Consider the following 127210-nt stretch of genomic DNA (forward strand, 5'->3'; position numbering starts at 1 on the left):
CCTGATCTCCCTCGTGTGCCCGCCTCGTGCGCATCGGCCCCGCCCCTTCCACGTGCCCGCCACCCGTGGCTCCTCCCCCTCCAGGGGCCCCATTCCGTGCGGCCCCGCCCCACGTGACCCCGCCCCACGTGACCCCGCCCCTTGCCATGTTCCCGCCCCTCCCTCGTGACCCCCTTCCAGAGGCCCCGCCCCTCCCACGTGACTCCCGCCCTCTCCACGGCTCCGCCCCCGCCCACGTGACCCCGCCTCTCCCGGGTACCGCCCCCTCAGATGACTCCGCCCCTGCCACTTGGCCCCGCCCCTCGCTCCCGCCCTTTCCACGGCTCCTCCTCCTCCCGCGTGACCCCGCCCTCTCCACGGCTCCGCCCCCGCTCACGTGACCCCGCCTCTCCCGGGTACCGCCCCCTCAGATGACCCCGCCCCCTCGCTCCCGCCCTTTCCACGGCTCCTCCCCCTCCCACGTGACCCCGCCCTCCCCACGGCTCCTCCCCCGCCCACGTGCCCCCGCCCCTGACACCTGGCCCCGCCCCTCGCCCCCGCCCTTTCCACGGCTCCTCCCCTCCCACGTGACCCCGCCCCTCCGAGGCCCCGCCTCTCGCTCCCGCCCTTTCCACGGCTCCTCCCCTCCCACGTGACCCCGCCCCTCGCTCCCGCCCTTTCCACGGCTCCTCCCCCTCCCACGTGACCCCGCCCTCCCCACGGCTCCTCCCCCGCCCACGTGACCCCACCTCTCCCGGGTTCCGCCCCCTCACGTGCCCCCGCCCCTGCCACCTGGCCCCGCCCCTCGCTCCCGCCCTTTCCACGGCTCCGCCCCCTCCCACGTGACCCCCGCCTCTCCCGGGTCCCGCCCCTCTCACGTGCCCCCGCCCCCTCCCCTCCCGCCCCTCCCCTCCCCTCCTCTCCCCCGCGTCCCCTCCCTTTCCCCGGCTCGTCCGTCCGTCGGTCCGCCCCGCCCCGCCCCGCCCCGTCCCGTCCCGTCCCGTCCCCCCGCGGCCCCGCCGGCGGCTGTTTGGTGTGCCGCCTGCGGAGCCGGGGGCGGCCGGTCCCGGGGAGCAGCCCCGGCGGGCGGCGTGGGGGCGGCGGCGGCGGCGGCGGGAGGGGGCGGGTCCGGCGCAGGCGCAGTGTTTCCGGCGGAGCCCGCAGTTGCCGCCCGCCGGGTGCGGCGCCGCCAGCACCGTCTGGGCAGCGGCAGCCGCGGGAGCGCTGCTACCATGACCTGCCTCGTCGTCCTCCCCAGACCTGCTCATCCGGGACGGGCTCCCCAACGCCGCCGCGCCCTTTCTTCCTCCTCCTCCTCCTCCTCCTCCTCCTCCTGCTCCTGCTCCTGCTCCTTCCCGCCTCCCGCCGGGCCCGGCCGCCGCCCCCGGCCCCACCATGCCGGGGGGCAAGCGAGGACTGGTGGCACCGCAGAACACTTTCCTGGAGAACATCGTCCGCCGCTCCAGCGGTAAGGAGACCGACGGCCCCCTTTGCTCCGCTCCACCCCAGCGCTCAGCACGCAGTAGACGCCTAACAGATGTCCGTTCTGTAGTATTTCTCCAGCGCTTACTACGCGCCGAGCACCGTACTGAGCGCCGGGAATTGGCATCATGTCCCACGACGGCCGCCTCGTCCCCGAAGGACCGGCCGGGGAGAATCGGCAGGCGGCTCGCCCCGTCTTGCAACTCACCCAAACTTCCACCCCTAAGGCGACCTCTCCTCCTCCACCTCCTCCTCTTCCTCTTAATAATGTTGGTATTTGTTAAGCGCTTCCTATGTGCGGAGCACTGTTCTAAGCGCTGGGGGAGATGCAGGGGCCTCAGGTTGTCCCGCGTGAGGCTCCCAGTTAATCCCCATTTGACAGCTGAGGTCACTGAGGCCCGGAGAAGTGAAGTGACTCGCCCACAGTTACACAGCTGACAAGGGGCAGAGCCGGGAGTCGAACTCATGACCTCTGACTCCCAAGCCCAGGCTCTTTCCACTGAGCCACGCTGCTTCTCTTCCTCCAAGTTTCCCAAGAGGAGGGAGACGTTGAGGACCGACGGCAGAGCAGAGCGTTTCGCAGCCTCCGGAGCCTGCGAGGCCTCGATGCCTTGGGGTTTTCCCGGCTCCCACAAGTTTCTCCTTAAGGAGCCGGTTCCACTCCCACAATCACTTCGAGCGTCACTTTGCGCCGCACGATGGGACGGTTCCGAATTTAGGTCGGGGGGTGGGTTTAGGGGACGGCGAAGGCCGAGCTGGGGGGGGGCCCCGCCTGGTCCGAAATTCTTCAGCTAGGTCATTATGGGCCAGGTTCATTCCCAAAGAGGTGGGATTTTTGGTGGGAGTGTGACTTGGAATTCTCCGAATAATAAGGACGGTGTTAGTGAAGCGCTTACTAGGTGCCAAGCACTGTTCTAAGCGCTGGGGGAGATACGAGGTCAGGTTGTCCCACGTGGGGCTCCCAGTCTTCAGCCCCATTTTTCCAGAGGAGGGAACTGAGGCTCAGAGAAGTGAAGTGACGTGCCCAAGGTCACGCAGCGGACGGGCGGCGGAGCTGGGATTAGAACCCACGACCTCTGACTCCCAAGCCCGGGCTCTTCGCACCCAGGCGCCCTGCTTCTCAGAGAGAGGATTCGGAAGAGACTTCCCCGACCCAGCAAAATCGTTCCACGCCCACCGAGTGAAGAAAGAGTGAGGATTGTGAATAGGTTGATCGGTGGCAGAAATCATCTTCCCCCTCTGGAGGCCGATAGCCATTAATCCCTATCTGTCAAACTGTTTCCCTCCCTCCCTAGCCGCCCCCCGCATCTGCTCTCCAAAAAGTTAAAAATCAGGAATCCCAGGAAAGATGTCAGATGGCTGCAGTGTTAGTGTTAATTGGATAATTTGAATAAAACAGTCACAGACCCGCTTGTGGAGAGGCCAAAAATAGCTTTTACTGTTTGTTGGTTACAAAAATAGGGAAGGCCCCCTCGGCCTAAGCCGAGGCTACGCTGCCTGGCGGTGTCAGCTGGACCGACCTCCTCTGCCGATGCAAGTCACAGTTGTCTTTCCGGCATCTTTCCGAAGGAGCCTGTGGACTCCCGGGATCTAGGAGCGCCATCCCAGGACGGGCAGCGCGACCCCCCTGAGGGGGCGGCTCGCCAGCGGGGCCGAGGCCCGCCAGGCTGGGTTTGGGCCGGAGCACAGCCCTGCGAAGCCACCGGCCCCTTCGGACCGAAGTAGGGATTTTTCCCGTGGGATGTCGGGTGTTGCCCCGTGACCTGAAAGTCAGACAATAGTAATAATAATGTTGCTCTCTGTTAAGCGCTTACTATGTGCCAAGCACTGTTCTAAGCCCTGAGGGAGATATAAGATAATCAGGTTTTCCCACGTAGGGCTCACAGTCTTCATCCCCATTTTACAGAAGAGGTCACTGAAGCACAGAGAAGTGACTTGCCCAAGGTCACACAGCTGGCAAGTGGCAGAGCTGGGATTAGAACCCGTGACCTCTGACTCCCAAGCCCGGGCTCTTTCCACTGAGCCACGCTACTCAGGCCTTCACCACCACCCCTGCCCCCTTCCCCCAGGACAATCCTGCCTCCTGCCCAGAGAACGGTGAGGGGAGGCCGGGCCAGAAGCCCCCCGGGCCCCGCTACAGGAGTCTTCAGGACCGAGCAGAACTCGGGCTGGTCCTGGGGAGCATGAGTGGAGTCCTCTCTGAGGATCATGTCCGATTGCCGTGGTTTGGGTCTAGCTACGCGGCTGGCTTGGATTATTGAATTGTTATTGTTTCGTCTTGTTCCAAGTGCCAGTTCCTCTCCGTCTCCCCCACCCCCAACACATTTAGATTGAGCAGAGCGTGGGGCAGTCTGTTTACCTTGCAATTACCCCAGCGCTCATAAATCCCATTACCACTACTACTGTAAACACCTGCCGATTTTGGTCCCGTTCCAGATTTGCCGCCTCAGCGACTGGCAATACCATCTCTTCCTTTCTCCTCAAATGCACTGTCCTGGCTCTCTCAGGTGCACTGTTACCTGTAAAATGGGAGCCTACCCGCTTCTCTAAGGCGCTGGGATTGCTGTTACTTTTGAGGCTGGACCCAGTGCAGAGCCGAAAGCTTACTTGAGAGATGGACTTTCTGAAATGCCACCTGTCCCCCATGGGATGTGGGTAGCCTGCTCTTCGTCCCTTTTCAGTCATTCCCCAGGCCCTGAGCCGCAGCGCCTGCCTGGATAGCCGAAGAACCTAATGTGGTCAGAGCTCCCGGTTTCTCAAGGGGGCAGGGTTACCCCTCCCAGAGAAACAGGAGAAACTCTCAGCTACTTATTAGGTGGACTTGTTTTCTATCTATGTGAAGTGTTCAGAAGATAAGATTCTGGCATTGTCAGTATGAAATTAGAACGTGACTGCCCTGGTAAAGCACTCTCCATTTGAGAGCCACCAATAAAGTGAGTATGGAGGCTTATCACTAGCCACTTGTGCAATCCAGCAGGAAAGGGAAAATTCTCCTCCCAGATCCTGCACGGGGGACTGGGTACCGGAGCTTTTATTCACCCCCCAATCAGTGGTGCTTACTGAGCATTCACTATGTGCAGAGCAATGTACTAAGCGCTTGGGAGATGACAATCCAAATGGGGAACATCTGGCACGGATGTTAGGGGTGGAAAATGCGGGAGCCACTTTGCTGCTACATGGAACACCCCTTTCCCACAATTTGGAAAGCCTAGCTCCTTCCCTTTCTGCCCATGTGAAGAGAAATGCGTCTTAAAATGAAAGAAAGAAAAGAAAAGATGGGGAGGGAAGAGCTGAGGCCCTTCCAGCATCTGCCTGATCAGAACCCTGGGTATTGGTAAAAAAAAGATCCAAATTTCCTTAAAATAAGTGGCGGAAGATCATTCCAAAGATCATTTAAGAGGTCTTGCTCTTAAAGCAGCAACTACACCTGGCCTTTTTTCTACCCTCAAGTTGTTTCTTTCTTTTGCTGAGGAAAGAGAAATGATGCTCCTGACCAGTTTGCACTCACTGAAGACTAAAAACCCGGATGGAACCCGGTTTCTGCAGCCCCCTGTTCCGGAGCCGTGTGGCTGAGAGTCTGCAGAATGAGTATTTTATTATTTTCGAACCTGACTGTAGGATGTCATTTTGGGGGAACCGAAATATTTTGGGGCATTTGATTGTGGTTCTTGACTTTGGACTGTGAGTTTTGTCAATGCACCATTTTCCATTTCTTAATTTTTATATTGAGAGAATTTAAATATGGGCTATACAAATTTGATGTTGAGATTTAGAGGCCTCTTTTGGAACATGCCACTGAATAAACTCTGCCTCTCCAATCTCTTTTCAATGGTTTAATGGGAATTAAATGAAAGCATAAAACTGGGACTGTTGGGTCTCCATCCAGAAGTATTTTGAGGGTTTTAAAATCAGAAGAAAGCAAAATTAAAATATTAACTTTTTCTTTCTCAACTCAACTTTTAATGAGAGATCAGACTACTGACCTACTGAGTCATTTTTCAGAGGACTGTTGATTTTTACAAGGGCTGTTCTTCCCCAGTGGCCTGCTACCTCAGAATATAAGGGCAAGCCTACATATTTCCTTTGGCCCTAGCTGATTTCTTTGAGACACTTGTTTTTAGAAAGAAGTTGAAATTTCAGTTTTTAAAATGGCAGAAGAGGAAAATAGAGAAAAAAAATGGAAAGCAAAGTAACATTTGTGACTTGTAAATGTTGAAACATTTAGTAGCAGCTGTGAATAATATATAGGCTTTTCAGAGGCGGCGGCGGCGGCGGCGGCTGCTGCTGCTGAAAGTCTTTCTCGGTACAAAAGGCTTTCGTTAGAAGGAGACCGATGGAGGAGGAGAGATAAATGAAAACGTAAAGTTTTATGTAATTATTGTTTTAGTCGGTCCTCTCCGTGCCCGGCATTTATTTTGAAATATGGCCATCACTGCAATTGCAATTTTATTGAGCAACCAGATTATGTTTCTAAATCAGCACGGGGATTGACTTGGTTCTGAAACAACACTGCATTATATAATGACTGCAGTGCATTGCTGAGCGGGGGAGCCCTGTATCCCAGGACACCCACCTCTTGCCTGGAAATCTCCCTTCTCTGTCTGCTTTAACGTGACGGCCGGCAGGATGAGGCGGGAGGGAAGGAATCCCTGTTCTGGAGTCCCTGGAGTCGCGCTTGGAATAAGGCGCTGTCCAAAATTCCATCCGACTGCAGGAGGGAATCGCTCTGCTGGTTTTATTGACGCTGTGGACTGGCAATTTCTCTGGAGAGAGCTTTGAGTTCCTAAATGTTTATCTTTCATAGCTAACGGTGCCTGGACTGGGGGTTACCCTCAGACCGTCGAGCGCTGGTTTTTCTACAGTCTAAGGATGGAAGACAGTTGCATGGGAGTTGACGTGTACCACAAGAGGTCACTCTTAAGTTTTGTCACAGGTGAAACAAATCGCTAATATGTTTTCAGGAGAGAGGAGAGGAGGGAATTAAGGGCTTTCAGAGTCAAGGTTTAGTTGTTGTACACCAAGCCCAATGGAAGAATGGTCAGTTAATCGTATCAGTTGAGTGCTTACTGAGTACTCAGTAGCACGGTACTGAGTGCTTGGGAGAGCGCACTATAGCAGACACATTGGAAAGGTATTCACTTTGCTTTTTATTAATGAAGTCTTTGTTTTAGTTGTGTGGGGCCAACATCCCGTAAGCGCAACGCTGTGAAAGTGACCAAAGGGAGGCCTGATATGAATATGTGGGTTAAAGAGTTAACATTCCGGCTGCATCCCTGAATAACTTTTCCACGGACTTAATATTTCTTTAGACACAGAATGACTGTCATATCTTAAACAGAATTCATGCAGTCACATTTTGCAAGGAAAATATCGTTGTCGTATATTTTCAATTTGAGTTATTACAGTTATTTCATTTTTGAAGATGCCTTGAAACAGCCCGGTATTTTAACATACCAAAGTATCGAGGATGAGTTCGGTGAGTCCTCATCGCAAGATGCAAGATGTGTGCTCTTGGAAGATTGAACAACTAACCTAATCTTCTCCCTGAAATGAACACTTTTATAAAAGTGAAGTAATTTTGCTCTTTTAATCAATCATTAGTATCTATTGTTTCCAGCACGCAGAGCGTCGTACAAAACTCTCGCCGGTGTGCCTGTTTCTCACCAAGTCCGTTTCAGGGCTCAGCACAAATCCACCCCACCCCATAAGGTTTTCTTGCTATCGATTGGAGGGTCAGTGTGTTCCATGGCAGGGAAATTTGCCTTCCATAGTCGTTAGGAAAATGAAGTTTTTGACCATTTTCTGCAACTCCAGATACATTTTTAAATTGAATGAATAATCGCTGAAAGGCTTGATTGAGTCTGTAGAGGAGCGGAATGGTTATGCTGTAAATTAGGGTGTTTTACAAGACTTTTCCCTAGTGCTCCCTGGATAATCTCAATTAATAGAGAAATAACATAGCAATTGCCGGTGCGCTTTGAGGATATTTTATTTGTGACATTGGGTTTGAAGTCACTTTAGGTGTAAAGCCAGTCAGGAGTAAAGGGACCAGTTCAATTCAAGGGTGGTTGAAAAGCTGTGGTCACCTTTCATTCTAGTTGAAATTGTTGACTTAAGGCAGCTGCCAGCTGGCCATTCTCCTGCCCCGGAAAGTGCCGCAGCTCCTCTTGACTTCAAGTTCTTGTCAGCCCAGAGGCCGGAGCCTGTGGCTACGGCAACCAGTGTGGTTTCTTTCAGAAACCAGAAAAGGATAGGACATAATAGAGATGAAAAGGCGACGGTAACATTTGACCACGGAGTGGATCTTCTAAATCGCCCAATTCAGAATTGATTGTTGAGCTAAAATAATGCAAATTAAGGAGCTAAGTGGTTTTTCAAGGCAGAATTACCTGGCTTAAATATTTCAGTGATTGATATAAGTATCTGGAGAGAAGGGAACTGTACTGTGCAGGCTTTGGCAGGCAGCTCTTCCGAAAGCCAGAATAGCGAACTGCCCGGAGGCCCTCTTTTGGGGCTGGATCTCAGGGAAGTCGGGCCACGCGGGAGCCAGGTAGAGTCTGGGGCTGGGTATGGGCCCATCTTCCTCTCCATCTGCTTGGCCCGGAACTGACTTGGTGACAAACAGCCACATTTTTGAGCACTCAAAATATAGTGATTGATACAGAACTTCACTTAACATGCCTGATCCCACTCAAGATTAGAGTTCCGTAGGAGTTTTGGGTTTAGGGGTATTTGATTTTTGTTTTGTTTTTAATTCATTTCCAAGTATTTATTGAGCACCTACTGGGTGCAGAAAGCACTGCACTAGTTAGTACTTGGGAAAAGAGTGGAAGATAATTGAGCCAGGGTCCCTGGCCCTCAGGGGGCTCAGGACCTATGTCTGTAAGAGTTGGTGGGGGTGGGCGGGGAGGGCAAGTGTGTTAGAGACCAGATTCCATTCCCAAGTCCACAAATCATAGTTCAACTGACATAAGTAGGCCAAAATTCTGAGTGCTTATGAGGCTGTAGAGTTCTGAAGATGCAAAGCCACCTAATGATCCTGTTTCCTCCATTAGACAGACTGTAAGCAGCTTAGAGCAGAAACAAGCACCCACCTACACATGTAAGCATGACACACAAAAGAAAAACAAAAGCAGGCAAAGATAAAATAGAAGCTCAGAGCAACATTTCCAGACGAAAGCGCTTAACATTTAAAGGAGCATTCGCAGTGGCTTTAAGAAGCTGGGGTTGACCGGGGAAACCCCTGGAAGTAGATGTTTCGGGTTGAAGGATCCCAGGGATTTGGTTTTGCCAAGAGACTTGGGGGTGGGGGGAGGGAGGGCTCATTCCAGACAGGGACAGTGGTGGGGACCAAGGTGAAGAATGGGCAGAGGCCAGTGAGGAGGGTAAGCAGGTAGCAGAGCTGCAGCAGAAGAGGGCAGTGACATCATTTGTTTGGGGAAGGATGAGCAGCACTTGGAGCCGAGCCATAGATTTCACACTGGGCTCTGGCTTTAATGCGACTGGCAACTGGGAACCACTCTACGGTTCTAGTGATATCGTCTAGCATAACTAACTTGGGAAGGAGATGTGCTTTTTTTTTTTTTTAATAGTACTTGTTAAAGTGCTAACTATATTCCAGGCACTGTACTAAGCACTGGGGTGTACGAGTTAATCAGGCCTGCTTTGGAGAGGGGCTTGCGGTTTCTGTGCTAAAAGATGGAAATGAATGCCTTCTTGCATCACTCAAGACCGTTGTTGTTATTAATAATTACCGGTGATGGTGTGAAGCATTTACTGTGAGCTAAGCCTTGGGGTAGATTCAAGATGATTACATTGGTTGTAGTCCCTGCCCCACACAGGGCTCACAAACTCCCTTATTCCCAAATGAGATGAGGAAACTGAGGCCCAGGAGGTTAGGTAGGTGCCTTTCCCAAAGTCATACATTAGGCTCAAACTAATGTCAAACTCCAGGTGTCCTGATTCCCAGTCCTTTTTTTTTTATGATATTTAAACACTTATTATGTAACAGGCACCATACTAGGTGCTGGGGTAGATTCAAGCTAATCCTTGTTCTACATGGGCTCACTATCTTAATCCCCATTTTACAGATGAGAGAACTGGGGCACAGAGAAGTGAAGTGTTTGCCCTGGGTCACACAGCAGACAAGTGGCAGAGCATAGGAGCCAGGTCCTCAGACTCCCAGACCTGTGCTCTTTCCATTAGGCCACACCAGTAGAATACAACAGATAAAACGAAAGAATACTGGTCACCAGGGGAGCCTCAACAGCCTCCCGGCATTTGACGCCTTCACAGCCGCAGTCACTGTTGGCTGTGTCAATTCAGCCTAGATCAATCTGTCACCGGTGCTCCTGACCACGGCCCCGAGGAAGGGGTGCATCGGTTTGACCGCTACAGCTTCGGCTGCTCCGGGAATGTCTCCATTTCAGTTGCGGGTATGCACTGTGTCAGTGAAGTCCAAATACAGGAAGTCCCAGGGGAGAGTCATCTGCCAGCAACTGAGCATGGTCCCTGGGTCACCCGTCCTTTCCTCAAGTGAGGAAAGGAACCTCCGTTCCACTGCCTTCCGCCGGGGTCTTCGGGAGATCTGCGGTGTTGAAGTCATATGTGACTTTAGGTCCTCGAAACCAGTGCGGCTTCTGCCCCGACTGAGATTGAGATCCAGTCGGAAGGAGGTCGAGAAAATCGCAAGTCTGTCACCTCGCAAATCTCAGCAGTTTCCCCCCAAATTGGTGGAGTAATGGTGTCTTTAATTTATAAAGTGCCTTTTTTCCAAGAAGCTCTCAGCAGCTCACATATGTATCTGCTTTCTAAATCCTAATTTCAAAAAGGGCAATCAATCAGTCATCCCTTGGCATTTATTGAGCGCTTACTTTGTGCAGAGCACTGTCCTATGTGCTCGGGAAAGTACAATATAAGAGAGTTGGCAGGCATGATACCCTGATGACGAGAAGCTTACGGTCTGCAGGGGGAGACGGATATTAAACTAAATTAGAGATGGGGGCAGATCCTTTGAACCGGGAGAGATTGGTGCACACTGGGCCAGCCGGGCCCCAGGAACACAACCAGGAGACGGAGTGGGGAATTGTACCCTTTCCACCTTCTTTGCCATCTTGGCTCGGGAGTGGAAGCCAAAGCACCACCAGAGAGGAGAACCCCCCTGCTTCCTGCCGCTGCCTAACAGCAATGCGGTGGCTTGCTGGCGCCTACCTGAGCTATTTTAGATTGGGTGGGGGCAGTCTTCTGGGTGCAGGAACTGGCCCTCTCCCTCACTCTGGCCACGCTGCAGACCTGTCTGACTGAGTTTTCGGTGCACTGGGGCTTCAATCAGTCAAGTGCATTTAATGAGTGCTTACTATCTACTGAGCACTGTACTAAGCGGTTGGGAGAGTACAATATAACAGACACATTCCCTGCCCACAATGAGCTTATAGTGAAGAGGGACACTTCGCCAAGGGAACCGACACCTCAGATCTGTTCTGAAAACTTCCTTGCTTTCTGCTTCCTTCAACCGTGGCAAAATAGTCTTCAGATTTATTGTGTCTGGGTGGGTACCTTGTCTCTCTAGATGGAGTTCTCAAAATGGCTCATTTTATTTCATTTATTTAAAATGAGCCATTTTGAAAAGCCTTTAAAATAAAAAACAGAGTGGCCTAGTGGGTAGAGCATGGGCCTGGAAGTCAGAGGGACCCTGTTTAGCCCTCGTTTCCTCTTCTCCCACTCCTTTCTGCGTCACTCTTGCATTTGGATTTGCTCCCTTTTTTCACCCCTCCCTTAGCCCCATAGCACTCATGTACGTATCTGTAATTTATATTAATATCTGTCTCCCCCTCTAAACTCTATGCTTGTTGTGGGCAGGGAATGAGTCCGCCAATTCTGTTTTATTGTACTCTCCCACGTGCTTACTTAGTACAGTGCTCTGCACCCAGTAAGTGCTCAATAAATACGATTGACAAGCACTTAACAAATACCATTTAAAAATGCATATTTTGAGAGATATATATAACGTTTTATATATATATATATACATATTTATATATAACATCTCTCAAAATATGCATTTTTAAATGGTATTTGGAAAACCAGGGTTTTTTTTCCTAAAGAATTTTTTTGCCTGATGATGATCTGACTATTTTTCACTTGGATAAACACATCTCCTTGAATGATTTAGCTGTTCTTGCTTTCCCAGGGTTACATAACAAATACTTTACACTCCTTTGAACATTTTTAAAAGCTCGTTTTAATAAGCAAGATCAGCAAAAATGAGACATAATCTCAAACGAAACTTGAGAAAGGCGAAGGTGTGCTTCTGGACAGTGCTATATAAACACTTTGCACAACCTCTCTCCTTGGGCCACAAGGTAGCTTGTTAATGTTCCTAGTGATTCTAGCTAACTTTTTCTACTTGCATTTGTCCTTAAGAACAGTCACTAGTGCCCTCTGTTCATAAAACAGCCAATGTGGGAGAGAAAAAAACCGGGGTGGTAAGTAATCATTTTTTTACAGAGAAGAAATTTTATGTTCAGTGTTGCTAAATTATAATAAGAATTGGGTATTTGTTAAGGGCTCACTGTGATGCCCAGCACTGTACTGAGTGCTGAGGTAGATACAAGATAATCAGGTTGGACACAGTCCCCCTTGAGGCTCACAGTTTAAATAGGAGGGGAAATAGGTATTGGAGCCCCATTTTAAGGGTGAGGAAACTGAAATACAGAGAAGAGACTTGCCCAAGGTAACACAACAGGTTAGAGGCGGAGCTGGGATTAGAACTCTGGTCCTCTGACTCTCAGGCATGTGCTCTTTCCAGTAGACAACGCTCTGTTATCTGTTCAAGCAATTTGTTCGTTCTACGTGTCAGTGTCAAGACTTTCAATAGCACTTCTGCAAGATGAATGGGGGAAACGTATTTTTTAATGATATTCATTAAGCACAGTGACCGTTTGCTTGGTTGCTTTCCCATTGTGTCCAGAAGTGTGCCTGGTTCTTCAGTCTGCTCTATCTCTCTCTCTCTCTCCAGTTAGATCATCTGGCCCTAGAGAAGGAGCACGGAGGCGAGATTGCTAAAATGCGGGGGGCCGTGGGGTCGCCCCACTCAGGCCGGCAGTTCCAGCTTATTTGTCTCGGGAGCATGGGGCAAGGCCTTCTGCCGTGCCCACAGAGGAGAGGCAGAATGAGATTCTTGGAGATGGAAATCTGGGAGCTTGCTCAGTGTTGACCATTTGTCAGCAGGTTTTTTGGGAAACACATGACTTAACTGTGTGATGTGCCCAGAGGTTTGGTATTTGTGTCTTATGGTACGGCAAAAAACAAAACAAAAGCACAATAAAAGCTCAGTCATCAGATAATCCTGTAGGATGGAGTTGAAGGCTGTATAGCTAGCTAGCCACCCCTCTGGTTGGAGCTGGAGTGTGCCCTGGGAGGTGGGAGTGCTGGGTCCCTGGGGGGGGCTAGGGCCTTCGTGTCAGGTGTCTGAAGATGGATGTCATTAGTGGGACATGAGGAGGGAGAGACACCGACATCTGCCCCTTCCAGCTGTGGCTTCTGAGTATGGACCCCCAAGGACCCTACCTGTATCTATTTCCCCACCCTTCTGGGGGCTTCCCTAAGGGAACACACTCATTTATGGTGGAGGGCAGTTCAAAGTTCATTGCTGGCAACCTACTGCACTGGGCAGCAGCGGTCTGGGAGGGTGGCGGGGAGCTCATGCCCGAGGGACGGATGGGGCTGGAGCTGTGGGCTCCAGCTGAAGCCACCATGGAGTCCCAGACTGATACAAGTGCTGCTGTTTTGCCATTTTAGGGTGTGTTTTCTGTGATCGGTGCGAGGTAGCCCAGCCCAGACTTGCAGTTATTCATTAGCTATTTCAGACCCTCTCGACATCTAGAGCATACGGGTTTGGTTGGGAGAAAGCTTCTCTATTTGGTACAGGATTTGAAATAAGGGACTAAAGATTGACATAAATCTCCTCTAGACTGTGAGCTTGTTATGGTCAGGGAATGTGTCTGCTAATTCTGTTGAATTATACTCTCCCAAACGCCTAACACAGAGGTCTGCACATAGTAAGCACTCAATAAATATGATTCATTGATTGTATTTCAAAATTCAGGACACCGGAATGGCACCAACTCTGTTCAACGCCTCAGTGATGTCATTTAAACTGGAGGAGACCAGGTCTACCCAAAAAGCACCGCAGACCCATGGGAAATGCATCTCCTTTTTTCCCAGCACCTCTAGAGAAGTATATCAGATAAGCCTTGGGGTCAGGTCACTTAATGAGGATGCCAAATAGAAATTCTTGTGGGCAATTGACCGGAGTTGACCAAAAATCTGGCCTAATTAGGGCAGAAACCAGAGGTTTGCTTTTTACAAATTGAGGGCAAAGGAGACTGTACAAAATGGAGGGAGATCACGTGCGGAACCCTGCCTCCTGCTTTCTGTTCGTCACCACCTGCGTTACTGATGGAGCACCTCCAGTGTCCTCAGCCCTGAGCCGGGCACCAGGGCAGGCAACACACGGGAGGAGAATCATCGTGACTCCTGTCCTCAGGGAGCTTGCAGTTTATTGATGGAGATGGTAGTAATAGAAGGACAAAAGTAGCGTAAAAAGCAAGGGAATCTTAATTACCCTCTGTCCTGGTGGGAGAATCTTTGAAGGCATTATTAGAGAAAGGACCGGATCAACCCCTCTTTTCCGCGCCGCCCTCCCGCAACCTACTGAGCAAGGCTATAGCAGTAATAAAGGTGTTTATTTAGTACTCACCATGAACAGTGTTTTCAGATCAGACACAGGCCCCGTTCTGCAGTGGCTCAATCGATCAGCTGCCCTGTTTTACAGATGAGGAAACTGAGGCCCAGAAAAGTTAGGGACTCTCCAAAAGTCACACAGCGGGTCACTGGAAGAGCTGGGATTAGAAGCTGGGCCTCCTGACTGTCAGGCCTGTGCCCTGTCCACAAGGCCATGCCGTTACCCCAACCCAAATTAAAGACAATAGCAAACCCACAGTCCCTGCCCAAGCTGACTAGAAAGTGGGTCGGATGTCAGTCCTCCTTGGCATCCTTCATTCCTCCCTGGGATGGAGTCCAGGACAAAGGAGATCTTACGCATTTTTCAGGGAAGAGATTTCAGGCTGCAGAATCTGTGATTTAGGATTTGTTAGAGGGATCCACATACCAAAAGTGCTTTCAACATTTTGAAGCTAGAATTACAGATTCAAATGCTGCACTGGGATTTTAACCCTCTGAGTAAGTAATCTCCCAGTTCTTTACTGCCAGGCACAGATCAGGAGAGCTTTGACAGATATAGGTTTTCCAGCTATTTATAGACTAAATGTCTTACCGTTGCTTCAAGCTGGTATGCATCCCAGAGAGGTTTCTGCTTTCTCTGTTTAAGCAAGAAAGACTTGGAGCTTTGGGGTGAAAAAGGCCAGAAATGATTTCCCTGTTAAAAGGTAATGCTGACCAGGAAGAATTCTGGGAAATTCCTCTAATGACCCAGCTGCATACCCCCGAGTCTGGCCCTAATAGAATATGTCAGGGAGTGGATTGGTTTCAACCTCACAGTGTGGCTTAGTGGAAAGGGCATGGGCTTGGGAGTCAAAAGGTAATGGATTCCAATCCCGGCTTTGGGCAAGTCACTTAACTTCTCAGTGCCTCAGTTACCTCATCTGTAAAATGGGGATCAAGACTGTGAGCCCCACGTGGGACAACCTGATTACCTTGTATCTCCCCCGGCGCTTAGCTCAGTGCTTGGCACCATCATCATTCCAGACCCCTAGTTTCCCAACAGTCAGGTCAGTTCAGTCAGCACAACTTCTATTCCCAGAACTGATGCCAGTCCCTTGGGGGTTCATTAGGCCTGTCCCACGCAGTCTCGGCCGTCCCACGCAGTCTCCGTTGCTTCCCTGGCCGTGCGTCTAGGAGTGATTCGGCTCCCAGAGCCACTGGGGGAACAAAACTAATTAAGGAGCGCAAGAACAAGTGTGTAATAAATAGTTTGGCCACTGTGTGTGGAATCTTACTCTTGTCTCCTTTGGGAGAGTTTTCCAAGTGAGAGGGCTGTTAGGCTATTTAAGATGGAGCCTCGATGCATGCCCCTGGGGCAGACTCCAATCCACTAGCTCCCAACCACTAGCTCCAAACCACCATCTCCGGCTTCGGGGGCAGAGACTGGAGTCGCAAAGGGACCTCGCTTGTGGCTCTTACCTTTTTGCCTCTGGTAGGGATGGGCATGCCCTGAAGTCTGGGTACTTTTCCTTGTGTCTTCCTGGAGGGGGTGGAGGGAATGGTGTTTTTGTGTGTGTATGGGTGTGTGTATGAGCATGCGCGCATGGATCCAACCCGCCTGACCCCAACCTCCAAGTAAATTCATTCAATAGTATTTATTGAGCGCTTACTGTGTGCAGAGCACTGTACTAAGCGCTTGGAATGAACAAGTAAATAACCTGGCTCCTCATGCACTGTTTGCAAGCTCCTCGAGGTCAGGGATCGTGTCTATTTATTGGACTCTCCCAAGCTGCCAGTGCAGTGCTCTGCACTCAGAAGGTACCAGTCAGTGTAACTGATTGTCACTAGGACAGTTCAGTTGAACAGGACTAGACCATAAGCAACCACCGTGTATGGTTTGCCCCTGCTGTTTCTACCCTGTGGAGGCTGCCGGGAGAGGAGGAGGAGATTGTGGAGGCTGGTGGGGAAGGTGGGGGGGACCTGCGGAGGTCGCTGGAACTATGAGCCTCAGAGGTAGTCGTGACCCGGCTCACAGACAGTCTCGTTTACCCATTTCCAGCTTTAACTTTCTCTCTCTGTGCGGGCGGAACTGTGGCTGGACTGTACCTGACTTTGATTTATAGGCAAGTATTGGGATAACTCGTTTCGCTGCAACAAGGACAAGCGCTTTGGGCGTAACAGTTGAACCGTTACGACTGAAGGCACAGAGATTTTGTAAACCGTGTTTTTTCTTGGGCCTGTGCCCGATGCATCAGGTTTTCCCTAAGTGCCAATGCTGAGAGATAATTGAGTTTTTTGAGTTTATGGCGACCAACGTAGAATCCGTCCTTGTCAATAACCCTAGCCTGGGGCTGTGTTCTGTCTCCTTAAAAGTAACTCTTCAAATGATTAAAAGTTGGTGTTCTCTGAAGCTAAACCGTCATCCTTTTTTTGTTTTCTCTTCAGAATCAAGTTTCTTACTGGGAAATGCCCAGATTGTGGATTGGCCTGTAGTGTATAGTAATGACGGTTTCTGTAAACTCTCTGGCTATCACCGAGCTGACGTGATGCAGAAAAGTAGCACCTGCAGGTAGGTTGTGTGCTCCTTCTTAAAGCTATTAACATGTGATGTGTAAAACTGGCTAAAATACTTGAAGGCTGATGCCCCAAAAGCCTCAGTTAAGGGCTTTTAGGTAAATATTTTATAAGAAAATATTGTTTAATCCAAATCATTGAGCATGTTTGTATGTAGATTGTCTTCAAAAGAGATGTGCATATTTTAAAAATAAACACTCCACATTCTGGGTTGAGTTGCATTCCCCCGACTTAACTGCTGCTGATATTAGCATCCTGGACAGGAGGAGGAGTAGAAGACCCATCGTCAGAAAACATGTTTTGAAAGTGGGCGGACCGTTTTTCTGGCTTGAAAAATGGCCTTGGTGGGGCCTTCACCTGGCAACCTTATCAATACCGTCCCAGAGGGTGAAAAGTGAGCAGCTTGGACTGGCAGTCAATGTCTTCCAAGCAAGGGCAGCCACCAGAAAGGACACCATAAGGCCGAGGCCCTCCAGGTGTGCCACACTAACCTTGATTTCCCGATGACTTTTGCCCATGGCCTTGCTCCTCCCTCTCACCCTCCGCCTCCTCCCTGCGATGCCAACTAGTGAAACTGCTTTCACAGTTTTTAAAGCTAAGCTTATGAGAACCATCTGATAATATTTATATATTTTAAACACCTCAAAATACATAAGAAAATTTAGAAGAATACTGTTTCTGGATGTGAAAATAACCTCTACACACCCTCCCTCTAGAAGGTGAAAGCTCCAAGAGGTGGTCTCTGCAAATGCAGAGGAGGTTTTGGCAAGCAGATCCAAAGCCATCTTTACTGGGGTAGGAGAGGAGTCAAGGGGCCAGAGCTGTTGGGGAGAATTTATGTTGGGCTTCCATGTCCTTCCTTGTCCTGGTTGGACTGCCAGGATCCTTGTATGTAAGGGAGGTACCTTCTCTGTCCATGCATGTTCCTGTGGAATCTCTCCTTGTCCTTGTGGGTACCCTTGCCCAGCACTTGCTTAATGTCCACGTTGTGCTGGGCATGGGGCATCATCTGGAGATCAAGCGGTGTTTCCCCAGGTTCTTTCCAGGAAAGGGTCTGTAGTAGAAAAGGAGCCCATGTAGGTAAACCCTGCGTAATGATACTGCCCTTGGGTCTGGTCCTGCAAGGTGGGTAAGGTGCTCCCATATTGAACAAGCTTTTCTACCAAGCACTCAAAACCAGCATTCTGGTTTCTGTTGTCTTTTGCTTCCTTTGCCTGTCTTCATCTGGGGTTTTGGAAGGCTTGGGCAGTGCAGAGCAGGTCTAGAGATCAGGGTGGGAGTTAATGGCCTGGAGCAAGTAAGGGAGAGGACAAGAACAAAGTCCTGAAGTCAAAGATTCCGTGAGGATCTTGTCCCAATTTTCTATTTGCTTGTAGAATGTGCCTGGGACCCTATTCTTCTTTGCCCTGCCCTTACAGCCATGCTATTTTCACAGTCCTTGGAGCCCCTGAATCGCCCCATGTGGGAGAAAGGAGACCTGTAGTCATTCCTGCTGCTCCAGGGACCGAGTGCTAGAAGAGACAGGGTGTTAGGTGATGAAGAGAAAGGGTGCAAGGGAGGTTAAAATGCAAACACATGCTTTTAAATCTGAGCATTTTGGAATGTTCCTTGAAATGTTGAAATTTAGGGCAGGAGCAGATGGGCATAGATAGAGCACAAGGACAGGGTCAGGAGTCCTAGGCCTACTAGCTCTGGAACTGATGAACTGTGTGACTGTGGGCTAGTCACTTAACTTCGTCCAAGTTAATTCATAAAATAGGGATAGGGCTGGTTCAAACCCTGCCCCCCACTCAGTGTCCCCTCCTGAACTGTGCAGATGAGACCTTGCGTAAGTGTGTGAAGAACTCTGTCTTGGTCACTACAGAAGCATGAGATACTAATATAGGACTAGTATTTGGGTCATTGCAACTGTCAGGTTTTTCAGGGTGAAAACATTTTTTTTTTTTAATTTGCAAAATTCAGTAATGAACTTGCATAGCCTCTCCCTGACTAATGGTACAATTTTTAGACCCTTGTAGAAGCATCTGATTTTCCAAATCAGTTAGCTCTTCAGTTAGGATTTTAAGAAGTTGGTTTACTACCTGTCAAAAATGGAATTATTTGATTCAGAACTTGCATCGGATGGATTAAAGTGAAGCAGATTAATGTGGATACTGGATAAGAGATTACGTGGCACATTTTGTTTTTTTATTAGAATGTGATTTTTTTTTTTCCATTGGACATAGCACATGAATGTGGATCCTCACAAGATTAAGAGATTTAGAGGTCAAGATTTTAAAAGGATGCACCTGTGGTTATAGAACCCCAGTGGTATCAAATGTAATTGGCTATGTGATTGCTTTCCACGCCCTTTAACTGTTCAACAGGTGGTACTTGAGAGGAAAGGGATTGTTGCATATCTGAGGGAGATTAAAGGAATAATTACATGGGTTGGAGGTGTTAGCATTTCTAGTGTCAGACAGGATTTTGGCCCCCAGAGAATCCCTGGTGATGATCCCTGGTGATGATATAAACCAGGGCTAAGGATGGGGGATATATCTGATAGGACTGGGGTGCTGTGTGAAGGCTTCCTGGAGGAGGTGGAACTTCAGGAGGGCTGTGAAGTTGGGGAGAGTTGTGGCCTGGAGGACTCGTGGGGGAAAGGAGGTCTCCAGGCTGGAAGAGCACTGTGAGCAAGGGAGGGATTGGAGGTGAGAGTCAAGTGAGGGACATCGAGAAGGGGAGCTTGGGGGAGCTGGGGAGTAAAGACCCAATAATTAAGATAGGAAAAGCCATTCTTGCTAGGCTTGTTTTGAGCATCTCAGATTTTGGCACAAAGAAATCAAGCCAGCAGTAGTCAGATTTTATTCCGGCCCAGTGGGTAAGGAAAGAGATAACAAGTAGCTTATGAAGACTATTTCCTCTCTTATGTAGAGTTATTCCTCTGGGCGGGCACCCTTTGGGTCTTCGGGTGGAAAAGCTCTCCCGAAATCGGAATGGCTGCAAGGAATTAGACCGGACTGCACCACTCTGACATTCAGAATTTTGAGAGGGAAAAGGGCTTTTCGGTGTTGCCGCCTTTTATGTGACTCCCGAATCTGGCACTAGAAACTGCTGACAGAGTGAAAGGGTGTTAGTGTCGCTGGGCTGTGATGGAGTTCTGTTTGTGCCTTTTGTCATGTTCCATTGGGTGACAGCATTTTGTTTCTTGCCTATGAGGTACCTTCAGCCTCACCCCTCTCTCTCTGGATGTAATGATTTCCAGGAAGCCAGATGTAGGGTTGAACAGGTGATAGTGCAGCCTACCCAAGTAGTCAGAGGAGCAGTGTGGCCTAGTGAAAAGAGCAGGGGCCTGGGAGTCAGAGAACCAGTGTTCTAATTCTGGCACCTCTGCTTGTCTGCTCTTTGATCTTGGGCAGATCACTTAAATGCTCAATGCCTCAATTGCCTCATCTGTAAAGTGGGGATTAAATCCTATTCCCTCCTACTTAGACTGTGAGCTCCAATGTGGGACAGGGACTGTGTCCAACCTGATTAACTTGGGTCTACCCCAGTACTTAGAACAGTGCTTAACACACAGTAAGCGCTTAACAAATACCATTAACAATTATCTGGATCTACAGGTAATGCCTTGGATGGCTTCTTTCACCCTGCTCCTTTTTAAATGTTTTCTTGTGTGTGTGTGGATGTGAGGATTCTTATTTTTCATGCTGCTGATACTTTTTCATTTTCTGGATTTGAAAGAGCGTCAGTAATGTAGAGTGCAGTAGCTTACAATTCCGAAACTTTTTGAAGATTTCCCGCAGCTACACCTTTGATTATATTGAACCAGGTTATCAATCAAGAATATTTATGGAATGCTTCCTCTGTTCAGAGCACTGAACTAAGTACCTGGGAGGTATATTAGAGTTAGTAGACATGATCCTTGCCCTCAAAGAGTTTATAGTCTAGTAGGTATGCAGTCATAGTTCCCTTGGCTGTCTTGGAAGAGTAGTCCTCAGTAACAGAGGGAAGATGTCTGCCTGTCTGGCCCATGTCTCAGATCCTATAGAGCCGTATCTCGATCAATTCCATGCGGCAAACCAGAGATAAACTGCAGAATGTGGTCCTGACAAACATAGCTTGCCCAGGCTTTGGTGTGTTGAAGTTAATTTCACTCGTGTAGCTAAGGAAAGACAAATGTAGGTTTGCAAATTAGTGGGGTTTGTGCTGGGAGAAACCCCCACTGGCATTTTAGAGTTATGTGACACTTGACTTTGGCCAGTATACACTGGGGTGGCTAGTGATGTGATGTTTCCAACCGGGACCTGATTTGTCGGAGAGAGTGGCAGGATGAACGTCTCCCCAGGACCCTGTCAAAGCTGAGCCGTAACATCTCCCCTCTCCCAACCCAGGGTTTGTTTTGAGGCATGTACTCTACCCTGGGGCTGAATCTATATTCAGAATAGCAGGGCGATTTCTAAGTGTGGCATAAATGTTCAAATGAGACCAAGTCTTCTTGTCACAGCGGTCACAGGAATTGTCTGAAACCAACACAACTACTTTGACAACTTGGCATATATGGAAAATCACTGAAATGATTTTTATCTTACAGTTTTATGTATGGGGAGTTGACAGACAAGAAGACCATTGAGAAAGTCAGGCAGACTTTTGACAACTATGAGTCAAACTGCTTTGAAGTTCTTCTGTACAAGAAAAATAGTACGTATTCTAAATTGATAAAGCATGATATGCCAAATATTTTTTTTAAGGTATTTGTTTAAGCGCTTACGGACATTCCATTTTGCTTAGCTATAAGCAACTTCAGTCATAATGAGAGCATTAATCGCCCCGGATCGCTTTGTCGGAGGCTGGCAGAAGCGAACGATCCATTGATTAAAAAAGTTTGACTGCACACTCTGTGCATATAGGCAGGTAATGAATTTGGATCACACCAGTAATATTGGGTCGGACCCACAGAGGAACTCAGTCACTAGTCCTTGTTGAGGGTGGAAGCCCAGTTGTGATATACAATAGCCAAAAATTGCTTTTGAGCTATTGGGTTTAAAATAGGTAGAATATATTTCCTACTATAGTCCATGTGAAAGAAACAGTTATTTTCACGGGGAAATGGTTGTCAGGGGACTGATCAGTATGCAAATATATTTAATAGTGCCCTGATGCATGTCGAGCCAGATTTGGAAAATGAGGGACCGAGGCCACCTTCAGGGTTGGGTTTGGGTTTAGAGAGGTGTTTACTGTGGACTTACTCCCAGAAGTCCCCGTCCCCTTTTGTTGACCGACAGCAGTGCCAATTTCCAGCCCAGAGTAAGTGTTGAGGAATGTGCTGGACTCTGGGATTGGATGGGAGAGGTGGACAGTTCTCCTTGAAATGATCTGATGAGAGGCCTTGTGGGGCAAGGGATATCTGTCAATCTGTTGGTTTGTCTGGAGAGGTGGAAGCTGGAATATGCTCATCCACCAACTCCATCTCGCAAATACTTTTTCTCACTGGCTCTCCAGACTTTTAAATGACTCTGCCGATCATTCTTGCCAGTATCGGGGATTGTGACAGAAGTCATGGACTGCTTATTGTTGGTGCCAGTTGGACACATAGGAGCTCCAGGAGCTTTTTTCCGTAGGAGGTGGTGCTGCCTTTCTGATTTACCATTGATTGATTGCTTCATGATCCCCTTCTGGACGAGTTCAATTTCAGACTTGCATATCATGTCTGGAGGTGGCCCAACCTGTTTGGTATTGCAGGAAAGACCTTTTCTCAAACCTCTGATTCCCCTCACCTGGTCCCTTTAAACTTTAGGTCTTTGCCGGGCATCTCGAATTTCCGAAGAGAGCGATACTTCCAGCAGGTCCACTAGCAAAGGCCTGGCTTCCCACCTTGGTCACCGTGGACTGGAAGCAAGAAACCTGTGGGGTTTTGCAGTACCCTGACATTTTGTGTTTTCTCTTCTCTTATAAGTTCTTTGCTGAGACTAGTGAGAAAAGCCACTCAGAAGCTTGGGGCAGAGGGTCAGTTGGCTTGTCCACATTGGGTAAGCAACACTGTCCTGTAAAATACAGGCAATGGTCCTAATTACGTACAGGCCTCTTGCTGCACATGATGTCTCTCAAAGCTGTGCAGGTGGCTCTGGACCGTGGAATCAGATTCATGCTCATCCCGAATTGGCGAGAAAAACCCTTCTGAAAAGAAAGCACAGATTTAAAACCTCCGCATCTGTTGACTTGCATAACCCTCATGAAAAGTTCTGGAATTGCACAAGGTATTATGAAATCAATTTTTTTTAAATGAACTAAATTCTTAGTTCAAGGTTCCTTCGGCATCAACCGCATCTCCCTCCAGAAAGGCGCTTCCCTAAAAATATCCCATATCTTCCTGTCTTACTTTTTTCCCAGAAACTCAAAGACCATTAATGGAATTGTTTTTTTTAAATGAACTTGCTTTTTTGATCCTGGATAATCATACACAACTCAAGTCCTCAGAGCTCCGTGGTTGAATAGATCCCTGTCCATCTTCCAGAGGAAGAGGGCTCCCTCTGAGGGAGGAGTTGGAGCTAGAATGTGGCACCCAGAAGACGCCCCATTGTCTGGGAGTCTCCAGTCCCCTCTTCTACAAGGGTGGCTATCATAGTAGACGCTGCTACTGACCACTGCAAAAAAAACCCCCAAGAGCTTTGATCAAGAGTTGAGGTGATGCTTTTCTTCCCAGGTGTAGACTGAGGTTTGGCACAAGGGGGCAAAAATGTCACTGCCCAGTGCTTTCCTAAACAAAAGCTCTATTTGCACCATCAGCCTGACTGGGAAATGCACTGGACTGGCAGTGAAAAGTTGCTCTTCTCTGAAGACAACTCCAAATCTAACATAATAATAATGTTGGTATTTGTTAAGCGCTTACTATGTGCCGAGCACTCTTCTAAGCGCTGGGGGAAATACAGGGTAATCAGGTTGTCCCACGTGAGGCTCGCAGTTAATCCCCATTTTACAGATGAGGGAACTGAGGCACAGAGAAGTTAAGTGACTTGCCCACAGTCACACAGCTGACAAGTGGCAGAGCCGGGAGTCGAACTCATGACCTCTGACTCCGAAGCCCAGGCACTTTTCCACTGAGCCACTGTATCAACTGCATGGGTAAAAAGCTGTGGGATGCCAGCTGCTGCCTCGTGCTTTCACCTCCTTGTTTTTCACCCTTTCCCTGCCATCGACTGTTAAAGTACCAGTGAGGTGGGCAGAAATTCGCTGGGAGCAATAGGGAGTCCGGTATCCATTTTGTCAAAAATGTGCTCTTCATTCTGCCTGTTCCCGGTCACATTGGCGTCATCTTGAAATACAGATCCATCACAAAATTATCAAAGGAGAGGCTATCTGGTACACTTTCTCCATCTCTCCTTTCCTTCTTGGACTTTGGCAGGAGAGACGAGGGCTGCGTGTCATGTCTGAGGATGATAGGATGAGAGGTCAGGACTTTCAAAGGCTGAGGTAACTGCATCTAGTTTTCTTGCTAGGTTTGCTAGCAGATATTTCCTAAATGGTCTTAACTGCTGTGTTGGAATATCACCTCTTTTTCCCTTTGGTGTGGCAAGTTATGCCTTGTGCCAGATTTCAGAAAGAGCTGGGTCTCTTGTTCCATTTGGAGATCTTCAGAAGGGCTGTGATCTCTTTTATACACTCACCCTCTCTGTTGTCTCCCAGGCTGTTGTCTTTCCCTCCTCTCCTCTCCACCTCTTACTTTCCCCCTGCCGGGTGGCATTTCTCTCAAGATTCTCCTCTAGTCCATCCCCTTCCTCCAGCACATTCCTCATCTCTCTTTACTCTTCTGCCAGACTCTTTGACTTTGGGTTTTTCTCAGCCTCTTTGTTCTGGTTCCTCATTTTTCATTTTTTTTTCTGGCACCCTTATGCCTAAAACTTTCTCTTTTTCGGCAACCTCCTCCCAAATAAAGCCTTCACCTTCCCTCATACAAACCTGGCCTCAAAACCTGCACCTCTGAGGATCCTCCATAGATCCAGATCCAATAGAGAAAGCATCTTCTTAAGGCCACATTAGGTAATTAGAAAATTTGAGTTTTTTGTGCAAGGAGGTAGATTACCAAATCAATCAGATGGCTGGGGGCATCAAATATTTTAGAGGAAAGCCGATTCCCCATTTTACATTGTTCTTTTTGGTATTTTCCATTGGCTAAGCTATGGTAGGATGGTGTGATTCCCCCACTCTCCACCTGAAATTGGGTCTTTGCCGTTGATTTAGAGCTCCTTAACTACAGTCACTGTGTGAAAGGGAGACTGAGTCTGGAAACCCACGACGACTTAAACCTACCCTGCAGAGAACTTCCCCCTCTCTTTTTTTCTCCACAGGAACCCCGGTGTGGTTCTACATGCAAATCGCACCGATAAGAAATGAACACGAAAAGGTGGTCTTGTTCCTCTGCACTTTTAAGGATATTACCCTGTTCAAACAACCAATAGAAGATGATTCTACAAAAGGTAATTTGCAGTGCCGTTCTTTTTCATCCGACACCCACATGTTAATTATGCCGAACTCCAGACTCATTCCCGGAGATGACGAGGACCGTGAATAATTGGTGCCGGGTATGGTGGGACCTGTGGGGCCAGTTTGTACTGCCCTCCCCCCCAGCACACTGCACCCCTCCCCCCCGCCACATACCCCCCACACACTTGATTATTGCTGAGGGCAATAATCAAGAAGAAAGGAGTTTGACCCATGGCAGGAGTGATTAAGGAAAACCTACAATCAATCAATGGTGCTCTACTAAGCACTTGGGAAAGTACAGAGTTGGAGATACCATCTCTATCCTTGGGTAAGGCTAACAGAGCCACCTGGCCTGGTTTTTTGTTTGGCATCTATTAAATGTTTATGGTGTCAAGCACCTATCCTGTGCTAAGCACTGGGAAGGTTACAACATAATCTTTTAAAACATGGTGCCTATCCCACATGAGGCTCACGGTCTAAGAAGGGTCAAATACCATCTTTAAAATTGGAATGAATCCGCACTTTCCCGGTCTGGGTCTGGTGAAGTTGTCCTCGGTCCAAGGGCCGGACTGGAGCATCTCAACAGGGCTCTCTTGCCCCTGAGTTTCTAGGGTTCTTAGTCAAACAGGAGAACCCCGTAGATGTAAGGCAGGCCAAGGAAAGAGATACTTTGTTTAGCTGATTGGGAGCCACCTTCAACTTCCAAGCTCATTCTACTATGGTCAGGGATGAAAACTGGGGAGAAAGCAATCTGTGTGGGCTATTCAGCATGGCGCAGTGGAAGGAGCATGAGCTTGGGAGTGAGAGGTTATGGGTTCTAATCCCAGCTCAGCCACTTGTCAGTTGTGTGACTTTGGGCAAGTCACTTAACTTCTCTGTGCCTCAGTTACCTCATCTGTAAAATGGGGATCAAGACTGTGAGCTCCAAGTGGGACGACCTAATAACATCATATCTATCCCAGCGCTTAGAACAGTGCTTGGCACATAGTAAGCACTTAACAAATACCACTATTATTATTATTATTCTTCAGCGGTCCGGCCACGGAACACCACTGCAGCAGTCTGGGGAGTCGATGTAGCCTCTTTCCTCTTTAATTTTCATCTCGTTTTTGGTGCTTAGCAGAGTACCCGAAGGCACAGAAGTAGATACTCTCAAAGACTTCTGAAAGTGGTTTTTATAATATGTTGCTTCTAATAATCTCCTAGGAGAGACTGAAAATGAAATGTCTTTTTCTAATGAGTGTGTCTTTTTGCATTTGGTAAAAATTGCTTTTTGGCCTCTTACAAAAGCGTTGATTTTTTTTTTCTGTTCCTATGAAATTGCAGGAAGGAGATTCCATTCATTTGTTTCCTTGTGTCTTATACGTGACTGTTGTCAGCCTAACTGAAGCAATGGTGCTTGTTGGTTAAGAGCTGGGGCAGAGTTGGAAAGGCAGTGCTCTGTGTTTTCACAGGTGGCCCACTTAATTGGCAACAAGTCCCCAGTGGAGACTGGTTCTTGACAGACCTGGCCTCCAAGCCTTCTGCAGGAGGCCTTTTATAAGCAAAACTAGGCCTTTCAGGCCAGGGGTGTCTTTGGTATGGCCTTTGGGGGTGGGATTTCTCTTGGGAGTGGCCTGAGAGAACTCTAGAGCAGGGTCTCCAGGACTCTTTTCTTTCCTCCCCCTCCGTCTTCAGGCCAGGCAGGCCTGCCCCTATGCTAGCTGTGCAGAGCGCTCAAAGATGTGCGAAGAGAGCATGTGCTTCCAAGAGGTCGGAGTTTTACTCCCCTTTTTCTGACAGGGTGAATCAATCAGTGGTATGAATTGGGCTCTTACGGAGGGCAAGGCATTGTATGGTGCTTGGGAGAGGGCAGCAGAAACAAGACATGGATTCCTTGCCCCTGTGTAGCTCCCTAACTGGGGATATAGGCAAGTAGAGATTATTTACAAATAGGGCAAGTAGGAAGAGAGAGCGGAAAGTAGTGCAAATAGAGCCAGACGAAGTAGCAGACTCTGTAATGAACAATACAAATGGGCTCATCGTCGTTATCATCAGTGGTATTTATTGAGCGCTCACTGTATGCAGAGCACTCTACTAAAGCGCTTGAGAGAGTACAGTGCAACAGCCCACAAGCTTACATTCTAGAGGGGGGAGAGAGACAGTAATAGAAATAATTTATACAATTTATAGATACCATACTCAGATGCTGTGGGGTTGATGGTGAAACAAATATCAAATTCCCAAAGGTCACAGATCCAAGTGCATAGATGACGCAGAAGGGAGAGGGAGCCAGGGAAAAGAGGGTTTAATCAGGGAAGGCCTCTTAGGTTGACATGACTACAGCGTTTGTCGGTTACTCGGGGAAGGCTCCCTGGAGGAAGTGGGATTTTTTAGGCAGGCTTTGCAAACTGGGGGAGCTCTGGTTCAGCAGATTTGGTGGGGTGGTCCAGGAGTGGTACCAACATAAGAAAAGGGCCAGAAGGAGGAGAAGCGAGGACGAGTTAGATGAGTGTAAGAGGAGTGAAGAGTATCAGTTGGGGAGCAAGGTGAAAGAATGCCACTGTGTAAGATACAGAGAGGGTAGGGGCTGAAGTGCATTACTGTTCAGAATCAGTTCGCAAAGATTGTCCATTAGTGCTTAGTACAGTGTTTTGCACACAGTAAGCACTCAATAAATACAATTGAATAAGCATCCACTGTGTACCACTGGACTAGTTGCTCAGTTTGGATAGACTCAGCTGAGGGTTGAGATTTATACACTTGCTGAGTCTTTGGCTCTTTCCACTTGAAAGAAAAGTGGAATCAAACAAGTGGATCTAGGAGTAAATTGACTTTTAGGACACCCTATAAAAGTCTCACTCTGAATTTGCTGCCTTCCAAGCTTACCTTGAGAAGGATTTAATGGTGTGAAAGATCCCTTACTTGTGTGTACGGGTTTTTTGTTTGTTTTCTTTTCTTTGGAGGGCACAGACAGGATGACCAGACACAACACGAATCTATAAGCACCTGTCCTCATGACCCCATCCCTCCGAGAAAAGTGAAGAGTGTGGCTGGACCGCTAGTGCGAGATAGCCTGAGGCAGAATCCTGCCTGTGGATGGAAAATCTCTTCAGGCAGCTAGCATGATGCGGGGTAGTCCGGTGCTAACGTGAAAACTGAAGGTGGCCATCTTTTTCCTCCTCAGAGCCTCAAGTGAGACAGAGATAAGATGGCACCTCCCCAGGTTCAAGCTTTCTCCCCTCTCTCATCCAGGGGACTGGAGTGGGGAGGTTCCCTCTTTCTCTCCTGAACTGAAACTAATAGTTGGGCCAACTCTTGAATTCTCCTCAAACTGAAAGGAAATTGGGGGAGTGAGGCTGCTGCCTGCTCTTTAAAGAGCTCTAGTGGTATTGATTTGATCACTAATCCCGTTGAATTATCTGGGCAGTGGGGATGTGGAGAGCCTAACCCTGCTGAACCAGAAAGAAGGCAGTTCACCGGCCCACCCCCTCCTCATGCCTTTCTTCTTCCCTCTTGCATCTCGTGCTCTCCCTCTCCATTCCCCCCGCCCAAACACCTTCCCCGTATACATACACTTAGGCTATCGCTGGCTCCAGGCTGTGTGGGCCGTGGCTATGGAACCTATGCCTTAAGTGGCCACTCACAGACCATTTTTAGGATCTCCTCTGACCACCTTAGGGATAACCTGTCAGCCAATGACTTGCTCTGAGAATACAAAAGATAACTCATTTCTGCTGACTGGGGCCATTGAGCCATTCCCTCCCAGTGGGAAGAAAGGGAGGGAGGGAAGCACAGCCAGGCTCCAGACAAGAAAGACAGGACTTTTTATTTCTTGAGCCCTGCATAGGTTCTAGCCTGAGGAACTAAAGGTTCACTGACAAATTTACTTGTTAGCCGATGTGACACATTTTCATCCTCCCGATTGAAATTCTGAAATTCTGTTTCTGCTGAGACCACCTGGACTAACAAACTCAATAGAAAACACGTGAGTACAGTGATTCAAAAGGGAGCCAACCACACTGTCATGGTTTAATTTGTCAGAGGTCCCAGTTGAAGTTTTTCTGACCCTCTGCAACCATCTCTTGCTTCCCTTTGCTCCTGAGCAGAGATAGCCCTATGTAAATAGCTTGAAGCATTTTAATCTTAATGTTTCAGCCACGTGGAAGTCCGTGGCCTAGAGGATAGAGCAAGGTCCTGGGAGTTAGAGGGTCTGGGTTCCATTCTTGGCTTTGTCACTTGCCTGCTGTGAGACCCTGGGTAGGTCACTTAACTTCTCAGTGCCCTAGATTCCTCCTCTGTAAAATGGAGATTCAATACCTGTTCTCCCTCATACTTAGAATGTGAACCATGGTTAGGGCAGGGACTTTCATTCATTCATTCAATAGTATTTATTGAGCGCTTACTATGTGCAGAGCACTGTACTAAGCGCTTGGGATGAACAAGTCGGCAACAGATAGAGACGGTCCCTGCCGTTTGACGGGCTTAGGGTCTAATCGGGGGAGACGGACAGACAAGAACAATGGCACTAAACAGCGTCAAGGGGAAGAACATCTCGTAAAAACCGATGGCAACTAAATAGAATCAAGGTGATGTACAATTCATTAATTGTACATCAATTAATGTAGATTAAGATAATTAATCAATTAAGATACACAGGGACTGTGTATCTTGTATCTACCGCAGTTCTTAGTACAGTGCTGGGCCCTTAAGTGCTTAACAAATACCACAATTATTATTATTATTGTTCAGTTTTTCAAAATGACAAGTGACCATTGGATGACTTCAAACGCCCATATGAAATTTCCGTGCATCTTGAAATTTATCCTGCATCATTTACTGGGGACCCTGTCTAATTCCCACCTATCTATTCTTTCTCAGCACTTAATACAGTGCTTTGCACAGAGTAAGTGCTTAATAAATAGTATTACTGCTACTGCTGATGTAGGATAGTGAGGAGAAGGAGCATGGCCTAGTGGAAAGAGCTTGGGTTTGGGAGTCAGAGAACTTGGGTTCTAATTCTGGCAACACCATTTTCCTGATGTGTGACCTTGGCAGCTCAACTTCTCTGTGCCTCCGTTCTCTCATCTGCAAAATGAGGATTCAATACCTGTTCTTCCTCCTACATAAACTGTGAGCCCCACATGGGACCTGATTATCCTGTAGTTACCCCCAGTGCTTAGAACAGTGCCTGGCACATAGTAAGTGCTTAATAAACCATTAAAAAGAAAAAAACCCTACAACAACAACAGCCCTCATTCTGTAGGGGGAAGGGATTTGGGGGCTTCTGATTGAGGGATAAGTGTATTGTGTTGGGCTGAGCTCACAGCTACGCCAAACTGAACCGGGCTGGAGGGATACAAGGAGCATAACATGGTTCTGGTGGAGGTCAGGTCAGGGATGCAATTGCTCATTCTTGGGGCATAAAATAAATACCTCAAACCTCTCCAAGAGGTGCATGCAATAAATAAAACAGTAATCAAGAAATGGAAAACCTGGAATTTGATTGGACTCACTTAAGAACCTTGAGTTAACTTTAAAAAGTCAGTGAAATCTAACTGTCAGGGGCTAAGACCTTGGTGAGAGGTGTTAAAAAAAAAAAAAAACTCAATGATCATCATCCGAATTGAACTTAAAATAATGGAATAAAGAAATGAAAGTGACTTATTTTCTTATACCAGTCGCTTCTCGTCTTAAAGCCTTTTAAGTCCTTTCCATGCATTATTTAAATACCCGTAATTATCGAGCCAGAGAACACTTACTCCGAAAACTGTTAGAGGGAGAGAGAGCATTCTGTTCTCTCTTTTCCTTAACTGATGCAGCGGCACAGCTGAGTCTGTCCCTGGTGAGCATGTTGCCGAGGGCTCTGACCTGCTAAAAGCTAATCGTGAGGCCTCCATTATGCATTCTTTTTCTGGAGCAAAGATGTTGGCATTGTCTTCTTCTTGAGGAGACTGGGGAAGCCACCACGATAGTAACTCTTGTTTCCCACATTGACGTTCCCTCGGCAGGATCCTGCTAAATTAGAACTACGGAGCTGTTCCATCTGGCCCTCCTCCTTGGGTGATGTACAATTCACCCTTCCCGAAAATGTTGGCCTCTGCATCCGGACACTTGGGCCACTGTCTTGGTGAATTTCGAGTGTGGTAGACAAACAGAGGATCACGTATCTAAATATTCAGTCGAAACTGTGATGTAAAATATCCCTTTCCAAGGCTAGGGAAAGTTGAGTAGCTTTTAATTTGAAATTCTGGACTCTACAGCCTGGAAAGCACATAATACGGGAGTCCCAGAAGTTTGTCCGTTGAAACTGAGTAGTGTGTGTGGACTGTTCTCCATTATTCATGGGAACTGAAAATGCATTCTGAAAAATGCAATTGAAATAAAATATTAATGCCTCCATGCAATTACCCTCACCCATACCAATGTATCTTGCAATATGGACAAATGTGTTTTTAAATCTGGGAGTTGGAGTGTAGCAGTAGCCCAGAACTTGCGGAGAGCTGTTTAAGAGGGTTGGAGATGGCAGGCTGACAGCAGGCGGGGTGGCCGGGGCACCTGGCGTGAGCAGGTGTGGATACCGGGAGCCAGGGCTTTGGGGTTTTGCTCGGATTTATGGGTGCTCTTCGCCGGTGGAATCATTTCAGGATCTGTAGAGAGACTAATTAAACTATCTTTACCAGCACATCATGAGGATTAATTATCGGTAGATGTCTCTCAAGAGCAAGGAGCTCCTGAGGAAGAGGCCTGGTAAATACCAGGAAGGATGCCTACGGCCTGGATTTCCGCCTGGTCCCGCTGCTGATCGGACTCCTTCACGGTCTGAGGCCCGGGAGTTGGTGGTGAAGAGATGGGTTCTTGGTCTCCCATCAGCAACTTCCTATGAGGGCAGGGGGCTGCCCCTGAGGGAGTAACTTTTTGACTTCTTGGCGCCTGCCGATGAGGTGGGCTTCCAGCTCGGCTCTGGCTCCTCCGATAATTTCCCTCGCTGAAGACCCAACCCGTCCTCCAGGTAGAGTGCGTTGGAGGCAGGTTGGGGTGGCGGCAAAGGCTCTGCTGGTTTCCTGTCATGACCCCATATTCCTCCAGAAGAGCAGAGTGGCTTAGTGGATAAAACATAGGCCTGTGAGTCAGAAGGACCTGCCACTTGTGTGCTGTGTGACCTAGGGCAAGTCACTTCACTTCTCTGTGCCTCAGTTACCTCATCAGGGAAGTGGGGATTAAGATTGAGCCCTTTGTGGGACAGGGTCTCTGTCCAATCCAATAACCTTGTATCTCCCTCAGTGCTTAGTACAGTGCCCAGCACTTAGTAAGCACTTAAGAAATGCCACCGTTATTAGTATTATTATATCATCCACGAGGCCGGCTGGGCCCACCCAGGATCCATCCTCTCCTTCCACTGACTTGGACGCGATCCCTATCCCAGCACAGTCTGGTGTGTGGGAGACTTTTAAAAATTGCCTAGATACATTATTTAAAGGTAAGGGTATAAGGCTATAAAATAATACCATTTTGAAGATGGATAGTTGAAAGATTAATCTCACATGTTACCTTTGGTATCCAGGACCTTGGATTCATCTAGTGGCATTTCTCCCGTGGTTTCAGAGATGATATAGTTCTGTGGCATTCTTGTGGATTGGTGGGGAGTAGTCAGTGTTATTCCCATTTTAAAGTTGAAGGGACTCTGAGGCCCAGATCTTCTTCAGTGACCCAAGAGTCAGTTGAGTGGAGCGGAAGCTGAGTCCGATCTGATCTAGTGCTCGCTCCTCTAGGCCTCTCAACCTCTCACAGCTCAAACTTCCCAAAGGTATCAAGGCTGCAAAGCAACACTTACCCGGGGACAGAATCTGTACTCGAGCTTCCCATGAGTGCCACCGTCCAAATAGCTGACGTTCCATAGCGATGGAAAAGCTCGAAGAGCCCGTGATGGCAGAGAGCCAGAAAGTATGCAGAGAGCGCCGTGATCTTTAGTCCCCTGACATTTAGACCCCGGTGCTTTCTTTTCGATGCACGCCACATGGGCCTGAGCTGATTTGTCAGTTAACATTAATATTCAGCTATTGGTATTTAATGGTGGAATCATCTGGCCACTCAAGAGAAATTTTCCAGAATGGCAAGAGGTTAAGCATAAAATTAAACTAGCTATTGGCAGGCATTATACTGCATGTCATAACCAAAGACCTTTAACTCGAAATGTCCGTCAGTTGAAATGTTGTTCAGTTTTAGCCAAAGCATATGTAGTGAAGGTACTTAAGCATTTTCGCGTGCCTGTAGGGGTTGATGGATGGAGCCTGATTTGTTATAAAATGACAAACACATGGGGCTGAAATACTTTTAAGGAGAATGTGCTCTCCGCTGTGGACAAGCACATAACTGCCATACAAGGTGGAACTTACTTTTCTAAAGCTACAGCTGGGATTTTGTGTGAAGAGAAGCCCACCAGCCAGCCCCTAAATTTAGGGTGATTCCCTGTTGGTCTAGAACAGGAAGTAAAGAACCCTAGTTTTGTTTATGTGACCTTTGGATACCTCTTGGGGGAGAAAGTGTCCAGGGCCAACATTTCTGCAGACTGATACTTCTATTTGGCTTTTTGGTGTGCATATGTAAAAGTGGATCTTGCTGTAAAAATTGATGACCTCAAAACTGGGACTCCACTTCCCAGGTTTTTCTGCTCAGTTCCTCTGAAAGTCTGATTTAATGAAGCTTGGGTCATCACCCGGGAGAATGGCTTTTATCGATCTGCCTGAGAGTGTGTGAGCTCATCGTGGGCAGGGAAGGTGTCTACCAACTCCGCCATATGATACTATCCCAAGCCCTGGTATTTGTTAAGCACTTACCGTGTTCCAGGCACTGTAGTAAGCCCTGGGTGGGATACAAGCAAATCTAGTCGGACACAGTCCCTGTCCCTTATGGGGCTCTCACTCTTAATCCCCATTGTACAGATGGGGAAACTGAGGCCCAGAGAAGTGAAGTGATTTCCCCAAGGTCACACAGCGGCCACGTGGCAAAGCAAGGATTAGGACCCAGGTCCTTTGACTCCTAGGCCCGGGCTCTTTCCACTAGGCCACGCTGCTTCAAATAATAATGATGGTATCTGTTAAGCGCTTATTATGTGCCAAGCACTGTTCTAAGCACTGGGGTAGATACAAGGTAATGAGGTTGTCCCATGTGGAGCTCACAGACTCAGTCCCCATTTTACAGATGAGGTAACCGAGTCATGGAGAAGTTGCCCAAAACCATACAGCTACTAAGGTGGTGGAGCCAGGATTAGAACCCACGACCTCTGACTCCCAAACCCGTGCTCTTTCCACTGAGCCACGCTGCTTCTCTGATACGATCACAGTGGCTCACAGTAACGAAGGAACAGATGACTGTGTCCACCGAGTGGATCTTGGAGGAGAGAGTCCTTGGGCTCCCTACTCTTTTTTTTTTTTTGTAATGGCATTTGTTAAGCACGTATTGAGTGTCAGGCACTGTACTATGAGCTGAGGTAGACACAGTCCATTTCCCACATGGGGCTCGCGTCTTAATCCCCGTTTTACAAATCCGTCAACTGTGTTTATCGAGCACTTACTGTGTGCAACATACTTTACTAAGCACTTGGGAGAGTACAGTATAACAGAGTTGGTAGGTGTTCCCTTGAGAGTCTAGAGAGAGTCTATGGATGAGGTGACAGGCACATGGAAGTTAGAGGCAATGCCAACGCCTACCGTGGCCATCATTATTATTATCCCAGGGACCTGAGGGTTGGACAGGAAGGCCTCTGGCACCTGAGGTCCAGAGGTGGACAGAGTCACTTTGACTAGCTTGATTGAGCCGCTCAGGACCTCCTGAGCCAATCGGCGGCTCAGCCCTGGCAAGCAGGAATGTGGCAAAAACCGGATCCAGGCAGACCAGAGTGCTTGCCGAGTTGGTGAAGGGCAGGTGCTTTTGGGAACCAGTTCTATCCTCTGCCTCGTTCCTGTGGACTTGGACCTCTGCTCCCTAGAGACCAGTGCCTGAGCTTTGGGCCTGCCTCCCACTGTCACGGGCCCTCCCTTCCCTCCTGCACAGTTGTCTGGACAGACACCCCGCGGGCCACCCCGCAGCAAGGCCATCGAGAGTGGTGGCTGGGAAACCGTAGGAATGTCCTGATTTGCGGTAGGCGTTAGCCACCCGAGCCACTCCAAGAGCACGCCGAGTGACTCACAGCCTGGCAGGGTGCTGAGACGCTGAAATCTACTGTGTCAATTAGCTGCAGCACTCTGGTGCCAGCCCCTCACCGTTGGGTGAAAATAATATTCTCGTTGCCGGGAGACCATGGCTAGGCGCCTTTAGACAGGAAACAATGATGGAAATCATTGTTTACCGAAGCGTTTTCTTATGGATTCGGATACTGGAATTTAGACTGATGCATCGATTTAAATGCCTTCATTATTTCCCCTTACTTTTTAAGATCAAACCACCCATGACAAAGAGGTTAATTGCCACCCAATAGAGCAAAACTAATGTTTTATTAAGAAGAAGATGGCACTCTTGCACTTTTAGCAGAACAAATGTTCTAATAATGCCAGGAGCCACTTGGAGAGAAATCGTTAGGCTTTTCATCTCTCGATGAACTGCTCTTTTGTCTGTCGGCGTGTGAGGGCTGAACAGAACCAACAGTGTTGCTGGGCTGCCCCTTGCTAAGGGGTTATTGGTAAAGGCTCCGATGGAAAGTTGGTGCCAAACAGCCTGTTGCCTTTCGACTCTGGCTGAGCCAACTTAGTCTATGACTTTCCCGAAGTTTCACTGTACCGGGGGCCTCTCTGGGAATGTTTTTAAAATGGTCTTTAAGTGCTTACTGTGTGCTAGACACTGTACTAACTGCTGGGGTAGATGCAAGCTAATCAGGATGGACACAATCCTTGTCGCATATTGGGTTACCGGTCTTAACCCCCAATTTACAGATGAGGTGACTGAGGCACAGAGAAGTGAAGTGCGTTGCCCAAAGTCATTCAGCAGGTGAGTGGCAGAGCCGGGACTAGAACCAGGTCAGCTGACTCCCAGGCTTGTCCTTTAACCACCAGGCCCTGCTGCTTCAATTGGCAGACACGGCTGATTACAAGTAATTCTGAAGTGTACAGTGCTTATGGGCGTGACGGAAATAATTTCTTGAAAACCTGTGATGGTCCAGTGGTGTAGGTTTCTGACAGAGACATAAGGGTAATGGCCTGGTAGTGTGCCCAATCAAAGAGCAGCCATCACTCTGCTCCTCCAAGCTTCCGGTGCCACTGTTCGAGGTAGACTAGAGAGCCAGAGGGGATACTGGGGTGAACCAGGCTGATATTTCTTCAGAGATGTCACAATAATAATAATAATATTTGTTAAGTACTTTTGTGCCAAGTACTGTTCTAAGCAATGGGGTAGATACGGGGTAATCAGTTTGGATATAGTCCCTGTCCCACGTGGGGCTCACAGTCTCAATCCCTATTTTATGGATGAGGTACCTCAGGCACAGAGAAGTTGAGTGACTTGCCCAAGGTCACCCAGGACAGGTCCCTCAAGGCACAGGGACCGTGTCTCGTTTCCACCTGTGTATCCTCTCCCAGCGTTTTGTTCAGTGTCGTGCACACAGGAACCACTTGGTACAATTTTCACTGCTACTGTAGAGCCTCAGTTTACCAGTTGCTGCCTTCATCCAAGCCTTATACTGATCGATCTGTTTCATCCTCTGTTACAGATTGTTTTTGAAGTCTGCTCCGGAGTTTCAGGGGCCAAAAGTACTGCAGTTTGTGGTACTCCCAGTGACCCCCAAAACAAGTCTTCAACCTGCCACAGGGCTGGAACTGTGAGAGGAGTGGGTGGGTCAGCCACCCGATATCCTTCGGAGGAAGGGTTGGAGAAAAGAGTCATGTCCCTGCCTCTGTCCAGGGTGCCGTGGAAAGGGTGGGCAACCAACGTTGGGCTGTAGGTACCCCCTGCCCGTTGGGCATTTCCAAGGCGGTCAGTGGATTGGGCCACTGCAGCTGGCATGACGCGTCTTGCTGTCGCTCCAGGGCCCCTCGGGTTACTTCACGGCAGCTGGGCACCCGCAGGCTTGGCAAGGGCTGGGGACCACATTGAGCCGCCGAGTCTCTGGGACCTGCTCCAGACGTGGGGTGGGATGCACAGCTCCCCTTTCCGCCCGCCCCCCCGGTCCCTGAGGCCGCATCAGTGTAGAGCTTGGCCTTGGCTCCCGGCTCTGCTTCCCAGAAGCAGCAAGCGTGGGGTGGGAGAGGGGGCTGGAACAGGGGCACGCGATGGACAGCCTCCCCCGCCAAGCAAAATTAGCTAGTTCTGCCACTCCGTGGCAGAGTGGGAAAACTCTTTCCACCCCCGAGAATATGAACAGCAGAATTGAAAAAGAGAGGGCGGGAGGCATTAATCAAATCTCCGACCGTCACTTCTTTTTGTCATGTAATGATACCCTACTACAAACACCCACGGAGATAAAGCTGCCGAGACAGGATGTCATTGATGCTTATGGTTGCCTCACAGAATTGGATTCTTTAGTAGAGAAGCTAGAGGACACAGAACCCAACACATGCATGAGGAAGTGTATGTGTTTACCTTCCCTCCCCGCAAACATACAGAAATAAGATTGAGACAAACCCGCAGTAGAATTCTGTATTGTCAGCGTTCAGATGTCCCCTGAGGTGGGGCCCATTGCATCCCTGGACTGGAAATCGTCTAGAATTTTAGTCACCCAGGGTGGGATGAAGGCAGGGCCTAACTGGACCAGGTTGGAGAGTACCAGAGGTGATAGCTAAAGGAAGAAGATGGAGACAATAAAAGGGGGAGGAATCCGGGCATCATCTCTAGATTTCTGGGTTTTGTAAAATTTTGTTTAAAGGTGAATTTTTTCTAAAGTGAATTGTAACTATCACAATTCTAAGCCGATGTGATATTGTTGCTCTAGAGGGCAGGGGCTCAGACTCCAGCAACAATCCGATCAGTGGGTCCCACCACTGAGGCCAGGGAATGGAAAATCCCAGGTGTCTGAGCATCCTGCCCTTGCCCCACCACCCCGAGATAGAGAGCGTCCTCTCCCGGCCCCCTGCAAAATCAAGCCCAGGATGAATTTGACTTTTTGCATACATCCATTGGAGACCAGTAGAGTTTTCTAGCTTGGAATGTGCATATCTCAACTACTGTTTTTTTAACTTTCATTTCCCTCAAAATACTTCAATCCTTACCCCAGCCCCATAATACTTACGTAAATATTCTTCTAGTGAAGCAGTGTGGTTTAGTGGAAAGAGCATGGGTTTGGGAGTCTGAGATCGTGGGTTCTAATCCCAGCTCCTCCACTTGTCTGCTGTGTGACTTTGGAAAAGTCACGTAACTTCTCTGTGCCTTAGTTACCTCATCTGAAAAATGGGGATTAAGAATGTGAGCCCCACGTGGGACAACCTGCTAACCTTGTGTCTCCCCCAGTGCTTCTAACAGGCTTGGCACATACTAAGTGCTTAACAAATACCATTGTTACTATTATTTCCCCTACTCTAATCTGTTTTAATGTCAGTCACCCCCCATAAGCTCCTCGTGGGCAGGAATCGCATCTACCAACTCTGTTGTATTGTACTTTCTCAAATGCTTAGTGTTCTGCAACCAGTAAATGCTCAATAAATCCAACTGATGGAATGATGATTTTTCCAGTCCATTTTCCCCGGTCTGACTCGGAACGGTGCTTGTCCTTCCCGTCCCCCAAGTTAGGTGGGGTCCTAGCTAGAACAGGTTGGTGGCCACGAAGTGAGGCCTCCTCCAGACCGCTGATATAAAAACAGTTAATACCTTGTCGATTGTGTACACAGCCCATTTCCACCACATCAAATCTGACCTGAGTTGACACGCAAGAGAGCTGGCTCAGGGCGGCACTCCCTGCTAACCACCCCGTGTTCTGCCCGATCCCACCTCCTCTCCCCCGCCCTCCCAGCCCCAACAGAAGCGCAAACAAGATGGGACCCATTTTCTAATCTGATCACTCTCTTCAGATCGGTGACCTACACGTTAGAGAATAAGGTCAGTCTTGGCTCACTGACCATCTGCTGCCGGAAAACTCAGAGTGGCTGAGGAAGTGGGAACAGCTGTGACCACAGATGCATTGTGACCAGATCCCAATTCTTGTCTGTGGTGGCTGGACCGAGTTTTGGTAGCCTAGGAGAGGGTCGTGGCCCCTTTTCTGTGGTGGCCAGGGTGGGTGGGGAAAGGTCGTGGGCTGGAAGGTTCCTGCCAGCCTTCCGTGGGTCTGAGGCTTCTTTTGGCAAAGTGAAATGTCTACCCCATCACAGCCATGGGGCAGCCTGCAGTTCCGCTCCTGGACAGGACATAGAGATACGGTCCAGAGCTTAAATGCTGAAAAAGACCTCATGGCCGGGATTTCTAAAATAGTGAACCTTGTAGAGAACACCGGCCAGCCATCTCCTGGGTAAGCATCTTCCAAGCATGAGTCCGTCCCATGCCGCTGACCGTGAGATGGTGGGACCGAAGGAACTGCCTGTTGAGAACAGTCACTCTTGATCTCTTCCTTCTCCTTCACCTGACTCCCTGTTGATTCTTTCTATCACCCTTAGGCGACCGTGCGACGTTTAACTCGCAAAGAAGAGCTAAAATGAAGATTACGGCACTAGCGCGGGGATTGTGGGCTATTAAATGTAGTTCATTTCATTTGGATGTGTTTGGCTCTGAGTGCATGAAAACGTTTACATATTTAATATGCTTACAGGAATATTTAATTCTTTGGTACAATGGCAATATTGCTTCACAGGAAATTAAACCTTTTTTTCACATCCCATTTTCCCTTTCTCCCCTTCCTTCCGTTAGTGCAAATTTGGCGTGCACCCTTGACTCTCAAAAGTGGGAAGGTAGTTAAGTCTTTTGCTGTGTCAGCTACCTCTCTGCTTTTCCTCTCTCCCACTCCTACCTTCTTTCTCGCCCCCCTTTTCTCCCTTCCACTTCCTACTGCTTCTAGAGAGGCAGGCCTGCTGGCTCTGATCATGCCAGGTCCTTACCAGTGTTTGACTCCCCTCAGTCAATCAATCAATCAATCAGTCCCCTCCAATCCAGAAGAACAAAAAGACCTTAATTTTGAATGCAGTGTTTAGTGATGATTTATGGTAGAGTTCTGAATACTAATCAGAAAATGGATATTCATTTTAATTTGGAATATATAATAGCTCATCAGTCCAAATGTCAAGCAAACTGTCTGTCATAATTCTGCATGTGAAGCTTACACTGAAAAGGGGGATGTGTGCACTTACTAAGAAAGTAGATTCCCCAAATAATAGTTATAAAAGTCATTTAATCTGATTCAAACCTCTACTCAATCTTATGTCAGTTGTATTATGTACCTCTCTGAGGTTTTGCCCCGGTTTGCTCTCAAAGGATTCACTGAATATGAGAAGAAACAAATTCTTCAAATGTCTATTTCAATAAACTGTTTTAAAAAAAAAAAGGTTTGAAATATCTTAATTCTCTTTGAATGTGAGATGCTTTTTTAAGGTGCAGAAAAGTGAAGGCCCCTTCTGGAGAAGCAGCATGGCCTAGTGGAAAGAGCACAGGCCCGGGAAGTCCTGGGAGGACCTGGGTTCTAATGCTTACTCCGCCACACTTCTGTGTGACTTTGGGCAAGTCACTTTACTTCTCTGTGCCTCAGTTACTTCACCTGTAAAATGGGGGTTAAAACTGAACCCTGTGTGGGACATGGACTGTGTGCAATCTGATTAGCTCGTATCTATCCCACCGCTTAGAATGGTGCCTGGCATATAGTAAGTACTTAACAAATACCATAAAATAAAAAAATAAGAAGCCTCTCTGACATGAAAAACAAACCTCAAACTCTGTTTAATGTACTAACTTTTTTTTTGACACAACTAAACATTGGCCCGACTAAAGAAAGGCAGAATAAGGCTCTTGAAAGGGAAGAGGCCCGGGCTACCTAGAATGCACGCACGTGTGTGTGTGTGGGTGTGTGTCTGGCACACAGGCTCACGGACGCCAAGGTGCATTTGGTGTCATGAGTCTCGGAGAACCTGCTGATGGGGGGTAAGAACAAGGTTCTGGACACATGCTGTGGTAGAAACTAGACTTTCTTGCTGTCCCGAAGGTTGGACCAAGTTTGCCCGACTGACCCGAGCTTTGACCAATAGCCGGAGTGTGCTGCAGCAGCTGGCACCAATGAACAAAGCGGAGGTGGTCCACAAGCACTCGCGACTAGCTGAGGTAAGCGAGAGGCGAATTTCTGGTTCCTGGGTACCCTGAGTTGGGGTGCTGCTTCCTGGGGCATTGTTCTCCGAGGAACCTTCCCTTTGGCAAAGGCTCTCAATGAAAATTCCCTGGTTCAACTCGGCGGTAAACGACATAGATCCATGAACAAATCAGAGTGACGCGAGTCCACGCTTCCTCGTGGCTGCGTCAGGCTGGGCTCGAGAGCTTGCTCTGGAATAGCCTGCAAAAGCCAGGCCGCCCAGTTGGGTGGTCCACACCTCTTCCATTGTGGTTTGCAGCCTAGAGTGCTGAAATGGTTACAGAAGCAGGCATGGTGGCATGAACATCCAGACTTGACAACTTGGGAAGCGTGGCAAGGGGCCTCTGTTGCTGCCCCAGACTACTGACGTGACTTGAATCTTGGGGCCACGTTTTCCCTGGTCTGTTTCTGAGCGCACCTGAGCAGGCAATCTGGGTGGTGGTGCCAGTTTTGACCAGGAGGGATAATGACATTCACCCCTCTGCCGGTCACTTTCCCCTTAACAAAATTCTCCCCAGCTTCTTCTTACTCTTTGTGCACAAAAGAGCAGTCCCGCTCATTCCGTGTTGCTGTAGGATCAATCGGATTGCTGAGTTGCCAGATACAGTGCTGAACGAGCAGCAGCCTGGTTCCCGGGAAGATAAGTGAGCCTCTGACTCTGCAGCATTTCTTTTTCTCTGTCCTTTTTTTAGGTTCTTCAGCTGGGATCAGATATTCTTCCTCAGTACAAGCAAGAAGCCCCAAAGACGCCACCCCACATTATTTTGCACTATTGTGCATTCAAGACCACTTGGGACTGGGTGATTTTGATTCTCACCTTCTACACCGCCATCATGGTACCTTATAATGTTTCCTTCAAAACCAAGCAGAACAACATAGCCTGGCTAGTCCTGGACAGTGTGGTGGACGTTATTTTCTTGGTGGACATTGTTTTAAACTTTCACACCACCTTTGTGGGTCCTGGAGGAGAAGTCATTTCAGACCCTAAACTGATAAGGATGAATTATCTGAAAACCTGGTTTGTGATCGATTTGCTGTCTTGTTTACCTTATGACATCATCAATGCCTTTGAGAATGTAGATGAGGTAAGCTCCTTCTTTATGTAAGAAACACGAGACAAATTCTCCACTTTCCATGATGGTGGCTTAGTCAAGTGTGCTAACAACCCCCAAATCCCACTGTAACTATTGGAGTTCTCCCCCATCTCGTCCCACGAAGCCTCTTTCCGAGCACCCACCAAGAGTTGTTTCACCCTTTTTTTCTTTTCCTTTGTCCATTGCCTGATAAAGATGCCAACAAGCCACGGGAAGCAGCATAGCCTAGTGGAAGGAACACACGCCTGGGATTCAGAGGACCTGGATTCTAATCTCAGCTCTGCCGCTTGTCTGAGGTGTAACCTTGGGCAAGTCACTTCTCATCACCCCAGTTACCTCATCTGAAACTGAAGATTAAGACTGTGAGCCCCATGTGGGACATGGACTGTATCCAACCTGATTATCTTGTATCTACCCTAGTGCTTAGTACAGTGCCTGGCACACAGTAAACACTTAGCAAATAACATTTAAAAAAATAAAAGCTCCTGAAAACTGCCCAAGGCATAGAAAGGGAGGGACAGAGGAACACATCTAGGTGAAAGCGAGCAAGTAGCCTGGTCCCTGGCCAGGTGAGACTTGGCTACGCTGAATGGGGATAGGGCTGTTTTGCTTTCCACAAATCCCAAGGGGCACTTGCTCTTACGTGACGAGCTAGACAATGGAGAGAGACCTGGGAAGATCCAGTCGAGGCAGAACCCCCAAGGGAGAAACCTCACTGGAGTCTCAGCTCCGTCTGAATCCCGGCCCTCTGGCTTTCTCCCACCTGCCTTAGGGTGCTGTGGGCCAAAAGTTGAAAACCGTAACTGTGTTGAAGCAAGCGTCAATCTTGAAAGGGTCTTAAATTCAGAGCTCCTTAACCTCTAACCGAAGAGCGTTCAAAAGCTTAGGTTTGTCGGGCTAAGCTAATAGGAAGAAACCAATAACCACAGCTAATAACGGAGAAACGAGTCTGACAAAAATCTGTTATTAAAATGTGTTCATAATGATATTGTTGCTAACTTAATTTCCCTACAGGGCCTTCTGTGTCCCCACTAGATTGAACAGATGTAAAAGCTTCCATTATTAACAAATAACCAAAAGAAATCCCCTAAGCTGTCGTTTGAGTGAGCACAGCTAACCGTCCTTCCTTTAGAAATAAATGTCCTCGTGGCCACAGTACTCTCATTCCTAGCCTTGCGATTAGATAAATTCCACAGTATTCTAATACTTGAGTTGGTTTCTGTATTTTTTGACCTGCCTTCCCTGGGGCTCCAACTGGCCCAGAAACTGCCCACTCAGCATGCCCACGATCACCACAGTGGACCCGGACTAGTTTCTGAAAGGCTCCAGGAGCCCCCTGGTCGTGTTTACTCCCTGCCTTCTCCGTTTCCCAGCTGTGTATTCTGCATCTGGAGACTGTCCCTGAATGGGGCATGCAGGGCAGCTGACACCCGGAGTCCCTCAGCACCACCCCCGCCATCCCAAACCCTCCCATGTGCTTGGGCCCACTGGCTCCTGGCAGGACAAAAGATTTGGGCCGAGTCCAGGGCTGGCATGTACCACCAGGTAGTCACCTGGAAATTCTGGCAGCCACTGACAACATGGTGCCAGCTGCCGCCATCCCAGTACTAGTGTATTCAATCAAGGTTTCCCAGTGAGTGCTCCATATGGACTCATTTGAGAGATGGCTCAATGGATGGGAACTCTGGACAGACCGTGCCATCTGTCTAGGCTGGCTAAAGGATCGATGCCCAGGAGGAGGAATATGTCTCCTCTCTTAGATGTGTATTCTGTCATCCCTGGGTGTTGTCAAGAGTCAACCGGGCATCAGCAGTCTCTCCTAAATTCCACTTGAACATGGCTGCTCAGCACTGAATTGCAGAGGCAAGCTCCGCCCTTGGTTGACAGCCCCGTTTCTCCTGCCTGATGGCCCGATGTTCCTCTAGGCAAGGTATATGTGACTGAGGTCCCCATCACTTTTTTAAAGAGGAGGGAGCTCAGAGCAGTTGAAATTCTCTTCCACAAAACTTAGCTTTACCACCTTTCATGAGAAGGCTGTGGTGAGAAGGCCCACAATCATGTTACTTATTCTGATGCTATCAGATGATTTCATTTCCTGAACTCATGGAATTGAAATACCAATGCAAGTGAGTTTGGAATCTGTGCCTTAAGAGTTTCCAGGTTTTGCGTGCTCATTTTAATTGTCGAGCGTAAGCAAGCAAGTAATTGGTAGGTGCAACAGTTGTTTCCAGGGATTTCTCCCCCACCTCCAAGGAGAGCAGCAGTGTGGGCTCTGTGGTCACACAAGGGAGTTGCTCACAGCTCAGGTATACCTGACTCTTTCCAGCTCCAAACAGACTGTCTCAAGAGGCAGCAAGAGGTAGTGGAGATGGGGTCCAGACCCAGAACAACGAACAAAGGCTTCTGTTGGTAGCTAAGATGCAGACTGGTGGAATGACTTTGAGGAAGACTCACACACTTTCTTAATTCTGAAGTAGACGCCTCCCTTTCCTTTCTCTCCGAACCCCCGCGCTCTCTGCCCCCAGGGCCATCCTGAGGCCAGCTAAGTTCTGGGTGTCACACGTTCTGGGGAAAAACCTGTGCAGCAAGGAGGCTTTATCCCAGCCCTAAACAGCTGGATTGTTTTGCTTACACCCTCCTCACCCCAATCTGATTTCCCTAACAAAAAGCATGACACAAGGACACTGCTGGAGAACCCGTCTCCTTCTGGATAACGTGGGGACGATTTCCGAGCAGTGTTTGGCTATGGGGTGATTTCGCTGGCTCACATTTTGCTCTTATTACCCGACTGAGTCCCTGAAGCCGCCTGCCCCCATGTGAACACTCACTAATCCTAATGTCTGTCTGTTGGAGAAAGGTATGAACCGTTCCCTCCATTTTGTTGTCTTCTTCCTGGGACAGCTAACGTTACTCATGGAATCAATCAGTCGGTAGTATTGAGTGAATGCTTACTGTGTGCAGAGCATTGTTCTGAGCGCTTGGGAGAGTACAGTATATCAGACTAGGTAGAATGTTCCCTCCCCACAACGAGCTTACAGTCTAGAAAGGGGAGCAGTCTTTCAGCAAAACAACCCTACCACCCATGATAAACTCAGAGTTTAAAATCTAATTTTCTAAAGCATTTCACAGGCTAGCCTTGCTGGAGCAAAGCTTTTTGTCTTTGCTAACTTCTGCTGCGCTGAGCAAAAACAAGTTAAATCTGGCCTATTTTTGTTAGTCCAGAGTTTCAGGAAGAAAGGTAGAATTTTAAAATTCCAGATGATTTTGTGGTCAGTTATTTTTTGAGAGGAATCGATTGTGTTTGGGAAAATCCATCTCATTTCTACTGGTGTTAATGGGATGCCAAATGGTGTCATTAAATTCTGACCTCAGACAATCCTAAACTGTCACCGGAAGGAACGGAATATGCTTTTTTAAAGAAGATCATCTGGCTTGAGTCAGAGTAATTACAGTATTTTGTGCCCTTTGTGAAATTACCTTGGTTGGACCAATAGTGTTTTGATTTTTCAAATACTCTAATGCATATTGATGAGCAACAGGACACCAACTTGTGGTTCCATGACAAAAGGCTTGCATCAACTGGCAGATAATTTGTAGGATTGGGAACTCTACAATATAGTTAATAATGGTGGTATTTGTTAAGTGCTTACTGTGTGCAAGGCACTCTTCTAAGCGCTGGGGGGGATACAAAGGAGATCAGGTTGTCCCATGTGGAGCTCACAGTTTTAATCCCCATTTTACAGATGAGTAACTGAAGCATAGATGTTAAGTGTCTTGCCCAAGTCACACAGCTGGCAAGCGGCGGAGCCGGGATTAGAACCCATGACCTCTGACCCCCAAGACCGGACTCTTTCCACCAAGCCACGCTGTAGTTAGTGGTATTACAATGTGATATAAATATAAACATGGTATTTGTTGAGCATTGATTAGGTGTCAAGCACTGTTCTAAGTGCACTGGGTTGAATATAGGATAATCAGGTAGGACATAGCCCCTGTCCCACATGGGGCTCACAGTCTAAGTACTGGGAGAGAATAGCTATCGAATGCCCATTTTACAGTTGAGGCAGTTTAGACCCAGAGAAGTTAAGTGATTTGCCCAAGGTCACACAGCAGGCAAATAGCGAAGCTGGGATTAGAACATGGGTCCTGTGACTCCCAGGCCCATGCTCTTTCCACTAGTCTATGCTGCTCCACTAGAATATTTTAGAATATATCTGCTAGCAGATAAAGCAGTGAGTGGCCGGGGGGCCATCTTTGATGGTTCAGGTGGGATAGAGGAGAAGTGGTCCTCAGTCATGCTCTCTCTCTGGGAGTGGCTACATAATATGATCACGCCAGAGCTAGGATTTGGGTAAATCATTTGTGTTCAAAATTGTTCAAGGGTTATCTGCCCGCTATTTGACTCCTAGGAGAGAAGCAGCGTGGCTCAGTGGAAAGAGCACGGGCTTGGGAGTCAGAGGTCATGGGTTCGAATCCCGGCTCGGCCACTTGTCAGCCGTGTGACTGTGGGCAAGTCACTTGACTTCTCTGTGCCTCAGTTACCTCATCTGTAAAATGGGGATTAACTGTGAGCCTCACGTGGGACAACCTGATTACCCTGTATCTACCCCAGCGCTTAGAACAGTGCTCTGCACATAGTAAGCACTTAACAAATACCAACATTATTATTATTATACAAAATGAATAAAGGAGCAGGATCCTGTAAGGAACTGGTCAATACAGAGCAGACCAAGAAGTAGAATTTAATCCAAGAAGACCCAAAGCAGCAACAGTTCGAGGGCCAAAAATAGGAAAAGCAGGAGTTGTATTTGTATTTGGTATTTGTTAAGCGCTTACTATGTGCCGAGCACTGTTCTAAGCGCTGGGGTAGACACAGGGGAATTAGGTTGTCCCACGTGGGGCTCACAGTCTTAATCCCCATTTTACAGATGAGGGAACTGAGGCACAGAGAAGTTAAGTGACTTGCCCACAGTCACACAGCCGACAAGTGGCAGAGCTGGGATTCGAACTCATGAGCCCTGACTCCAAAGCCCATGCTCTTTCCACTGAGCCACGCTGCTTCTCAGGATGTTCCAGGATGCTGAAGGAAACTAGCCACATACAGAGGGAAAGAATACTTTCTCTTGGGTGTTTAGAAGAGCATTAACTCTCGTGGTAGAGCATAGGTTTGTGTGAAGCTCTGGAGGTGAGAGGTGGAATTCCGGGGAGGTTAGGAGAGCTGGGATTATCTGCCAGGGGATAGAGGAACTAAAGAGTCGACATGCTGTGTTAGAGGATGGCTTAGGCTTGCTGCATGGGGAATTGGATGCTAAGTGGTATTAGTGGAATAGCAAGACTAGATGAAAATTGGTTAGAATAGAATGGATGGGAAATGCTAGGGCTAAAGAATGAATTCTAATGGAGCTCCCACCCTGGAGTGGAGCTCTGGTCAAATAAAGTAGCCAAGAGCTAGAAGCATGAAAATATATAGCTATTTTACACTGTAAAAATAATTATGGGACTTGTTAAATGCTTACTATGTGCCAAGCCCTGTTCTAAGCGCTGGGGTAGATACGAGTTAATCAGGTTGGACTCGGTCCCTGTCCCACATGGGGCTCACACTCAATCTCCATTTTACAGATGAGGTAACTGAGCTCAGAGAAGTGAAGTGACTTGCCCAAGCAGACATGTGGCAGAGCCAGGATAAGGACCCAGGTCCTCTGACTCCCAGGCCCATCCTGTATCCACTGAGCCATGCTGCTTCACTATAGTTATGTGCATGTATCTAGCCATTTTGTGACGACGGGGACATTGATGTGTGATGTCGATGATTGGTGTGGAGCCTGCCCAGCTGTATTTTTTTGCTCTAGAACATTTCTTTTCATATTCTAAGATGCCCAGGCTCCCAACACAGCACTCTGCTCATGGTACCTGCTCAGGAAAGGCTGTTGATGATGTCTGCTCCGGTGGAACAAGTCCAGAGGTGGGATGTGGGGAGGGGTTGGCCAGGCATGTAGACCGAGTGTCATCCGTTTGGGAGCGTCGGTCAAACTGAAGAGTTTAGCGGGGCCCAAGCTGTTCTAGACCCTCGTACTGCCCGCCCACCGGAAATAAGTGCCGTGTTCGAACAGAACTGTGCCCCGGATTTGTTACCTGAGAGATTTCACCAGATTCCATTAGAATCTCAATCTGCGTAGTTCCGGCAGGAAGTACCTGGCTTGTGCCGATGTCTTAGTCTGGCCAGTTTTAATCCCATTAAATCCCCCGGGCATCCTGCTCCATCTGCCTGTGGCTCAGTTGCTCTCAATAATCTCCTGTTTTCAGCACATCTGTTCATCCGCCCTGTCCAGGTCATTGATTCACTCTTTGACCTGATGCTAGTGTCAGTGCCTAGACCACAACCTCTTTCTGTCCTGGCCACGGGGTCTTCACCGCTGGCTCCAGAACAACTGTACCCCCCGTACCATTGCCACATTTCCTTAGTAGTCCCTAATGTGTAAATTTGCACAAAGCCTTTGGGAATTCCAGTGAAGAAACATGCCTCCCTCTTCTTTGAGCATGTGCAGGACTGATTGACCAACTCTCATTGTTCTACTGTTTGGCCCTCTCACACCCCAGAGGAGTGGATCAATGGAGCCTCCCACGGGGAACCTTGATGAGCCCGGTGCTGAGGCTTGGGGGCCGAACACCTGAACGGAGGAGTTCACGAAGGCGCCGGCGGTTTGGGCAGTGACGCTGCCACTTCCAATTCCCCACCCGCAGTTCCCACTGGGGCAGAGGGGGCAACAAGTCGGGAGGGCCGGAGTGGGGGCCGGGGGTGTGCAGAGTGTGGGAAAGTGCTCGGCCATGGGTTTTTTTGTTTTGTTTTTTTTAACAAGCCAGACCCGCTTATGGCCGCTGGGACAGGAGCCCGATGCCGATGCCGTGCCGTAGCACTGTAGACCAGCAAGCGGTTTCCTGGGCTGGTGTCTCAGGATTTGTTGCCGGGGCCTTCACCGCCCACATAGGCCCTGCTGGTTTCAGGATTCCTGGTGGACCTGACCATCACAAGAGATGCTGCAGGCGGTTCTGTAGTCAGAAACCACCCTTCTCACTTCTGGCCCTTTCACCCCCATCACGGGAGGGATGAGGTCAGGGACGGGGAGGAGAGAGAGAGACTGACTTTGGGGGATTGGCTTTTATATCTTAGAGTGTAATGGGGTAAACCAAGCTGCATTTCGTATGGCACATTTGAGAGAATGTGTGGAGTAAAAGCAATAAAAAACTACGTTTTCTTCCCCAGTTCCACGATTTCAGACTGAGAGGGTTAGCAGCCCCCTTTGAGGGCGGGCGTGTAAAGTGAACGGCGCCGAACAGGCAGTGGGACCCAGATGCCATGGAACTAGATTTACACAGGAACCTCCTGGATGTTCGCTGTCTCAGCATCCACTCTCGGTCGCAGGAGTTGAGGGAGCATTGTCCCTCCCTGCAGATTGAGCCCACCCAGTCAAAGCCCGATGATTGTATGCTTTAAAATTCTCTTTCTCTGGAGGAAAAAGTTGGCTCCAAGCTTTATATGTTTAAGCCTTCACATTTCCATCTTCGTAAGTCCACTTTTCCTCCCGCCCCTGCAAGTCTTTTGTACCCTAGAATCACAGGTACTTAGAGCACAGGCCTGGAAGTCAGAAGGACCTGGGTTTTGATCCTAGCTTTGCCTCTTGTCTGCTGTTTGATCTTGGCCTAGTCACTTCACTTCTTGGTGCCTCAGTTACCTCATCTGTAAAATGGGCATCAGTACCATGAGCCCCAAGTGGGACATGGACTGTGTCCAACCTGCTTAGCTTGTATCTACCCCAGCGCGTGGTACAGTGCCTGCCACATAGTAAACACTCAACAAGTACCATAAAAAGGGAACGAGGCCTAAGTTCCTCAACGGTAAGCCTGTTACTCAGTTTTTGGGGTTTAACCAGTGCTGCGTGTTTAGAAATGACTCTGGCACTGTGGGGAACCCCTGCAGCTGAGCTGGGAGTTGCTAGGGGAGGAGGCGCTTGAGCGCCAGGAGTGGCGAGTGGGCTGTGTTGGCGGGCATGGCTCCGCACACGGTAAACGCTCATTAAATCCGATGGATTGGTTGACGACCTCTGTTTCCTTGCAGGGCATCAGCAGCCTCTTCAGCTCCTTGAAGGTGGTGCGGCTTTTACGCCTGGGTCGTGTCGCGCGCAAGTTGGACCATTACCTGGAATACGGGGCGGCCGTCCTGGTGCTCTTGGTGTGCGTGTTTGGCCTTGTGGCTCACTGGCTGGCGTGCATATGGTACAGCATCGGGGACTACGAAGTCATCGATGAAGTCACCAATACCATCCAGAGAGAGAGCTGGCTCTACCAGTTGGCGCTGAGTATCGGCACCCCCTACCGCTACAACATCAGTGGCTCTGGGCAGTGGGAAGGCGGACCCAGCAAAGACTCGCTGTACATATCCTCGCTCTATTTTACCATGACCAGCCTTACGACGATAGGATTCGGAAACATAGCTCCAACTACAGACGGGGAGAAGATTTTTTCTGTGGCCATGATGATGGTTGGCTGTAAGTCACTTGGTGTTTCTTCTTCTTTGCTCGTTCCCCGAACTGTCATTCTAGAAGAGGCGTTGGTTGGCGTAAGGCGTTCAGGTTGTAGCGAGGGTCTCAGTAGGATTCGGAAACATAGCTCCAACCACGGATGGGGAGGTTTTTTTCCTGTGGCCGTGATGGTGGTTGGCTGTAAGTCATTTGGTGTTTTTTCATCTTTGCTCTTAACCAGAATTTTCATTCTAGGATAGATGATGGATGTGTAAGGTGATCAGGTTGTAGTGAGGGTCTCAGTTTTCTGTCACTCGATTGGCAGCGATTTGCACATTTACGAGCTGGCCTGGTCTCCACCCAGAGAAGGGGGGTGTCCCCTGCCACCCTTTTCTGAGAGCCCCTCCCACCAGCGTCCTCTGTCCAGAGACGGGCCACAACCCGCTATCGCTGCCGCCCAGCTTTTCCCCAGCTACCGGGGCTTGGCGGTCCTCCAGTCGGGTCCCCAGAATCTGCAATTCCACCGCCTCCTTTCTTCCCAGGTGTGTCTGCCCCTTCAGCAGTGAGGCCCAGTAGATAGAGCTGAGGGGCAGTCAGAAGGACCTGGGTTCTAATCCCGACTCTGCTGTGTGACTTTGGGCAATTCACTTCTCTGTGCCTCAGTTCCCTCCTCCGGAAAATGAGGATTAAGACTGAGAGCCCCCGGTGGGACCGTGTCCAACCCAGTTATCTCATATCTACCCCAACTCTTAGAACAGTGCCTGGCATATAGCAAGCACTTTAACAAATACCACAATTATTATTATTGTCGGAGTTGGGGCCCCAGAGGCTGGACTTGGGCCGGCTCTCCTCCTGCCTCTCCTGTTATTCTTACTCCCCTTTCCTCCCCTCATCGAGCACAGAGCCTGTGTGCCAGGTGTGTCCCTAATGAGCGTCCCCAACACATGTTCTATCACAGGCCAGACAGAACTCTACCCGGGTTTCCTTCCGCAAAACTCAAGGCAATCAGTCCATCCAGATCCATCCAGTTGCGCCTGGAGGTTTCTCTGGGCCTTCACCCCCACGATCTGAGGAAAGTGTGGGACCGTAGAGGATTTGATTTGAGGTCAGCTGCTCCCACATTCAGCCTTGTCTCTGGCTCGCTGTCTGACTTGGAGCTGTTCACCAAACCTCTCAGAGCCGAAAGGGAAAAGATCATCTAACTTCCCTTCAAAGGGTCATTACCAGAATAAGCAGATTAGTGCCTCTGCAGTATAGAGAGTATGGGAAAAAAGGGCAGAGCCAGTATATGTTTTAGGGACAGCGGTAGAACCTTGTGTTGGACTGTCTTCAGGATCAGTGCCGTTAACTTAAATGGTTGCACTGAGCGTATATTAGAATCTCGGAGAAATGAGGGCATTATGGAAACGTCATTGTTCATATTAAAAACAAATGTGAGGATTATTTATCCCTTAAGAGCCACAGGTCACGAACAAGACCCACTATACAACAGGAAGTAGCACACGATGCTGATATTTTATGCCTGAAATGAATAGAATGAGATATATGTATATATGTCTATACGTACATAAGCACATAGACACATACACACACGCACACGTTATATGCACATATACATATTTATGTGAAAGGCCGATGTGGGACCCCCAAGCCTGGCCATATTGTGTATGTGCACATACACACACACACTTCCCCATGTTGTGTTGCTGTGTTTGATGTCTGCAGCACCTGTTGCCATTTTGTGTCTCACCGCTTTGCCTCTAGTTCCTTGAGAAGCTTTTGCTCAAAAAAGAGCCGATTCTTGAAGAACGGTACGCTCACCATAAAGGGAGAGGTTTTTGACATATTTCTGGGTTTTTTTTCCATTTTCTGTGCAGTTCCTCTAAAATGGCAATCTGAACAGGTAGGTTTAATGACAGACTTTGTGGAAGGGCACTCCCCCACGGCACCCTTAGCTGAAAGTCCGTCCGGCTGCAGGCGGTGTCAGCACTGACCGACTGTTATGCTGCTGCCTTTGGGAGTCAGTGGACTTCTAATTAAAATCAACTAACATCCTTTAAAAGATTTAAGCTAGTTTTGCAGTGTGATCCTGTAACAAGTAAGAAAAGACATTTGCAAATTAAGATCCAGGTGTCTGATCCCTGAATCTGGGCTTCCTGCTTCCAGCTAGGAGAGTTTTGGGTCCTTTTGCCGGGAGCCAGGAGGCACTGTTCCCACCAGTCCGTGGGGCACTACGGCCCCAGAACGCAGCCATCTGGCTGCTGGTGTGCCCAGCCTGTGGGTTGCCGCAGCACACCGTGGTTCATCTTAGAGCACAGTGGCGCCAGGTCCTTGGGCATCTGTAGCCCGTCCAAGAGCACATCAGCTTGGCAGCTGTGGTGCCCAGTCCGTGGACCATGGCAGCACACTGTATTATGGCCCGGAGCAGATGTGTGGGGTTTCGGGTGCAGCTTTCCCTAAGATTCAGCCTTGTTGCTTTTTGTCTTGACATATTTCATGCAGCTCATCCGTAAATTACTTCAGAAAAGCAACCCCTAATCTAGTCTCTATTCAGCAACCACGTTTTCGCTTTAAAAATACATTCTGTCTTTTTCCTAATTTAAAAAAAAAAGGCAAGAGAATCCTGCAGTGTCAGAAAAGGAAACCATTTGCCTGTTGGAGATTTGCACGGTCTTGCACATAACTGTGCCCAGGGGCCGTGATGGTATTTGTTGGACTAGAATAGAGAATATTAATTGAGTTTGTTACAGATTGTACATTACTGGGAGTAAAACAATGTGGGCCGGTAAAGTCTCTGATCTCCCTGAAATCTGGATTAGCTGCTGAGGCCAGCAGCAGATGTGGGCTTCGGGCCCAGATTAGGGTTGAAGGTATGCACTTATCAAGGTATGTGTTTGTTCTTTGAACGTGTGGCACTGTCCTCAGTGAATTGTGAAGCTGCCTGGCCTTGTGGATAGAGCATGGGCCTGGGCCTGGGAGGCAGAAGGTCCTGGATTCTGATCCGGGCTCTGCCACTCGTCTGCTGTATGACCCAAGGCAAGTCTGTTCACTTCTCTGTGCCTCAGTTGCCTCATCTGGAAAATGGGGATTACACTGCGAGGCCAATGTAGAACAGGGACCGTGTCCAACCCGATTTGTTTGTATTCACCCCACCGGTTAATATACATCCTTGGACATAGTAAGGATTTAGCAAATACCAAAATTATTATTAATTATTAATTGTGGCGTGGTTCCATGACTCCAAGGATCCATCAAGCTCAGTGCCAGGGAAAAGGGCCCGAATAGCAGCAGAAGAGGTGAATGAACGGAGCGACTACCCTTGTTTTTTTGTTTTGTTTGTTTAACGGTACTTGTTAAGTGGTTACTATGCGTCAATCACTGTTCTGATTGGTGGCGTAGGTACAAATTAACTAGGTTGGACAGAGACCCCGTTCTGCATGGGGGCTCAGTTTAAATAGGAGGGAGACAGGCATTGAATCCCCACTGCCATCCTCTATCTGGTCACCCCCACCTCCTGCAATCAATCAGTGGTATTTATCGAGCGTTTCCTGTGTGTAGAACACTGCCCTAAGCTCTTGAGAGAGTATAACACAGCAATATAACAGGTACATTCCCTGCCCACAACAAGCTTACAAACCATCCTAGAGCAGTTTACCTCACCGTTTCTTGAGACCGGCACAGGGCCAGCGGGTAGCCTGGAGCGGCCAGTGGATACTGGCCTCTGTGGAGGACTGGCAGGCGGGGTGGGGAGATGCTGGCATCGATTGCGGAGCGAAGCCCCCCAGTGGTACCCAGACTGGGTTCAGCGTCGGAGACCAAGTTCTGCTTGGCACCACAGATAGGGCCTTCACCCGTCTGGGACGTCGCACTCCTTCCTGGCCATCTGCCTCCTGGGAACCAGGGAATGTAGGCATTTGTATTGAGGACACACTGATCAATTTCTTGTGAACCAGAACAGTTCGGTCCATAAATAATTTAATAGCTAGTCAGAGCCCTTGGCCTCTTGGGGTGTTAAAAATGCCAGTCTGGGTGAAGAAGCAGTTTGGGCCCAACTCTGCTTTCCTTCTCCACTGATGCCAGTTGCTGGGAAGGTTGCTGGAGGATGAAGAGGGAGCTTGGCCTCCCCTTTGAGGCTGGAAGGATGACAGAGCCAATGAGCCAGGAGTAGGTTCCCAAATGGGCTGGGCAGATCCAGGTGTCAGAGAGAGATGTAGACGCGTGTGCCCTGTTACCTCTCCTCTCTGCATCGGGCTCACCGCTGCCACATCTGACAGGCCACGGACAGCCACCATGGCTAAAGCGGGCCCCTCGGGAACCTCCACTCTTGACCGTGGTCTCCGCCTTGCATCTGTCTGCATGCCTCTGAGGTGGGGTGGGGGATTGGACCCCCTGCGGGAGGGGAAAAAAGCCAGTCTTCCCAGACTCTGCCAGCCACCCCCTTCCTCGGAAGCCAGAGAGTTAGCAAGGTGGAAGGACGCTGTTTGGCCTGAATAATAATAATGATAGTGATAATTGTGGTATTTAAGTGCTTACTATGAGCCAGGCACTGTACTAAGCACTGGGGTAGCTATAGGCTAATCAGGCCGGACATAGTCGCTGACCCACATAGGGATTACAGTCTCAATCCCCATTTTACAGATGAGGTAACTGAGGCACGGAGAAGGTAGGTGATTTACCCATAGTCACACAGCAGATCGTGGTGGAGCCGGGAGTTATTCGGCCCCTTGCCTCCGTGGCTGGAGCAGGGAGGTGTCAAGCTTCCGGACCTGGCGTTGGCCAACATCACAGATCCCACAAGTGGGCCGTGTGACAAGAAATGAAGTCTGATGCGCTCGTCTCTTGGCTGGCTTGTTAGGAGACCGTACGGCCTCATGGGTACCTTCAGATTTTGCAGGTCAGCGTGTTACGTGGGTTCCTGCTGTGTCCTTGTTCCAGATGCCCCACAGACACGCGGTTCGGCAGTAGCTGAGGTCGGAAGAGCTCGTGTGTCTCTGCGGGAAGCACATTTGCTGCTCAATATTTTTGAAAAGTGTCTCTGGCAGTTCTGGGAAGATGGATCTGAGGTCAATTGTTGTATAAGCCTAACTTTTAATATCTCTCTCTGATTTTTAAATGGATTTTCAGAGGAAGAGAGGTGTAGAATAAGCCAGGGGAGGGGAATGGTGTTTTGCACCGTCAGATGCGGATCACTGTCCCTTGAGACAAAACTGCCAGCGGTGAGTTAAAATCCTGCGCCACGGCGGCGACGTCACCGTGCGCGTAGTCCACCCTGGAGGAGTTGAGTCTTTCCGAGCCGCTGGGTCCGCTCGAAGCTTGGGCATCTTCCACTTTACACTGGGCCTGGGTACCAGCTGGGCAACTGGAACTCCATCCCTGCTTCTGTGCCCACCCCTGTACATGCCAGGAGAACCTTCACCTGCTAAGATGCCTTCAGCTATATCACTGATAATTTCATCTCTCAGAGGACCAAAAGCCTCCAGTGTCAATAATCTGACACTGTTCATAGGGAAATGCTAAAAGCACCAGTGTCCAAGCTGGAATGTTGACCTGGCTGATCATTGGACAGGGAAACACAGAGAGCAGAGCCACCTGCCCAATCAGCTGAACCCAACCTGAGCAGCAATAAGGGCCGTGTCTCCAGGCAGCTTCGGATGAAAGCTCGGAAAGGGAGTCACCCTTTCACCATCTCTCCCTCTGCCCATTACAGTCAGGATTCTGGTGGTGTCGGGCCCGCCAGCAGGTCGTAGGCTTAACCAGGGCAGCAAAACTGCCTTCACGCCACCCGCCTCCCCCCACCATCCCATCCCTCCCTACCGCCGCTGGAGACCGCCGATCTAGGCATCGGCACTGAGGACAAACCTATGGGAGGAGCAGCCAAGCGCTCGGCCCGGGGCCCTGCCTGCTGCTCGGTCTGTGGAGATGTCTCTCTGGCCAACTAGAACGAGGCTTGGAAGCGTTGTGGCTCAGTAGATAGTGGGAGTCAGAGGACCTGGGTTCTAATCCTGGCTCTGCCACATGTGTGGTGTGTGACCTTGGGCAAGTCACTTCAGTTCCCTGGGTCTTAGTCACCTCGTGTAAAATGGGGATTAAGAGTGTGAGCCCCATGTGGGACGGGCGCTGTGCCCAACCTGATTAACTTGTATCCACCCCAGTGCTTAGAACAGTGCTTGGCACATAAAGCTAAACAAGTACCATTATTATTAATAGTATTATTAGTAGTAGTAGTAGTAGTATCATGGGCAGACTAGCCCCCTCTCTCTCCAGAAAGCCCAGGATAAAGAAAAAGCATTTTTCTCAGCCGCCAAATCCGCAGCCAGCAAGGAGATCCCTTTACGCTGTCTGCTTCCCTGCATCAGTGGACAGAGACGGCGCGGCTCAAGTGGCCGAACGCGGCAGCAGCGGCGTTCGGCTCGCGTCGCTGAGATTTCCCCGGCGCGGTGCCAGCTGGAGCCCTTGGTGGGGTGGGCTTCTTACGGGAAACTGTCCGGTGGCAGCTTCCGGAGAACAGATCGTCTCTTCCTGCTGCCTGTCTTCTTGGGCAGGTGCTCCTAGAACATACCCTGTCACACGTGGGAAGGGAGCGTCTGGGGGGGTGTGACCCAGGGCTTTGAGGCAGTCTTCACCCAATCAAGGGAAAAGAATTTCCCCAAGGATTGGGATCACATTCCAATGCAAGCTGCCAGCTGTATTAGGCAGTCAGTCGTATTACTTGAGCACATATTGGGTGCAGAGCACTGTACTGAGCTCTTGGGAGAATACAATATAACAAACACATTCCCTGCCCACAACGAGCCTAAATCTAGAGGAGGAGACAGATATTAATATAAATAAATTACATATATTTACATGAGTGTCGTGTGGGGTGAGAAGGGGGTTGAATAAAGGGAGCAAGTCGGGGAGATGCAGAAGAGAGTAGACGAAAGGGAAAAGAGGGATTAGTCAGGGGAGGCCTCTGGGCCCTCGGTAAGGCTTTGAAAGGGCGAGAGTCATTGTCAGATATGAGGAGGGAGGGCGATCCAGGCCAGAGGCAGGATGTGGGCAAGATGTCAGAAGCAAGATAGATGAGATCGAGGTACAGTGGGAAGGTTGGCATTAGAAGAGCAAAGTGTGCAGGCTTGGTTGTAGTAGAAGAGTAACAACGTGAAGTAGAAGGGGGCAAGGTGTTTGAGTGCTTTTAAAAAAAAAAGGTGTTGGTATTTAAGCGCTTACTATGTGCAGAGCACTGTTCTAAGCGCTGGGGTGGATTTACAGGGTAATCAGGTTGTCCCACATGGGGCTCACAGTCTTAATCCCCATTTTACAGATGAGGTAACTGAAGCACAGAGAAGTTAAGTGACTTGCCCAGCGTCACACAGCTGACAAGTGGCAGATCAGGGATTCGAACCCATGACCTCTTACTCCCAAGCCCGGGAAGCAGCTTGGCTCAGTGGAAAGAGCCTGGGCTTCGGAGTCAGAGGTCATGGGTTCGACTCCCGGCTCTGCCACTTGTCAGCTGTGTGACAAGTCACACAAGTCACTTAACTTCTCACTCTGTGCCTCAGTTACCTCATCTGTAAAATGGGGATTAACCGTGAGCCTCACATGGGGCAACCTGATTACCCTGGATCTACCCCAGCGCTTAGAACAGTGCTCTGCACATAGTAAGCGCTCAACAAATACCAACATTATTAATTCCACTGAGCCATGCTGCTTCTCTTTTAAAGCCAATGGTGAAGAGTTTGTGTTGGACATGGAAGTGGAAGGGCAACCACTGGAGGTTCTTGGAGGAGTGTGAAAACATGGTGTCCTGCTTGGCTGTGTGGAATAGGAGCCCAAGATGACCCGGGGCCTGGCCCTCTGGGCCGGAAATGGGGGCTGGGGAGGGAAGCATTAGAATTGCTGGGTGAAGCTTCTCATTGCCTGACTTTCTTTCACCAACTCTGTTATATTGTATTATCCTACTCTCCCAAGCAGTCAGTACAGTGCTTTGCACAAAGTAAGCACTCAGTATGAGTAATTGATCAATTTCTTTCCCTCCTTGCAGTGGGCAGTAGTAAAGTGCTTCCCATTTAATAAAAACGATGGTGCGTAGAATTCGGCCACCCATTTTCAGTTTCTAATCTCTTCCCCTACCACGGGGCCTGTAAATTTCCCCACTACCTTGTAAATTCCTCGAAGCCAGGGACCTTCTCGGGCAAGTCCCCATGACTTAGAGCCATAGGTTTGTGAGGCCCACTGTGCCACTGAGGGCACTTGTTTTCTGCGGCACCGTAGTCTCCTCGAGCTGCCGTGTACCAGAAACCGGATTCTGCCGGGGTGATAGTAATTAGTTTGCCTGTCGTTGTCGTGTTTAATAAGTATTCTGTGATGTGAATGCAAGAGAAGGCCAGGAATGATAAGTGAGGAGAATCAAACATCGCGACCCCTGCTGGGCTTGTTTCAGCCCTTGGACTCTCTGGCCGTTGTGTGTGCACAGTTTCTTCTTAATTGTTTAGCACTTATACAGAAGCAACAGCATGTTTATAGAGGCACGTGAGTTTATATTCTGGTGAGCGGTTGCCGGCCAACACCCTGGAAATCTCCCAGGCTCCGGTGTGGAGACCGTGTGCCGACACAGCTCGGATGAAGAGACACCGGAAAGCAACCTTGCTTAGGGAAAAGGGAAAAAGACCGGTAATCAGGAGACCCCTGTGTGGGCCTAGCACTGCACTGGTCTGCCAGGTGACCCCGGGCAACTCACTTCATCTCTCTGCACCTCCGTTTCATCCTCCGTAAAATGGGGGCAGATACCTGTTCTTCCTCCATCTTAGGCTGTGAGCGTAAGAGACTGGGTCTGATCTTAATAATAATAATAACTGTGGTATTTGTTAAGATGTTACTATATGCCAGGCACTGTACTAAGCACTGGGGTAGATACAAAGTAATTGGGTTGGACACGGTCTCTGTCCCACACAGGGCTCAGTCTTAATACCCATTTTACAGATGAGGTAACTGAGGCACAGAGAAGTGAAGTGACTTGTCCATGGTCACACTGCAGACAAGTAGTGGAGCTGGGCTGATAATCTCGTTTCTACTGTAGCACTTATCAGTTTATTAAGCACTTACTATGTGCAGGGCACTGTACTAAGCACTCGTCACAGTGCTCCATATAGTAAGTGCTTATTATTATTATAATAACATTTAGGACCTACTTTGTGCCAAGCATTAGGGTAGAAAAAAAGATCATCAGAGTGGACACAGTCCCTGTCTCTCACAGGGCTCACAGTCTTAAAGAGATAGGGAGAAGAGGCATTGTATCACCATTTTGTAGTGGATAAAACTGAGCAACAGAGAGGTGAAGTGATTTGCCCACGGGCACATAGCAAGTAAGTGTTGGAGCCAGAAATAGAACCCAGTTCTTCTGACTCCCAAGCACATGCTCTTTCCACTAGGCCACACCACTACACTGAAAAAGAAAAGAAAGTGAGGAAGTAATTCCAAGAGGGTTTCTAGCCATCTCTGGGCTCCAAGGTGATGCTTTCGATGGTGGTGTGAATGTGTCTGGGCGGGGGAGGGGGTGGAGAGACTCTCTACTGATACCAAAGCCCGATAATGCCTTCCAACTTTTGTGGTCTCCCGGTTGTCCCTCGTTGGCATGTTGCATTCATTACCTACTGTGTCTGGAGCTCTTTGTCTCTCTCCCTGTTGGTGCCGAAACGTTCTTGAAGACTCGGACTGCCGAGTGTCAGACTGCTTGACCATCTGCCAGTCTCCCAGCCGCCCAGCTCTGTGCTGTCTCACCTGTGGTTTTGCTTCATCGTCTCTTTAAAGCTTTTCTCCTGTCCCCACTTGTCAGACCCCCATTTCAGCTATCCCTAGAGCACACCTGTTTGTTCTCCTGCTGTGTCCGTTCTTCCAGGCGGGGTTCAGCGTGGCGGGGTTCAGTTTGGCTGGGTTGTTTTAGAGCATCATGGCTCACCCGCAAGGTCTTGGACTAGTTCATCGAGTGGGATGATTTCATCCCCGCTACATCCGTTGGATCTGCGCAGCCCAAACGGTGAGGAGGAGTAAGATGTGCTCCGTGAGTACAGGCCAGCTGGATTGTTCAGGCCTCCAAGTGGATTTTTGGCAGGGGTGATTGTGTCAGGAAGGTCAGTAGGAGCAGAAGGCTCAGCACTCAGCCACAGGCGTTAGGAAGATTGGGCAGGTCCCATAAATTCTCATCATTGATTCTCCAATTATTATTATTATTATTATTATTATTATTAATGACTATTATAATAATTGTGGCATTTATTAAGGGCTTACTATGTGCCAGGCACTTTACTAAGCTCTGGGGTGGATACAAGCCAATCGGGTTGGGCACGGGCCCTGTTCTCCACGGGGCTCACAGTCTCATCCCCCATTTTCCAGATGTGGTAACTGAGGCCCAGAGAAGTGACGTAACTTGCCCAAGGTCACACAGCAGACGGTGGTGGAGCTGGGATTAAAACCCATGACCTTCTGACGCACATGCCCTATCCACAACGCCATGCTGCTTCGCCAGTTGGTGAGCCAGGGTGACGGGGCAGTCGTACCAGCCCACCTGAGCTGATTAGCCCAGCCTATGGGTTCTGGAAGCCTGAACGGAGCTTGGTCATTGACTGCCCGTGTCCATGTGACCGTGCCCCTCCATCCACTGAAGCATGCGAGGAGCATTTTCTTAATTGAATTAAAGATCTAGCAGGGACGGATCTAGGGCGCGACTCCCATCGCTGACGTTGGATGTGCGGCAAGGCCCGAAACCAACCGAAACAGGCCTGAGTGCAGGAGTTACAGTCTCCTGTAATAATGAAAGCTGGCCCAACATAAGTATCTGCTACGTGGAAATGTTTGCTCACGGTATCTAGAGGACAAAAATAGAATTCAATTTTAGCTGAGGGTGTATTTAGAGAGTTTGCGAAGGAAGAAGGAATAAGAGGGTAAAGGAAATGATTTCTAAATGAATGTTAAATATGTGGTTTCTTACCACACATTGGGTTGTGTGAAATCTGTTATGGTTTATTGATAAAATGAAATGGCTATGTGATTTAAACTTGAGATAACAAAACCAAGTATGTGGATTTAAAGATGCAGTGTAGACTAATTCAGGGGAGTGCCTAAGCCTCCCCCTGCAGTGAGTCCCTCCCTCCTCCTAGAGTGGTGGTCCCCTCCCTCCAGCCAACTCTAGTACTGTTTTCATACTCTCCCGAGTGTCTGGTTCAGTGCCCAGTACACAGAAATGATCGATAAATACCATTGCTTAATTGATTGGAGAAACTGTGGTGTGTTTCCAGGGTGAGTTTTCCCCAACCCGCTTGTGCCTGACTGGAGAAAGGGAAGGTCTGGGCAGACTGGAAAAGGAAACAGAGACTTGCACTCACTATGAACTGTGGCAAAGGAAGGTGCTTCATCAACCCAATTAGTAAAGTACAATTCTGCACTCCAAAATTTCAGAAGAATTCACTTCATTATTGTCAAGTTTTCTCAGTATCAATGGCTGAGGCCTCTTAGGGCTTTATCAGTGATCTCGTGCCCTGATTCCTCCCATCCCTCTTCCTACCAAACACTTCTTGGCCCAGCCCTGAACACCGTAGCCTCATCGTGTTGACTGGCTCTGCTCGGGGTCCCAGAGGGGCCAGAAAATATCCTTGTCCCCCTCCTGAGGCCCTGCTGACTGTATCCCTGATCCTGCCCTTCCCCAGCCTGAGACTCAGAGCCAAGGGACTCTGGACCGGCCTGACCTGGGGCTCGGAACCAGAGGGCTGAGGGCCGGCCTGGTCTAGGTCTCGGGACCAGAGGGCTGTGACTGGCTCGAGTCCACGCAGGGCTCTGGAGTGCCTTGTCCGCCTGACGATGGAGAGCTGTGGACGCCGGGGCCAGCTGTGATCCATGGAGCTCAGTTCACCTGTGCTTGACCTGAGCCTCTATTTGGATTCAGCGGGACCCGGGCTCAGGGATGGGAATTGAGCAAACGGTTTGCCTGAAGTTCGTCCCTTCGGCACCTCCTGCCCCTGGGCAGTCCATTTGCGGTGGAATTTTTGCATCAGTGTGTTTAGGGTCTGGCAGAGCCAAAGCCAGTTTTGCTCACCAGGTGATGTCACACAGCTGGTGCAGGGAAGGAACGTCTGTCTCCATCACTTAGAGATCAGCAGGACTCAGGTTTCGTCTTGGCTCGTACATTTGATCCTCTTAATCTTCCTTCTCAAATCAAAGTTTTCTAACGCTACTTTTTTGTTATGATATTTGTTGAGCGCTTACTCTGTGTCAGGCACTGTTCTAAGGCCTAGATGCAGGTCAGTTGGGTCAGAAACAGTTCTGTCCCTCAAGGGGTTCACCGTCTAAGAAGGGTGCAGGGAGGGCGGGGGGTGGAGGAGGAGAAACCGATATTAAATCCCCATTTTACAACTAAGAAAACTGAGTCACAGAGCAGCTACTTGCCCAAGATGACAGCAGGCAACTGACAGAGCCAGGATGGGAACCCAGGTCCCCTGACTCCTAGGCCCATTGCGGTTTCCACTAGGCCACGCTCCTCCTGTTGTTTCCCCTTCCTCTTGTCAGTACTGCTTCTCAGCCTTCAGAGTCTCAGATTCTCAAAGCCTAGGTTTCTATTGAGGTTCTGACACTTTGTTTGTCAGTTCAGTGGAAGAAGCACCTTGGAGATAAGGCATGTTTAATTGGTTTGGTTCTGTTACAATGAGACCAATTGGGAGACTTTTCCCCTGGAGTTAATTGCTTCTTCCATTGTGATGTGGGAATCGCGCTTCCTGATGAAAGAGCCTCCTGGCACAGGGGAAAGCAGGTTAGTTAAGGCACAGCAGGGCACGGGAGGGTCCGGGAGGCAGGAGAAATGCAGTGGCTGTTCCCATCAGTGGGGTGCCGTTTGAGCCCTCCCTTCCTCCCCTCAATCCTAGACCGTATGACTCTAGCCTGCATGGGTCAGTCAGCCACTGGGGCGTCCTGCTAAGTTCATTGGAGTGGACCAGGAAGAAAGATGGGGATCCAGAGAAGGAGGAAATAAAAGAGAGAAGGCGAAACAATTTTCTTGGGAGCCACCTCCTCAGCCACCACTCCCCAGCTCTGTCCTGTTGCCCCCACAATCCCACCGGTCAGTAGAACCGCAACCCAGGTTGGACGAGACTTCCATAGTCTCACCCATGGCCGGCCAATGGCAAGACCTAAGGGTTTTCTTTTAGGGTTGGAGAGATCCAAAATGGTGGCCTTGCAGCCATCTCGCTGTGTGTAGTCCACACTCCCTTAAAGTCCTTCCCAGCTCCTTCCCAGCCCATGTACACAAACCTTGAAACATTGGCATCTACCAGCCCCCACCCCCACGTCCCCCGCCCGGGGCTCTGCCTCCCTTGCTGCAATTCTGTGGATTCTCCGCACTGGCTCAGCTCGGAGTTGGGCTGAGGCAGCTGAGTGTGCAGTTCAGCGAAGGCAGTTCCAGGCGGGTCACAATGCATTAGAGGAAACAGCTCAAACACGAACTGTTCTTTCTCTCCATTCTGGGTGACGGTTTGGGGTCCGGTGCGGCTGGTGAGAATGTCAGATTGTTTTGTGTCTGGCGCCGACGGCTCCAGGGCGCGACCGGCAGTCCCTGCGGAGTGAGGATCAGCTATGGTCCCCTCTGCAGAATCGGCTCCCATTTGGGACACCCGGTTTCTAGTTGCATTTTGTGAACCCAGACATCAGCAGGAAAGCTGCGGGTTTGGTGCCCCCAGTCCCTGCTGAGCTCTCCCAGTTCCCCAACTGATGGAAAGGGGGGCACGGGGCTGGGTGCAGTGCAGCCTGCAGCTCTTCCTCTCTCCCTCGCTGTGTTGGATGTGATGACAGCTGTAGTCAGCCTTGCCCAGCAAGATGAGTCTTTCCTTCAAGTTACTTACGCCCTGGTGTGCTCACTGCGTGCAGGGCTCCGGGGAAGCAGAAGCTAATCAGATGAGATTCGGCCCTGGGCCCTCAGTCTGAGGACCCATCCCGGGGAGCGATGAACAAAAGGAAGTTACCAGTCCATGATCGCAACCGTCACATATCTAGGTGTGGTGCACTTGGTTCTCCCGGGATTGCAGGCTACGTTCTCAGTGAATCCCAGCTAAAGGAACACTCGCGTTTTCGTGTTGATGGAGTCTCCCATTGGGAATTGCCGACCACCCTAAATCTTGAGACTTCAGGGCCGGGAATCTGTGTGGAAGAACTATGTATGTCACTGGTGTTAATCACTCTCTAGTCCCTGCCTGCCATATCCTGGGAAACTTCCTCCTCAGCTGGCAGGTCCCTGTGATAGGTTGGATCACATCGGGTGACCCGTTCCAAGTTAGGAAACTTAGGTGTTTCTTTCCGTCTCTCTCTCTCTTAGGCTCCTTGTACCTTCATGTGCTATCTTAATTTCAACTCCCTGTTTTCACGTCATCTCCCCCTCCCCCTTCTCCCCCAACCCTCCAACCTTGATCCCGTGCTCAATGAGCTGAGTTCTCTGGGCCAAGATTATTCCCGGAAATTTTTCATCTCTCTTTTAATCTCTTGTCCCTTTGGAAGAAAAAGCCTCATTACAACATGGAAGTTTGGGGGCTTTCAAAAAGAGATAACTGCAAGTTTCTTGTGCTGTCTCGCCACAGAGACAGATCAGCTTCAATGAGGAGTCACCCTGAGTAACGCGATTAAATGGTTATTAGCGGTTTCTATTTTTGACCACGTGCTGTGCATCTGAGAGTTGTTTGGTTTTCATTAACAAATGTAATTTTTGTAATAACCTTGGATATATTTTTCAATTAAGAGAAACATTTAGAGAATTGTTAATCTATGCTTAGGGAAATCTGCATTTGTTCCCAGCCTGAATTTGTCAGTTAACCAGGGTCGATTTCCTTGCCCAGAGATGCAAGAATTGGCCACGAGAACTGGGATAATTTGACAAGCTTGTGTCTAATCCAGATGTGCGTGTCCACCCAGGGAGAGCAAGGACGCGTTGCTGCTTTCAGAGCCGGAGAATGGAGGGCTATTAAGTATCCTCACGCTCCTCCCCATGTTTCATTATTACTGGTATCTCAAATTTAATACCAGCAGTATTATTTGACTTGAGTGAGCGCTGAAGAACGTAAATCAAAGCGCCGTTGAGCCCTTATCAAAATGATTCTGTTCCGTTTCTCACTGCCTCACTACATCTCAAAATTGTAGTTTGGAAAGTGTCCCATCTCATACCTTCGCATAGAGCAAGTGCTTAATGAATGCCATCATCAGTGTTGTTATGATCATATAGACCTGAGCCCAGTCCCTCAGCCATTTAAAAATCTGCAGCAAAATCGTTCAGACAAAAATAGAAGGGTTTTCCAACTTCACTGGTGATTTTGCTCCAGGTCGGGGGACACGGAAAACAACTCATCCTTCCAGGAGAAAGCAAACGTTGAGCAAGCACCAGTTCCTCATGTTGGTTGGAGATAGCGCATGGCTTGCCAACAGGAAACATCAAGGCTTTAGGTTAGGCTAAAATAAAACCAGTGTGGAAATTTGGGCTTCTCAGTGAAGCCATATATTTTCTCGGCTATAATTTCCTCTGAAGTAAGCACCTTCTGTTCAATCTGGGCTCATCTGCTCAGGGAGAGTAGAATGAGAAGGAACCTAGTGAAAATGGCTTTGAGTTTTCTGTTCCGTTTTGCTTGGATTTCTGAAAGAGAATCTCTGGAGCGGAGGGTGGCCTGGAAGGGTGGAGAAGTATTGGCCAGAGTGAAGTTCCTGCGGGAGAGACCGTGGCATTTATCTTTGTCCCCCTGGATCTTTGCTTCTGGCACAAACCCACCGGGTACCCACAGAAACCTTTTTAAAGGGAAATCTGGCTAACCACACTCCGCAGTCTCAAAGGCTCTTGGCAGAGTGAGCTAGACCCCAGGGATTTGCTTAATTATTGCAGCCACATTACCTAGAGCAGATGACGAAAAGTAAGCACACTTGGAGTCTGAATTGGATAATTGGATATAATTCATGTAAATGAACTGGAAAAAGAAAGCAAATTGCAATGAAGTAAAATTTGAGAGATTTTGCAAAGGGCTCCAATCAAAATACTACCCCCCCCAACCCCCCAAAAAACCCAAATGCCCGCGATTCATAAAAATGGTGGTATTTGTTAAGCGCTTACTATGTGCAGAGCACTGTTCTAAGCGCTGGGGGAGATACAGGATCATCAGGTTGTCCCACGTGAGGCTCACAGTCTTTATCCCCATTTTACAGATGAGGGAACTGAGGCCCAGAGAAGTGAAGTGACTTGCCCACAGTCACACAGCTGACAAGTGGCAGAGCCGGGATTCGAACCCATCATTATTGGAGAAGCAGCCTGGCCTAGCGAAAAGAACATGGGCCAGAGAGACGGCACCCGGACTCCATTTCCAGCTCTGCCACTTGCCTGCTGTATGACCTTGGGTAAGTCACTTGATTTCTGTGCCTCAGTTTCCTCATCCGTAAAAGGGGGATAAAATACCCATTCTCCCTTCCCCTTAAACTGGGATTCACTTGTGGATTAGAGACCCAGTACAGTGCTTGGCACATAGTAAATGCTAAACAAGTATTATTATGATTATTCTTTCCCAAAGGGAATCTGGTTACCTGATTGAGGATTTAGTCCTCAATTAGGTGTAATCCATAGGGAATTTTTTAAAGGTAATTGAAGAGGGATGACCCTGCCCTGAGATGAACAATGGTATTGTGAATCAAATGGTGGTCTTGGGGTGAATCCATGAGAAGAGCAAGAGATGTTCTGCTCTGGACTCATTCGTAGTGGGGTAGAGGAAAAGGAATCTTGTGAAATGCAGCAGAACTGCAGTTGGAGTAATTGGAAGCTCATCAGTGGGAATCAGGAAGTCCCAAAGCTTGATGAGTGAGGGGAAGCCAGTATATGCTGCATAAAGTAAGGTTTTAGATTTGATGGAGACTTGGGCCCCCACTCTGTCCACCCTTTATTTGCTGAGCTCCAAACCTTCATCTCTCCGTCAGACTAAGCCCAAGTTCCTGTTTTCATTTCTACCAAGTTGCTCGTGGAGTTTGGGGCCCACGTTTGAGTGACAGCTAGCATAGCTATAGAGTCCTTCCAGCCAATGTCCCCTGACTGCCCTCCCCTCCCCTCCTCCCCCAGCCGTGGCAGAGGGGCATTGGAGCCTGAGGCAGGAGTCGGCGGTGCCTGTCGCACCACAGGTCAAACGGACCTGTTGGCAGCGACTTTGCCAAGTTCAAGGGCAACCCTACTGCCACTCAGGTTGGAACTAAAGAGCGTGCCACCTGCCGGGAGTGTGAAATCTGGGCGCAGGCTACCCGGGCGGCTGGCAATCTCTGACCCCGGCCATTTCGCAGAAGGAGTCCTGAGGGGTTTAGCCGATTTCCCTCTGCCCAGCTCTCAGGCCTAGATAAACGTCCTTTGTCAAAACCATTGCCTTCACCCCTAAAGATGCCTTGAGAAAGGTGTGGGCGGATGTCCTGCTCCGGGTGGGGCCCTTTGGGCAGAGGAGGTAGAAGAGGGCACAGAAGCTCAGTAGCGAGGGGTGTCTGCGACCGCAGTGGCCTTTGCTATGCCGGTCCAAGGAATTTCCGGTGTGATCTGAGACACGTAGGATCAGCCGTGCCGGAAACCTGGAGGCCGGTCTGTCCGGTCCACTCGCTGAAGAGTGGCAGTGAACGGTGGCTGGTTAAATCTCCATGTCACCTCTCTTCTCTCCCTCCCCCGCAAACATATCTCTCCCCCATCCTTCTCACCTCTGTATCCCCTCCATCCTTAACTAGCTTTTCGTCCTCACCTTCCAGAAGCCACTAAGAGATTTTGGGCTCCCTTCTAAATGAAGTCACTCCCATGTCAAGATGTCGTGTTTCCCTTCTAAACCACTTTAAAACATTGTATGGTATTTAAGTGCTTATTATAATAATGATGGCATCTGTTAAGCACTCACTATGTGCCAAGCTCTGTTCCAAGCACCGGAGGGGATACAAGGTAATCAGGTTGTCGCATGTGGGGTTCACAGTCCTCATCCCCATTTTACAGATGAGGGAACTGGGGCTCAGAGAAGTGGAATGACTTGCCCAAAGTCACACAGCTCACAAGTGGCGGAGCCGGGATTAGAACCGATGACCTCTGTCTCCCAAGCCCGTGCTCTTTCCACTGAGCCACATTGCTTCTTATTATGTGCCAGGCACTGTACTTAGTTCTGGGGTAGGTAGAAGTTAATCAGGTTGGACACCATCCATGTTGCACATGGGGCTCACAGTCTTAATCCCCATTTTACAGATGTGATAACTGAGGCCCAGAGAAGTTAAATGACTTGCCCGAGGTCACACAGAGAACAAGTAGCAGAGCCAGAATTAGAACCCAGGTTGTACCTAAAAGGCTCCATGGGTCAGATGACTGTTGGAACTTTGATCCTTTTTTTAATCTTGTATTTGTTTAAGAAGCTTGGTGGGGGAGGGGAGGTGGCAAAAATGGAAAATCGGTGAATGATGAAGTTGCCAGGGACCGATTTCCCTCTCTCTCCCTCTCTCATATTCATATTTATTCTCCCTCTCTCTCTCTTCCCTTCCCCCCAACCTTCAGATCTCTTGTAAGCCCAATTTCATTAATTATTTCTGTGTTTCTCTTTTATGGGCCCATTTGAGAAGCTTATCCTTTTGAAGCAAGAGAGTGACTGTGATCAAAGACCTGACAGAACTCTGGAAACCTGTGGCACCCTCTGGGCGCTGCCCTTGGCCTGCAAGCCTTGGGTGGTTAACCCCCATCAGGGAGCTTCACTATGGGCTTCAGAGCTGTCCATCACCTTGCCCCTTCTTACCTCACCTCTCTTCTGTCCTTCTACATCCCAGCCCGCACACCCCGCTCCTCTGGTACTAACCTTCTCACTGGGCCTCGTTCTCACCTGTCCCGCCGTCGACCCCCGGCCCGCGTCCTACCTCTGTCCCGGAAGGTCCTCCCTCCTCAAATCTGCCAAGCAAGCACACTTTCCCCCTCCAAAGCCCTCCCGAAAGCTCACCTTCTCCAGGAGGCCTTCCCAGACTAAGCCCCCCCTTTCCTCGGCACCCTCTCCCCTCCCCATCGCCCCGACTCGCTCCCTTTGCTCTACTCCCCTCCCCGCCCCACAGCACTTGTGTACATATGTACGTATTTATGATTAGAATTCTATTTATTTTTATTAATGCTGTGTCTATAATTCTATTTATTTATAATGATGCTACTGATGCCCGTTTACTTGATTTTGATGGCTCTCTCCCTCCTTCTAGACTGTGAGCCCGTCGTGGGCAGGGATTGTCCCTATTTGCCGCTGAATTGTACTTCCCAAGCGCTTAATACATTGCTCTGTGCACAGTAAACCTGAACGACTGGTAGGTCGACTACTGCTGTGAGTGGTTTGCTAACGGGCTTGCCTTTGTTTTGTTGGTTCCCACCTAGTGAATGAAGAGAACTCACACCCAAGGACGAGTGGGACATGGCTTTTGGGTGTGCCCAACTCGAAAAATTTGGCCGAGGCCTCTGGGTGGTAGGCAGGGGCGACAACTCATTAGGAAACCCGAGGGAGATGGGCTCCTTACACAGAGGGTGTTGGCCCGGGAGAAGGGAGACAGAGAGAACACCATAATGGAAGGAAAAGGAAACCTCCTTAAGTGTGCTGGGGTGGGATGGGCTGGGACCCCCTGAAAGGGGGTGGGCTGGGAGGGGCTTAGCTGGCTGAAAATGCTGGCGCACTCAAGAGGGGATCATCACTCCGCCCAGCCAGAGCCACCCTCTTTCCTGGACGGTAGGGGGTCTGATCCCCAAGAACTGATCCCCAAGTCTACCCGGTGGACCATTTCTGCCCCGTCCCCCTCTCTACCGTAAGCTCGTTGTGGGCAGGGAATTTGTCTTATGAATAATCTCGGTATATGGGTTCACATCCTGGCTCAGCCACTTGTCAGCTGTGTGACTTTTGGGCAAGACATTTAACTTCTCGGGGCCTCAGTTGCCCCATCTGTAAAATGGGGATTAAGACCGTGAACCTCCCGTGGGACAACCTGATGATCGCCTTGTATCCTCCCCAGTGCTTAGAACAGTGTTTTGCACATACTAAAGTGCTTAACAAATGCCATTATTATTAGAGAAGCAGCGTGGCTCCGTGGAAAGAGTCTTGGGAGTCGGAGGCCATGGGTTCGAATCCCGACCCTGCCAGTTGTCAGCTGACTGTGGGCAAGTCACTTAACTTCTCTGTGCCTCAGTGCCCTCATCTGTAAAATGGGGATGAAGACTTTGAGCCTCACGTGGGACGACCTGATTACCCTGTATCTACCCCAGCGCTTAGAACAGTGCTCTGCACATAGTAAGCGCTTAACAAATACCAACATTATTATTATTATTATTCTTATACGTTAAGCCCTTACTATGTCCCAGGCACTATACTGTGGATACAAGCAAATCGGGTTGAACACAGCCCCCGCCCCAGGTGGGGCTCACAGTCTCAATCCCCATTGTTATTTTGAGCCCCTCGGAGCGCTTAGTACAGCCCTCGGCACGCAGGAAGCGCTGGCACTGCCACTCGTCAGCTGTGTGACTGTGGGCAAGTCACTTCACGTCTCTGGGCCTCAGTGACCTCATCTGTAAAATGGGGATGAAGACTGTGAGCCTCACGTGGGACACCCTGATCCCCCTGGGTCTCCCCCAGCGCTTAGAACAGTGCTCTGCACATAGGAAGCGCTTAACAGATACCAACATTATTGTTATTAATAAATGCAATCGCCTGGCAGACCGACCCAACACCACCCCCTGGTGGGCAGTTCTCGCAGCTGTAAGACGGAGCAGACACCTCCACCTGGTGGTCAGTTGGGACACCTGCAGCCCGCAGCCAGCCCCTCCTGGGGAGGAATTCGGCGCCCCCTGGTGGTCGCGATTTCGGCATCCGTGAGGGCGCGCCACCTGGTGGAAGGTCTTTACACCTGCACCTCTGAAGCGGTTCCTCCCTTGGCCGCTCTGGGACAACCGCGGGGTCGCGTAAAAGGTTGGAGACTTGAGCCGCCTGGCTTGACCTGGCCTGGCAGAGAGCCGGGTGGAAGCCCGGGTTATTTTCTCGCCCTCCCATGAGTCCCCGTCCTTGCTTGTCTTCTGAAAAAGTAGTGGAATCGACATCGGCGACTTTCCACCAAGCCACATATGCCAAGCCTGGGAGTGGAGACTTATCGTTATACCCTCTGTTAAGCGCTTACCGTGCGTAAGCGTGGTAGGCTAAGCACTGGGATAGGTACAAGTCAATGAGATCAGACGACATCCTTGCCTCACAGGGGGATCCTAAAGCTGGAAGAAAAGGCTAGCAGGGATCTCATTTCCGTTTTAAAGATGAGGAAATTAAGGCACAGAGGTGTTGTGACCTGCCCTGGGCTACAGGGTAGGCCAATGGGTGACGGCGAACTCCCGGGTCAAAGTTATTCCTGGCCGAATTGAGCAGGATGTTACCCTGTCGTGGCCCCAATTCCTTTTCTGTTGATGTGGAAGTATCAGAGGCAGTGGTGACTGCTTCGGGAGCTCGTCCCCAGGTGTGGGCAGCGCGAGTTCTAGAAAAGAAGTCGACCGCACCCCTCAACCTATATTAGCCGGCCCGGCGGGCAGACCCCTTGGTTAGATCAGCTGGCTCTGGCCGCACGGTAAGGGCCTGGAGAGCGGGCAGCTGGCCGAGCACCTCGTGGCATCTTGGTGTCCTCTCTTGCGGCCCATGACCCGACCTCTGGTCTGGTCAGAGGGAGCAAGGCCCAGCACCAGAGAGTTTGTTCGGTTTTGGGGTTCAGAGCCCACTGGGGCTAAGTTTGGGGCTTTGACCGAAATCCTCTTGAGATTGCAGCTATGTTTCGAGATAAAATAATGAAGCTTGAGTTTCCGTAGTAGCAGCGGAATGTTGCTGAGCACCCACTGAGGGCAGTGACTAAATGTTTGGCAACTCAGGAACGACAGAAAGACGCATTCCCTGCCCACAGGGAGCTTCCATCCTAAAGGGAGACAGTGTGAGCTTTATAGCCGGTGAGAGGGATCCCTCCTGGGGGAATGGTTCACCGTGACGGTTTTAGCCGGAGGCACGGCCCTCGCCCCCGTCTGGCAGCGGCAGAGTAACCAAGCAGCCGTCTATGGAAAATGCCATAGATGTTGCAGGGCACTAGGAAATGGAAATGAGAAGCTGACTGATTTTTCTGTTTGTTCAGGAAAGAACCTCAAATCTCTATTCATTGATAGTTGGGAAAATAAAATCCATTTAAATCTAATCCAGGAAAAATCTGACTCAGAACATTAGCTTCTCCATCGTGGTATCCGGCGGAGCGATTACAGTCGTAAAGTAATACGAAGAACTCACTCCGTAGTGTTTCCCCAACACTCCTGGCACAAAAGAGATGCAGCCTATTGGACTCGGAGGATTTTCATTAAATTAAAAAGCGATGTCTCCTGTTGAGGTGATCAGCAACACAAACACTTGTTTCTCATGCAGTTACTGTTCATATCTATGATGTGAATCTTCAGGTTTTTCCCAACATGAACGATGGGATTTGTTCTGAAGAATTCAGGCTAAACCTGAAAAAATGTGGATTGTGACTCTCCTGCCTGCCCTTTCTCCCTCTTCCCATCACCACGTGCAGCCTGGCCCCTGCTTTTTCTCTTCGCCCACAGGATGTTGATTGATGGAAGCTCCCAGTTGCCCGCAGCAAAATTTAGGCTCAATCCCCAAATAGAGGCTGGAATTTCTCCACGTCTTTTTCCAGCAGAAACCTGGTCAGTGCTTTCAAGGCGAGTCCTGTAGCTTTCTTTATTCATCGGTTCTGAAGCGAAAGAGATCATGGTTCGAGTTTCTGTTGCTTCAGGTTTGGTGTTAAGATTTTAAGACCCTTTTAACTGCTCATGTTATCGCTGACCCTTAGCAGCAGCAGCAGCAGCAGTCAGTGACATTTTTTGAGTGCTTCCTATGGGCAGAGAACTGTACCAAGCACTTGGGAGAGCACAAGACAACAGAGTTGGCAGACACGTTCCCATTTAGCTGGAATAGAATCTTTCAGTTTCAAATTTCAAGTTAAAGTGAATTCTCCTTTAAAACATCTTGAAGTTCATTGAGCCCAGTCGTTTCTATTTCTGTACATGTGAAGCGAGTCAAAGGTCAGTCCACCTACTCGAGACCATCACGTGAAGATGGCAGTTCCTGTATGAAGTGAATTCAGTTGAGAAAAGAGATTGGCTTTCAGTTAGGCTTTGCTTTTCACTGATGAAGGCCTGCTCGCTTGGGTGTGACGTTAACAGAGCAGGATGGTGGCTCCTGCTCCCGCTGCAGTGAGTGCTCACGATCCCGGATAGAACTGATCTATCCAGGATTGAACTGATCACTCAACACTCAAATCCTGGAACTCCAGTGATCAGTCGATAGTGTTCATTCAGTCGCATTTATTGAGCGCTTACCGTGTGCAGAGCACTGGACTAAACGCTTAGAAAGTACAATTCAGCAACAGATAGAGACAATCCCTACCCAACAACGGGCTCGCAGTCTAGAAGGGGAAGACAGACAACAAAACAGGTAGACAGGCATCGATAGCATCAGAATAAATAGAATTAGAGATTTGTACACATCTTTAATAAAATAAATAGAATAATATGTATAAATAAACACAAGTGCTGTGGGGCAGGGAAGGGGGTAGAGCAGAGGGAGAGAATAGGGGCGATGAGGGGAGAAAGAGCAGAGGAAAGGGGGAGGGCTCAGACTGGGAAGGCCTCCTCAAGGAGGTGAGCTCTCAGTGGGGCTTCGAAGGAGGGAAGAAAGCTAGTTTGGTGGATGTGAGGATAGAGGGCATTCCGGGCCAGAGGTCGGTACGTGGGACAGGGTTCGACGGGACAGGCAAGAACAAGGCACAGTGAGGTTAGCGGCGGCAGAGGAGCGGAGTGTGCGGGCTGGGCTGGAGAAGGAGAGAAGGGAGGTGAGGTAGGAGGAGGCAAGGGGATGGACAGCTTGGAAGCCAAGAGTGAAGAGTTTTTGCTTCATGCGAAGGTTGACAGGCAACCCCTGGAGGTTTTTGAGGAGGGGAGTGACATGCCCAGAGCGTTTCTATAGAAAGATTAATCTGGGCAGCAGAATGAAGTATAGACTGAAGCAGGGAGAAATGGGAGGATCGGAGATCAGAAAGGAGGCTGATGCAATAATCCAGTCAGGATATATGATGAGAGATTGGACCAACAAGGAAGCGGTTTGGCTGGAGAGGAAAGAGCAGATCTTGACGATGTTTTGAAGCTGAGACCGGCAGGTTTTGGTGACGGACTGGATGTGTGGGGTGAATGAGAGAGCGGAGTCAAGGATGATGCCAAGGTTCCGGGCTTGTGAGATGGGAAGGATGGTCGTGCCGTCCACGGTGACGGGAAGGTCAGGGAGAGGACAGGGTTTCGGAGGGAAGATAAGGAGCTCAATCTGGGACATGTTGAGTTTTAGGTGGGGGTCGGACTTAGAGGTGGAGATGTCCTGAAGGCAGGAGGAGATACGAACCTGGAGGGAGAGAGAACAGAGGAGGAGATGTAGATTTGGGTGTCATCTGGTATTTATTGAGTGCTTTTTGTGTGCAGAGCACTGTACTAAGCACTTGGGGGGTTGCAATATATCAGTTGGTAGACACATGCTCATAACAAGCTTACAGTCTAGAGGAGGTGACATGTTAATATAAGTAAATTTCAGATATGTACATAAGTGCTGTGGGTCCTAGGGAGGGGTGAATAGCGAGTGCAAATCCAAGAAGGGAGAAGAAGTGAGGGCTTAGTAAGGGAAGGCATTTGGGAGGAGAAAATAGGAGGGAGACCAGGTATTGAATCCCCATTTTGCAGAGGAAGAACACTGAAGTCCAGTGAGGTGACTTGCCCAAAGTCAGCGGACATGTGGCAAAGCTGGGATTAATCACTAGACTTTATTGAGCACTTTGTGCAGAACACTGTACTAAGCGCTTAGGTGAGTATACAAAATAAGGATATAAGAGTTGGTAGACTTATTCCCTGAGAACCCAGGTCCTCTGGCTCCTAGGCCCATCTTTTTTCCAGTGGATCTTGCTGCTTCCCTCTAATAGAAAGAAGGATAGATGGGTGAAGAAATAAGGGTTTCAATAACAGAGACTCCTCCATCCATGGGAACGGAAAGGTTGGAGGTGATGGTGAAAGCATAAGTTCCCAGGTGAGCTGGGAGGATGTAACCTGGGGACAAATAAAGGAATCAGTAAGGTATTGTAGAGGAGATGGGGTTTGCAGAGGGCTCTGAAGATGGGGAGAGACATGGTCTCCTGGATCTGAAGGAAACCGGGCGTAATCCAAGTCGGACGTAAGCAAGTGGCCGGAGGTGGGAGAGGTGACGGCACGGGAATGGTTTGCAGGTTCGTGAGAGCTTAGGTCAAGAGGGTGCATGAGAATGGAGAGAGCCGGTGGAGAGGCATGAAACCAACAGTCAAGAGTTCTTGCTTGATGTGGAGGAAAATGGGTTGCCATCAGATGGTTTGAAAGGGGAGAGATAAGAAGAATAGTTGTAGTATTTGTTAAGCGCTTACTTTGGGCCAAGCACTGTCCTAAGCTCTGGGGGAGATACAAGTTAATCAAGTTGGACACAACCCCAGTCCCGCAAGGGACTCACAGTATTAATCCCATTTTACAGATGATGTAACTGAGGCCCAGAGAAGTGAATTGAACTGCCCAAGGTTACCCAGCAGACCTGTGGTAGAGCCGGGATTAGAACCCACATCCTTTGACTCCCCAACCCACGCTCGATCCACTAGACCATGCTGCAGAGTGACGATTTAGGAAGATCATGGGGGCTGCAGAGGAGAAGTCGGGACTGGAAAGGGGAGAGGCAGATAACAGTCCCCTAGGCAAGAGGGGTTGGGACCCCTGAGCTTTTCTTGTGAAAGATGCCGCTGGATGGTCTCGAGGGGCTTGCGGTGAACAAACCAGGCCAAAGTAACCTTTGAGAACTGGAAAGATCCAAGGCCAATTTAATTCATTCATCGATCAAAAGAGCCCCGAAGTCATGTACATTCAAGTCAGTGTATCGTTAAAGCAGGAAACCCCAAATGTAGTGTCTCTGAATTTTTACGCTTTAAATCTTTGTCTCGTGTACTGTTTTCAGATTTAGATTGATCATGTGAGGATGTTTGTACATCTAATCACCGAAGCGATTACGGGAATATTTTTCAGCCTGCAAAATCACACTGTGCACTTGCTGATGGAAAATAATGCAGACTGATGTTCTGCACATGCACTCATTTAGACCGTTTGCGAGCCGTTTCCCCAAGCCTTGCAAAAATCATACGCTTACTTTTCCTGGAGAGCTATACTCAAGCCAAATTTGTTCTTTTAAGAAAACATGTTTTTGCATTTTCTGAATCCAGAACACTTGTTAGCAAACAGTTTTGCATCAGTCAGTGTTTCCTCACAGACCACCCCGAGTAGCTGATTGGTTTTTCATCCGAACTGCAGTCCCTTCCTGTCCCTTACACCCTGTGACCTGGGTGAGAGACTGGTTAGGTTGGTAGACTTATAAGCATTCCCATGTGTAGCCATCACCATCTTCATCTGTACCTGTCGAGCACTGTCTTGGGTGCCTAGTGAGTGCAGAGCACTGTCCTAGATGCCTATGTACGGAGCAGTCAATCAAGAAAAGCTATTTGAGCACCTACTGAATGCAGATTATGTAGCTCTAACTTTGGGGAGGGTATAACAGAATTTTTAAAAAATTCCCTCAGGGAGCTGACAGTTTAATGGGGGAAGCATACGAAAGAACTGGGAGCAGAAGGAAGAGTAAAGGTAAAATTAAGTAGTGCAAATCTGTCAGGTTGAAATAGAGTAAATAATCACGTGTGTGTGTGTGTGTGTGTGCACTTAAGTGGTGGGGATGAGCATTAAATTAAGTGCAGGGTGGCCTAATGGAGAGAGTCCGGGCCTGGGAGTCAGAGAACCTGGATTCATTACCAGCTCTGCCAGTTGCTTGCTGTGTGACCTTGGGCAAGTCACAAGTTCCTCATCTGTAAAATGAGATTAAATCCTCCTCTCTCCAATTTAGACTGTGAGCCCCATAGGGGACAGGGGCTGTGACCAACCTGATAAACTTGGATCTACCCCAGGACCTAGAACAGTGTTTGACACAGAGTAAGCACTTAAATACCATATGAAAAAAGAAAGCGAAGGCACTGTACTAGGCATTTGGTAATGTACACTGAAAGTAGAAGCATCGGTTCCTATCGTAGAGATCATGACTGATGACCGAGAAGAGCCGTCTTCTTGCCATCCGTCCCCAAATCCCTCATGGGTTCCCTGATTGCCGTCCCATCTCCAGAGGGCCATTGTAAGTTGGACCTTGATCCTGACTGTCCGTTTACACCAAGGGATACGTGGGAGGGAAACGGGCTGAAGTTGGGGCTGGGGAAGGGGGAAACGACCATAGTTAGAAGGAACCCAGCCTAGTGGGTAGAGCACAAGCCTGGGAGTCAGAGGACCTGGGTTCTAATCCTGGCTCCGCCGCTTGCCTGTTGTGTAACTTTGGGCAAATCATTTGACTTGTATGTGTCTGTTACCGCATCTATAAAATGGAGTTTGAGACTGAGCCCCATGTGGGACATGAACCGTGTCCAACCTGATTAGTTTGTATTTACTTAAGCCCATAATAATAATAATAATAATAATGATTATGGAATTTGTTAAGCGCTTACTATGGGCCAAGCACTGTTATAAGCACTGGGGTAGATACAAGGTAATCAGGTTGCCCTACATTGGGCTCACAATCTTAATCCCCATTTTACAGATGAGATATCTGAGGCACCGAGAAGTTAAGTGACTTGCCCAAGGTCACACAGCAGACAAGTGTAGAGCCGGGACTAGAACCCAAGGCCTCTGACTGCCAAGCCCATGCTCTTGCCACTAGGCCATGCTGCTTCTACATAGTGCCGGGCATATAACACTTAACAGGTACCATTGGGAAAAAAAGCAAAAAAAAAACAAATTTCTGACCTGGCGTGGTGATTAAACATTAGAACAGACTCCCCAAGATGAGCCCGGATTGGAGGTGTCTGGACCAGCAGACAGGAAGGAGCTGTGGAACCGCTGGTCCCAGCGACGGCCCCCCAGCCAATGCTGGTCCTAGTGAGGCACCTGCAGTCAGTCCGTCCATCATATTTATTGAGCGCTTACTGTGTGCAGAGCACTGTACTTGGGGAGTATGAATATAACAGTATAACAGACATATCCCCTCCCCACAATGAGCTTACAAATGTTGGTCCCGCTGGGGCTTTATGGCCGCTTCAGCCTTGGGGATTTGGTTTCAGCAAGCTAATAGAATGTAGTGGAAGAGAATCTCTCCTATTCCTATTCCAAGTGCGGGATTCAGGCACCTCGGGCTTTTAGCAGAAGATTAACAAAGGTCCCCCGAGTGCAAAAGTCACTTAATCGTTCTGCAGCACGAGCTGCCGAGTTTCCATTTTTAGCATCGATGAGTGAGGACCACATTTAAGGGGAGCGGGGGTGGACTTGGATTCAAGCGTGTCCCCGAAGACCCGTGGACACGTTGGCTGTGGCCTTAAATTCTGCAGGTTAACTCGGGCCACGGTTCTGCTCCTCCGCAACGAGCAGTGTTTCGGTACCTTGCCCCGAACGACTGCCCCGAAGGGATCTTCTGTGGCCGGCTGCCATGCCAAGGGCTCAGGGGCCTCTGGGGGCTCTTTCCCATGGAGCTCCCGGTGGTTTTCCCCCTCGAGGGGTAGTCTGGGCGTCGATCTGTTCACGTGTCCAAGGGGAGGCCCCAGAGCAGCACAATTGCAGTCTGACCGGGCCTGGTTTTGGTACCAACGTCGGTTAGAAGGTCCAGGCACCCGCTCGATCTGCCTGCACCTGCTCCCTGCGGGCTGCAGTGGCCATTACGTAATGTGGGAAGCTCACACCCAGGAGCCAAACCACTTCCCCGCCTCAAGCCCCAGTATGCTCCGTTGGGAGGCCTGCAGCTGCCATCCCCCGCTTCTGCCTCTGTTCGGAGACCCGCCTGTGCCTTCGGAGTATTTTAGCCGGAAGGTAGCGACCGGCTGCTAAATGTGGCCCGGGGCTTGGGCCTTCCAGGTCCCTTGAGAGAGCTGTGTCATTCGGAGTGGTTGGCAGGAGGGAAATTTGGGACCGAAATGAGGGTTGAGCCACCGATAGCAGGAAAAGCACCAGTGTGCCACGATTCCAAATTGGCCAGCAGACATGCGGCCCGCTGCCCGGGACTTACTAACGGATGATAATTAGGAAAAGTCAATGTTAGATGTCAGAATGAAAAGATGAGAACCAGAGCGATGCAGCTCATTACTGAGTGATAGAGAGTTTGTGAGTCGGGGGGGGCGGGGAGGGAGAGAGTGAGTGAGCGGCTGTATCTATCCTAGTGAGGAGCGGAGCAGAGAGGAGAGGGAGCGGGAAAGGATGATTCCCCGTTGGGCCGGCAGTGATTTTATCCATTCTCCCTGAGCGGTGAGGGGAGATGGGATCCTGAGTTCCAACTAATCAGGTGCACGTGTCCTTGTGCATGACTCTGCGAATTGTTTAAATCCTCTTATCCCCCAGAGGAAAATGGGGTTTTTTTTAGATCCTCTGGAATCACAGTAGATTTCTCTCATCAGGCAGGATGCCGTTTTCCTTCCCTCCTTCTTCCCAAGGACCAACTGGTTGCTAGCTGCGGGTCGTGGCTGGGTGGTGGCTTAACTGGTCCTGCCTTTGGGTGTCCCAGGGAAGCCCAGCTTAAGCTGCCGGCACCGGGGTGGCCCTGAGCTGTGGCTGCCCAGCTGGCCACAGAGAGAGAGAGACCTTTCCTTTTAAACCTCCTCCCCACCCCCGCAGGTGTCCATGCCTGTACGTGTGGGTGCGTGAGAGAAAAGGGAGGGAGGTAACTTGCAGTTGCGGTGCCATGGGGCCCTTGGTCCCACAGGATTATGTATGCCCCAGCGGCGATTCTGACTACAGTGGCCCTGGGGAACCGGAGGTTAGCGGCCAGTGGCGACGGGGCCCCACCAGGTCGTTGGGTTAGGGGTCCAAGCAGACCCCAGCCACGCTCGGCCGGCCGGTTCCCTCTGGGAGCAGTGCACTCGTAGCCGTCCTCTCCTCCTGCCTTCTGGACTTCAACCCATCCTCAGGGCGAGCGTGCGCGTGTGTGTGTGTGTGTGTGTGTGTGTGTGTGTGTGAATGCATGCATGCATGCCTGGGGATGAACCCAATGAGTCAAACAGTCAGCTTTTGAATTTTGACTCCATTCTCCGTAAATACTTTGAGTCCGTCTCCCCCTTGAGAGTGGAAGCTCCTTGTGGCCAAGGAATACATCTGGTGCTTCTCTTTGGTTTTGCTGGGAGTAATCGGCTGATGAGACCCAGACCATCAAGACTGGCCGGTGGCAATTCGTTGGGCTGGTGACCGTCCCAACCAAATGGACTGGAATAGAACAGACAGGGTTAATCCCAAGGGCAACCCATTCCACTGGGCTAACCGATAAGATGATGTCGCTTCTGCCAGGTCGGTACTCCTGCCCTGACCATGAGGCCACATCTCTGGGGTACGGCGCTCTCCAGACTCCCACTGCGGTATCCGTGTTGACTCTTCACTGCTATTTGCTCTCTTTCAGCTCTCCTTTATGCCACTATTTTTGGAAACGTGACCACCATTTTCCAGCAGATGTACGCCAATACCAACCGGTACCATGAGATGCTGAATAACGTGCGGGACTTCCTGAAACTCTATCAGGTCCCCAAAGGCCTCAGCGAGCGGGTCATGGACTACATCGTCTCCACCTGGTCCATGTCGAAAGGCATCGACACCGAGAAGGTATGGGCTCCCCCAAAAAGGCGGCGTGGTGTAGGGGATAGCGCACAGGCCCAGGAGTCAGAAGGATATGGGTTCTAATCCCGGCTCTTCCATTAGTCTGCTGTGTGACCTTGGGCAAGTCACTTCACTTCTCTGGGCCTCAGTTCCCTCATCTAAAAAATGGGGATTGAGACCGTGAGCCCAACGTGGGACAGGGACCGCATCTAACCCAATTTGCTGGTATCCGCCCCAGTGCTCAGTACAGTGCCTGGCACACCGTAAGACCTTAACGAATACCATTATTATTAGTATTATTATTATTGTTTCTGTCCAATTCATTTGCCCCCCCCAAAAGAAATTGCAAATGTGAGCAAACTACCTCTAGCCACAAAGCGACCATTATTCCCATAATACCACCCTATTCCCTCCCTGCTGTGGTCTTCTTTAAGGCCCAAGACTTCTGTTCTCTCTCTCTCGGGCTGCATTTACGGTCATGGAGCTCGGGGGAGACGTCCCGGTGGGAAATAGAAAAGGTTCTAGGAGAATCACGTAAGAAAGGCACTGGCTCAGTGCTACCCGCGAAGGAACTGCTCATCAGACGCCTTGGGACTGACCCCACGGAGCGCAGCGAGCCCAACTGGGAGATACTTCTGTGTGGTCACCCCATCCGTTTCCGTGGCGGAGGTTTTCCTGTGCTCTGCGATCTGCGACGCAGCCTCTGGTTGAGCTAGCTAGTGATTCGGCCTCACTCCTCTGCCCCCCTGGCCAATGCCCCGTTTTCAGAAGTTGTTGATTGCCATGGTTTGGTAGGAGGCTACATCGAAGGATGTCCTGGAAGTGAGTGGAAGTGAAATAATGATAACTGTGGTATTTGTTAAGCACTTACTATGTGCCAGGCATTGTATTAAGTGCCGAGGTAGTTACAGAGTAGCCAGGTTGGAAACAGTCCCTGTCCCAAATGGACTCACATTCTTAATCCCCATTTTACAGATGAGGTAACTGAGGCCCAGAGAAGTGAAGTGACTTGCCCAACATCACGCAGCAGACAAGTGGCCAGCGCTGGGATTAGAACCCAGGTCCTATGACTCCCAGACCTGGACTCTTTCCACTAGGACATTGCTGCTTCTCAATAAAATGAATAAAGCCAAAGGAGGGCAGAAGGATATTAACTGAATTTTCTTCAGAGAGCTTCCCAAGTTTGCAGTGTTGGGGATTTTTCCAGGTGGCAACTTTGGCCCGGAGCAAATGATTCCAGGTCGAGTTGGAATTTGCGGGATCGGTTTTCCCCCGTTTAAATGGCCCCAGCTTTCTCCTCAATTTGGCGCCAAGCCTCCCTTTCGCCAGCCGGTTCTGCCATGAGAACCCTAGCCTACAAGGCCCAGTTTTTCTAAGCCTAAGACTTCACTTTTATTCCATTACAAATCACCATCTCTAAACATTGGCCGCAGGAGGCGACAGAGCGGAGGCAGAGTCGCTACCGCGATGCCAAATGCTGTCGATTCATCTTTCCGAAGTCCTGCTCCTCCGCCCCACACTCCCTCCTACCTTCGCCCCTTCCTCCGTTCCTCCTCGGGCTGGAAGTGAGGCGAGAAGAGTGTGAGGCAGGAGGCAGGGTGCGGGAGATGGGCCCTGACTCATGGGGGTGGAGCTGGGGGGAGGGCGGGAGGAGTCAGGGAGAACCATCCGTCGGTGGATTTTCTGCTTGGCGTCCGCTAAGGACGGAGAGGCCCTCGCTCGGTCTGCTGCTCGGTCTGCTGCAGGTCTGTCCTTGCGGCCAGGCGCTTCCTGGGAGCCTGTTTCATTTTTGCCAGAGAAGCTTTCCAAACCACCGGTTACCGTTTTCCTCTGCATTGAGTCGTTTGGGCAGATCCCGGACTTCCAGAATCACCAGGGGGAAAGATTCCATCTCCTTGGCCTGCTTGCGCTGTTCATAGCAGGAAGGATGATTTGCTTTGCCAGGACAGGGCATCTATACCTGAACTTGCCCCTGTAAAATTTTTCCAGAGACTTCTAAATTTCGGGATCTTTTCATCTCATGGGGCCTTTATCTTCCAGAACGATTAGTTGGGTGTTGTCCACTACTTAGTCCGTACCCACCCAGAGTCCTCTCCTCTTTGGAGCTCTGTCAGTTGGTACCACAGCCCGAAACGTCGCGCTCTGTCCCTGACAGCTAGACAGAAAGTCAATAGTCCAGACCCAGTCCATCGATCCTGAACCTCCCGGAAATCCCGCCGCAGCCCCCTCCAGGCGGGCCACCGCTCTGAGGGGGACCCGCCACCCCAACCCCGGCCCCTGGGCCGGTGCCTTGGACCACGTGTCGACGCACAGGCCTAGGCCACAGATGGCAAAGTAACCCCTCGAGACCGGAAGCTCGCTTTGCGCAGGGAACGTGTCTGTCATATTGTACTCTCTCAAGCGCTTAGTATAGTGCTGTGCACACAGTCAGCGCTCAGGAAGTACGATTGATTGACTGACTGCTGACGCGGTTCCTAGCTTCTTACAAGCCTGCTCCCGCGACGGGCTTTCTTCAGAAGAGCTGCCAGTGCCTGTTGGAAATGCGGGACACCATTACTGCAATCAGTCCATCAGTGTATTTATGAGCGCTTCATGTGTACAGAGCACTGTACTAGCGCTTGGGAGAGTACACTACAACAGAGTTGGTAATAAACTAAATTAAGAATACGAAACGTAAGTGCCTTTGGGCTGAGGAGAGGTGAGTAAAAGGTGCAAGGGAGTGAGAGTGGGAAGGAACTGTACCACCAGTCTGGGCTCTAGGCAGAGTGGAAATCCCCATTTCCTCGATCTGCCCCTCGTGATTATTCACAGGGTGCGGAACTGCAACTGGTTGGCCGTGGCCTCCACCCCTGTTGCCCCATTTTGCAGGTGAAGTGGGCCTGGTAGAGCAACGGTAAGCTTCTCCCAGCAGAACTAGGGAACTCGACTTCTCCGGGTGTCACGGGACAGTCGTCGCCTCCGCCCTGCAGGTGATGGTTGTGGATGCCCCAGATGCCAGCCCCTGATGCCAGGCCCCTGACTGACTGTTTTGGGATTCTTGCACCCCCGCTGTGGCCCCGCCTCTCCATCAGCTGGTCACACAGCCAGCTTTTAAATGGGTTTTATCTCATCCGATCCGTAGGAGACACTCCCGGAGACAAGAGCCCGGTGCTCCCAGCTTCCTCTTCTGGCACCCAAGGATGGTCCCCGATGTGGGCTCGGGGCCGGGAACACTTCCCGCTACCCTCAACAGGCTGACTCCAGTCCCGGGGAAAGAGCCTTTGGTTTTATTGCTTTTAGTGGGAATCGCAGTTAGCCTGGAATTTGAGCAGATCCCTTCCCCTCCCATTCGGTCTTTGAGCAGGAAGAGCAGAGACGCAGAAATAAGCTCTTGTGTTAAGTTTGAAAGGGCAGGGGTGATCCGTGACATAGGTGGGCGGCACAGGTCCCCTGCCAAGGGGTTTTATATCTGGCCCCGTGGCTGCCCTGCAAAGCCTTTCCCGATGAGCAGAAGCGGCCTCTCTGGGCTTGGTTTGAACATCTCGCCTTCCCTGGATCTTTACCGAGGTCCTGCCAGGTTCCAAAATGGGCTCATTCGAACCTCATCCTTTCTCCTCTCTTCTGCCTGTAAAAATCAATTTAGGAACTAAAATGCCAGGAGGAGGAGAAACAGCAAGCAGCACGATAATTTCCAAAATGGATAATCCTCCTTTGGATACTGGAGATCTGATTGCTTTGCTAATTAGTCCATGATCATTAGAGCTCTGCCACAAATCAATTAGCGATGCATTCAATCTCTAGCGTTTGCTCTTCAGGGAGAATAAAGCGGAAAAGCAGAAAGGCGAGCGGCACTGCTTGGGGTCTTAAGTTTTGGGTTGGAGTCAGTGCCAAACAGAGGAGTTCGCAGACGGGCAAGAGAGGAAATTCTACTTCGAGAAAGGAAAATCTCTAATATCCTGCTGATTCCCATTTGGGTTCAAGTTGGTAAAAAGGAACTTAAGCAAGAAAGATTGGCATACTGTATTCTAAAAAGCGGAGACATATTTAACGTGCGTGGGCGAGTTCTTCACAGCCTGGACCTGCCTTGACTGTCTCTGCTCCAGCTCCCCGGGGCTCAGCCTGTGGGGGCGGCTACTGACACCCACCTCCAGGGTGGGAACTGGGGCCGGGGCCTGTGTCGCGGTCTCCGCTTAGCTGCCAGGAGGGTTTTCTCAGGTGATTAGCTCCTCTTAAGAGAATGCCTCATCCTGTTTAGGATGCGAGGATCATTCACTTTTACCTCCGGGGTCCCCCGGCTTTACCTGCCTCTGTTTTGTGCTTAGACCGGTGGGCTCAGTCATTCCATGGGAATTGAGAGTGGAGGGGACTAGCTAGTGGCCAAGATGGTGTCAGAGTGGTTGCTTTCTCCTTAAATGAAAATGGGCACCCTCTCCAACTCTGGCTGCCTTCAGTTTTAGGCTCCTAAACCATCAATTGATGGTATTTATAGAGCATCTGCTCTGCGCGGGCTGCTTTGGAGAGTCCAATTGATTTAGTAGTCACAATCCCTAACCTCCAGGAGTTTAGAGCCTAGCAGATTGACCCATCCTGGGATCCACCACTGACAGCAGGTACAGGGCAGCCCCCTGCCTGTCTCTCTCTCGCTCTTTTTCTCTCTCTGTCTCCCTTCCTCCCCTATCCTCGCCCCCTTGGAGGAATGACTGAACAGTTCTTTCCAGCCACTAAGGGGGCTGGCAAATGATCTTGTAGCCATTTTCCTCACTTTCTGCCCTATCGTCAGTGTTGTGCTGTGGTGCCCTGCGGGGGCGAGCTTTCCGCCGTGGCATCTTGCCGGGGGTCAGGAGAGCAGCGGCGAGTGACGGGCTGGGATGGGATGGGACTGACCAAGAGCGTCCATTCCCTGAGGAGTGTCCTCCCATGGGCTTAAGTGCCACTCCGAAGCCCAAACCGTCGCTGTGGGAATGGAGCGTTGCAGGGGGGACATTGGCCGTGTGTCGGTGGGCCCGGGAGAGAGCCGTGGGCTGAGCCCTGCATGTCAAGATTGAGTGAGCTCAGGGTTTGCTCTGAGGGTTCTGGAAAGACCGGGCTCTGCAGAAGCGAGGAGGGAATCTCTCTCGGGCTGCCGTGCTGCCAGAGAACTCTCCGCTCGCCGGCCTCCCCACCCCAGGCCTGAACGTCCCCACCTCTCCCTCTCCGCAGTCCTCTCCATCTGCCCCAAGGACATGAGAGCCGACATCTGCGTCCACCTCAACCGGAAGGTCTTCAACGAGCACCCGGCCTTCCGACTGGCCAGTGACGGCTGCCTGCGCGCTCTGGCCGTGGAGTTCCAGACGATCCACTGCGCTCCCGGGGACCTCATCTACCACGCCGGGGAGAGTGTGGACGCCCTCTGCTTCGTGGTGTCGGGATCCCTGGAAGTCATTCAGGATGATGAGGTGGTGGCCATTTTAGGTACAGTACCGCGGCTGCCACTCTGGGCTGAGCTGCCGAGATCGGGGGACACTTCCATGCGCCTGCGGGCCTTTGCTCTGTACCTGTGGGGTGCGGAGACCAGGCGGGGCATTCTGGTTAGTCGGGGTCGTGGACCCGTGACGCTGGAGGACCCGGGTTAGAGCAAATGGGAGTTCAGAGTGAAAAGGGGCGCGTGGGCGATGGCCCCGAGCTGGCTCTCTGGGCCGCTGCAGCTGATCACCTTTAAGGCACAATCCCGGAGCATCGGTGGGGCTCGGCCTGGCTTCCCGCGGCCGGTGGGCCAGCCGGGGTACTGAGCAGATGCTGGGCTGCTGAAGGTGAAGGAGGAGTCAGAGGCCGGGTAACCAAGCCTGAACCGCACGGCGCGTGGCTGCACTCTGCCCCAGAACACAGCCCCAACCTTGGGTGAATACAGAAACATGATGAGGCCTCAGAGATTGAGAGGCTTGGGCAATGGGGGCGAGAGGTGAGGTCAAAGCTGGGCCTTCCGGTGGCTGCGCTTTGAAGAAAATCCTCCCTGTGCCGCAGATGGGGGGGCTGGGGACGGGTAGGGGGGAATGCTTGTGCAGAAAATCTTCAGTATTCACTGATCATATGTGGGCACCCTTCCCCCCACCGCTGGCTGCTCACCCTGGGTTCTGCTAAAGTGAGCACAGCTCTCTCAGGCCACTGGTTTGCTACAGGAACTTGTCTCGCAGCATCGTGGCTCTTTGCGGGAAGGTGGAGGCTGTAGCCCGGCCATTGGCAGCGGCTCTGTGCAGAAGATTCACGACCGGTGTGAGACGAGCCTCTGAAGGAAGCCCGGGGGAGCTGCAGGCAGCAGCGGGCCGAGCGTAACCACCCCGCGCCTGCGAGGTCGGCCTCGCGGCAGGGCAGCGGGGGGCCGAGGTCCACGGACGTGCGTGGCTCTTTCAGCCTCGTGGAACCGCTGGCGAAAACGGAAGAGACCTCAAACTCACGTTCTTCCCCGGCAGCCACGGCCCCGTGTAGATGGAAGCACAGCGTGTTGACAGCCGCTTCGGTAGGGTCAGAACAAAGGAGACGGGAGAATGCACACGTACTCACACACGCACACACTCTCCAGATGCCATGGTGAGATGTGGAGGGCTTGGGCGCAGGTGGGGCAGAAACAGTGGTAATTAAGGGGGAACTTCCAAGGGGCTGACTGACCCCACCTTGCAATGTTTCGGTTTCTTCCAGGAAAAGGTGATTGTTTCGGCGACTTTCGGGAAACAACCCTGGCTCACGCTGTGCCATGTCCGCGCGCTGACTTACTGCGACCTGCACATATCAAGCGGGGGCCTTGCTGAGTCCTGGACTTTATTACCGCCTTTGCCAACTCCCTTCTCCAGGAATCTAACGCTCCTGCAATGAGGAAGAGGGTAAGACCTGCCGGCGACCATTTCGTCAGTCTCTAGCTAGGAGACTCTGTTGTGTTGTGGAGTTAATTCAGTGCCGCTCTGAGCTGAGCTTCTGTGCTGAGCGCTGGCTAGATGCAGGTTATCAGAACCGCGACACCTCCCTTGCCACGGTTCACAGTCTGAGGGAGCAGCGTGGCCAAGTGGAAAGAGCATGGCCTGGGAGTCAGGGATCTCTGCCACTCGTCTGTTGTGTGTGACCTTGGGCAAGTCAATCATCAGTGCATTTATTGAGTGCTTACTGTGTGCAGAGCACTGCACTAAGCGCTGGGGAGGTACTACAGAGTTGGTAGACACATTCCCTGCCACGGTGAACTTACGTCTTCAAGTTCTCTGTACTCAGTTTCTTCAACAGAAAATAAGGATTATTCTTCTCTCTCTGCTGAGATTGTGAGCCCTTGTGGGCAGGACTGTGCCTACTGATTACTGAATCTACCTCAGTGCTTGAAACGGGCCTTGACACATTGCGCTGATCAATAGCGTTTAAAAATAAAGAGGGAGGGTCAGCCGGATGTTATCCCATTTTACAGATAAGCGGGGCCCAGAGAGGCTTTGCCCAGGGTCCCACGGCAACTCAGTGGGAAATGGGACTAGAACCGGGTCTCCTGACTCCCGGCTCCGGGCTGTTCACCGGGCTCCTGCCCCCGGCTCCGGTGACGGGAGGAGAGAGAAAGAGGAGGTGGGCGTTGGAAACTTGGCATTTTTTCCACATCAGAGCAGAGTGCAAGACGAATTCCAGGTCAGGGTCCTGCAGCTTGTGCTTTTATTAGGAGTCTCTTGTCTGGGTTGACCTCTAGACGTAAGCCCATTTTGGGCAGGGAGTGGGTGTGCGTTATTGTCATTGCGTACTTCCCAAGTGCTAAGTGAGTGCTGGGCCAGAGTAAGTGCTCATACTCATTGAATGACCGACTGATCTAGATTCGCGCCAGGCGCTCCCCAGGTATTGGCCCACTCTGCCTCCAAGGCATCATGGTGCTGCTCCGCCAGGTTCTTGTGCTTCCCGTGGCACCAAGCTGCTCCTCTGGCTATTGTGTAATCCCTAATCAGTCAGTCAGCCGTATTATTTGGGGCTTACTGGGTGCAGACACTGTACTCAGCGCTGGGGGAAAGTACACTATACCAGAAACATCCCCTGCCTTCAACGAGCTTCCGGTCTAGAGGTAGAGGCTCCGGGCCGCTCCGCGTGTGAGTTGGCGACGGTCTCGGCTCTTTTTTCCTTCCACGTGTGGTGCGACTTCAACGTTTCGGTATGTGAGTTTTTCGCGTCCCTCGGGAATGCAAGACTTGGAAGTAGTGTCAGAGTCTGAGCTAATGAGCTGTTATAAGTGGATCTGTTAGCAGGACATCTGTGAGGGACAGAAGTATTAGTTGGTGCCAGGATCTCCTCGTCAACATTGGCACTTCGAAGCAGTGGGGGCCACTCAGCTCACCGGCCATTTCGCGCCTTGGGTCTTCGGAACCTCCGGCCGGTCGCACGGTCTGGCAGCACGCTCCTCTGAGTTAGTTCTTTCAAGGAACCGCCTCTTGGAACTAATTGCTCTGCGGGCGGATCCCACAGATTGCCAGGCCTTGCATATTCGCTCTGCGCTGCAAAGCGTGGCATCTGTGGCGTTTCCTTTTTTTTGATGTCAGTTGGATTTGCAGGAAGTCACCACCTAGCCTGAGTCATAGCTGTTGGGCGTCACTTTAGTTCTTGGTTGCCAAGAATGAGATCTATTTTGAGATAACTGCACCTCGGGGATTTCTCCGTAATTACAGTGAGTCTAAACTGCAGTGGGCGGAGACAGCACCGAGACCCTGATGACGTGGAAGGGAAGCAGCCCTCCCACGTGCAGGGGAAAGGAATCCACGCGCCAGAGCGGATTCGGTCCCCACTAAGGCATCTGGTATCTTCTTCAGCATCACTAGTTGCTCAGAGAGAGGGTGAGACCAAGCCATCTCGTGGGGCGGTCCGGCAGGAGCCAGAGGAGGTGGGGGATTTCTCGAGTCTACCCGGTGAAGGTGAGGTGTGAGGAGCCGAGTTTCTGTCCACCATCCCTGGGAACCAGAACTCACTCTGGGCAGCCGTAGAGGGTCCTGACCATCGTTTGAGTTGACTGTTGGGGACTCTCCCGCACATGCCCTACAGCCCAACCCAGGAGCAAGTGTCAGGATTATCCATACCGAGGTCCTCGTTGTAAACCCTGTAGGCCCATCCCCCCGGGCTGTGCAGTGATTTTTTGCAGCCCCGGGCCACCAGCAGGACATTTTTCAGGCTGACTGCCCACAGAGGTCCGGCCACCCTGCTGCAAGCTGGGCCAGTGGGTTTTCACTGCAAGACGGGAAGCCGAGGTCACACTGGGGCTTTGTTAGCACCCAGGCGTGATCTCTTTCAGAGAGAAGCTCCGTGCATAGAGAGCCAGACCTGCTGCGCCTGAACGACTCTCAGGCAGAGTAAGAATCGCTCAGAAGAACTGGGGCAGGTGGGGGCTGCAACCGCGGGCTTATTGTCCGTCACCAACTGGCTCCCCGCTTCCCCCAGCTGCTCCGACAGCAGCGGCAGCCACCGAAACGGCCGAGCAGACCGAGTCGAGTCGAGCCGCCTCCGTGCGGGCTCCTAAGTCGTTTGATCACGGACTCCTCGGGCCCCCCCAGGGCTGCCTGGCCCGAGCCTTTACTGCTCAGAGCCCTCGGGATCCCCAGGTGCTTCTCTGAATCTGGACCGGGGCCTTCTCGCCCTTCTCTTGTCTCCGTTCCCCACCCACCTTGAAGCGCAGGGGCGAGCTGGCGGGCAGGGCTGAGTTAAGAGGGGTGTTTTCTCCACAGTTCAATTGCTTCCTCCTCGGGGAGCCAGGTAGGCCGAGCCCACCGAGTCCCTGCTGGCTGGACGGACACGTCGCTCCACGCTGCCTTCCGGCCAAGTGCCGGGGCCTCGCCAGCCCCGCGTCTCCGCTCCGCCTGCTTTCCAAAAGGAGGGACGGAAGGTGACGCGCCAGTCCGTCTGGGCCTGGGGTAGGGGGGGAATTTCCGCTCCTCTCCTGGACCGGCTTTATTGCTGAATTGTATTCCCAAGCACTTAGTACAGTGCTCTGCACACAGTAGCACTTCATAAATACAGTTGAATGAATGAACGAACCACCTCTGCCACTTGTCAGCTGTGTGACTTTGGGAAGTCACTTAACTTCCCTGTGACCTCATCTGGAAAAGGGGGAGCTGTGAGCCCACGTGGCCACCCGTTACTCGTATCTACCCAGCGCTTAAAACAGTGCTTGGCACATAGTGAACGCTTAACAAATCCATTATTTATTATTATAATATAACCAGCCCGGGCCCTGGAGGGAGCTGAAAACCAAGAAATGTGGAACATCTGAAAGTGTGTGAGAGAGGCAAGACGACCTCCGTGGAGGGAGTTGAAGTTGGCCTATGGTTCTAAAGATGTCCTACGCACCCAATTTTCCAATCGTCTGTTCTTTTTGCATTAAGGATTTAACGGCTCAATGAAATTATGTTCTGAGCGGAATAATCCTTGTCGTTCCCGATAATAGATGGGTTCCGGAAATAGTCCTGGAGCGGCAAGGAAGCCATTTCATCGGGAGCCGAGCTGGAAGAGAGGAATAGCGAAGTGACTTGGCCAAGTCAGATAGACAGATGACCGGCTCGGGATTAGATCCAGGTCCTTCTGACCTTGGGCCCGTACTCTATCCACTGAGCTGCCTCTTTTGGGTTGCGTGGCGGCCATTATTAGGGATTTTGAGGAGTGGGGAGCTAGTCGCCATGGGAGGATCTAAAAAACGACTGGGCAGCAACATGTCGTATAGACAAGCGGAAGAGAGGCTGAAAGGCCCCGAGGAGGCAGATACGGTCATCTGGGCGGGAGATGAAGGGAGCCCGGAGCAGGACGGCGGCCATCCGGGTGGAGGGAAGAGACTGATCGGGTAATGTGGAAGAATCCAGCAGAATCCAACGGCTGACAGGGAAGGGACGTTGTGCACTGGGGGGCCCCGAGCGGGCAGCTGTGCGGGCTGCTGGAGCGGCTGAGGGAAGCCGTTCCGAAATCCAGCACCGGGTTTCCGACCCCTGCCAGCCAGATGCCAACCTGTTTTCCTTTCTCAGCTGCGCTCTACGGCTCTGTGGTAGGCGGGGTTCGTACGCCGAAAGCCGCCCGCCTGTGGGAGAACAGATTTTGTCGGGATTAATAACGCCTCATGAGGATTTTCTCGAGTTGGGTCTGTTACATCCTGCTGGTGAGTTAAGATTAGCCGCGAACACTCCCGGCGAGAATCTTCCTCTTAGGATGGGAAGGACCGAGCCTACATCTGGAGAGCCACGGAAAGGAACGGCAGCAGGAGTAGCCAGATCACATCTATTAACACAATCACACTCTCCCAAGCATTCAGTACAGCACCCTGCCTGACAGGATAATTACGGTTATTTGTTAAGCGCTTGCTTTACGCCGGGCACTGTCTAAGCGCTGCAGTGGTTACGGGCAAATCGGGTGGGACACGCCAGGTATCCGAGAAATGAGAAGCGTGGCCTAGTGGATAGAGCATGGGTCTGGGAGTCAAAAGGATCTGTGTTCTAATCCCAGTTCTGCTGCTTGTCTGCTATGTGTGACCTTGGGCCAGTCATTTCACTCCTCTGGGCCCCTGTTACCTCAACTGTAAAATGGGGATTAAGACCGTGAGCCCCAAGAGGGACGTGGAATATGTCCAACCTGACATGGGTCAGAGACTGTGTCCAACCCGATTGGTTTGTATCTACCCCGGTGCTTAGTACAGTGCCTGGCACATAGTAAGCTCTTAACGAGTACCGTAATTATTATTATTTTGTACCCCAGCAGTTGGTACAGTGCCTGGTATGTAGTAACTGCTTAACGAATACCATAAAAAAAAAAGTGCTAGCCCAGTACTCTGCTCACAGGTGGCCCTAATAAATGCTGTCGATCAATTGAGAGATAAGGGGCGGTATCATTCATTCATTCAATCGTATTTAGTGAGCGCTTACTCTGTGCAGAGCACTGTACTAAGCGCTCGGACTGTACAGTGCGGCAACAGATAGAGACAATCCCTGCCCGACGACGGGCTCACAGTCCATCAGGGCTGGCAACTCAGTGGGGGACGGACCAATATCCGACAGCAGCCCCGGCCCAAGCTCTGCAGGGGCAGGTACCGTTACTGATTTTACTTTCATTTAACTGATTCTCCATGGGTTGGATAATTGCTTTCATGCATCCTTTATTCAAAAACAATGCTCTCCAGGTAGCAGTTAATCAGTCGGGTTCCAGATTGAATAGCTGTTTTCTTTTCATTATCGATCGTGTTCTTACCTCACTTTTCATCGTCTTCAGATTTGCCACTGTTGGCAAGCTACTGGTCTGCCCCTCTGCCCCCCGATTCATTTTTCTGATCAGAGACTGGACCAACAAGGAAACACAGGGAAGGTGAACTCTGTCAGCGGGAAGGAAAAGCGACTTCTCTGTTTCCCGTCTCTCCAGATCTTCTCATCGGAGTCTGGATCCGCTTCAGGGATTGAGCTTCGGTCGGCCTCTAAGAGGCAGAGAGAGCGGAGCGGGGTCGGCCGAGGGCGGGTCTGAGGGCATCGGGGAGCAGGAGCGGTGGGTTCCCCGGGGCGGACCCCGGGATCGTCTCCTTCCCAGCGGACCCAGGGGAAGGGGCCGAGCCCTCGGAGCAGCAGTGGGAAGCCCAGCCTTCAGCTGCCCGATTGAGGCGTTGAAAGAAAACCCCTCACTTGGAAGCTTCAGATCCCTCTGGCACATTCTCCCCCTCGGTTCAGGGACCCGCCGTCTTGACCGGAGAGCTGCATTCATGTATCTGTGTTCCCCTCAGCCTCTCCCGAACTGTTTTCTATGCATTGACTTCTTTCCCCTCGCCGGCACCGTGTTCCAAACTTGCGTTAATCGGACAGGCCACCCGTTAATGATAATAATAATGATGATAACAATAATAATAATAATGATGGTGGCTTTTAAGCACTTACTATCTGCCAGCACTGTTCTGAGCTCTGGGGTAGATACAAGTTAATCAGGTTTGACGGTCTTAATCCCCATTTTCCAGATGAGGGAACTGAGGCCCGGTGAAGTGACCTGCCCAAGGCAGCAGACATGTGGCGGAGCCAGAATTAGAACCAGGTCCTCCTGACTCCCAGACCATTGCTCTATCCACCAGGCCACGCCGCTTCTCTTCTCACCATTCCATCTGGCCCCCGTATTTGGGTTTTCCTCCCTCGCCCCATCACGGTTTCCACCTCTCCCTGCCCCTCGGAGCCCGGACGCTCTCCCAGCAGGCCCGCCATCGAGCGCTGGCCGTCGCGCACGGGCCACCCCGCGAGCGGCCGGACCAGACGCCCGGGGGAGTCGGAGGAGGCGGCAGACGTAGCCCCGGCCCCCGCGGGAGCGCTCGCGGGCCCGGCGGCCCGGCTCCCTCCCGTGTCCCGGCTAACCCCCGTGGGGCCGTCTCCTCCTAGATCATTTTCCGGAAGATCAGCGACGTGAAGAAGGAGAGGAGGAGCGGCTGCGGCAGAAGAACGAGGTGACCCTGAGCATCCCCGTGGACCACCCCGTCCGGAAGGCTGTTCCAGAAGTTCAAACAGCAGAAGGAGCTGCGGAACCGGCTGCTCCCAGCACGGCGGCCCGGACCGCGACGGGCCCCGGGGGGAGGCCCCGCGCCCTGCGGAACGGCGGCGCCCTCCCCCGTCCCCGGGCACCAGCGTGGTCACCGTGCGCAGACACGCCCATCCAGACCTCGCTGGCCTACGTGAAGGCCAGCGAGACCGGGCAGCCGAACAACCGGCAGGCGCCGAGCCCAGGGCGGCGGCGGGGCCCCGATCCCAAGCGGCCCCGTGGCGGGGGCGGCAGCCCCCTGCGACGAAGAACGCAACGGGCGGGCTTGGCTTCGCCCTGAAGAACCCCTCGGCCGTCTCGGAGGAGAAGCGGGACGACTGGAACAACGTCACCAAGGCGGAGTCCATGGGGCTGCTGGCGGACGAACGCCCCGGGCCGGCGACCCCGGCCCCACCAAAAACCCGCTGCGGAAGGCCGACTCCTGCGACAGCGGGATAACCAAGAGCGACCTGCCGCCTGGACAAGGCCGGGGAGGCGCGCAGCCCCCTGGAGCGCAGCCCCGTGCAGGCCGACGCCGCCCTCCCCTGCTGCCCCATCCCCGAGCAGGTGCTGCACGCGTCCTGCAGGAGGCCCGGCCGAGCTGCGCGAGGACCTGCAGGGCTGAGCGGCCGCATGACCGCGCTGGAAGCAGCAGGTGCGGAGATCTTGAAGATCCTGTCGGGAGAAGCGCGGGCCCCGCGCCTCGCCCCGCCGGGCCCCGGAGCCCCCGCCGCCCCCAGCCCCCCGCACACCCCCCGCCGGGACATTTTCAGCGTCTCCAGGCCCGGCTCGCCTGAACCGGGAAAAGGACGAGATCCGCTTTAATACAGGGGCACTGCCGCGTTGGGAACGCGGGCGCGAACGGTATCTAACGCCCGTGGGCGTACGTGCGCGCGCGTGCGTGCGTGCGCGTGAGCGCGTGTCCACGCACGCGTCCGTGCGGGCGCTGAAGGGTATATGCTCATCTCTTTTCACTTGCTGTCCGTACGACCTGGACGCCACCACTTGGTTTTTCGATATGTAGATATTGCATGTCCAGCTGGATTCTGCCTGCCAAAGAAGACGACGATGATTCTTCCCCTCGATACGGCCTGTATAATATGCAGTCGACTGCATGCACCCTTCGCATTTATTTTATGATCTCCCCTTCTTGAATTTTGTGCCCAAAGGCACTGCACTTACTTCCAGAATCAGGGTCCGGCGTGCCCGGTGTCGCCGGACCGGTTTGTCTCAGGCCGAACGCATCCGATTCCCTTTCCTCTCTCCGTGGCGAAGAGGGAGGTCAACTTTACCCGCCGTGCAGATCGTTTCACGGTTGTCTTTCCGGGCGATGTTTTCCGAGCGCTTTGGTGTCGGCTGCCTCCTCCCCTCCGTGCCCTCCCCCCTGCCCTCTGGTCGGTTTGGTCCTCCCCCGGAGTGCACCGTTCCGGGTGCCGCGGAGTCATTCCTCCCCCTGGCCGCGCGCGCTGTCCGGTGCTCACCCGAATCACACCTCATTCACTCATTCCAGTCGTAGTCGTTGAGCGCTTACTGTGTGCAGCAGCACTTGGACCGAGCACTTGGAAAGTACAGTTAGGCGACAGATAGAGACGGTCCCTACCCAGCGACGGGTTCACGTGTGCTCCGTTCCCATCCGCGGAGCGCTCGTCTGGGTGCCCGTTGAGTCGCTCCTTCCCCGGGCAAGTCGCCGGGCGGCAGCATGGTTTCTTGGGACTCGGTGGCCGTGCGGTGTGCGTGTGTCCTGCACCTGACCGCCCCGCCCTGCCCCTGAAGGCCGATCGCTGCCCGCGGGCCGTCGCGGAGGAGGGGCCACTGCCTCCGACCCGGGTTCCCCGCTCTTCCTCGGCAGTGGCCGGCTTTCATCCGCTCCCACGATCCCGGGCTTGTGGACGCAGTGGGTGTTTTCTAGAAAGAGGACTCGGTGGCGTAGGAGGAGCGATGGATGTTCATGTGAGAAATTCTCACTTTCTCATTTTCCTATTAAGCGTCCTGAAGGTGTGTTCCGTGAGGAAACCAATCTGACGTCAGTAATAGAAGGGCAGGTGTTCAGGTCGTCGGCTCTCTGTTTATTGGCCAAACAAGCAGTCAACGGCGATTTTTTTTTTAAAAATCTACCTGTAATTTCAGGAAGAGTGGAAGTTTGTAAGAAATTCATCCCAAGGTGGCCAGACTTATTTGGAAAGGTGGGTAGTTTAAAAGATCGAACTGGATCTAGATTCCGAAATTAGAGGTTGCGCCCGAGCGTAACGGTCGCACGTGGCGCTCTCAGTCCGCGGGGGGAATGGTCTGCCTGTCGCCGCCGCTGCCGGCTAAAGTTGACACGGTCGACCGTCACGGTCCCCAGAACGGGGAAGCGTTTCCACGATCCACTTTTCCAGTCCTTTGTCTTCTCAGAAAGTGCCTATTGTAAAGGAAGTGTTGCCTACGAAAGCCGTTGGAGCGATCAGATAGATCAACGATGCGCGTGTTTAGGACTCTCCCCCGGACCCAAACCCTCACGTCCTCGAGTGAGCGGGGCAGGCTGCAGGATGGGCCGTTGGTCTCTCGCTACCAGTGAGCCGTCTGTGGTGCGAGAAGCCGGGGGGACTGCGCTTCCCCGTCGGGGCCGGCGTCCGTTGGAGAGACGGCAGCCCGCGCTGCGAGGCGCCCCGGAGAATGTGCTCCGGGCGCCCGGTCACATCTCCGCCGACGGACCGACCCGGATCGGTACCTGACGCCTGACGGCGGAACCCCAGGAGCCGCGTTCATCTAATAGACTCCTACGCCCGTCTCTCCCCACACCCCACGGGCTTGACGGACACCACGCGCGGGCCGGTCGGGTAGCCTGCGGTAGCTTCCGATGGCAGGAGACCTGCACGCGAATCCGTCCCGCGCGATGACCTCCCCTCTGCTGGACCTCGGAGATGGATAAGCAGGGGCCCCGAGAGGCCGACAACGGGTATCTGTCTTGTGGTGGATTTGATCCTCCTCTTCACGTGCACGGGCCTTCCGGCGGTCCCGGAGGGGGCCGCTCGGGACACGGTTCTCTGCACGTATGCTGCAATACTATCTCTTGGCACAAGCGAGGGAATTGATCGGTCTTGGGCTCTTTGGGGGGTTGCTTTGTGTGTGTGCGTCTCTGTCTCTCTGTCTCGCTCCCTCGGCCAGTGCGAACGGCTGGACTTGAGCCTGCGGTCGCCTTAGCCCGTTTTATGGCTAGGAGTGAGAAGGCAGGCAAGCTTCGCATTACTCCCAAGTGGGAATTGCTGGCAAGGAAGCGAGTAGAGAAGGTGTTGGTTTCCACTTAGTTCTGGTCAAGCACTGGCACACGTGCACTGGCCGAAAGCTATACTTGCAATATCCGGAAACATCCAGTGATTCCCGCCGGGGTCGAGATGTTCGCTCATTTTCAGGGTCGCCACTCTCCGGGCACGGCTTTCCAGGGTCGGGGCCTCAGAGCCGCCCCGGCCCTTCCCCTCAGGGAGGGGACGAGAAAGACCCCGAGCCGGCGGGGCCCGGGAAGACCACCTCAAACCGACCGGCCGCCCCGGGGCCGCGGAGCCGTCCCCCACCCTCCACCGTCGTGGAGGTGCCAGATGGGATCCGCCGTCTCGCCGGGGGCGCGGCCACCCCTCCCGGGCCGCTTCAGACTCTCACTTCGGAAGCGCGGGACTGGCCAGTCGTCCCCCTGTAGCAGTAGCCCCCCACATGCACGCCCGCACGCACACACGCATTGTGGCCTGGCCTCCTGCTTGGGGCCCGGCGATTGCACGCTCTCCAATTCTTCAACTCTGCTCATGAGCCAGGGCACCTAAGAGAAGGCTTTCTATGTTCTCTTACTGCCGCTGATTCAGTGATTCTCATCCTAAGAGGAGAAAGTAGGGGTGAATCGAAACTGGAATATTTTCTAAAGCGATTTATGCACTGTCTCAACCTTTTTATAGTGGCGGAGGGTGTGGGCGGAGGCCGAACCCTCGGAGTTGGTTGCTCCAGACCATCTTCTGTTGAATTCGCGCCTAAGCAAAAATGGTGTCGGACGGATGGTGACGCAGTCGCGTACGCCCTCGAGGCCGTTTGCCAACAGTCCCGAGTGACCTCCCAGGAGGTGAGTGGACGGAGGGTCGGTCGGCTAGCTTCACCGCCACGAGCCCCGGGGGGCCCCGGGCTGTTGGTAACCTGCCGGTGGGGAGGGGCCGGCTGGGGGCGAGCGGCAGTTTGGACGGGCCGTGGCCAGGCCACTCACGGGATGTTTGAGCTTCTGGCCCCGGAGCCCTTTCCGACCTTCGGAAACCTGGCCGAGGCAATCTGGATGTCTTGTCCCGCCTCCGCGTCGCCACGAGCGGTTTGAGCTTGCGTCCCGGCTAGCGACCGTGACTGCCTCGGCCGTTCCTGGAGGGAACCGCTTCCCAGTGCCCTGGGGCTCGCCGTCCGGAAGGGAGCGGGGGAACCGCTCAGCCGCGGAGCCCGGTTCGGTTCCGAGCCGGAGCGGCAGTGTGGCCTCGGTTCCCGCCCCGGCTCCATTCACTCCAGGGAAGAGGTCCGGCGGGTTCCCTGACCGGCATTTCGGGGTGCCCCAGGGCATCGCCGCTCTCCGGTAATTCCTTGGGTGCATTTGGGTCGCGCCGAAGGAGGTCGAGCGGTTCTGAAGCCGGCTGGGCCTGGGCGCCCTGGCCATGGTGAGGGAGGGGACCGTTGCAGGCCCTGGGGGCGGGACGGGGGCGTGTGGGTGGCTCTGACTTTTGCCTCCCCGCCGCGGCGGCCAGAATTCCGAGGAACAAGGCTCACCTCCATCCTCGCTGCCTCCTGCCCTCTCCCCACTGCTCCCCGGGCCACGGCAACTGCGCCGTCTGGCCCGGTTTGGGCCCACAGAGGCGGCAACCCTGTTCCTGCTCCCGCCGCGGCCGCCGCCAAAAGGAAACCACAGAGCACGGTGCCCCCCCCCCGGGGAGTGTCCCGCAGGCCGGTCCCCCCTCGGGGAACGTCCCGCAGGCTTCTGCCCGGGAGGCTTTCGTGCCCGAGGCTCGCGGGACCCAGTTTACAGAGCAGCTCCCAGGCGACTCCCCGGCTGGCCTCCACCCCTTCTCTCAACTCCCCTCTGCTTCTCCCTCCCTCCCTCTCCTTTCCCCCCACCCCTTCCACACGCCGGAGACGTAGTGCTCGGCCAGCTTCCTTCGGGGGACCGGAGCGCCTCCGGGAATGGGTGGATCAGACCCTCCCCTTTGGGATGGTCCGGCCGGGCCGGGGCCATCCGGTCACCTAGGTTCCCCCTCCTCCGACAGACCCGTTAGCAGCGGACGGGCTAGAACGGGACCAAGGTGTAGTCTCCCCTTCGTCCGGGGCTCAGGGAGCGAGACTATATGGGCTCTGAGTGTGGGGACCCTGTACGCACCGTACATCCTGTACACACTTAGCTTGCACCTTTAGAACGAGTTGCTTCCGAAGCAAATTCCGAGCATGTCCGTCTGCCGTCTTCTGTATTGGAATAACTAAGAATTCTACTTAAAGAAATGTCTTTGCCTGTACACCTAGTCCGGAAAGGTCCTCTTCCTTCAAGCCGGTCGGCTCTTGCGACGTAGATTCTGCCAAGGAATTTTGGGCGATGGTTCCAGAAGTGGTAACGTTGCGCCGAATGTTTCTTTCCTGAAGTGAATCACCAATTCAAGCAGAAAGAACTTTCTTTTCCTAAAGGTCAGGGCCGAAAAGTACACCGAGTCAAAAACTGGACATTAGAGGGGGATGTGATGAGCCTGGGCATTTTCTATCTCTTGAACGTTCTGTATTTTTGATGAGATAAATTTTCTTAAAAATTCAATTGGTGGTTTTCGTGTGATTTATCAAGTGCTTCCTCTGGTGTTTTCAAGGGCCGTGGCCGTAGAACCCCACGTCCGTCCCCCTAAGGAACGGGCAAAGCGGCTTGGGAATACGAAGGAGACTTTTTCTAGTTTAAAATAGATCTTCTGGTCTCCCTCCCAGCTTTCCTCCCACTCCTCAGGTCAACTGCTGGCATCTCTCTTTCCTACTCGACACTGCAATCTAAAGGTTCAGTGTTTTTTTTAGGAATCGCAGTCACTCTTGATTATGAAAGCTGGTGCGATACCGAGACAGAACGCGTCAGTGTTGGGCAATACTGGTTAAGGGCCGTACGAGGATCATTCTCCCCGAGGGGGTCCCCGAGATTCAAGCCGATGACTTCTCTAACTTCAATCGGTAATACTCATGATGCTTAATTATGGGTTTCTTCACAGCCGTACCCATGCCGCCATCACGGAATCTGGTGTTGGAACAGAGGTGTTTGTCCTCCTCCCCACAGAGGCCAGGGAAGCCATCGCCGTGTTCCTCAGGCCCGCCTCCAAGAGCCTGCCCCTTACCTCCCCGGCCTGCTCAGCCACAACAGGTCGCGGCCCCGGCTTGGGTTCTGTCCTTAACGGTTCTTCTCCAAGTCCCCGGGGGGGGGGGGGGGGGGGAGGCGTTTAAAATACTAACTCTTCCACCCACCAGGACCTTCGTCGATCGCGGTATGAACCGGAATGAGCCTGGTCACCTCACATGACCCCTCGTCTAGAAATTCAGCCCGGAAATACTCGTGAATGGCCTCAAATGACCTCCCCACTTCAATTAGTGTGACCTGAAATAACCCTGGCCCCCTCAAATGACCCCTCTTTTAAAATTTCAGCTTGAAAAGTCCCTTCCGTGTCCTCAAATGACCCCCATTCAATTGATGATAATGTCGGTATTTGTTAAGCGCTCACTATGTGCAGAGCACTGTTCTAAGCGCCGGGGTAGATACGGGGTCATCAGGTTGTCCCACGTGGGGCTCAGTTTTAATCCCCATTTTACAGATGAGGTAACTGAGGCACAGAACAGTTGTGACTTGCCCACAGTCACACCGCTGACAAGTAGCGGAGCAGGGATTCGAACCCATGACCCCTGACTCCCAGGCCCGGGCTCTTTCCACTGAGCCACGTCGATGTGACCTGAAATGACCCCGGTCACCTCGAATGACCCCTCTTATAGGAATTCATTTTGAAAATTCTCCTAAATGTCCTCAAATGACCCCCATTCGATTAGCGTGACCTGAAATGACCCCATTCACCTCAAATGACCCCTCTTCTGGACATTTGACTTGAAAGGTCCCCTCCGTGTCCTCAAATAACCCGTCACCTCAAATGACCTCTCTTCAAGAATTCCAGTCTGAAAATTTCCCTCGGTGTCCTCAAATGACCCCCGCGCTTCAACTGGCATGACCTGAAATGACCCCGGGCACCTCAAGTGACCCCTCTTCTGGACATTCAGCTTGAAAGTCCCCTCCATGTCCTCAAATAACCCCAGTCACCTCAAGTGACCTCTCTTCAAGAAATCCAGTCTGAAAATTTCCCTCGGTGTCCTCAAATGACCCCCGCCTCAATTAGCATGACCTGAAATGACCCCGGTCACCTCATATGACCCCTCTTATAGAAATTCATTTTGAAAATTCTCCTAAATGTCCTCGAATGACCCCACTTTAATTAGCGTGACCTGAAATGACCCTATTCACCTCAAATGACCCCTCTTCTAGAAATTCAGCTTGAAAAGTCCCCTCCGTGTCCTCGAATGACCCTACTTTAATTAGCGTGACCTGAAATGACCCCATTCACCTCAGATGACCCCCTCTTCAAGAATTTCAGCCTGAAAATTCCCCTCAGTGTCCTCGAATGACCCCCATTTAATTAGCGTGACCTGGAATGACCCTAGTCACCTCAAATGACCCCACTTCAAGAAAATCAGCCTGCAAAATCCTCCTACATGTCCTTAAATGACCCCCGTTCAATTAGCGTGACCTGAAATGACCCCGGTCACCTCAAATGACCTCTCTCCCGAAAATTCGGCTCGAAGGTCCTCTCCGTGTCCTCAAATGACCCCACTTTAATTAGCGTGACCTGAAATGACCCCGGTCACCTCATATGACCCCTCTTATAGAAATTCATTTTGAAAATTCTCCTAAATGTCCTCGAATGACCCCACTTTAATTAGCGTGACCTGAAATGACCCTATTCACCTCAAATGACCCCTCTTCTAGAAATTCAGCTTGAAAATTCTCCTAAATGTCCTCGAATGACCCCACTTTAATTAGCGTGACCTGAAATGACCCCATTCACCTCAAATGACCCCCTCTTCAAGAAATTCAGCCTGAAAATTCCCCTCAGTGTCCTCGAATGACCCCCATTTAATTAGCGTGACCTGGAATGACCCTAGTCACCTCAAATGACCCCTCTTCAAGAAAATCAGCCTGCAAAATCCTCCTACATGTCCTTAAATGACCCCCGTTCAATTAGCGTGACCTGAAATGACCCCGGTCACCTCAAATGACCTCTCTCCCGAAAATTCGGCTCGAAGGTCCTCTCCGTGTCCTCAAATGACCCCACTTTAATTAGCGTGACCTGAAATGACCCCGGTCACCTCATATGACCCCTCTTATAGAAATTCATTTTGAAAATTCTCCTAAATGTCCTCGAATGACCCCACTTTAATTAGCGTGACCTGAAATGACCCTATTCACCTCAAATGACCCCTCTTCTAGAAATTCAGCTTGAAAAGTCCCCTCCGTGTCCTCGAATGACCCTACTTTAATTAGCGTGACCTGAAATGACCCCATTCACCTCAGATGACCCCCTCTTCAAGAATTTCAGCCTGAAAATTCCCCCCAGTGTCCTCGAATGACCCCCATTTAATTAGCGTGACCTGGAATGACCCTAGTCACCTCAAATGACCCCTCTTCAAGAAAATCAGCCTGCAAAATCCTCCTACATGTCCTTAAATGACCCCCGTTCAATTAGCGTGACCTGAAATGACCCCGGTCACCTCAAATGACCTCTCTCCCGAAAATTCGGCTCGAAGGTCCTCTCCGTGTCCTCAAATGACCCCACTTTAATTAGCGTGACCTGAAATGACCCCAGTCACCTCAAATGACCCCCCCCCCGCCAGAAATTCAGCTTGAAAAGTCCCGTGTCCTCAAGTGACCCCTGTCAATTGACGTGACCTGAAATGACCCCATTCACCTCAAATGACCTCTCTTCAAGAAACTCAGCCTGAAAATTCTTCTTGGTGTCCTCAAATGACCCCCATTTAATTAGTGTGACCTCAAATGACCCCTCTTCTGGAAATTCAGCTTGAGAGTTCCCTCCATGTCCTCAAATGACCTCAGTCACCTCATATGACCCCACTTTAATTATCATGACCTGAAATGACCCCAGTCACCTCAAATGACCCGTCTAAAAATTCAGTTTGTAAAATCCTGTGTCCTCAAATGACCCCTTGTCAATTGATGTGACCTGAAATGACCCATCACCTCAAATGACCCCCCCTTATAGAAATTCAACTTTGAGTCTTCTGTGTCCTCAAATGACCCCCCCTTTAATAAGCATGACCTGAAATGACCCGTCACCTCATATGACCCCTCTTATAGAAATTCATTTTGAAAATTATCCTAAATGTCTTCAAATGACCGCCCCCCCCCCCTTCAATTAACATGACCTGAAATGACCCCTCTTCTGGAAATTCAGCTTGACCCGTCCCCTTTGTGTCCTCAAATGACCCCAGTTTAATTAGCATAACCTGAAATGACCCCCAGTCACCTCAATGACCCTTCTTATGGAAATTTAGCTTGAAAAAAAAATAAATCCCTTCAGTGTCATCAAATGGCCCCCATTCAATTATGACCCCAAATGACCCTGCTCACCTCAAATGACCGCCCCCTTCTAGAAATTCAGCCTGAAAATTCTCCTGTCCTCAAATGACTCCAAGTCAATTGATGTGACCTGAAGTGACCCGTCACTTCAAATGAACCCTCTTCAAGAAATTCAGCCTGAAAATTCCCCTCCGTGGCCTGACATGACTCCATTCACTTCAAATGACCCCTTCTAGAAATTCAGCTTGAAAAGTTTCCTAAATGTTCCTAAATGACTCCCACTTCAATTAGTATGGCCTGGACTGACTCCCTCCCCACCCCCGCTTCACCTCAAATGATCCCTCTCCTAGAAATTCAGCCTGAAATTCTCCAGAGTGTCCTCAAATGCCCACCACCGCCATGAACTGGTAAGAATATTGTGGTACTTAAGCTCTCTCTGCCATGCACTGTGCTAAGCGCTGATGCAAAAGCAAGATTAATGAGGTTAGACTCCAACCCAGATGGGGTTCCCCTTCTAAAGGAGAGGGAGAAGTGTCTAGTCACATTTTACAACTGAGGAAACTGAGGCTCCCATGAGTTAAGTGACTGGCCCCAGGTCCCACCCCAGGCAAGTGGCAGAGCAAGGATTAGAACCCAGGTTTTCTGACTCTCGGGCTTGAGCTCTTTTCCACCAGGCTTATCATTAGTGTCAGAAAAACGAAGGCATCTCAGATAAAACAAGAAAAACTGAATCTTTCAGTCTAGAAAGATGCTGGCTGCTAGGAGAGAACATGATTAATGACCACGCCCTCGTGAAGGATGCGGACAAGGTAGACACAGAATTTTATTCAGCAAATCCCCCATCACCAGGACCTGGCACTCGCAGTTTGAAGATAGCAGGGATTTCTCTTCAAAGCAGGTGGAGGAAGGTGGGAATTTATTATCCCAGGATACCATGGAGGCTGGACACATCCTTAACTTACAGCCGGCTTGGATAAATTCATTCGGAGGAGCCCGGCATCGGCTGTGGAAAGGTAAGGAGGTTGGCTAATCCAGCCCTAAGCATTAGGGTGGATGTCAAGGAGGGTGGCCGTTCCACAGTTCATCCAATCGACATGCTGCCTCTGCTGGCGAGAGAAGCCCGGGGGTGGTGGAAGCTTCCCTTGAGCCAGTAATGGGAGTTCTTCCATTCTAATTTAATAATAATAATGGTATTTTCTAAGCACTTACTGTGCACCAGGCCCTGTACTAAGTGCTGGTGTGGATACAAGCCAACCGGGTTGAACACAGTCCCTGTCCCACGGGGGGGCTCACAATCTCAATCCCCATTTTCCAGATGAGGGAACTGAGGCCCAGGGAAGTGGAGTGACTTGCCCAAGGTGACCCAGCAGTCAAGCGGCAGAGTTGGGATTAGAACCCACGACTTTCTGACTCCCAGGCCCGTGCTCTATCCCCTACGCCACCCTTCTGACGTAATTTACTGTGAATGATAGATAACTTTAAACCCACAGCGTGGTGTAGTAGAACGCATTTCAAATTCCTCCCTAGCTTCTAGGATGAGCCAGGTGGGTGGGAGCGGCCCTCCTGCCCCAACGTGACCAAGTGGAGGGGGATAATAATGTTGGTATTTGTTAAGCGCTTACTATGTGCAGAGCACTGTTCTAAGCGCTGGGATAGATACAGGGTCATCAGGCTGTCCCACGTGAGGCTCACAGTTAATCCCCATTTTCCAGATGAGGTAACTGAGGCACAGAGAAGTTAAGTGACTTGCCCACAGTCAGCTGACAAGTGGCAGAGCCAGGATTTGAACCCATGACCTCTGACTCCCAAGCCCTGGCTCTTTCCACTGAGCCACGACAGGCCAGGATGCCGTGGGTACACGGGTACAAGGGTACACGGCGCGCTACGATGCCAGTCTCGTTCCGTGACGATGGGGGGTCTCACAGAAAAACCAAGTTTCAAAACTCGGTTTCTGGCACGACCTAAGGGGCATTCGACCGGCGGTAGCAGAGGTTCGGTCGTCATCCCAAACAATAAATAATAAAATGGAATTCTTCAGGTGCTTCTCGGGGGCCAACCTCTGTACTTGGCTGCTGGGTTACGTACGCGATCATCGGATCCGGCGCGGGTCTTGTCCCACCTGGGGCGCGCCGCCTAAAAGGGAGGAAGAACAGATATCCCCATTTTTACAGCTGAGGAAACTGAGGCACCGAAAAGTTAGGTGACTTGCCCGAGGTCACGCAACTGGCCGGGGGCACTGCCCGGATCAGAACCACTCTTTCCCCTGGCATTAGTACATTCGTTAGCCCTGCGCAGGAAGCCGACTGAAACACTGTCAATACGGTTTATTTGAAAAGACTGCACCCTCTTACCTGATTGGTGCCAGAGTGCCGTGCTAATGCCCTAGGAAAGTTTTTCTTCATTGAAAACAGTTCGTGCAAACAAAATGACAATTCAAAGCAAATCAACCAACAGCATACTCCCCCCCCAACCTCCCTCTTTCCTGCCTTCTCTTCCCATCCACCCTCACACGCCCTCTTCCTCACTTCATCTCTCCCCGTGGCTCTGCTGCCTCTAAACATTTCTTCGTCCCCGTAACCCCACAGAACCGCCATTGCCCGGGATGAGTTCCAACCGTGAACCTCACCTCTCGATTTTGGAGATGCGGACTCTCCGTTCAGAAGGCAAAAATCGTCCGCTTCTTGGCCCGAGCCCGCCGGTATTTTTTTGCCACCTGCTCCTTCCGATAAAAGGTGCGCTGGCCTTGCTGCCTCTGCAGTCTCTCCTCAGACAAGACGGGTTTGGGGGAAGCTAATCAACCCTTGGAACAAAAGCATTTAAAAAGTGCCTTCTGTGTATAGAGAGCACTGGACTTGGCCCATCTATTTGGGGTATTTCTGAACACCCGATGGGGGCCGAGCACTGTCCTGAGAGCGTGGGAGCACTCAGAACGAATAATGCCAACTCCATGTTCAGAGACCAACAATTCCTGGAGTTCATGCTCTTCCAGAGTCCCAGGTTTTGCCCCTCAACCTGCTCCTGCTCCGAGATCCTCTGAAAGAAACAAATATTCCGTCGATTGTCAAACGAGAAAAAAGGAGAAAGCAGCTGTGCGGAGAACTGGTTTCTGCAACCCCACTGGCCATTTCTTGGAGGAAAAACAGTTGAAGGGGCTGCACGGGTACTTTAAGTTGCCAGAGGCAAACAGGTTTGCAGGTTGTTTCTTCCCACCTTGAGTCAGCCAATCTCAGAAGCACACTGTGTGAACGAGAACGATATTGGCGGTCAAATAAAAACAGTTGTTACATTGCTATATTGTACTCTCCCAAGCAGCGCTTAGTACAGTGCTTAGCACACAGGTAGTACTCAGTAAATACAGTTGGCTGACTTCTCCAAGCTCTCAGGAGGGCAAGTCAGTTCCCATGTCTTCATGCCACCCCCCGCATCCTCTCCACTGGCCAGCCTTGCCCGTTGGGCGCAGAAGACCATTAGCTTCCTAGCACGAGCCTTATCAAAGGGAACTCGATTCTCTCGCGAGACATAAAACAGGGCAACCTCGCTTTGAGGAAATCTTTAAGCCTGCAGTTTTCGACGGAGGACGGGTACTGCCCGGTGGGGCTGGCACCGTGACATAAGGGGCCTTACGCTGGCAGTGGTGAAAACCTGAAAGAGACAACGTGGACCACATATAAACTCAGAACCGGTCATTAAAACGCAGATATCGGAGTTTTTTTTCCCTGTATTGACTCTAAAAATAATCAAGGGCAGCTTTTCTTTTTTTAAAGTTATTAAATGTCCCATTATTTAATCAAGGTTTAAGATTAACTTTAGAACTGCAGACTTAAAAACTACAAGTATTACAAAACAACCTTCTGTTTAAGAAACCTGAAACAAGGTGGCGGGAAGGCTCGCTAGTACCCATCCAGAGAGCCACTGGGCGCTGGAGTTCATTTCCAGAACCTCCGCCGGAGAGAAACGGGACCAATTTACCCAGGGGAAATAACCTTCTCTTCCCATTTGGCCTCTTGGACCGTTCAAGCGGACCGAAGCACTCGTGATCAACGGCGACCCAACCACGGCAAGTTACTGGCCCCTTGGGGCCACAGTGAAGTTTTCCCCAGTGGTTTTCTTCGATCTTACCATCAGACAAGCGCCAGGGAGACGTCACCCGGCCGAGGGACGGGAATCATGTCTACCAACTCTACTGAACTCTACCCAGAGCTCAGTACAGTGCTTTGCACAAGGTGCTCAATAAGTATGACTGATCCTGACTGACTGATCGACAGAGGAAGTCTGGGGAAAAGGCAGGGGTTGCAAAGGGTGACCACCGCACTGGAGCCGGAGGCCAGAGCGAGGACCACCGCTGGGGCCTAACAACCCTGGCTGGGGTGAGCTCTGCCTCGTCCGTGCCCCGCGAGGCGCCAAGAATCCCAGTCCCCGAGCCCCAGGCGGCGGCCACGGTCCCGGTACGGCAGCGCCCGGCCCACGGTGGGTTGGGCCTCCAGACAGAAGCGGGGGCAAGGGACAGCCGGTTGGGCCTGATGGGGCCGGTCGGGTAACCCGACAGACGGTGAAGACTGACGAGGAGCTCTGCTGGGGGGGGGGGGGCAGCGGCAGATCCAGACCACGGCTCAGGTGGCTCCCGGCCCTTAAGAAAGGCAACTGAACAAGCCCTACAGACGGGCAGGCAAGCGGACAGGCGGACAGGCCCGGCATGCAGTGGCCAAGGATGGGGCACCGGGGTCCCGCTGGGGGATAGATGGAGAAGAGCCAAAGCGGAGAAGCGCGTAGGGCAACGGAGGATAGCCCTTCTGCACTCCCGGTGTGGAAGAGAGCTTAGGGCCCCCCTCCGGGCACTGAGGTCTCGCCGGAGGCCACGGCCCTGTCGGCTAGGGGCCTCCGCTCTCCCGCTGTGGTGACCGCTTGGTAAAACCTGCCAGATCCAGCTGGGCCATTTGGAGGGGGAGGCTAAAGGGAGCCTGCTGGGAGGGGGAGGCTAAGGGGAGCCGGCCGGCAGCCCACCTTCAGCGAGAAAGGACCCTCTCCCTTCCCACCTCTTTTTCCTTCAGAGAAACTGACGGGGAAGGGGGACGGAGCTAACCCCACACACCAGCTTGGGTTTTCTCTGAGCGGGCACCGTCCTCCGCTGCCAGCCAGATAAAGAAAGCGCAGTGGGATTGCCAAATCTGATGCGAGCTTAACTTGGAGTGGAGTGGGGGCGACTGGGCCTCCCCAGCTCCAGGTCCCATTTTCCAGCTGCCTCAGAGTCAGTCTCAAAAACGGAATCTTCCTCAAAATAGTCCACGGTTCCCTGAGGTCCCCAGCACCCATGAGCTGCACGTGAACGCACGGGAGCACACACACACTCACACATGCGCATACCCTCTCCCTCCATCATCCTGAATTTAGATTACCCTTTATCTTCCCCCTTCACATCAGCCAAACTCCAGCTCTCCCTGTTTTCAAAGCTTCCCCAAGTCCCTCCTTCTCCAGGAAGGCTTCCCCGATGACCTCCCCCTCTGCCGCTATCAGTCACCTTAGCACTTCCTTCTCCACCTCCTCCACCTGTGAGCGGCTTGTGCAGTCAGTGGTATTTCTCGAGTACTTACTTTGTGCAGAGCACTGCACTAAGCCCCCATCAGTCTCCCCGCTGGGCCCGCGGCTCCCAGAAGGCGGGGACAGTCTCTCGTACTGACCCGAGCACGGGCCGGGCTCTGCACAAGGCCCACTGACCCCGCCGACTGATTGACGGGTGGGTGAGCAGACCAACAGCCCCAAGGAAAACGCCCCCCTCACTGCTGCTCCTTGAAGTTGACCAGCTCTCTCGGGGCAGGGAGGAATATCCCCAGAAGAAGGATTTCTTCCACACTCAGGACAGATGCAACCTAGGTGCAGCCCTGGGCAAATACCCGAAACAACCAGGCTGTCTAGTGGGCCCCAGGAGAAATGCCAACCTCCTTTTCGGAGCACTTATCACGGTTCGACTCCGCCACCTGTCTGCTGTGTGAGCTTGGGTAAGTCACTTCACTTCTCTGTGCCTCGGGTCCCTCATCTATAAAATGAGGATTAAGACTGTGAGCACTGTGTGGGACAGGGATTTTGCCCAAGCCAGTTATCTTCTATCTACCCCAGCACTTGGAATAATGCCTGGCACATCGTAAGCGCCAAACAAATACCAGAATTATCACTATTATTATTATTCCTCTCAGCCTCTGGGACCTTGGATAGGCTCTGGGATCTGGGGTGGAAAAGCCAAGACCCAGGAAGGCGGGAGGGCACGGGACCTGCGATCCTGGTGATGGAAGGCATGAAGGAGGGAGGGAAGGAGACGCACGTGGACTGTGGCGAGCGGGGGAGAGAACCATCGAACAGCTGCGGCCGATGGTCCGACAAACAAGCCGGCCGAGACACGGCGGAGCGGCAGTGATGCAAAAGCAGCCAGTTGAACCTATGCCAATCATTCGAGTTTTCCTGAGCCTCCGAGAAATTCTTGCACCTCTTTCAGAAACATCACGGTACAGCGCCTAAACAAATCATAAATAGCTGAATCCAAACAGCCATGTTGATTCATCAATCAACTGTATTTACTGAGCACTTACTGAGTGCGGAGCACTGGGCTAAGCACTTGGGAGAGTACAACAGAACAGGGTTGGTAAACACATTCTCTGTCCATGACGACCTTATAGTCTAGGGGGGGGGCAGACGTTACAATTAATAAATTACGGATACGTACACAAGCGCTGTGGGGCTGAGGGAGGGGTAACTAAAGGGAGAAAATCGGGGGGCACAGAAGGGAGAGGGACAAGAGCAAGTGAGGGCTTAGTCAGGCCACAAGGTTTTGAAAGTGCGGAGGGTGATTGTCTGGCTTCCCAGGTCCAGAGGCAAGACGTGGGTGAGCTGTCAGTGGCGAGATGGACGATATCGAGGCAGTGAGTAGGCCGGCATTAGAGGAGCGAAGTGTGCGGGTTGGGCTGAGGGTAGCGAGGGGAGGTAGGAGGGACAAGGCGATTGTCTGCTTTAAAACCAATGAGTTTCTGTTTGACATGGAGGTGGATGGGCAACCCCTGGAAGCTCTTGAGGAGAGAGGAAACACGGACCCGAATGTTTCTGTAAAAAAAATGATCCAGGCAGCAGAGTGAAGCATGGACCGGAGTAGGGAAGAGACAGGAGGCCGGGAAGTCGGCAAAGACACACTCGTATGTCCTCATACTGACCGTCCCGATCCACGCTGCTGAGTTGGAATCTGAATTTGTTATCGAATTCACGCGGCCCCCACCCCTCACGGAAGTAGCTGGCGGGGTTGTGGCTCCAGGACCCCGGCATCCGGATCCCCGCCCTTCCCATCGGCAGGGGGATTTCAGCTCCTTAATAAGGGAAATAATTGAATGAATAATTATCAAGTCAGCCACCTGCCTTCTCTTCTCCCGGCCAAATATTCCCAACTGCTTTCAGCTTTTCTCGTTTGTTATGAAATTTGAAACCCAAAACTAAACACCAAACAGATTTTTCTACGTCTTCTAAAAGCCCCCTGCCTCCTGGGGAAGATGGAGGGGTGGGGGGAAAAAAATCAAATGCTGTCCCTACTTTCGCTGATGAGTAGAAAAAACAAACCCCTGCCGACACGGGTGACCTGGGGAAATTCAGGAAACTTTTGTGGATTCATCCTACCGAATTAGAATTAGCAAAAGTCTGGACCTCCACCACCCTCAGGGGACCCTTTCTCCTCCTCCTGTTGCCCGTGGAGTTGGTGGGGTTGGCTCTGGGGCAGAAAGCCACAGGGAGCCAAACCTCAAGCCCTCCATCCGCCAGCAGCGGGCCAAAACCTACAGGCATCGGAGGGCTGGAGGAGGCGTGAACCACTTCCCGTTTGCTACAGATGCTGCCCCGAACCAGGTATGCACACATGCACACTCACAAACACACAGAGAGCTCTGCGCTAGAAACACATGGGCAAATGTGCACGCACACACACCCACAAACACCCACGCTGCCCTTCCTTGAGCTGGCTCAGAAACTCCTTTCCAAGTCCAACCTCTATCACCTAAAGCGACCTTCCCCAAACCTCTCTCCCCCCTTCCCTGCACCCTGGCAATCCTTTCATTCACTCATTCTACTGTATTTATTGAAAGCTTGCACCGTACTAAGCACTTGGGAGAGCACAATATAACAGACACATTCCTGCCCACAACGAGCTCAGAGTCTAGAGGGGGAGACACACACTGATTATAAATAGATAAATAAACTGCAGGTATATAATCCGTCTGACCCTGACCCTCTCTGCTGCAATCTCGAGCAGAGGCGGAGGGTCCTAGCAGGCTCTCTGAAAGGCGGCCCCAGGGTGGCTTTAGTGGAAGGAGCCCGGGCTTGGGAGTCAGAGGACGTGAGTTCTAATCCCGGCTCCGCCACTTGTCTGCGGTGTGACCTAGGGCAAGCCGCTTCACTTCTCTGTGCCTCGGTCACCTCGTCTGCAAAACGGGGATTAAGACTGTGAGCCCCATGTGGGGCAACCTGATTCGCTTGTATCTACCCTAGTGCTTAGAATGGTGCTTGGCACATAGTAAGCACTTAAATACCATAGTTATTATTTTATTATTATTATTATTATTATTATTATTAATAAACCTGCCTCCTGCCCCTGGCAGGAATTCCTTTGGGGGAAGGATGCCATCATGTGGTGGCCAGGAGTGCGGCAGCGGGCACCTGCCCACCCCACTCCAACAGACCTCGAGCGAAACGCTGCGGGGGAAGAAGGGGCCGGGCGGACACGAGGGTCGAGGAGGCGGAGGCCGATTGGGGTTTTTTTTTTTTAAGGTATTTATTAAGGACTTCCTGTGCGCCCAGCACGGTACCAAGCACCGGGGTAGAGAGAAGCTAAACCGGTTGGACACAGTCCCCTGTCCGACATGAGGCTCTCAGGTTTAATCCCCATTTTCCGGATGACGGAACAGAGCAATGAAATGACTTGCCTAAGGTCACTCAACAGACAGGTGGCGGAACCCGGATTAGAAGCCAAGACCTTCTGACTGTAAGCCCGTCAGCGAGCAGGGATTGTCTCTGTTACCAATCTGTACATTCCAAGTGCTTAGTACAGTGCTCTGCACATAGTAAGCGCTCAATGAATACTGTTGAATGACTCCCAGGCCTGTGGTCTTTTGAGGCAGGACTGGGCCTTACACACAGCCCCGCACGCCCCACGCCGATGGCCCCTGGCCCTCTCCCGCCAAGTCTCCCCCTGAACGTGGCAGGGATTTCAAGACCGAAGTGGATTACCACGGTTTTTTTTAAATACGGTATTTGTTAAGCACCTACTACGCGTCAGGCACCGCCCTAAGTATTGGGTTAAATACAAACTAATCAGGTTGGACACAATCCGGGTCCCATGGGGGTTTCATGGTCTTAATCCCCGTTTCGGTGAGGTAACGGGCACAGAGAAGGTAGGTGACTTCTATTTAGTTCCCTTGATTCTATTTAGTTACCATCGGTTTTTACGAGATGTTCTTCCCCCTGACTCTATTTATTGCCATTGTTCTCGTCCGTCTCCCCCGATGAGACCGTAAGCCCGTCAAACGGCAGGGTCCGTCTCTCTCTGTTGCCGACCTGTTCATTCCAAGCGCTTAGTACAGTGCTCTGCACATAGGAAGCGCTCAATAAATACCATTGAATGAATGAAAGGTGACTCGGCCAAGGTCCCAGAGCAGACAAGTGACAGCACTAGGATTAGAACCCAAGTCCTCCGACTCCCAGGGTGGTGCTCTATCCACTAGGCCACTGCCTCTGGGTTCGGCTGGGTGGTCCTGAGGCTGATGCGGAAACAAACCAGGAAACAAATACACCGAAATGGGGTTGCCCTCTGTTTGACCCACGTGCTACTCATGCCCTGCCCTTGTTCCGTGGGTCAGTTCTTAGGGTGAGCATGGCAGCATTAATCACCTCTACATCATACAGAAACTCCTCACCATCGGCTTTGAAGTACTCGATCACCTTGCTCCCTCCTACTTCACACCTTGCTACTTTCCTACTACAACCCAGCCCGCACACTTTGCTCCTCTAATGCCAACCTCCTCCCTGTACCTCGATCTCCTCTATCTCCCCGCCAACGCTTCGCCAACATCCTGCCTCTGGCCTGGAACGCCCTCCCTCTTCCTGTCAATGACTCTCCTCCGCTTCAAAGCCTTACTGAAGGCACCTCCCTCCCTTCAGGCTTGCATCTCCTCCTGCCTCCGGGACGTCTCCACCTGGATGTCGGCCCGCCACCTAAAACTCAACATGAGCAAGACTGAGCTCCTCATCTTCCCTCCCAAGCCCGGTCCGCTCCCAGACTTCTCCATCACCGTGGATGGCACGACCGTCCTTCCCGTCCCGCAGGCCCGCGATCTCGGTGTCATCCTTGACTCGTCCCTCTCGTTCACCCCACACATCCTATCCGTTACCAAGACCTGCCGGTTTCACCTCTACGATATCGCCAAGATCCGCCCTTTCCTCTCCACCCAAACGGCTACCTTACTATTACGGGCTCTAGACTACTGTGTCAGCCTTCTCTCTGACCTCCCTTCCTCCTCTCTCGCCCCGCTCTGGTCTATTCTTCACTCCGCTGCCCGGCTCATCTTCCCGCAGAAACGATCTGGGCGTGTCACTCCCCTTCTTAAACAACACCAGTGGTCGCCTATCGACCTCCGCTCCAAACAAAAACTCCTCACTCTAGGCTTCGAGGCTCTCCGTCACCTCGCCCCTTCCTACCTCTCCTCCCTTCTCTCTTTCTACCGCCCACCCCGCACGCTCCGCTCCTCCGCCGCCCGCCTCCTCGCCGTCCCCCGGTCTCGCCCGTCCCGCCGTCGACCCCCGGGTCGCGTCCTCCCGCGGTCCCGGAACGCCCTCCCTCCTCACCTCCGCCAAACTGATTCTCTTTCCCTCTTCAAAACCTTACTTAAAAATCACCTCCTCCGAGAGGCGTTCCCAGACCGAGCTCCTCTTCCCCCTCTACTCCCTCTGCCGTCCCCCCTTTACCTCTCCGCAGCTAAAGCCTCATTTTCCCCTTTTCCCTCTGCTCCTCCACCTCTCCCTTCCCATCCCCACGGCACCGTACTCGTCCGCTCGACTGTATATATTTTCGTTACCCTATTTATTTTGTTAATGAATTGTACATCGCCTCGATTCTATTTAGTCGCCATCGGTTTTTACGAGATGTTCTTCCCCTTGACGCTGTTTAGTGCCATCGTTCTCGTCTGTCCGTCTCCCTCGATTAGACCGTAAGCCCGTCAAACGGCAAGGACTGTCTCTATCTGTTGCCGACTTGTTCATCCCAAGCGCTTAGTACAGTGCTCTGCACATAGTAAGCGCTCAATAAATACTATTGAATGAATGAATGAACCTCTCCTCCAAGAGGCCTTTCCTGACCAAGCCCTCCTCTCCTCATCTCCCTTCTAATCCCTTCTGCATCACCCTGATTTGCTCCTTTATTCATCGCCCCCCTGGCTCCACAGCACTTATGTCCACATCGGTAATTTATTTATTTATATTAACGTCCATCTCCCCCTCTAGAACGTAAGCCCCTTGGGGGCAGGGAACGAATCTTTTATATTGTACTCTCCCAAGCACTACGTCCAGTGCCCTGCACGTAGTCAGCGCTCAATAAACACTAATAATAATAATGTTGGGATCTGTTAAGCGCTGACTATGTGCAGAGCACTGCTCTAAGCGCCGGGGGAGATACAGGGTCATCAGGATGTCCCACGTGAGGCTCACAGTTAATCCTGTGAGATAACTGCGGCACAGAGATGTGACGTGACTTGCCCACAGTCACCCAGCTGACAAGTGGCAGAGCTGGGATTCGAACCCATGACCTCTGACTCCGAAGCCCAGGCTCTTTCCACTGAGCCACGCTGCATCCCATCCAAACACTATGGAATGAATGCAGACGGTGAGCCTCACGCGGGACAACCTGATGCCCCCGTTTCTCTGCACATAGGAAGCGCTTAAACCAACATTATTTTTTATTAGTAGTAGTAATGCGCAGTCGAACGCGGCCACTAGGGGGGGAGCGAGAGTCAAGCGGGGGGCGGGGCCGTGAGGCGCGCCCCCCCCCCCGCAAGAGAGCGCATGCGCGCGAGCGCTCCCCGTTCAACCGGAGTGTGCGTGGGAGGGAGGGGGGCCCGACCCCCGACCCGGTGCGTGGGAGGCAGGGGGACCCCCATCCCCGCAGCCCCGCAGCCCCGCAACGCGCACCTTGTCCGCTGTCCCCTTAACCTTCCCTCAGCGTCGAGCGCCACGCTCCTCGCCTCAGGCGCCGCCGCGCATGCGCCGAGCCCCAACGGCGCAGCCGCAGTAGCGCCGCCGGCGGCCCCGCCCCCCCCGGCGGCGCGGGCACATTTGAAATGGCCGCCGCGCCTGCGCACTGCCAGGGGGCGGGGCCGGCCTGCTGGGCCTCCCCCCCCCCCCCGGCTTCATTCATTCATTCAGTAGTATTTATTGAGCTTACTATAATTATAATAATGCTGGTATTTGTTAAGCGCTTAGTAGGTGCAGAGCACTGTTCTAAGCGCTGGGGTAGGCACAGGGGAATCAGGATGTCCCACATGGGGCTCACAGTCTTAATCCCCATTTTACAGATGAGGTAACTCAGGCACAGAGAAGTGAAGTGACTTGCCCACAGTCACACAGCTGACAAGTGGCAGAGCTGGGATTCGAACTCATGACCTCTGACTCCAAAGCCCATGCTCTTTCCACTGAGCCACGCTGCTTCTCGGTAAATGAGGCCCAGAGAATAATAATAATAATAATAATGTTGGTATTTGTTAAGCGCTTACTAAGTGCCGAGCTCTGTTCTAAGCGCTGGGGGAGAGACAGGGTCATCAGGTTGTCCCTCGTGAGGCTCACGGTTAATCCCCATTTTACAGATGAGGGAACTGAGGCACAGAGAAGTGAAGTGACTTGCCCACAGTCACATAGCTGCCAAGTGGCAGAGTCGGGATTCGAACCCATGATCTCAGACTCCCAAGCCCAGGCTCTTTCCACTGAGCCACGCCGCACAGCACTATACTGAGCGCTTGGAATATACAATTCGGCAACTGATAGAGACAATCCCTGCCATTGACGGGTTTACAGTCTAACTTTTCCCTCTAATAATGTCATGAGTTTGTCTAAATCCTTCTGGGCCCTGAAGATTCTTTTTACCCACACAACTTCCCGTAGCCATGTAATAGTAATGTTGGTATTTGTTCAGCACTTAAACTCTGTGCAGAGCACTGTTCTAAGCACTCGGGTAGATACAGGGTAATCTGGTTGTCCCACATGGGGCTCGCAGTCTTAATGCCCATTTTACAGATGAGGTAACTGAGGTACAGAGAAGTGAAGTGACTCGCCCACAGTCACACGGCTGACAAGTGGCGGAGCCGGGATTCGAACCCATGACCTGTTGACTCCCAAGCCCGTGCTCTTTCCACTGAGCCACGCTGCTTCTCTAGCCATCGAGTGCTGCTGCCTCAGCACTCAACAAAGCACTTCCTCACCTGCCCCTGCATTGCACACACACACACACACACACACACACACACACACCCCCACCGCATGTGGTCCTGAACCCACGACGAGGAGCTCTGATGACGCTCTAGTGTTGTGGGAGTTGATGGAGAATAATTCCTCCTCCGCCTTGCCCACCCCCTTGGTGACTCTCCTGGCCCAGGAGGGGCGGGCAGGCTCCGCCAGTATTTCACCTACGCGAGACCTACCCCCGAGCGACCTGTGACCTACCTTCCACTCATCCATTTCCTTCTCAGGGCATACAAAGTGCACATCCAACGGGAGTTTAAAGACTCCGTGACCCTGCATCCTTTGCGTCAGACTCTTTGGAGTCGAATAAAGGGGTTTGTATGTCACCAGAAATAAAGTTTTATTGAACCAATGTCGAAATGTTTAAAATACATGAACCTTTTTCTCCCTCTCATCTTATAAAACAGTCTACTAAAACCCCTCTGGCCCAGGTAGCATAGAATACGAAAAATCCCGTCTCCGCCTCTCTGCCGACGTGAGTTCCCTCACGGCCGGAGCAGAGCGCCGGCGGCTCGACATCCGTGCGTTTCCAGAGGAGCGACGACCCTCTTTGCGGCAGAAGAGTGAGGATGCGGTTCACGACCGTGACATCGCGCTTTGTCCTAGCGGCCCCGGTTTGTGACAGATTACTGAGGATACGGTTCACCACGGCGACACCAATACGAATGACTTAGAACCACCTCGACGCAAGCTCGTTGTGCATGCGGGAAAATAAACACCTGACCCGCCTCTCCTTTACACCAATACTCCCATCTCTTGCACGGATCCCAGAGGGTCACGGGACCACGAGTCCTGCAACAAGAACAGAAACAGTGACCACCTGCAGCCAGAGGGAGGTTTCCACAAAAAGAGACGGGGGTCACCCGCTAGCCCCAGCCGCCCCCCCCCCCCCGCCCGACCGTCCCCAGGGCGGTGCCCGTTTAGAGCCGGACCCCGGGCGCTCGAGGCCACGATCACACGAGGCCCGCGGCACCCGGAGGGTTGGGTGGGGTGTCTCCGGGCCTACTCAGGTTTTGTATCCCACCTACTGAGAGAAGCTTGCTACTGAGGTGATCGACCAGATAACCCACAGCCCGAGCCCACTTCCGACCCGTTCTCTGCCTCCCGGAGCATTCCGTCTACCCGCCGGCTTTATACAGAGGGGCCTCACGGTGAATCCGGGCGGACGGCAACAGCGGCTGCTCGAGGTGGATCGAGGCGCCCCCAGCTAGTCCTGCAGGCCCCATCTTCGATCCCGGGGGCGCTGGCCGACGGCACCTCCCGCGGCCATGTCCTTTACAGACAGCTCGGGCCCGCCATGGCTCCACGACCTCACGGGCGCTTCAGTTCATTTTGTAAAGCAGCAGCTGGGAACCGTGCCCCAGGGGCCCACGGGCGAGACCCAGCCCGCACGTGGCACTCTCCGAGGAGCAAGGCACGACATGGCACGGGCGCAGCTCTCCGAAGCAGAGCGGTTGGGTGCAGCTGTCCTGGACCATCAACTTCAGCCGTTTTCTCGCGTCGGCGTAGGCGGTCCTGCAGTAGGCGCAGCAGGAGTCTTGGCAGCTCTCATAGCTCTCTTCCTCGCTTTCCCGATGGATCCTCCGCAGGAGGTTATTGATCAGCACCGACCGGCATAGGTAGCCTTCCGGGTCCTCCAGGAACCGCAGCTTCTCCAGGGACAGTCGGAGAATACAGGTCCGGTCCTCCGGCAACATCAGGTGCTGCGGAGCGAGGACGGTCGTGGTGAGGTGGCGTCCGGGGGGGGGGGCGGGCGGGAGGGACAGGCTGGGGGCCGGAGGGAGGGCAGGGGAAGTCGGAAGAGCCGGAGGGGTAGCTTTTGTCACTTACTTTTGGAAAACACCTGTGGTAATCTTGGTGCAAATCTTCTTCTGCATATTTTCTCTTAAAGTAGGCTACCTTCGACGTCGTTGGCTTGGTTAAAGCGCCCCCCGGTCAGGCTGCGGAAAGGAGCGAGCCGAAACTCAGAGTCACCGGACCGGGACCCCAAAGGGGACAACTGCAACAGTGCTCTGCACATAGTAAGCGCTTAACAAATACCAACATTATTAACTGGCCCCCAGGCCGACAGGGGACACACCCGTTGGACCCCCGACCCTCGGCGAGTCAGGGGGAGCGGAAGGGGGGGGGGTCTTCTTTTTTTCGGGCAGGGACGAAGGGAGCCTCTTCCCCACCTCCTCATCCCCTCGACATCGTGGTTGCCCATGTGCCGGGAGGGAAGGGGGTCCGGGCCTGGCCCCCCTCCCGCCCCCCATCTCATTCCAGCGCATTCCCCGTGTGGCCTCTGGGTGGCGCTACGGCCCCCGGCGCTCTCACCTAACTCCCATTTATGCTCTAAATTCATTCCTTCATTCATTCAATCGTATTTATTGAGCGCTTGGAATGGACAATTCGGCCACAGCTAGAGACCATCCCTGCCCAATGACGGGCTCACAGTCTAAATCGTTTAAAAGCTCACAGTCGAAATAGTGATAATAATGATGTTGGTATTTGTTAAGCGCTTACTACGTGCCCAGCACCGTTCCAAGCGCTGGGGGAGATACAGGGGCATCAGGTGGTCCCACGTGAGGCTCACAGTTAATCCCCATTTTCCAGATGAGGGAACTGAGGCTCAGAGAGGTGAAGTGACTTGCCCACAGTCACACAGCTGACAAATGGCAGAGCCGGGAGTCGAACCCATGACCTCTGACTCCGAAGCCCGGGCTCTTTCCACTAAGCCACGTCGGTTCGCTGGCAGGCCGACCACTGCACGGGCGGGTCCGGGTCCCCAGCTGATCCCCGCTGGGCGTCCCGTGGAGGAGTGGACACGGCTGCCCCGGGCCCCCCGGCCGGGACCTAATCCAACTTCGGCCGATGGTCATTTTCCAACCCATTTGCCCACCTCTGGGGGGGAGAGAGAAACCCACATTCGACCGGGGTTCAGTCACCTCGTCCTCTGTCCTCGGGGTGGGGGTGGGGGGGTCGTCCGGGGATCCCCAGCACCCAGGGACCTCCCGACGGCCCGACCCCCGTCCCCCCCGGGGGGTTGGGACCGTCCACGAGCCGCCCCCGGCCGGAATCAGTGTACTAAGGAAGCAGAGAAGCAGTGTGGCTCAGTGGAAAGGGCCCGGGCTTGGGAGTCAGAGGTCCTCCTCCAAGAGGCCTTCCCAGACTGAGCCACCCCCTTTTCCCTCTGCTCCCCCCCCCCCGTTTCCCCCCCTCAGCACTGTGCTCATTTGTCTATATTACTTATTACCCTATTTATTTTGTTAACGAGGTGTACATCCCCTTGATTCTATCGATCTTGATAAGGTTGTCTCGTTTTTGCTCTGCTGTGTCTCCCCGGATTAGACTGTGAGCCCGTCCCTGGGCAGGGATGGTCTCCATCTGTTGCCGAACTGTCCATTCCAAGCGCCCAGTCCAGTGCTCCGCACGCAGTAAGCGCTCAGTAAATACTGTCGAATGAATAATGCCGGCTCTGCCACCTGTCAGCCGTGTGACTTTGGGCCGGTCACTTAACTTCTCCGGGCCTCGGTTACCTCATCGGTAAAATGGGGATTGAGACCGTGAGCCCCACGTGGGGCAGGGACCGTGTCCAGCCCGGCGCTCAGTACGGTGCCTGGCACCTAGCTGAGCGCTTAACAAATCCCATCCGTTTTTATTATTATCCGACCCGTGAAACCCATCGGGGAACGGACGCGGGCTGGGGCCGGGCCTCGTCTCACCGACGGCTCCCTCCCACTCCGGACCGGGAAGCAGAAAACGGGTCTCGGTCGAAATCACACCCAGAATCCAAGTCCCCCCGACTCGGTGATCGGGTTCCGCTCCCGTTAAATGGGGAGACGTCCAAGCCAGAAGGGCTGAGCCCCCAAACGGCGCCCAGGGGGCATCTGGGGCCCAGGACCGGAGCCTCAAAGCGCCCTGCGTGGGGAGCCCGCAGCGGGCCCGGCCCACTCGAGACTCGGCCGGGCTCGACCCTCTCTCCCCGCCCCGGGCTCCCGCCCCGGCCTGCCCGACTCCTAAATATCAAAGGCCCCGTGCGGGCAGAGACAGGTCCCGCCCCGGTGGGCCCAAGGCCCCGGTGGGCCCAAGGCCCCGGTGGGCCCAAGGCCCCGCTCACCCCACCGGCCGTTTTTGTAAGGAAAAAATTGGCGGGGGGCCCCCAGGACAGCGACCGACTGTCGGTTTGCTCGTCCCAACCGCAACGGGCCGCAGAGGACTCGTGCCCAAAGCATTTTGGCTCCCCCGGCCCCGGCCGGGGTGGGGACCCGCAGGACGGGGCGGCGCGGGCAGCGGGGCAGGGGGGAGGCTCTGAAGCGCAGCCTCGACCCCTCGGACGGCGCCCGGAGGGGAACCCGGGGGTCCCGGGGCCGCCGCAGTCCCGGAGCCCCTCCGGTCGCCCGGAGGGGGGTGAGCAGCGAGGCGCGCTTCGCCCGACGGCCCGGAGGCCGGTCTCCCGCCTCCGCGGCAGCAACAGGAGGCGAAAGGCGCGATCACTGTCCCGACTGGGGGGGGCTCCGTCTCCCCCGCCCCCGTGTCGACAGCCGGGACGGTCGAGCCCCTTCCCGGCCGTAGCCGGGAGCCCCCTCGCCCCCCGGAGCCGGGTGAGGACGGGGGCCCGGCCCTGCCTCGGACGTGGTGCTCGGCGCCCGAGGTTGCAGGCGGCGAGGGGGGAGGGGAGGGGGGCCGTGAGTTGGGGGCGGCCTCCTTCCCGGTGCCCGGGGCGCACTCACCTGGCGGGCTGGGCCGGGCTCGGGTCCGGTCCGGTCGGGCTGGGCTGCGGGTCCGGCGACGGGACGGGCGGGGAGGCTCGGGCTCGGCCGGTCCGGTCGGGTCCGGTCCCCCGCGCTCCCCGGACGCGCTGCTCCCGCTCCGGTCCCGCCGGCCCCGGCGGGAGGCGGCGCCCGCGCCGAGCCGCCCGGATTGGTCGGCGGGAGGCGGCTGTTGCCCCGTTGCTAGGCGAGTTGCTAGGCGCCGCTGACGCCCCTCAGCCTCTCCGGAGCCACCGGAGGGGAAACTGAGGCCGCGGGGGCGGAGCGGGGCCCGGCGGAGAGGGACGCCCGGGTGCCGACGGCCCTGGTCTCTCCCACTTCTGCGGCTCCCTGACTCAGTTTTCCCTCCACAAGCTTCGCTGGAGCCACTTGTCAGCTGTGTGACTGTGGGCAAGTCACTTCCCTTCTCTGTGCCTCAGTTCCCTCCTCTGTAGAATGGAGATGAAGACTGTGAGCCCCACGTGGGACAACCTGATTCCCCTATGTCTACCCCAGCGCTTAGAACAGTGCTCGGCACCTAGTAAGCGCTTAACAAATACCAACGTTATTAAACGGAGCGCCGGGGCCGGGGAGCTCGTTTCCCCGCGTGGCAAAAATCCGCACCCCCAGCCAGACTGGGCCGGTTTGGGGGGGGCCATTATCTGATGGGCCGGTCGCCCAGACACAGTTGTCCCCAACTCAAAAGTGGACTTCTGGCTCCCACGGGGCTGCTCGGCCGGCTACCAGAAGGCTTCCCCCCTCCCGGAGTCGGGTACTCCGGGCCAGTGTCTCCTCTCGGCAAGAGCCGGTCGCGGTGGCGGTTTGGAAGCCATCCGAAGTCTTCAATAATAATAATAATAATAATAATAATAATAATGTTGGTATTCGTTAAGCGCTTACTAGGTGCAGAGCGCTGGGGTAGATACGGGGTAATCAGGTCGTCCCACGAGGGGCTCACGGTCTCGATCCCCGTTTCACAGATGAGGGAACTGAGGCCCAGAGAAGTGAAGTGACTCGCCCGCAGTCACACGGCTGACAGGTAGCGGAGCCGGGATTCGAACCCATGACCTCCGACTCCCAAGCCCGGCCACTGAACCACGCTGCTTCTCTTTCCTAAACCCCCTGGTTTCGATACTAAGGAGCAAGAGGGACGGAGGGGGCGTTTCGACCCACAGGCCCGCTCCACTCTCCCCGGGGTTGCGAGGGGCACCGGCTTGGGTGTAGGGTGGCTCTGGCCCCTTGGGGCCCCGGAGTCCAGAGCCGCCGAGCCACGGATCAGTCGGAACAGCAGTGGGCTGAGGGCCCGGCGCCGGCGTCTCCCCGTGGAGGGCCTCAGCATCTGTGTAAGAGCGCAACAGATGTGGACCGGGCATTTTGGCATCGAAGTATATTCCAACTCGGGTAGGCCCCGTAAAGCGACTCACCGGGATTCTTACCTCGCCCCCGCCGGCCTCCCATCCGCCCGGCCTCCAGCGTCAGCAGGGCTGCTGCTGCTCACAGCGGTTCCTGTTACACACAAGGATGCAGTGGGAAATTCATGGGCGCCCTCGACGTGCCACCAGCCCGCCCACCCCGTCCGCTGGGGTCACGGCTGGGGAGCTTCCCGAGACGGGCCCGGGGAGCTCGCTGCCCAGCAAAACCCAGCTGGAGGCTGTCGAGAGAGAACATTCCTCGCTCCTGCCCGAGAGAGGTGGGCTGGGTCTCTGGAGGAGCGGCCGGTCGGGCGGGCTACCCGGCCAGAGGGGACCAGGGCTTCGTCAGTGCCCCACTCTGACAACCGGCTTCACCAAAAATGCCTTTGAATTCCCACCGCAGGGGCACGTACAAAAGGGACCAGACGGTTTGTTTGTACCGGTGCCCCTGCACAAAAATACAGCCTGGGCTTGGGTGACCATGAAGCCTTTCATGCTGTTTGTGCTGGTCATCAATCATTTATTGAGCACTTACTGTGTGCAGAGCACTGTACTAAGCACCTGGGAGAGTACGGTGTCACAGAATTGGTAGAAACATTCCCTGCCCACAACAAAAGCAGCATGAACTAGTGGAATGAGCACAGGCCTGGGAGTCGGAAGGACCTGGGTTCTAATCCCGGCTCTGCCACTTGTTCTGCCGTGTGACCTTGGGCAAGTCATTGCACAAGACTCTGGGCCTCAGTTCCCTCATCTGTAAAATGGGGATTAAGACTATGAGCCTCATGCGGGGCACGGCCCGAGTCCGAGCTGATTACCTTATACCCACCCCGGCGCTTAGAACACTCTCTGTGCACATATTAAGCGCTTAGCAGATACCATAAAAAAAAAAACCAAAACGAGTTTACAGTCTACAGGGGGAGACAGGCATTAATATAACTATATTACAGATTTATGGATATGCACACAAGTGCTGTGCCTCTGTGCGGAGATGCGCGCACATATCCATGCCCACATACGCACACCCTCGCCAGTGACACAAACATGCCCACAGACACACAAAAGCCCACGCACCCGGACAAACCCACGTCCGTGCGTGGGAAAACCCCTTGTGTTGGTGCTGCACGCGGTACCGAATGTCAGAACCGGGGAAGAGAGAATGGTTTTCTCGGAAAGAGGAAGGGAGGGAGCAAGGAGGGGGGAGCCCGCTATCCTTCCAAGAGGTGCTGAGTGCTGACTCTTAATGACCGCTCTGAAGAAATTCATCTCCTAGAAATGGACAGATTACTGAGGCGGGGGGCGTTTCGCCAATCTTTGGAGAGAAATGTAAACTCAGAGCTAAAAAGAGAGCCTGGACACGGTCCGATCATATTACGTCTCAGACCAATAGAGTTCCACAGCCAACTGAGGTTTATGACTTATCTCGTTTCATTACTTCCAACTCGGGTTTGAGTCAGGCAGACAACCCACTCAAAATTCTACGCCAAATCTGTGTTCCGACAGCTCACGTGGAACAAGGCACCCATTAGTTATCTTTTACGAGACAGTTCCACTGGAGTGTTGTTTTACACCAGTTACTAGTGTTTTTAAGAAACTGTTTCTTGTCAGCTCTGAAGAGGCACAGAGTGAAATTCGGGTCTTTTAAAGTTGCATGTTGATAAACCAATTAATCTCTGGTATTTACTGAGCGCTTACAATGTGCAGAGCACTGTACTAAGTACTTGGGAGAGTACAATACAATAGAGTTGAAAGACAAATTCCCTGCTCTCGGTGAGCTTACAGTTTACGGGGGCAGACAGACATTAGATTATGGATACGTATGTAAATGCTGTGGGGCTGAGGGCGGGGTGTGAATATCAAGCGTTCAAATCAAGGGTTCGAATCCAAGTGCCAGGATGACGCAAAAGCGAGAAGGAGTAGGGGAAAAGAGGGCTTGGTCGGGGGAGGCCCCTTGGATGTGTGATTTTAATAAGGCTTGAAAGGTGGGAGAGGGAGAGGGTCAGAGGGAGACACGGACAAGGAGATGGAAGCGAGGTAGACCAGTCTGAGTAGGTTGGCCATAGAGGAGCAAAGTGTGCAGACTGGGTCGCAGTAGGAAATGGATAGGGTAAGGTTGGAGGGGGTGAGCTTGGTTGAGTGCTTTTTAGCCAAACTCATTAGCCAAACTCATCTTCATCTATTTTAACTCTGCCCTGCAACACTACTTGCTCGCCCTGATTGATTCCCACACCCACAGCCTGCACCAACTAGCCCAGATTTTTTAACTCTTTGTGCACCTGCCTCCCTCTCTTTCCTGAGTTTACTTCGTTGGCAAAATCGAAACCATCAGGTGTAAAGTCCCCCCAACCCTCTCCCCCATCACCCGCCTCACCTCCCCTAGCCCTCCCATCCACCCTTTCCTTCTTTTTAGCCACCATTCAAGCAATCTCCTACCTGCTTTTAAAATCTACCCACTCCACCTGTCTCTCCAGCCCCAGCCCTTCTTTTCTTGTCCTGTCTTGTCTTATGCCGTCGAGTCGTCTCCGACCCATAGCGGCGCCATGGACACATCTCTCCCAAAACACCTCACCTCCACCAGCAATAGTTCTGGTAGTGGATCCATAGAGTTTTCACCTCTT

At 51.7% G+C, this 127210-nt stretch overlaps 1 protein-coding gene and 2 long non-coding RNA genes across 5 annotated transcripts; 1 reads left to right on the forward strand and 2 right to left on the reverse strand.

The window, feature by feature from the left end:
• The first annotated feature begins 1129 nt into the window (after window positions 1-1129).
• Window positions 1130-96111, forward strand: KCNH5 (potassium voltage-gated channel subfamily H member 5). Its single transcript, XM_039914112.1, is given in 19 exon segments — window positions 1130-1447; window positions 16630-16753; window positions 21332-21438; window positions 25083-25211; window positions 41300-41415; window positions 42133-42525; window positions 50648-51077; window positions 81626-81825; window positions 86997-87249; window positions 88471-88519; window positions 88521-88558; window positions 88561-88652; window positions 95151-95181; window positions 95184-95254; window positions 95256-95292; window positions 95295-95549; window positions 95552-95680; window positions 95683-95759; window positions 95761-96111. Coding segments are annotated over 19 exon segments (2955 nt in total). The 5' UTR covers window positions 1130-1374.
• Window positions 96112-106692: 10581 nt separating this feature from the next.
• On the reverse strand, window positions 106693-117211 carry LOC103167551. Of its 2 annotated transcripts, none has more exons than XR_003764157.1 (3): window positions 117131-117211; window positions 107556-108166; window positions 106693-107062 (listed from the first exon to the last, which is right to left on the reverse strand). It is a non-coding gene; the product is annotated as an uncharacterized LOC103167551 (long non-coding RNA). The 2 variants fall into 2 exon arrangements; XR_485183.4 differs by lacking the exon at window positions 117131-117211 and adding an exon at window positions 112123-112903.
• A 1565-nt stretch (window positions 117212-118776) lies between these two features.
• On the reverse strand, window positions 118777-123313 carry LOC114816388. Of its 2 annotated transcripts, none has more exons than XR_003764155.2 (4): window positions 123166-123313; window positions 120284-120393; window positions 119604-120156; window positions 118777-119245 (listed from the first exon to the last, which is right to left on the reverse strand). It is a non-coding gene; the product is annotated as an uncharacterized LOC114816388 (long non-coding RNA). The 2 variants fall into 2 exon arrangements; XR_003764156.2 differs by having other exon boundaries at window positions 119544-120156.
• Window positions 123314-127210: the final 3897 nt, after the last annotated feature.

The sequence above is a fragment of the Ornithorhynchus anatinus genome, chromosome 14 (genome assembly GCF_004115215.2).
Source record: "Ornithorhynchus anatinus isolate Pmale09 chromosome 14, mOrnAna1.pri.v4, whole genome shotgun sequence".
Classification (NCBI taxonomy): Eukaryota; Metazoa; Chordata; class Mammalia; order Monotremata; family Ornithorhynchidae; genus Ornithorhynchus; species Ornithorhynchus anatinus.